Consider the following 144,179-nt stretch of genomic DNA (forward strand, 5'->3'; position numbering starts at 1 on the left):
ACCTGAACAATTGATTAAAAGAAATATGTCCTGGGCAGTTTCCTTAGGATTCATGGCCTTCCATGTAATTTCTGGAATTTGAACGAATAAACAGACGGAGGCTGAGGCCAGCTGTGAGCTTGCTGGTCTTAACCGCCATACTCACATGCAGTCACTGGCCTTCAGCCGACAGAAATAAACACTGGCCTGTCAGTCTCTTTCCTCAAGAATGCCTCAGTGATGAATCTCCCTTCTTGCAGCAGCAGGTCCCAGGTTTCAGACTCTTTACATCTTCCAGTTTCAGTTATTAAACGTCGTCCAGAGGGTGTAACCCTGCATTCCTCAGAGCTAATGTGGAGGTATAGCGGCACTCTTCTCATGCATGCTTCTGCTTGGCTCAGACCTCTCAGGGAAGCCCCTCTCCTATCTTTCCCTTTGATATGAGTTAAACACTGGGCAGTCGGCTGGAAGACAGTTGCTGAAGACAGGAAATGAGAAAGCCTGGAGCAGACAGTGGACGTCTATGGGGACAGGAGGGAAGAGAAAGACTGACTTAAAAGCTCCCAGAGATTAAAATAGAAAGAAAGGGGCCACAAACGAGGGGCTGCATTTCTGCAGCCCTCTGATTCCCGGCCAAAGGAGCCTGCTTGCATCTGTGTGTGCTCGTGCAAGTGTGTGTTTACATGGATGGCGGAATAGGATGTGGGAATGTTTAAATTCTTATATTACATACAGAAACAGCTACATTTAGCGAGTGCTGCTGTGAATGCTTTGTCTCCATTTGTGGCATATTGTGTCTGTGGGTGTGATAAAGCCTGTGTGTTTGAGTGAGAGCAAAGAAACTCTGAAAAGCCTCGAGGGGGATTTCCTCTGAAAGGGAACGCTTTTCTCCTCCCCCTCTGAGATTCTCCCTCCTCCCCTCCTCTCCTCCCTTCCCTCTCTTTCGCTCTCACTCGAACCCAAACACTCAGAGTAGCCGAAAAAGCGAAAGAGAAGTGAAAGAGGGTCAACCATTTGCGTCCCTCTGTTCCGCACACTCAGACTTGTGGAAAGTCTCTGAAGAATGGAATGGACTTTACTTACTTTTCAGTCAAGGCAACTTGCTGTCATGTGGGTGTACTTCAGCCAACTTCTGTTGTTGAAGCACTAAACATGGCAAGTCTCCTAGCACAGAGTCGAGGGAGGCTGTCTGGAGAGGATTATCAGGACCAAAAATGAAGAAACTTTCTGTCTGATAGAGGAGAAACTCCTGTAAACATGGTAAAGTTTTCCTCCCTAGCATCCTTCTTGTTTATTTGTAGTTTGAGAGTTTGAGTACCCCACTGACCCCGTAACCCAGAGCATGAGTTTTTGAGAGCATGAGGTTTGGACAGGTGACTTTGTTTCTATCTGTGTGGCTCTGCCAATCACCTGTGAGTGAGATTTAGGAAGACTGATATGTCATAAGGTTACTGACAGAGCATCATTTTCTATTTTTTCACAGTCTTTGTTCTTTTTTTGAAACCTTATCTTTGTGACATACAAACAGCACAAAGCTAATGTAACCACACTCTCTGAAGCTTTTTGTTATCCTGGGCACAGTTGGTGGCTGTTCCACATCAGCACCTCACAGCATCTCAAGCTTTTTGAGTGTTTGCGCACAGACAAAGAGAGTAACAGAGAGAGGCACATTGTCTTGTGTTTTGCATCTTTAAGTCCTTTGAGTAGGACTTCATTGATGCGGATGAGGCACATACTTCAGTGAGCGGAGAGTGTTTCAGCGTTTAAATTATTCGACTGCTTTTGCAATGCGTACATAATGGAGTTCTCCAGTTCAGTGCTGGGCTCTTTGTAAAGTTCAAACCGCAGGTGTTTTTACGACAGGAGAGGACGAGTCTAATCCCAGTCACAACAGAATCTAACTGATGACGACCAGATGGGAGCATGTCAGACTGACGATGGGTCAGTGGGAGGATGTCGCTTCTTTGAACTTTTATTTACTAATGCCTGCTGCCCTGAAATTTGTCCAATAAATGCCCAAAAAGATCAGAATGATTTATACTTAGGATTATGAATACTTAGTTCGCACTAGGAAAGGCTGAAAGCCAAACGTTATGGTACTGAACTCTAACATAGTCATCAATCTCCAGAGCTTGCATCTTCCTATTTACTGTAAACTTCTTCTTCATATGGAATTCAGTCGGATCCATAACATCTTTTCAAAGCATACCAGATAAGGGATAGTTTTACAAAGAGCAGGAAGGAAGGATGTTTAAAGAAGTCCAAACTTGGCTGCTCATCATGGCCGCCACTGTACTTAACCCCCCTCCGTCACATCCAGTGCAGTGCTTGTTTGACCAGCTTTTACAGCCTTGTTTGCTTTACTTATTGCCTGAGTGATGTTTTCCTCAGCGACCACCCCTAGAGTCATGAGTCTGCAGAGTCTGTATTATTAGATTACTGCACCGTGCATGACCAGGAGTTTCTATCTTGGGTAAACACTCGACAATAATACAAAGATCAGATCCCTGGCTAGGTGCTGTGCTCTGTATTTGCATTTAGTTACTGTGTGACAAGGACAACCAAGAGTCACTCATTCACTAGCAAGGTGAAGCACTTTCTTCTAATGTCCTTACAGAGTGAGTTTTCTTTCTTTTAGTGTACAGTAAACATGATCTAGTGCTGCATAGATAATATTTTCTTAATGTCTGTAGAGGTATTCAGAGTTTATCCAAAGTAAATGCAAATCATCAAATTGTGTTTAAGAGTTGCTCTTGGGTGTTGGACATGCTTACATCTTTCCCTACCAAGCTTGATCAGAGTTCATCTAAAATGGTAAATATTTAACCAAACTTTAGCTGTGGCCATTGCAAAAAAAAAAAAAAAGAAAAAAAAAGTTAGAGGATGTTTTCTTGATAATACACTGTTCAATGTTTTGCTACCCACCAGTTCCAGAGGAAAATATCTGTCTTGGTTTATAGGTACCTCAAACAAATCTACACTGCAGAACCACACAAGTGGCCTATGCTGCTGTGAGAATTTGTATTTGGTTTGTTGGTGCACTGGTGTGTTGTACCTGATGTGATTTCATTGCTGTGGTGTTGAGTTCCTTTGTGGAACTAAGAGGATCATATCTGAGTTCAAGAAATGCTGAAATACAGAAAAGAGAGAGGGTACCAGAATAAATATGTGCACATGCAGTGGTGATCCTGGGGTCTATGGGGTGAAAGCTGAAGTTCATGTTCTATTCCCCCCAGTCCAAACTCACAAAATCTGTCGCAGGGTAGATAGAAGGGTGCTCCTTGGGTTATGGTTTAAGGGGAGGGGGGCTTCATAGCTTTAATGGGTTTATGGTTGTCATTGCATAATACATTTGGAGTCCCCCAAACAATTGCTTGGTGTCCCTGCCATGGTGGTGCACAACCAGTGAACCGATTATTTGTTCCAGCCACTGAGAGACATGGACGTGGAAATGTAGCATGTACATGTCAGGCTGTTGTTTATATAATAATTGTGTGCGTTTGCTGGCCAGGTGTGGTACAGTGGGTTTATCTGAGCTTTTTGGCTAAAAATTAGCTCATATTAATGAGAGCTGTGAGGCTGAATGAATACAGATACGTTTTGGGTTATAAAACCAAAACAATAAGCTGAAAGACACTAAAATGTTGCACAGTGTCCAAACAAGCAGTCCTGTTTCAGACACATGGCAACTGTTAATTTGTGATTTAAAAATACTGGTTAAAGCACATTTAAGTCTGAATATGATCTAATCTGATGATTAGTCTGAATGCAGAGTGTGCATACCTTGATATATTAACTGTCTGAATCACTGTGGATACGCTGCATGAGAGTATCTAGATTTATATGGGATGACAGCATGTATACTTATCTGGCTTTACAGAGCCACAGCAGCTGTGCCATGAGACAGTCATCAGTAGCTCCCTCCCCTGCCTGTTACAAGTCACCACATCTTAGTAACTGACTGCTTCTCCACTTGCTGTGATTTTGCCAACTTGCAGACAGCCAGAGGGGGGAAAAAAAATCTGAATTAGTCATTTGATTTATATAAAAAATATGGGCAATTATAGACATCTGCTTTTTGGAGCTATATGATCCAAGTGAGTTTAATTTTGCTTCAATCAGCAAGTCATGGCTCTGAGAGTTGTCATGGAGCTGCAAACTGTGTTTATTATCTCTGTATCGCAAAAGTGGGTCAGACTGAGCAGACGCTTTGCAATGCATTTTCAAAACAGAGCCGAGGGTTTGAGTGGAAATATCTGCTAGTCCGTTTCCAGCATGCATTGTTCCTTGAAAATCACTGCAACATTATTATTTCCTCCCAGACTGTCTGTCTTGTTAGCTTATTGTCTTTCAGCTCAACTTTTCAGTGCTCTAAGTTAAAAACCTCACTATTATAGATCTTCCAGAGTCATTCTGTCTTTCATTTTGTCTTGTCACTTTGTCACAGCTCTAGCTCTGTTTTGCATTTATTGGGACTTACATGGAACTTTGCAAGAAAGAAGATCAGCAGATGTCACTGCTAAGTACACTCCTTAAAAGCATATGCACATGGCTGACAAACGCAGTGAACAAATCCTTTCTGTTGCAAATTAATGGATTTCAAAAGGCTTCTTCGTATTATTATCATTTTGTTTTCAATTTCCTGGCTATGTAAGCATTAGGAGTTGGCCTGTGGGAGCTATTCTGGTGTGTTGTATTTTATGTTTGAATTTTATTCCTGATGCGTTGCCAGAATGAAAGCTTTGGGAGCTCAGATCCAGGAGGCTTTGTTTAGTCATGTTAAGAGGGAGCGGTTCACAGCTGAATCAGCTGTGGAGACTTTCCAGAGAAAAAGTCTCCACACTGTGAATTATTTTAAAGTTACACGCCAGTTTTGTTTTTACTGTGCATTAGGGAATTTCCTGTTTTCTTTAAGTGTATTCGTGCAAGTGAAAACATTACTTCTATGACAAACATCTTATTAGGCATTAGGCAACTTTTCCAACTATCCACCTGTCTGATCCTGTGGTGGCATGACAGAATAGGATTTTTCACTGAGACTTTCACAGCATCCAAACAGAAAGCAGATGTATCCTCAGATCAGATAAGGATACTGGCGAGATTTCAGGGCGCTGTATTATTTTTCTCCAAAACTCGTTGCCATGAACTTCAGCCATGAGTCAGAGTTTGTGATTTCGAAAGAGACGACAGCAGAGATTTATGCTGGATTCAGACTCACTCAGTTTATTGTCCCATGAGAAACTAGGTAGATGTTTTTGGCATGACTGTCTGCTGCGGTGGTGTTTTGAACCTTCCACGTTATGAGCTACTTGTTCATTGTTCATTATTTAAAGATTCAGGTCATTTGTGAAATTTCAGCTCACCCACATACTGTAGCAACTTGCCAGCTTTAAATTCTTGAATCTCATTCAATATGAAAAAAAAAAGGCCGAACCAGAAGTTTGACACTGTTTATGTGGCCTCTTTACTTTCTAAACATAGATCGAGTTCTTATGAATTGCAAATGAAAGGAACAGAATAAATATCTTTACACATGGCAGAAGTAAAATTATGCAGTAGTTTTTGTCTTGTAAGGACTCAAGAAGGCTTATCTGAATGAGCAAGCGAGTGGATCTCACACAAAGACGGTACTGTCTCGTCTCCAAAGAGGAGAAACTGAATGTGTAAGGAAGACGTAGTAGAGAAAAAGAGGGAGTAAAAGAAAGACCACATGGCCACATGTTTTTGATTGTCATATGACTATGACTGTGCCAGTTACATTCTGATTACTCCAAAACACATCATCCTTCTAATTTTGGGTTCTGTGTGAAACCAGAAAGAGTAGAGCACTGCAAATATGTTTAATGTGTGTTTTTTTTTTTTTTTAACCACAAATGAAGAGAAAGAACAATGATATCTGCTAATAGAGGTGACTCACTTTGGAGCTGTTCTCTCTTTCCTCTGATGAGGTGTCATATCCCATTAGCTCCCTGTGCCCACACTAGCCTTGTCTTTTGTTATGGCTGAACTGGTGGTGTGTCATGCGAGGCTCTGGGATATGTCTGCAAGACCATGCATGCAGAACTCATGCAGTCTTCAGGATTTACAGCAGGTCTCAGCTTAACTGTCACTTCTGCTTACGTGTTGGTTTTAGCCCGAAGGTGGAGTGACAGTTCATTTCTTGTGAGGATTTCAAGAAAATGTGACGACCATTCAGGACAGAGACGTGGACAAATCCTTTCAGCATGTCACAACAAGAGCTGTGTCCTTTTAGTTAAGGTTAATCTGCTTTAAAATGACACTGGCCAGCTTACCTTCTCTCATCTTTTGACCCACTGCGGCTGATGACACTGATACACACAATGCGATATATACTTTGACAGTTTGTTTATACTGTGGCTCAAATCTGGGGCAAGACTTTCTTTAGCCACAGCCTGCAGCAACACGATGAAGCCTGTAATTATCAGCTTTATACAAACACTGCAAAAAAAAAAAAAAAACTCCCAGGAGGCCTAAATGGTAGACAAGACAAAGAGAGAGTGAACCTTTACAACAAGCGCCTCTTGTCCATGCTAACATGCCAGTTCGGGTCAAACAATGATCTTTGTTGGCGACTGAAGCTCTTTCTAGAGTTAAATCCCAGGCTGCACTGGAGAATAGCAGGAACAGAGGGAATCCCCTTGTCTTGAATGTGCAGAGGAGGCAGCGGTGGAATGCGGTCAGCTGGACATCGATCAAAACAAACAGTCCCTGCAGACCAAGATAAAGGTTCAGGATTTAAGCTTGACTGAATGCTCGTCACCGGCTGATTATGGAAGTAAAATACCTTGGGCGGGGGGAAAAAAAAAACGCAGTAACTCTGTCAATATAAGAAAATTACTACACACAGATATACAGTAAAGAAAATTAATTGCTACCTTTATAATCTAGGGAAGTGACAGTTTCTTGATGTTTATATGGGACTGAATACTAAAACTACCAGTATATTGCAGAGGATGTTGAGACAGAACAGCATCAGAAAAAGATGGAAATGTTACTTTTCTCAGGAAAACAGAAAAGCATTTTGTACTTATACTTGTGTATGTTTTAAGACGCGTCTTGTTTTTGGTGTTTGTTATTTATGGATCACATCAGCACTGGCCATGCGTCACGGATTCTGGTGAAGTCGGACCCAAACGCCAGACACAGTGGGAGGCAGGAGTAGAAAGCCAAAACTTAAGGCGTTGTACGCATCCAAAAGAAACTAGTGAAAAAAAAAAAAAAAAACACAAAAAACAAAAAACAAAAAGGGAACACAGGAACACGAGAAACAGAACAGCAAGACAAATAGGATAACTTCACAAACAACTTGACAGCAAATAAAAGGAATGGCGAGGCTATATATACACATGGGCAGAGGGGTGACTGACGAGACACAGGTGAAACAAATTAGGGCGGAGCTCACAAGGAGAAACCAATCCAACAATCAAAGGGGGAAAACACAGGAAGTAACACAAGACACGACACACCAAGGAAGAACTTTACAAAATAAAAACAGGAAACACAGGGAAAACCAAACAGGGTCACAGGAAATACTCAAAACTCAGAACCATGACACCATGTTCTTTGTTGAACGCTGCCCCTTGTTTACCATGTTTGGACAAAGACAGGCCTGAAGTTTAAATGGCCATATGCCCAACTATACGTTGTATTTATTTATTTTTATATAAACTCCTTTGTAACTATTATATACTGTTCAACTCGTAGCATCAGTCAAATTAAGTTGTTTGTTGAACTACAGGAATTTTCGTCATCCTTGTTTCACTCCTCCATGTACCTTGTAAGCAGGTTTAGTTGTGCTTGAAATACAGTCTTTAGACAACAGCAGAGGAACACTGTAGAAAATCATATAAATGTGAACCCTGACAAAAAAACTGTAGGTAACCTATTTACTTGCAACCATAAGCACCCTATTCATAAACACGAACCAAAAATACAAGGCTTTAGGAAGATTTCTGTGTTGAATCAGTACAACGTAAGAAAATAATGGCAAGTATACTGCAGCATTCATTTTTAAATGTTGGTAGGTGGTGATGCTGTTTTGATCAGGTATCTGTTATCTGCAATACATTTTGAGTAGGTTTCTGTAGTACGGTGACTTCGTTGTATCATTCATGTTCGGTGTTACATGCATGCTGTCAGTGCCCAGAGAGTTTATATTCACTTGCCCATTAAGTTCTGGATCTTTATTATCAGATCCTAAATAACTTGAGCCTCATGTTGTAACCACTAGTCATTGGCAAAAAGGACTGCTCCAATCTTCTTGTAATTATAGCCTATTATATGACTATCATGACTATTATTTTCAGTTACCAAACCATCGGGACACATATTTTGCCTTTGTCCCAGAAGAATTCATGCGCAGCTCTGGCCTGTTTGCCATGTTGTGTGGCAGTGACTGATGTAATGAGATACACACTTAGCACTCACGACACCAGCAGCAGTCACCCTCCCTCGGTTCATATGGCCGGTCTGAACGGGGCCCTGCTGAACTATGCTCGGTAAATCTCAAGGGGGGTCTCACTCGTATCAGTATCACTAGCCAAACCACCCACAGAGATGACTTTCAGTCATTGAGAAAAACAAGTTCATATCTCACCTCAACTGAAGTGCACATATTTTTAGGGTACGCTGAAGCTGCAGTGAAGAACTGATTTCAAGGTACAACTCAACACAGAAGACCGGACTTGTCATTGAATTCTATACGTCTCCATCAATAACAGCACACATGCCGAACTGTGCTGATTCAAATAAAACATATACACATGGTAACTTTATTTCTCATCTCTTTTAGTGACTTTACACAGCTTTGTTTTATTGGATATGGATATTGACTGCAGGTCTACTGTTAGCTCTTTGAGACATACTGTACAGTAGAGCTCAAAGTTGAATGGTTTCAGTCAGTGTAAACCAGCTGTGATGCATTACTATTCTACTGCCTGCCTCAAAGGTATTCTGTTCTCTGTTTAATAATATGTTGTGACAGATGTGCACAATTGGAAAAAGGAAGCATTCTTTTCTACTGAGGGCATGCAATGGCTACAAGGGGTACAAAGAACAACTGATCAAATGTTGCTTTTGATTTAAATCCAACATGTCCTACATTGTGTTCTCCCGATCATGTGATATTTCAGACACGCTAACAGTTAATGCAAAAGCTAAACATACAGTGGCTGAAATGGTTGCTCCAAATATTAAGTGAAACAACAGCTGGATATTTTATGACATTTGTTTCCAGTGTTTCATGTCCAAGGTGCTCACAAGCATCTGCCAAACGGTCCCAGTGTAAATCAGTGTGAGGCCTTTGAAGCCGCTGCACTTGTGTTTACACTGAGATGGTCTGGTCTCGGTCAGGCCATCAAGCCAAATGAGGTAGGGGCTAAAAACAGAGTCCTTTGTGGGGTTTGGGAGATTAACACAGCAGGCTACTGAGAACTGATTGTATGAATAGCACGCCTGCTGAGGTTAACGACTAAGACCAGTCCAGATCCAAAGGAAGTGTCAAGTCCTTGTTTTCACCCACAAACTCAACATGAATACTATGCCTTCTTCTTTTCAAGACCAATGTGTAGGGTTCAGGAGGACCTGTTAGCAGTGATGGAATACAATATTTTCAGAAGTGTATAATTACCTGTAACAGCAAATTGTTGGGGTTTTGTTTGCTTTGAATGAGCTCTTCATATTTAAATACTGAACAGGTCCCCTTCCACAACATGTTGTTTCTACAGTAGCCTGTGATGGACAAATTAATTCCTCTTTATAGAATCTTTCACATTTTTTTTTTTTACAATGAAGTGAGGCCCACCATATTAGTTCTATAGTTCTATAGTTATATAGCAGAGGTATTTAGTTGGATGCAGTCTGCGACCTCACTACCAGATGTCACTATATTTTATACTCTTCTCCTTTAATTGAGTGTGATGTACATCAGTCAGCCACAACATAATGACCACTGACAGGAGACGTAAATAACATGGACCAACAATACAATGTTCTGCTGGGAAACTTTTGGACCTGGCATTTATGTGGATGTTACTTAGACATGTACCACCCACCTAGACCAGACCAGGCACCCCCACCCCATAGCAATGACACTCCTTGATGGCAGCAGCCATCCCCAGCAGGATGCAGCCTGACTCAGGCACACACACAAAAACACTAGATTCCAAACTTATCAAGTAACTGTGGGATGATCCACAGAGACCCCTCCCCTCAACCCATAGGACCCAAAGGCCCCCCACTAACAACATTCTGTTGCCAGACACCACAGGACACCCTCAGAAGGCCCATGTCCATTCTCTGATGAGTCACAACTGTTTTGGAGGCACAAAGGAGACCTACACAATATTAGGAAGGTGGTCATAATGTTACGCCTTTTCGGCCAGACTGTAAAGGGTACAGCATATCAAATGCAATTATCTCCAGTGACTGATGTGGTATACTACTGTTTATTTAGATCAGTGTTCTGTGGGTGGATCTATGGTGGTATGTATGGAGCTCAGATTTCCACACTGTGGGATAAATAAAGGATTATCGTATCATATCGTATCGTATCGTATCGTATCTTAAACCTGGTCTTTTATGAGATGATTCATGCATTTTCTTTTTTTCTGCCTCACTGTCAAAGGTGCATGTTTTTTGACCCACTTGCTTGATCCACATGACATTTTACAGTCAGCTCACATGCAAAGGCCCAGATTCATTTGACTTCAACTTCTGCAATCCAGTAGTATTTATTAGCAAAGGTCAACACTGTGTAAAATGTTTAAATGTTTCACCAATCTACACTGACTGCCCTCACATCTCAAAACCTTGCTTCTAGTTGGGCTGGTTGACTGAAAAATGCTTCAAAGATCTCCTCTTTTCATCTGAATTGTTTCCGTGTGTTTTTTTGCTGGACTTGACCCGTGGCACAGCTGGTAATAGTATCTTATCAATGCAGGCATTCAGAAAATTACTCAAAGCCTACTTGCACATACAGTAAACGCAATGGTGCCATGCACAGCTGGTTCTATTAGTTACATTTGTGAGTGCACCACATGCTTCTCTGTCACTATAAATTAGATCAAACACTGACCCTGGTCTTCTGCTCAGACAAAGGCCTGACATGAAAAGAGCTGCACAGACTCATGCAGGACAGGCTTAATCATCTCCACAATAAAGCAAAAAAAAAAAAAAAAGCTTTTGAAGAGGCGAGGTTTTCTTTAATGATACAGGTAGGCTCAGAGAGAATTCACTGAAACCTTGAAGAGATTGAGCTGAAGAGATTCAACCAAATATTGGCATCTGCAGAGCATTTGTTCTTGACGTGTCTGTGTCATGTACAGTCCCTGACAAAAGTCTTGTCACTTATCCATTTTGTAGAAACAACAGTTTATAACCTGACTTTTAATTAATCCATTGGTTTTAGAAATGGCTCATATGAAAGCTAAAACCCTCCCAAATTATGTTTGATATACTAAAATAAATTTGCTTCACTGAAGAAAGATTGATCATTTAATGAACACAGAAAGGTCAGATGTTGGCAAGACAAAAGTTTTGTCGCCTACAGAAAGTAATGTGAAAATTGAACAAATCATTTACTTCAAATACAAAAATATGATGCATAGCATCAGTGAATTAAGTACTGGTGCTGTGAGATCCATATTTAATATCTTGTATGACTTCCATGAGCTTGAAGGACTGCATCCATGCGGTTCGACAATGATTCATACAATTTATTGATGAAGTCATCAGGAATAGCAAAGAAAGCAGTCTTACAAGAATAAGAAAAAGATTTGAAGAGACTGGAGATGTTTTTGACAAGCCCAGGTCCGGCAGACCCCGCAAGACAACTGCTCGGGAGGACTGTTTGTTGGCTCGAAAATCCAAGGCCAGCCCCTTTTCCACTGCAGCAGAGCTCCACCAGGCCTGGTCACCTCAAGTCCCCGTGTCAACCAGAACAGTTTGTAGAATCCTGTCTCGAAATGGCCTCCATGGTAGAATCAGTGCCCAGAAACCAGCACTAAACAAAAGGCAATTAAAAAAACGTGTGGCATTTGCCAAGGCCCACAGCCTGCTGAAAGGATGGACGCTGGAAAAGTGGCAGAAGGTGGATTTCTCAGATGAATCTTCGGTTGAATTACATCACAGCCGCCGCAAATATTGCAGGAGACACACTGGAGCTCGCATGGATCCGAGATTCACCCAGAAAACAGTTAAATTTGGTGGCGGAAAAATCATGGTCTGGGGTTACATCCAGTATGGGGGTGTGCGAGAGATTTGCAGGGTGGAAGGCAATATCAATAGCGTAAAATATCAAGAAGTATTAGCTACCTCTTACATTCCCAACCATAAAAGGGGTCAAATTTTGCAGCAGGATGGTGCTCCATCGCATACTTCCATCTCTACATCAAAGTTCCTCAAGGCGAAGAAGATCAAGGTGCTCCAGGACTGGCCAGCCCAGTCACCAGACATGAACATCATTGAGCATGTCTGGGGAAGAATGAAAGAGGAAGCATGGAAGACGAAACCAAAGCATCTTGATGAACTCTGGGAGGCATGTAAGACTGCTTTCTTTGCTATTCCTGATGACTTCATCAATAAATTGTATGAATCATTGTCGAACCGCATGGATGCAGTCCTTCAAGCTCATGGAAGTCATACAAGATATTAAATATGGATCTCACAGCACCAGTACTTAATTCACTGATGCTATGCATCATATTTTTGTATTTGAAGTAAATGATTTGTTCAATTTTCACATTACTTTCTGTAGGCGACAAAATTTTTGTCTTGCCAAAATCTGACCTTTCTGTGTTCATTAAATGATCAATCTTTCTTCAGTGAAGCAAATTTATTTTAGTATATCAAACATAATTTGGGAGGGTTTTAGCTTTCATATGAGCCATTTCTAAAACCAATGGATTAATTAAAAGTCAGGTTATAAACTGTTGTTTCTACAAAATGGATAAGTGACAAGACTTTTGTCAGGGACTGTAGACCTTTTTTTTAAAAAAAGAATACAGTGTGATGTATTATTGTCCAAATAGGAATTTTCTTTGTAATACATGGTCCCCCCTTTTGTACAGAAATAGTGCAGCTGCACTAAGTGGAATTCAAAGCGGCGCACTCCATGACAAGGCATTGCGCAAGTACAAGCACGCCACAACTTAACAACAGTATTTGTTTTAAGGAGTTACTGAAAATGACATACAAAGCTAACCATCAGCAGATCCCTTTGAGGGCAGTACTGTAACTTTCAAGCCTTTTGTCTACACCACATTGGTTCAGTTTTTCTAATATGCACATACATATTTCTATAGTCAAAGCAAAATGAATGTGGCTGGTAAAGATACTTGCAGATTTCCTACATGTCACATGATGAAAATGCCATTACAGTTACTGTGCATTGCAACATCAGGGTTTTAAATTAGTCTGTGTCTGTTTTAATTTTGCGAGACCAGTCTGTAATGGAAGATTGAATGTGTCTAAATGAAATATTTTATTGTTAATGTGCCTTGTGGTCAATGCAATTCTCATTTGAAAGTAATGTGGCGATCATATCACTTTTTTATTTATGTTTCAACACAACCTTCCAACAATCCAACATTATTGGATTAAAATAAGTTGTATTTTAAGTGATCAGATATAAAATGATTATACATTTTTAACCTCTGTGACTCTAGTTTTAGGGTGATGTTAGTTTCTTTTTTCAAATAGGCAAATTCTATAGTTAAATGAAATTTCTACATCTACATTTGTTCGGTCTTTCCTTGTATTGTTGTTGCTGGTATACTAACCCATTACATGGATATGAGTTGTCTAAGACAGCACCAACTTTTTTCACCATGTTTCTTCTCATTTCCACTATGTCTTCTTGTCCTCCAGAACCCTGAATCTCTTGACCTGTCCATCCAGAGTGCCCTGTCGGCCCTCTTCCCACCTTTCGAGGCCACAGCACCCATCGTCCTCAGCCAGTTGTTTCGCACCATTGACGAACGTTACCATGGTGATGCTCTGCAGTGCCTACTGGACTTCCTAATTCCCACCAAACACCTGCTGGAGAGTGTCCAACAAGCAGCATGCGTGAGTATGAATTCATTTAGACACATACACCTATAAGTACATAGCCTACTTCTTTTTCCCACCTCTTACAGTTGACTACTTTTTAAAACTTTAAGAGAAACCAGTGCAAACAGAAGTTCACTCTGTGGCAGTTAAGTGGAAAGTTAAACAAAATTACACTGAGACAGTCCTCATTGTTCTTTTCCCAGGCTGGATTCTCTGATGTGGTTTTCCGTTGTGAGGGCTGGCCTCTGTGTCTCCATGACAAAACAGTCATCCAGTTAGCGCCTGTGAACCCTTTGCTGTTGCGTCCTGGAGACTTCTATCTGCAGGTGGAACCTTTTGGGGACCAAGCAGCACGAATTGTCCTAAAAAGTCTTCTGGAGGAGGGATGTCGAGAAGTGGAGGAGACCCCCATCCCTGAAACCTCTTACCCCTGCATCTTCACTGAAGACTGGCTGCAGGACATCAATGAGGGACGGCATGGAACGCCTCTGTCACGTTGCTTGCTTTGCACAGACCAAGGAGTAATCAAGTTGCCTTGGGCTAAAATCGCCCTCCCAGAGTTTTTAGACAAGCCTAAAATCATGCCTATCTGCCCAGAAGTTCCTCCTGAACCAAAGCAGACCTCAGTTCCCTTCCATTTTAACTCTGCCACCCTCCCAGTGGAAGCCATGATTCTTCCAGGAAGAGACAGGATGTCAGCATCTTTGAGGCCTGTGGTCTGTTCTTCCAAACTTGTAAAGATGGAACATGAAAGACGAGCACCAAAATCATGCTCCAAACCATCTATGAAACCAGTGGGTTGGGTTTCTCCTAATTCCTGGGAGAGTCATAACTATCAAGGGATTGAGGGTGATTATGTAGACCTGGTTGATATTGCGAAAGGGAAGGAGTTTGTGGATAAACAGAGAGACAGCCATCCTAATCCAAGTAATTCAGTATTGTTCAAACCTGTCAGAGCACCCCCACCTGTGCCACTCGGGAAAAGTCTTTCCTGTGGTCAAACCCTTCAGTATACAGAGAAGCCGTGTTCACCATGCAGCCAGAGAAAGCTGGGTCAGGAGCCCATGGACCAAGACTTGAAGTGTAGGTACAGAGACTCTTACCTAGCAGCACTGAGAAACCCCGTCGCTTTCGAGAGGGGGAGTGTAGACCTCCTGGCTGCCTTAGAAGAGGCAGGCCTGAGTGAGGATGGAGAGTTAATATCTAACGCTACATTTGAAGCTCAAAAAGACCAACTAGGAAACGTTCACAACCACTGCAAAAAGCCAATGTTAAGCAATCAACCCAGCAAATACAAACAATGCTGTGAACAGATGCCAGAGAACCTTGCGTCTAACCTTCCTCCTAGCTATGAATCAGGAAACATCATGAAGGAATCACCCACCAATTTGAGGTCAACCCCAGGCTTGAGCCACAGTCAGAGAGTTCTGACAAAAGTAATTTCCTACCAACTGGGACACACTGCTTGTCTCCATCCAGAATCAAATGAGTCATCTGCAGCCTTTGATGGTGACATGAAACCACACCAGAAGGCAGAAGTTGTGAAACCACCTAGCAAACACAAAGTTAAAGTTAGGTCTCTGTCCACTGTGTCAGAAACTGCAACAGGGAGTCCACTGCTCTATAAACTTAACCCCAGGAGCCACAGTGATATTTGTCCTGAAACTATCACCAGCATAATCCAGTGTAAAAAAGGTGCTCCACTGGACCATGAGACTCCAAAGCTGGAAAGACAGAAGTGCTCTAAAAAGGGTAAGCAGAGTCTTCAAGTTAAGGCTAAATATTCATCTACTTTACTGTTACAGACTTTCTTTCTCTTACTGGTAAGCCCTGGCCACACACAAAAGCTGTGCGCTGTAATTATTGTGCACACACAACCGTCTATGATGATCACTCGCTCCATGCTAAAAGGATCTGTGAGCATTCAAGCAAAACAGACTGAGTGAAACTCGACCGTGACCTCTCATGTTTAAGGGAGTGTGCTCCACTGAGGGTCGTAGTTCATAAAGGCTCTTTAGAAAGAGAGTTCAAAGGTCAAAGATCAAGCTTGAGTATGATCTTCCTCCAGGGATTCTCCCACTGCTGTCTGGCTTCTCCGACAGTACGGCCACCATAATGTGACTCCCATTATCAGGGGAGTGAAAGGAAATAGCATGCTGCACCCCAGTGAAAGAGAGGGCCTGAACCCAACATATAAAAAGAAAAAGCAGAGCATTCCACTAATGTAGAGAGACAGCATAGCATGCAAGAAGGAGGTTTCTCTGTCCTCTGCACCCACTGGCATGCAACCACACGCCCTCAGAGGGGCAAGCTGAGATCTTGACTAGAGACATGCTTGTCAATGACTATTAAAGTGGCAAAGAGAGAGTACAGACGGGGCCTTGTTGGCTCTGAAGAGCGACCAATTAGGACATCTGAAATCAAAGCCCGGCTTAGTAGCCAGGCTATTGCTGTGTTTTGTTACAGAGACTGTGTCCAATGTTTAGAAGCTGTCTGGACACAGGCTGTACATGGCAGGTCCATATTGACAGAGAGCTGTTCAAAGTTATGGCAGAAGAAATGAATAATTGCAGTTGGTGTAAAAGGGCATAGGTCACCAGAAAGATCAGAAAGATGCTGATTTACAGGAAATCCTAGTCCGGTCTTAGACTAAAGTCCAAATTAAAAACAGATTGAAAGTTAAAATCACTTCGTCTAAGCTTGCCTTGCTTCCTGCATAAAATGACATTTAGATGTTTTTCACCTTTTCTTTTGGTGGGAAAACATTTATGTTTTATCAGATTCCCTGTCAAGCAGAAGTGAAACTCTGTTCACTAGTGAGGAACCTGGCTCCAAAATCTACCACTTAAAGACAGAAAAAACATCTTCTCCACAAGTCAACACAACAAGTGGGGCCACTCAGCAACCTCCACAAACAGAAGAATCAACTTTCAGAAGGATCTGCGGTGTGCTTGAACTGGGAATTATATGTTTACCAGGTAATTTACACTGGCAGTGAGTCTGTTGGCAACAAAGAGATTAGAATCATGATTTTGCACTGTAAAAAACTGATTTCCTGTCTCCAAGTCACTTAGGTGTATATCAAAATCTCACATTGAAATAGATGTGAACACTCAAACCTCATGACACACCAATGTGTGTATGAGCAAATGATCTGGAGGTGCAACAAGACACTAGAAATGGTGACTCATTTTTTGTCAGTGTCAAAGATCAAATGTCTGAACCTAGTGACTTGGAAGATGGCAAATCCTCATAAACAGACTTCCACAGTATTTTCACTGTGTCAGTGCCTTTTTAAAAAATGTATATATGTGACTAACTTTTTCTCTGTCCTGCCCACTCCCAGGCAGCAGGGACAGGACTGGCAGGGCAGTGGTGGAGGTCCATGGTGACAGGAAAGAGTGGCTGTCCCCTCTTGTGTCAGCCCAGCCTGTTTGTGAATTACTGCTCTACTTACACTCACTACCCAGGTACAGCAAATGAGGATATGTCTGTGGTAAAAAGAAGAAGAAAAAATCCAATTGCAGTTTGCAGCTGGTTCAGATTATCATGATGTGCATTGGTGTGTTATCAGAGGCCTCACCACAAGAGGGCAGCAGAATACAATTTAAAAACATCTCCTGTCTCCAGGAGAGGCTTTGAATAATGTGATGCCTGGACTTGTCTGTACACTGTTTCCTAATGGGCCATTACTGGAGTTACTGTTTTACAACTTATAAAACTATGATTATTCCTCCTCATCAGTGCTTTCAGATTTACTGACAATAACACTGACCTATGCTGACCGCCTCCCAAAGGATTGGTAATACTTACCCTCAAAGGACGACAACTGAATGTTATTTGTTTACACTGGGTTTAATGGAAACTTTGAAGTTCAAAAAGCTATTCAACCAGATAACTCGACCTTCCGCTGTCCCCAGTCAATAGCCAGACCACAGCAGTTTGCAGTCAGGCTGGCTGCCAGCTGTCTGGTATGCAGTGCCTTGCCAGATTTAGCAGCCATGTCTGATGAAAGCCCATAGAATGAAACTCAAGAAGAGGACATTAGTAGGAGTATGTGAAGGTGTCAGATTAAGTGGGTGTCGGACAGATATAAAAAGAGAAAAAAAATAAGACTTTGAAAGGTGAAACTGTTAAAGACTAGTAGTTCTTTAAGTTGGCATTTATTAACAAAAAGAGCACTGTGAGGAAGTCAGGAAGTCCTAATGTCCCCTAACATGATTCACTGTTTTGGTAGGAAAGATGTCCGAGAACTGGGAATGACTTTGGTCATCAATTCCAGGAAGAAGCCTCCCCCACTTCACCTCTACAAAGCTCTGCTGATGGCCCAGGTTAGAACACAAACCTGCAAATACATGTCAATGAAGTTCTTTGATTCAAGAACAAGTAGATGCCAGTGTTGGATTTGTTTAACCAAAGCAACTAGGGGGGAAATCTTTATTTATTTAGCTAGAAGTTTGTATTCTGAGGAATACTGCATGTGTAATGATGCAGTAGGTTGAGAGAATATACACTATATTGCCAAAAGTATTCACTCATCTGCCTTTACACGCATATGAACTTAAGTTGCATCCCATTCTTAATCCATAAGGTTTAATAATGACGTGGGCCCACCCTTTGCAGCTATAACAGCTTAAACTCTTCTGGGAATAGTTTCCACAAGGTTTAGGAGTGTCTTTATGGGAAGTTTTCATTCTTCCAGAAGTGCATTTGTGTCCCTGACTTGTAGTCTTCGCTCTAATTCATACCAAAGGTGTTTTGTTGGGTTGAGGTCAGGACTCTGTCAGGTTCTTCCACACCAAACTCGTTCATCCATGTCTTTATGGACCTTGCTTTGTGCACTGGTGCGCAGGCATGGAACAGGAAGGGGCCATCCCCAAACTGTCTCCACAAAGTTGGGAGCATGGAATTGGCACAATGCAGTCAAACAAGTACAGTTCTCCTGGCAACCGCCAAACTCAGATTGATCCATCAGATTGTCAGATGGAGAATCATGATTTGTCACTCCAGAGAACACGTCTCCACTGCTCTAGATGCTTTACACCACTGAATCCGACACTTTGCATTGCACTTGGTGATGTATGACTTAGATGCAGCTGCTCGGCCATAGAAACCTATTCCATGAAGCTCTCTATGCACTGTTCTTGAGCTAATCTGAAGGCCACATGAAGTTTGGAGGTGTGTAGCGACTGACTCTGCAGAAAGCTGGCGACCTCTGCGTATTATGTGCCTCAGCATCCGCTGACCCCACTCTGTCATTTTACGTGGCCTGCCACTTTGTGGCTGAGTTGCTGTCGTTCCCAATCGCTTCCACTTTGTTATAATACCACTGACAGTTGACTGTGGGATATTTAATAGTGAGGAAATTTCACGACTGGACTTGTTGCACAGGTGGCATCCTATGACAGTACCATGGTGGAATTCACTGAGCTCCTGAGAGCGACCCATTCTTTAACAAATGTTTGTAGAAGCAGTCTACATGCCTAGGTGATTGATTTTATACACCTGTGGCCATGGAAGTGATTGGAACACATGAATTCAATTATTTGGATGGGTGAGTGAATACTTTTGGCAATATAGTGTATCATATATGTGGATTCTCTGAACAAATTATATTTAAGTTACACTGAAACACATGATGATGTTGTCTAACTGTCTAATTTTTTCACACGACTACAGGAGCAAGCTCTTCACGCCGTCCACAGTATCGTCATGCTGATAGATAAAGACACTAGTCCACGACCTGAAAAACAACCTGGTCTACAGGTCAGAAATTAAAACATGTCCATTTTCAATTTAATTGGGTTTGATACTCGAGATGTAAACTACTTTTCTTTCCTTCCTAACCAAGTCTTTTTTTTCTATTAGATGGACATGGTTACCTCTATGAAAGCCCTAAACAAGACAGTGGAAGCTTCACAGTTGACGTCTGACCTGGGAGGGAGCTTCACTTACAGTCACACCGACTGGCTCCAGTTCCATCAGGTACTGAATGCACACTTTCAGTCTACACTACTGCTCCAGGGATGGTGTTACGGCACATAATGACTTTGGTAAACTGTGCGTGGAAAAATATGCTGAACCACTTACTGGAAACGGCTCGTTAACCATACAAACACAGTAAACAGGCAAGAACTCTGATGTTCTTTATTTTGTTAGTTTTTTAACTAAAGTTACTAAAAACTTTTAAACTGTAATCTGAAAGGAAAATAGGTCTTCCGTTATTTCAGATGACTGAAGCATTAAAACGGAATGCAGACCACACAACCAATGTTTAGCTTTAAATACAGTTCTTGTTGTTTTGTTCATTCAAGCATTGAACTGCAGGTCAGGTTGTTATGTTGGACAGTGGTTCTGGGCCAAATAGGGACGCAAAAAAATGCAGCTCTGGCCTTTTGCTGTAGTCCAGAGAACATAAACTGGCATCCGGCCCGCCAGAGCTTTTGATCCGATCCCCAGAATATTACTGCATTAAAGAACATGTTCCTATATCTTTTTATTTTTAAAATCAAATGACACAAACACCCTCCGAAAAGTAGCTTAATTTTATGTCAACACAACAGAGACAAGCATGGTAAGTGCAAGAGTGGCACATCAGCAAATAGACACTAATGACAAATAAAAGCAGTAAAAAAAGTAAAACCAGGAAAATCACAACACTGAAATAGTCATGTTAGGTTAACGGGAGAACTTACAGTTCCCTTTCAACACTATTGTTTTAACATCGGGCTAGGCAGCTGTCAGGATTGAAAGCAGTCCTCCAAAGACTGGTTTAACAGTCGGTTCCTCTTGTGTGTTTTTATAGAGAAAGAGAATTTTTGAGAAAGCAGCTTTACAGGCGTATGGTGATTCGAACACAGTGAGCACATACATGGCCAATGTCTTCAGTGTGCCATTCTCTTGGGGACAAGCCAAAATATACAATGCTGCATGTGATGAAATATCACAATCGTCCCCTAGTGGCAGTGACAGTTAATACGAGTCTGTTAACACTGACAAAGGCTAAAAAATAACATCAGTTTGGAACAAAATTAACATATCAAATTACAATATATAACTTAGGATACAATATTTATTTTATTCTATTTTACAAGAGCATGTGGCCCTCACAGTGTCTGCCGAGAAAAATTCTGGTCTTTGGACAAATGTAGTTGATGACCCCTGCTGTACACCTTCCCAGTTCAATCAATGACATGCCTTCATTCTGATCTCTTGAATACATATACCATAAAAAGTATATGCCACTCCCTGAAAATACTAATGAGTAAGGGATGATGAAGGAAGATTAAGAAAGATATGATGAAACCTTCAAAAATTGGCAATGCAGAATTACTCGTCCGGAAAAAACCTAAAGCAAGTGATGGCATGTGTGTGATGGAAAGAGAAAGTAGGCGTGCTAAAAGACTGATGAGACGGACTATGATATCCAGACAAAAGAAGCAATGTATAAATTGTCTACCAGCTGGGATAGGCTCCAGCAGACCCCCGCGACCCTTAACAGGAATAAGCGGGTACAGAAGATGAATGAATGAATGAATGAATGAATGAATAAATTGTCTACACACAAAGTCAAAGGATGTCTGTGCATCAGAGCACTGTCCACCCAAATGAAATAAAACAATAAAACAACACATGGTGTTAGCTGACTCACTTTTAATGGTTACAAATGGTGGTTAAGACAACATAGCAGGACTGCCATAAAACATGTGCTTTGCTAAAGAGTTAAAACATTGGTGTTTTCGTTCAGTTTCATCAGGGAGGAATTGATGGGTTCAGTTCCATCAGGTACCGGACGCACACTTTCAACCTACACAGCTGCTCCAGGGATGGTGTTACAGCCCATAATGACTTTGATAAACTGTGGACTTTCCCAAACTGTGTGTGGAAAAAAATGCTGAACCACATACTGGAAACGGCTCGTTAACCACACACCCTCAGTAAACATGCAAGAACTCTGATGTTCTTTAGCTTTGGTCTTTCCAGCGAAGGGGAGATGTGGTCATGATTGAAAGTGCCAAGTCTTATCTGAATGATTATGTAATTTATTATAATGTTAGACGCTCACTAGCTCAGGACCCAGAGAGCGGTGAGTAGTCCAGAAAGGAAAGAGAAAAGGAAAGAGTCATATAGATGATCCAAAACCCCACTTTCTCTCTCTGCTTTACTATAATAAACTGCCTGTTGTAGACAATTATTTTTAATCATTTAAGTTACCAAAACTTTTAAACCAGAAGAGCAGAAAGCAGAAAGCCTGCCAAATTGCATTCAACAGTTGGTCTCTCACCGCTGGTGTTTTCGTTCAGTTTCATCAGGGAGGAATTGATGGGTTCCTGGATTCCAGAGTAGTGCTGCTAACCATCATCATCTCTCATGTGCTGCTGCCTTTGACTGAGGTCTGTTACTGTTTAGGAGAAGAGACCATATGAACACCTTCCTTTTGTAGTATTCCCAGTCTCAAAAGTGGAAATTATGTGACATTTTCAGAAATGGTGGTGACCGTGAAAGTTCATTTTACTGTGGTGGATTTCATTGTCATTTAGCTCTATAGAGATTTTCATCGTCAATTTATGATATGCATAAGGAAAATGTTGCTATTCAAAACAGCCCTTCATGTGCCTTTAATAAGCTCTAAACTGCTGTGTGAAGGCAGCGATGGCGTTTAGCCAGGCAACCAGAACATTGACTGTTTCTGCTGAGCACCGATGTTAATCCATTCTGGCACTCTGACTTTTTTGTGCAGATGTGTTGTTTTGATGTGATGTTGTGTTGTCGTGCATTAAAGATGTGATGGGGACAGCCCAAAAAAAGACAAAAAACTACAGGCCAATCTCTGCCTTTGTTATGGGCCAGCTGACAGAAAAGAAGTTGTGTTGGCAACTGTGAAAATGTCCAGTCTGCCACATGGCCAGTCCACTCTTCCAGCGTGGGGATTATGATATCAATCCCTGATTTAACGGGGCACCACTGACAGCAAAATCTAACAAGTGTAGCTCAATCGTTTTTTTAGATCCACAGTCCAAAAGGCCGATAAGCAGAAGCAGAAAAAGCCCTAATGAATGCTCTGCTGCTCTCTCACATTATTCCTGTGCTTGAATCTAATTCATTTCAGAGACTGGTTTCTTTCATGACTGACCTGAGGGGGGCAGACAGTTTGCTGCAAAAGGCCATCAAGAAAGTTGATAGCGGAAAACAACTCGACACGGCCCAGGTAATGTGTATACGTTCACAATGCGATATTAAGTGATCAGCATACGGCCCATCTTGGAAGACGTCTCACGTGTTGACTTTGCTCGCTCTGCGGCTACAACAGGAAGTGCGGCAAAGCATTGAGGAACAGAAGGTTTCAATGAAAGAGGTGCTGGAAGATACTAGACTGGTCACTCTGCAAAGGGAAGGAGGAGCTTTACTGGCCAGGATGAAGAGAGACGAATTCAGATTTCCACAGTCTGAGGACTACAGGTATCGCACAGAAGTCCTGGTTTATTATGTTGTGCCAATACAAATATAATGCAATGTATATGTGCACATTACATCAGAATTCTATTTCTGTATTGTATTTTGTAACTCTTGCCATGTTATGGAACTTCCTGTTACACTCCCCTACATTTGCAAAAAATAGTGTGCAATTGAGGGTTGAAGTGGTGAGGAGGTTGAATATACATAATGAGAAATAAACATTAGACGTTCATGAATATCTTAAGTAAAGACAAACTCCAATTGGGAGTTGCACCAAGTTGTACATTTTCAGATTAAATGCTGATTAAATTAGCCAAGTGTACGTTATTCGGTTCCAAAGCTCTCTAAATCATATGTACAGTGGCAATAAGAATGACAGTGGATCATTTCTCCTACATAACAGGCACCACATACCAAACAGACAGGTGAAACAAATCAAGCCCAGTTTGTACTCAACCCACAAAATTCTGAGTTGACTGTGAGCTAAGGGAAAACATCTGTATGTGTGAACTACATTTACACAACAGATTTTACTGAACTACCAAAGCTTAACTCAATCAACCACAACTTTTAATACAATTTTAACCTAAACACATACACAGAAGCAAACCACTAATATACTGTATAAAATTATAATGCTGTCATGAGCCATGCTGCAAAATGTGTGCTTTTACTTTAAACCTACTTTCTCAGTTAACTGATTATAGCTTGGGTCCATTGGCACATTTCTAAGAAGGTGTAGAGCTAATATATAGTTTTAGTTTTAACCTGACTTATACTACACTGTTTTTTTAATTACATCACTTTGGTGATCAAAGCAACAAGCAACTGAAAGGTATAAAAAGAGCCTTAATTAATGAATGTATCACTTAAATTGCATACTTTATATACGCTGTAGATACTGCAGCAAAAATGATATTATTTATATACTGCAGATATTGTTAGCAAAAACTGCTAGTTGTATACCCGATTATGCATTAGAAAAATAACACCTCGCAATGGATTTTAATGTGGTTGTCACAGATCTTACTGTTTTTCCTAATCTTCTTCCTTTGCAGAGATGCGCTGGAATCAGCGACGAGTCTGTATAACCAAGTGGAGGAGAAGCTCCACACACTGGTGATGAGATCGAACGAGTCACTGCAGAACCTTGAGTTCCTCTTCAAGCTCAGAGAGGTCGAAGCCAAAATCAGCACGGTAGTTCTAGTTAAATCAGGAAAATATGATGAAACATGGATTCCTTTATATACTGTATATACATGTGTTAATTTCCATATGTGACCAATTTAAGAAAATATTTGGCATGATTACCACATTATGTCTCGCAGGCTGGGGTGTGGTTCAGTACAGAAGGTGAACGGAGATTGAAGGACTCTTACACAACTGATGATAGCGTGTTCACTGAGGCCTTGCAGCACTTTCATCTGTTTCTCACTAACTCTAAGGTATCGTGCAAAAACAACTCATCCTTTATTTGGCTGTCCCTGCAGGGTTTATTTTAATGTACTAACATTTTTCCTGTATTGCCCAAATGCTAAAATATGTTAGTCACTGCAGTTAATAGCATTAAACCACAGAAAGGGGGGAAGACATAAAACAATCAACTTGACACTGTGTAATTTATTACAGGAAAAACAACAGAATGCCTTGCTCCTTGTTACGGAGGCAGAGCGGATTGTCAGTGGTAGTGACCCCAGTCCTGCCACAGATATTTTTCGGACTCTCATCAGCACTTTCAAATCCAATGTAGAAGATTTTATGTTGCGGGCAGAACAGAGATACAAACAACTGGACACACTGGTGCAAGTGTGCAGCTTTTGTGAACAGGTTTGTGTTTTGTCATTGCTGCATAACTGCTCATCTCTCATATTTAATTTAAGTCATTTCCTATCCTTACTATCCCTTTGTAAATATTTCTGACTGAGTTGACCTTTATATCCAAAATGTTAAATTGATTTTTCTTTCACTCCGTCTAGGCGTCTGCCCTGGCCAAAGAATGTAGTCATTTTTTGGAGCAGGTAGAGCAGGGGTGTTACTCGGCTCAGACCCTAAGCACACTCCAAATGTATGAGGAGAGATTAGGTGGTGAATTCTCCACCCCACACTTCCAGGCTCGAAAAGCTAAAGCCTGCGCCGTGGGATCAGGGCCCTCTGGGCTGATGAGAATGTGGAATGCAGCCTGGGTCCAGTGCCAAGAAGTCAGGCAGCGTCTTGAGGAGATGCAGAAAAAGAAAAAAGGCGTAGATAAGAACCAGATCCAGCAGAGCACAGCTGCAAACCCTCAAGGGGAGCACAGAGAAATGGAGTGGGAGAAGAAAAGGAGTAAGGTGGGGGAGGTTGAAAGCTCCCTGACCTCAGAGCTAACCGCTCATGGAGAGGTAGTCAGTATTGCAGAAAGTCCAAGAGAAAGCACCAGTGGAGCATGCCTTAACAAGTTTTCAAAAACTGAGTTCCAAGGAAGCAAAAGCGATGAATCCAATATACTGCAGTTATCTGAAACACCAATTCAAAATGGAAAAGAGACTCCTGCCTGCTCACAAAAGGGTGACGGCCACCCAGAAAGCACATGGAGGCCAAGAGAGCACCACAGCGAAGCAGATCTCAGGAGTGTCAGCTCTACTAAAGGGGGCGAGGAATTTCTATTACACCAACCTTTGGGTCGGTCCCTAAGCGAGGGCTCATACGTGAGCTCACATTTGACCAGCCTCTCTGGCTTTTCACCTCTATATGTAAGTCACAAACACTGTCAGAGTAGGACTCAGTCACTGGAACAAAATCTGCAGCCCATCCAAAATCTGCCTGTTTCCCATAATGAGGGTGTAATGCAAGGAAATCTGAGCAGCCAGTCAAAACGAGACAGTAATGAAGAAGAGGGTGAAGGACCTGAAGATGTAAAGACTCCGGAGACATTACTCACCCCAACAGAAAACAATGGCAGCAATGTTTTGTAAGTCGCCTCTCTAGCTGTATTCTCAGCTGTCAGTTGTACTCAGATAAATGAATATCCAGTTCTTCACCGTCTAAACAGTGATGTCATATGGAAAAATGCTACCCACGGATAAATAATGTATAATGGATGGCAGCTGGGTATAGTTAACAGCTTTAACATAATCACTGATTTTCCATTTTTCATTTCCTACATGTGGAACAGGAAACTGCGAAGGATCATGGATGAGCTTCTGTCCACGGAGAGGGAGTACGTGAAGGCTCTAGGTTATGTCAGAGAGCATTACTTCCCCGAGCTGGAGAGGCCAGACGTCCCACAGGACCTCAGGGGCCAGAGGGGGAGCATCTTTGGCAACTTAGAAAAACTGCACGACTTCCACCGACATCATTTCCTGAATGAGCTGGAAAGCTGCATGAACGAACCCTTCAGAGTGGGGCGCTGCTTTTTGCGTCATGTAGGTGTCACATCTGATTTAAGAACAGTGTTATCAGAAACGCTTTTTATCAAACCTGAGCCTTCCAGATGTGTAGCCACTTGAAATTCCAACACGTATTTGCTTTCAATAGTTATATTACCGATATCATTGCACAAACTTTACCGGAAATAATGATGCGGCCCAAACAGCTGTGTGCTGTTGATCTGCATTTCTGCATAGTCTTCATATTACGGTGTGACGCAGGCATTCTTCTTATCATAATGATAAATAATGGTCTTTCTTTATTACTTCTTTTCTTCTAGAGGGAGAGCTTTGCTTTGTATGCCCTTTACAGCAAGAACAAACCGCAGTCAGATAGTCTCCTCATCAATCATGGACAGGCTTTTTTCAAGGTAAGAAATGCAGACAGCTTCCTTTGCTCTTGAGTCATCATTCGCATTCCTCTTCTCAAAAGTAATTTGTGATTTTCTTTAAAAAAAAAAAAAAGAGGAGAGAAAAATGTCTGTGACTTGAAGATGGCAAAATACAAAAAGTTTGTTGATCACTAATGTTATTAAGTCAAAACATAGGGCCCGCGGGCCAAAACCAGTCCATCAGAGGGTCCAATCTGGCTCTCTGGAGGAGAAGAAGAAAGAACAAGAAGGAAGGAGGAAGAAAAAAGAGGATGAGGAGAAAGCATAGTAGAGAGGAAGGAGGAGAAGGAGGAGGAGGAGGAGGAGAAGGAAGATGAAAAATGAGAAAGAAATAAGAAGATGAAAGAGAAGGAAGATTAGAAAAAGGAGAATGAAAAAAGGAAAAAGGAAGAGAGGACAAGAAAGAAGATGAGAAGAAGGAGGAAGGAGAATAAGAAGTCATTACATGAAGACATTAACTGAAAATTTCAGTCAAATTGGCACCTATTCCTAATTTATAGGAAGCGGACATAACACAAACCTAAGAGACCCAGAACCATGCGCCGAAATCACACTTATTTTTCTCAACAAAAAAAAAAAAAAGGTTTGTTCATAAAATCTTTTATAAATGGATAGTTCAACAAATGTAAACATCTGTTGTCATCATTTAAGGGTTATTATGCTATTGTGTTACTGGTCCCGCCTGCTTGAGATCACCTTTGGCTTTGGCTAAAATAAAATGAGTTTGACACCCCTGTCATCATGAGAGGTGGGAAGGACGTGTGTGTATATATATATACTCGTCCTTCCCACCCTCTTGGGGTGGTATCTGTGTTATTCTCAAGCTCGGGTCCTCTACCAGAGGCCTGGGAGTTTGAGGGTTCTGCGCAGTACCTTAGCTGTTCCTAGGACTGTGCTCTTCTGGACTGAGGCTTCTGATGCTGTTCCTGGGATCTTTTGGAGCCACTCCCCCAGTTTGGGGGTCACTGCCCCGAGTGCTCCTACTACCACTGGGACCACGCTCGCCTTGACCTTCCACATCTGTTCCAGCTGTTCTTTCAAACCTTAGTACTTTTCAACCCTTTCGTGTTCCTTCTTTCTGATGTTGGCATCAGCTGGTATCGCCACATCTATCACCACTGCCTTCTTCTGCTCTTTGTTTACCACCACTATGTCCGGTTGGTTAGCCAGGACCTGTTTGTCAGTCTGGAAGCTGAAGTCCCACAGAACCTTGGCCAGCCACTTGGTTGTGCCTCTCCATGTACGCTGACCCGGCTAGCATCTTACACCCTGTCACTATGTGCTGGTCTAGATAAATATATATATACATTATATATACAGTCTAGTCTCTCGCGAAACACTTTATCTCCAAATTTGAGGACAGTTGTCATTTACTTCTCAAGCAACAAAATAAGTTCACTGAGTAAGTTGAAGATGACGTTTTGCCAGCCACTTCTCATAGTGTGCCCCAAGTGGTTCCTTTTTTGTATATTTACAATTTAGTCGCCTACTCATAGACATTCGGTACTGTTCCATGTATACATTTGCACTTTATGCGCCACCGTTACGCAATATTGTTCTTTCCCTCATTTGTTTTCTACTTAAGAAATTCCACAGAGTTTGTTTCCTGCTCTCATACTCGTAGTCCTCTGTGTCTTATGTGTCATAGCAAATTCCATTGTTGTGGTAGATATAGATATCATAGAAAAAATACTGTTGTAGTAAATGTAGTTATTGTCTGTCAGGACAGAATATATGTAGCACAGCTGGACTAAGAGAAACAGTATTTCACACCTCTGTGTGTTTTGATTAAGATATTGTCAAAGTGACAGTAAATGAATTGACTTGAATATTAAATTGTTTTCTCTAAAAAGAGAAGGTGCCAATTTCTGTGTAAATGCAGCACAAATACAATCAGTCACAGCCTGGTATAATTTCTTTGTGGCCTACATATATACTGTGCATTGTATCAAACATTTCCAACTGTGTAACATTACTGTTCATATCTCTTTTTTTGTGATACCAGCAAAAACAGCTGAAGCTTGGGGATAAAATGGACTTGTGGTCGTACTTGCTGAAGCCGGTGCAGCGCATCAGTAAGTACAGCCTGCTGCTGCAGGACATGATGAGGGAGTGTGGTCCAGGACAAGCCAGAGAGGTCGCTGAGGTCAAGGCAGCCCTGGAGGTCATCCACTTCCAGCTCCGCCATGGCAACAACCTGCTGGCCATGGACGCCATCCACCACTGTGATGTAAGGAGGGCCTCAAAAGTAGTTTGGCGTCATTCTGTAAATCCACAAGTCAGGCAAGATTACCAGAAAGGAGGAGTTCATGTCTTGTGTACAGTACATGCAACAAATACAGTATGTGTTTGTATCACATGTATATATACACATGTACTGTAATAACTCTCTGATTTAGCATTGAGCAACCGCACTGGAATCTTAGGAGCAGAATAGAGAAGCAGGTACCATCAGGATCTTAGAATACATAACATGTTCTTACAAACATTTATCAATCACTGGCTTTGTGCAATAACACACGTAGTCATAATAAATATGGGATGGAATGGGAAAGAATAATAGATGATCATGTTTACTGTGGAATGTAAGAGGAGGTGTGTGGGGGACGATGATCTGGAGCTCTGTTATCTGGAGGGCTGAGACAGACTGAATGAAGACGGATGTATAGGAATTTCCTTGTTTTCTTTGTGATTATCTCTGTTACATTGTCAACAAATAATAATGCTCTGATTTTTGTATTGATGGTCACTGCAGTTGGTTTAATGTTTGATTGTCTTCATAAAAGGCTGACAATGCAAAATGAACTGTCCATTCTGACTTCTTACTGAATGCAGCACTGTAAAAGTCCACCACTTTTAAGCCTCAGACAGTGAATGATTCTTTTGTGCACTGCAGGTTAATCTGAAGGAGCAGGGGCAGCTGATACGCCAGGATGAGTTCTTGGTAACGTTCAGGAAGAAAAAATGTTTTCGGCACATTTTTCTCTTCCAACAACTCATTCTCTTTAGCAAGACCAGGAAGACGGACGTAGGAAATGACACATACATCTACAAACAGTCATTCAAGGTAGAGTATGTACGCACACACACGGTTCTAGTGAAATGCTCCAATGTATCAGTATGGAAACCAACTGCAGAAATGAAAGGCGTCAGGATTAGTACCACTTCCTCTTTATAACAAGTCCCTACAAGATTACTTCATACAGCCTTACTCAACATAAAATAGGGTCAAATATTTTCCATTGTGTATAGCAGATTGTGCTTTTGACCCCATCTGGAACATGACATAAAAATATTTAAAAAGCATAAAACACAAAATTTGAAAAGATAAGTTCTTATAACTTTAAATTAAAATAAAAACAACCGTCTCAGTTCAGAATTATTAATACTACTAATAATAATAATCAATTTTATTTGTATTGCACTTTACATTTAAAGCAATCTCAAAGTGAATAAGCCTTAAACTGCAACTTACAACTTTTATTTTGCCGTCCCTTCCAGCAGTTTAGTGGCCCCTCTCACACACTTTACTGACCCAGTTGCAGAAGTCTTTTAGTCTTGTCTGTGTTTTTACAACTTGCTTGCTGTGTTTGAAACTAAAACCTTACTCTTCGTATCTAGACGTCGGACATAGGCATGACCCAAAACGCCGGTGACAGTGGCTTGTGTTTTGAGATCTGGTTCAGAAAGAGGAAAAGTCAAGACACATACACACTGCAGGCAGTTACCCAGGAGGTGAAGGAGGCCTGGACCAAGGACTTGGAACGGATCCTGTGGGAACAGGCTATACACAACAGAGGTGCCAACATACAAACACACAGTCTGATTCTGATCCACCATGTAAGGCCTCTTTTAAAGAAGCTCATTTGTCTATAGTTCATTCGTCTGTAGGTATGTACGTGTGGCTGAATCTTATAACTGGTGTAATTAATATGAGACAGAAAAACCAAACTGTGTCTGAATTCAGAATAAAAACAACAACATTTCAAAGTAACTGATTGTGCCATTCACATAAATTCAGCTTGTATGTGCTTCATTGTCAATGTCAAACATTCTTAAATGAATGATTTCTCATCTACTTTTAGATGTCCGGATGCAGGAGCGAGTGTTCTTGGGTATTGGAAACAAACCTTTCATGGACATCCAGCCCAGTGAAGCAGCTATCAACGACAGAGCCATCAACTATGTACTGATGGGAAGAGGTAGTTATTATTCAACAAAGACTGTAAGCTTGAGAAACTGCTTGTTGGATTTTACCAGCTCATTACATTACATCTCATAAAATGCTGTTCTCACCTGTTCCGTGCAGAAAACAAGGCGCTGTCCTCTGTGGGATCGTGTGCGTCACATGATGAGTTTCCAGGCGGCCGACCAAAATCTGTTGGTTCAGGCAGCAGTTCTTCTTCCTCTTCCTCAGGAAGGGGTTCCCTGTCCCCTGTGGGATATATGTATGGGCCAGAGCGGAGGGTGGATACGTATGTGTCTCCCCCTGGAGCTCTGGAGGAGGATGACCTGGACCATGAGAGTGGAAGTCCGAACTTATTGTGTGAGTGAAAATTTAGTTGAAGTACAGCTCTGCAGTAAAGTCACATGACCAGGTTGTTGCTAAGGGAACCAAATGGACAAGAGGTGAAATGTAAACCCACACTAACCCAGGAACCTTTTATGCTTTGAAAGTGTTGACACCTGAACAGCTCTGCTGGTGTCTGGGTGTCATGTGAGGTCTAGGTCACGAGCCAAAGGTCAGAAGTCTGGGAAAAGAGCCTTTTTACAGTAAAGCTGATTCCTGACAAGACATTTGGGCCGAAAGCAGTTCTGTTTCTCTTACCACTAAGTTACACTGTTTGTTTGTTTGATAGATTTGGATCATTCCACCATCCATTCATTAATCCAGACATCTAACATGTGCATAAATGCGTGTTCTCTTTGTGCCAGTGGACAGCTCCGAGTCGTCAGGAGAGAGTGTAAGCGGCTTCAGCAGTTGCAGCCACAGCTACCACTCTGCTGCTGGAAGGGAGGCGGAGGACAACTCATCGGCCTGCGTCTCCATAATAGCTGTTAAGGAGAAAGCGGTTGCCAATTTAACTGAATCCACTGCAGTCATCCAAAAACCAAAGCTTCTGGCAGGATCCACAGAGAAACCCCAACCACCAGTTGCACCCAAGCCCAAGATCAAGCCCAAACCACAACACCAGACCAAGAATCTGCCCTGCGGCAAGGTGCAATACAGAGCTGTTTGAGTAATTGTCCATATAGTTTTTAAAAAAAAATAATAATAAAAATAGAAATGCAAACTAAATTACTCCCAGATCCACTCATCACGAATTCCAAGCAAGACTTTTGTTTTTCGCTTGCAGTGTGGATTTTCTCTGTCAGTGACAAATCTCCTTCTCTGTTCTTATGAATCTCTCAGGATCAGAGCGCAACCGTAGGAAAGTCCACTGAGGTTTGACCTGTGATATGCGGTACAAGGTAAATATAGTGCAGTTATACATCACATATCTTTAGTAAAGGATCGTATTCATAATTATGCTTTTATTAGAATCACTGTGTGTTATTAGTGTGCTTACAATAATTCCTTCAAATCTATGTAGGGAGGCAGCCCTCTGCTAGGGATCCTGCATTTCATTTATATAAACTACACTTTGGTGGCTCTAGAGAGGGCTTCGGCATATTTATTTTATTTTATTTTACTATTTTTTTTTCTTGCGTTTTATGGGCCGTCTCAAGTTCTGTCAATTGCAATCTACAACCTTATCCTTTCAATACTGGATGCCACTAAATCTTACACACTTGTCCTTTAAGCTAGTATATTATATAAAACTTGAACAGTTGTTTAGAACTTCAGATGTGTATATGCATAATGAATTACACCGTTGGGAGAAGGGAAGGTTAGTTTCAATCTTTTGTTTCTTTCTACAGATCTGATGGAAACCCCTGTAAAGCATGAAGTCTGTTCGTGTCAGTCCTGAAAGTTGACCGTCCCTTTATTCCAGCTGTTACTGTAACCTATTACCACTCTGCAAATAAAGCTTCTTTTTTAATATCACCACTAAAACAATAGATCAGGTAATTGTTGTGTATTTTGAACATAAACAGTGATAAATGTAGCTTTGAAATACATGCCGTGGCTTTAAATTGTGCACTGTAAATCAGTCTAGTTTTATAGCTTGAGCAGAGGATCATAGATTTGCCACATTCTTTGTGTATGTGCTTGTTTTTCATAACAAGATGCTAAATTATACTGTAGCGTGAAAACATTCAATCAATTGTAAAATTAAAACAATGTCATACATAATGCCATCTTTTATGTCTTGAATTATTTTGTATAAATGTTTGAACTTTAACTGCAGCTTATGTGTCTGAAAACACAAATTAAACACAACTACCCAGTCTTTTCTTTTCATTGACAGTTCTGTATAAACTATGTAACTGGTATGAATATTGATCTATGTAACAGTTGTACGGCTTACTATTTGAAATACAAAGTATTTACAGAGATTATGTGTGTTTGCTTTTATTTACACCTAGCTAACTGCTACATTAATAAAAGAAAAATATGTTGCGGCTCAGAACATCGGTACCGATCAGGCATGACATTATGACCACTGATAGGTGAAGTAAATAGCATTGACCATCTTGTGACAATCCAATATTTTGCTGGGACCTCTTTGGGCCTGGCATTCATGTGGATGTTACTTAGACATGTAGCACCCACCTAGACCAGACCAGGCACCCCCACCCCATAGCACTGACAATCCTTGATGGCAGCAGCCATCCCCAGCAGGATGCAGCCTGACACAGGCACACACACAGAAACGCTTTAGGAACAACTCAACAAACATGAAAAACAGCACAAGGTGGGACCCATAGGACCCAAAGGCCCTCACTAACAAGATTCTGTAACCAGACACCACAGGACACCCTCAGAAGGCCCATGTCCATTCTCTGATGAGTCACAACTGTTTTGGAGGCACAAGGGAGACGTACACAATATTAGGAAGGTGGTCATAATGTTATGCATGATCAGTGTATGTTACAGATGTATTTCATCTTTTAACTCTGTCCATAGATACATGTCCCTTAGCCACAATACTAAATGTCTAAAAAAGAATTTCAGCTTCTGCTTCCCATGTTACTGATCCTTTACAGTACGTCAAAGGACACACTCACATCGCTTCACTAGAACTATCTCTGGAACTAATTGGGCCAGCCTGGCTTGTGATTCAGTGGCTCGTTCAACAAAACACATGTCAGGGTCAACAAATGTTTAACAACTGGAATGTAGAGCCATTAGTTCAACACGCAGCTGTGCCAGAAATCACAGCCGTCCCATACAGTGTGGATTTTTTTTTTTTTTTGTTTATAGTGATGATAGTGATGTGTTCATGATCTTTATTCTTTAAAGCTGACTTAGCATGACATACTCACTTTCCCTTGTCATCCTGGTCCTGCTGATATTGTTTTTCTGAGTTAGCCATGACTGCTGTGGGGATTTGAAGTGTGCTGATTTTGGCTCAATATCTGACTTTGATGACTGAATTTTACTCTCCTGACATAACGCCCAGCTGTGGAGACAAGAGTCAAGCTGGAGAGCTCAAGGCAGAAGATTTATCTCACATGCCAAGGAAGAAACAACAAATCTTTAGCAGTGACCTCAAAAGCAGTTTGTGCAATTATTTTTCACCCACATACTAATACAAATTTTCTTTGCCATGCCAAGATTCTCTAAAAGCTTTGTGTGCAGATTATAAAGGACCACTTGCCAGCTGATTACATCTTCATTCATTCATCTTCTGTAACCACTTGTCCTGTGTAGGGTCATGGGGGGTGTCAGCTGTCATCGGGCCAGTTGATTACATACACTATGAAAATGAATATATTCTAATATAACAGACGTACAGTAAATCACCCTTCATGACTGTTATAATGAAAGATAGATAGAAATTCAACTGTGTGATCATTTTGGAGGATTTAGTTTGTGGTGTTTGACTAAAATGACCTGTCAAAATAATAGAAACATGTGCACCAACACGCTTCTGTTATTTTTACAACCCAATACATTTCAGTGGTACTACAACCACAGCCTCCAAAATGAAAATACAGTTGAGTCAACAGCTCTCTCTGTTATTTTAAACTAATCCTGAATACCATAACCTTCATGAACGTAGGATATAGAGAAGATTCAGGGATTTAGAATTCCTTCGTTTTCATGCGTGTACCTAATGAGCTGGCAAGTGTATGTAATGCAGTGCACCAGCTATGAACAGCTGACATGATTTACAGGTTTCTTGAAAGACAGGTCAAATTTTATTATCTTCTTTTCCTTCCAACAAATGAAAAAAAAAAGTACAAAAACTGTCTGTTTTTCAGTGTGTTCATCACTATGAACTACTTCTTTTTATGATAATTAACAAGCCCTCTCTCAGTGTTTTCCGAACATAGATGACCACTTTTGTGTGAAGCAGATATAAACTAAAGGGAGTAAAATCAGTGTTTTCTGGGGACTATTTTCAGCAGCGGATTAATAAAAGACATTAAAAGCAACTCCACTGGCCATGCACGTAATAATGAAATAACATGTTACCTATTAGACATAAATTATTATGATTCTGACTATTATTATTTGATAACGACAAAGCATTTTTGCGCAGGGCAGCGAGCTATGCATGTGTCTTTTCACTGGGCTGTACATTCTTCTGTTTCGACAGCTCCATATTACTTCACAGAAAATGTGCTTCTAATTCCTTGGAAACACACAACAGCACTTACTGTATCTTACGCTAAGTCTTCCCTTTTTTCTTTTTTTTTTTTTTACGTCGCGCGTCACGCCCACCACCAGACTGTCTAGCACGAGGAGGACTACAAATAAGACCGACACCGCTGCAGAGAGAGACGCAGGAGTCACTCTGAACTGGAGATTCACTGAAAAAAATCAACACACATTTGAGTCAAAGAGAAAACCAGGAGTCATGGCTCAAGGTAAGCTGGACTCCTACTTCTTTCGTGGTTTCAAAATAATTGAATGGCTTGTCTGGTAAAAGTTTTAACTAAATAGTGAAAAAGCATCACAAAAATGTAATACATTCTTAATTGGCTTAGTCTAGTCAGTTCGTGTGTAATTAATGTGTGTATTTTTTTTTTAACACCGTGTCCAATGGGAATGTTTCATTTTTACTTTGCATGTAACTCTCAGTGTGTTTGTTAAGTGGCTGTCTAACTAGTTTTGTTTTAGGGAGGTCAAACTTTCACTTAAGGTCTCTTGTTGTCACTGAGCATGCTCCAGGCACACTGTCTTAAGGTGTCAGGCCGCCAGCTGTGGTGAATGCTGCCTCGAGCAAGACTTTCATTAGAGGTCTGAAGACCTATGCATCCAAAAAATGTTTCACCCTCATGTTTGAGCAGACGATAGCTGCCCTGGGACGTTACCACTTATAATAGCAGCCAAGAGCAGCCGGAGCTTCCACTTTATAGGCATGCACACACACACTGCCCTACAAATGGTTTGCTGTGAAGGCGTTCAAAGCCCCTCAGATGGCGTGTCGGGCGTCCAGGTTTGCTCACCGAAGGTTCAGAATTGTTCACCTGTGTGCGAAGTCAAAAGGTGTAGCATACCAAAAATATCTGAGGGTGGCCGTTGGAGTCTGTTTTGTAAAACAGGCATACAAAAATGTTTTTTTTGTCAGTCTGTATATTCATTCTCCATATTTACTGGAGTTCTTCGAAGCAACTAAAAGCAAATATGAACAAACCCTTGTTGAACATCCTGACACCACCGTCATCAATGACGCCTGTTTTCCAGCATACAAACAGGTACAAAGCATTCACTTTAAATTGAAGGTGCTCATGATGGAGACCTAAAGTCCGCATGGGTGTTACCTCAAAGACTGAAGAGTTCTTTTACTTCAGTGTTTGCATGTTTATTTTTCCAGGATTAAAATAGTATTTACTGTACCAGCCATTACCCAGTTTTCACCAGCTAGATTCTGTTTTAATTTCCTTATAAGGCTCAGACTGGCCTCAGTGCCGCTACTGAGACTGAGCCTCTGAGATGTGGCTCATGGTTGGCAGAGTGGGAGCAGGAGGCAGGATCAGGGCTCAGGAATCTCTCTGCATTTCATATTGGAGAACTATGCTGTTTTTCTGTGTAAAAGTTATGTAACCCTACAGAATAAAGTGCAAACTGGTGACATGCATTCAGTTTAGCTTTAAACATGCATGCCATCTGGCATACCGCAGCTGCTTCCCTTTTAACAACACATTCTGTTGCGCTGTTGAATATTCTTTTATATCCACTGGCCCCCAAATCAAATCAGAAAGGATGATGTCACTTGCACCACTAGCCTGTTTGTTTTGCACGCTTTGGGTCACACAAGACATTCATATGTTCTTAATCTAAGTAATTGTTTTCACATTCTGTAATCTGGGGGTCTGTTTTATTGGATTCTCTTGCCTTTAAAGTTAAACTTTCTTCTCCATATGGTTCCTCAGTAAACAGTTAAACAACAACTGTGTTCCAGTGCAATGCTAAAATTGCTTGATAGTATCCACAGACCAAGAAACAAAACTCTTTGACTACAATCTCTAGCTGCTCAAGAATAGGGCGACCCAACTCTAACTTGTCTTAGATAAGATAAGATAAGATAAGACAGGACTTTATTTATGCCCGTGGGGAAATTAGGGTGCAGGGAACAAAAGTGCAAGATACATAAAGATAAAAAAAAGACGAAGACGGAGCCGCAATAACAGGCTGCCACTTCACACAGCGCCAGAACTAATGTCTTCGGTTAAAACCTAGACCGAGGTCATGATCAGTAAAACAAAGCTGTTAAAAATTGTGAGGAATGATCCCCCATGACTTCATGTAAAACAGCAGGAAGTCTTTACAGCGTAGTCTTTGTTTACTCATGTCTAGCCCAGCCTCAACACCACCCCCACCAACATGACCAACACCACCACCGCCTTTTGCTCTCATCCTGGGCTTTTCTTAATACCAAACATAATAGAGGTTAACCTACTGACGTCTCACAAAGTAACCTAATCTGCAGTTACACAGCAGCAGGAGGACCCTTAGGAGGTTTTCCTAAAAACAGGAAATCAGGGGGTGGGATTCTCTTAGTCACGATCCTCAGGGAGAAACAGTGGGAGTGTGCAGGGAGTGTCTGTCTGACAGTGTTTACCTCCTGTTAAATCAGTACAAAGAGACCAGTCACCAGTCTAAATTATCTAACCATACATAAATAGGGCACATCATACAGTCCACAGTTTTATCAAGGCCTCTTTAAGAGAGAGTAAACCTCAACAAGCATTTAACCCTTCTATTTTTTGAGTCAGCCAGGAAAGTGAAGTCACAATAAAAAAGTTTTATTGTTTAATAAAAATGGCAGTTTTCTAGTTAATAGACCAGAAAAAAATAAATGTTTTAGTAAATATGCATTCTTCTGTACCGAGACGACAAGGGTTACAACATAACACTGTGTTGGGGCCTTTTAAGTGCTCCATCAAAAGATGTATGTATACAAAATAGTTTTCCTATTAAATTATTACGACGTATAAACTTCACAAATTCTATGTTCTGTTTTATTGCTACATTGTAGCATTAAATACAGCAAATGTAAAAAATTAGCATTACATTTTTTTTTATCTAATTCCATACTGTAGCTACTTCTTTTACTGAGATGTATTTCGGTGTTTTATTCCTTCGTTTTAGCTCTGGACATTGAACGATGGAACCTTGAGTGTCTGTTTAACAACACTGACCATCGTACTGATCTCAACGGTGTCGATCGTCTCATCGTGAGGAGAGGCCAGCCGTTCACCATCAGCCTGTACCTTCGCTCTGGATGTTACCAACCTGGCGTCAGCTCTCTTGACTTTGTTGCAGAAACAGGTGCTCCTTCTTTTGCCAAGAGTAATTCTTGTAATGTACTGTATGTTTTGTCTTATGTTAAGATACGTTATGATTTTTCTTCTGGCATTTCTTCGAGTGCAATGCTAAACTTCAAAAATGTGAAAACTGAGTGGGTGAATGCTGAAAGACAAGTCTTGTGGCTATGTCCTTACATTCAGGAAGTTAGGGGCTTGCCGGAACCTCCACCTATTACTGTGTGTTTCTGCTTATTTTCTACCTACTCAAACATGAGAAGGGAAAGGACAATGTTGATGGAAAGGAAAGGGAAGTAGTTTTCCCTTGTTATGTCATGAATGATACCCCTACTGGCTTTCACATTAAGGATACTTACGGTAGCTGCAAGGTTAAGTTGTTTTTTTTCATTGTTGACACTAAGTCCTTCCTCATAATTCTTCCAGTGTAAATTGACTTTACTGTTATGTTAAGAGCTCCAGAAAGTGTATTGTACTGTAACAATGAAATTTATCTGTCTCTTCACCTCTTTTAATATTTGGATTAACATCTTGTGAGGAGTAGGAGGAAACCGCTGCACGCCACCGTGCAACTCTTTACACAGGAAATGTTGCTTGCCAACAGGAAGACATATGTATAATCATAGATAACATTATCAGCCTTTGAAAGTCTACTATATGTCAATGGATCCATGTTGGAGCACCAGAAAGGAAACACTGCGCTCACTTTACTTGACTGCATTGAGTAAAAGATGTCAAAGAGTTCACTTTTTTGGACCGAGATGAGCACAAATGATTTCAAGTTTGTATAACTTACCAAAAATCCATGACATATGGTATAAATAACACAATTATGCAATCCATGCATGAGGATAGGTTCCTAAGATAATTGAAATAAATTTAGCAAAGGCTGAAAAAAAAACGTGAGTTTTGTTCCCCAGACAATAATACTTCAGTTTTCTCTCAGACTCTCAAGCTCCTGACTTTATTTACCCTTACATGCAGGTCCCCAGCCCTCCGAGCAGTATGGCACCAGGGCCTCCTTTGGTCTGTCTGCCAACATTGACACTTCCCGCTGGAGCGCCACTGTCACCAGTCCACCCGGCGACATGGTTGCCCTGTCCCTCTGCTCTGCCCCTGACGCACCTATAGGCCGCTACACACTGAGCCTGGGCCAGTCAGCGAGGATTGACTTCATTCTGCTCTTTAACCCCTGGTGCCCAGGTGTGTAAACAGACCATGCGTCAAGCTGTCATGCAGTGGATCTTGTGTAGATAGAAAATGGTTTAATGATCATGTTTCACATTAGAGTGGGCTAAGGATAAAAGTTACTCAGCAGCAGTGCCAGCAAGATCATGTAGCAGAACAGTTATATTTAGTTCAGTGACTGTAAGCAACAGTTTAATATTTTGGGAAGCAGTTGCTTCAACCAGCAGCCAGTTAGTTCAGGTTAGCATAAAGAATGGAAACAGAGGGAAGTACTGAAATTCACCTACTACCACCTTTTAATGCACATTAAGTTAAGATGCAGAGACACATGGGGCAGGATGGGAAGTAAAAAAACTGAGAAAGCGTTGGATTGAACACAGAATTAGCATACGCCCCCTGGTGCAGGATGAGTCATCAACATTTTTTTATTGTTTTCCAGCAAATGACAAGCTAAAAATATCAAGTATAACATCAAGTATAACTGCAAAACAACTTTTTGTCATTGTTCGGCCATATTCTGGCACATAGGTGATGTATTATGCACGGCATATCACATAAAGACACTCAAACATTGAACTGTTTTTTGTGGAAAAATATTATTTAACATTGCAGACTTATTTTACTAGGATTTATATTGCTGATTGGGTCTAAAGTCTCTCACCACAGTGAGGTTGCCAAACAACATGCAATTGAGCTGTAACATTGTAATTACTTGTAATAAAATGTAAATAAAAAAAAAATAATTTTAAAAATCTTTGTATTAAACTAATATCATTAGCTTTTGGTTTAACATAGGATGGAAGGATATAAGAGTGGCCTCTTACCATTACCTCTTGGTAATTGTTTCTCTTTAAAAGAAAGGAAATAAGCATGCACATTTTCAATTACACAATTACAATACTATACTAAAACATGATTTCTAACAGTGATTTTAGTCTCTAAGACATTAAGAGCGCTACTCATCAGTAATGTTCCAGTTAGGACGTGTATTAAGACATTTCTTTCCAACAGGAGATGCAGTATATATGGACAATGAGCAGAGTTTGGCAGAGTATGTCTTGTCTCAGGATGGAATCATCTTTCGGGGCAGCTACAAATATCCTGTACCAACTCCCTGGAACTTTGGCCAGGTACCAACACCAACACTGACGCTGTCAGCCTCACTTCATTTTAAGCACAGACAAGCCGGCATTGTGCCAGGGTGGGGAAGGAGTTTGGATTATGCTTACACTGATAACAAGAAAATGTCCACTTATCAGGTTCATCATGTGTTGCATAAAGACTATTTTGACATATTTATCTGACAATGTGACAGTGTGGTTCTGAAAAAGAGAACCTTTTCTTTTATACTGGATTATACTCTGATTAAACTTGCACTACTACAGCATTACTACCGCAGCTGTTGGAGCTTTGCAGCATGGCAGATATAAACGTCCAATTAGCTGTGTATTTATGGCTGTTTTTGTTGGAAGGTTTTCAAAAAAGACACACTAATATTTGACTGGATCTCCCTCTCGTTACTTTTCCACTTATATATTTTAATTGCTGACAAACAACTAACCAGCAGTCACATGTTTTTTTGGGGTACAGTTTGAAAGTGGAATCCTGGATGTCTGTCTGAGGATTCTGGACATGAATCCTAAATGTTTAAGGAATCCTGGCAAAGACTACTCAGGGAGAAGAAATCCCATCTATGTGTCCCGAGTGCTGAGCGCCATGGTATGTCCTGTTTCTGATTGTTGAAGTTGTTCTCTGTTCAGGGATATGTCTTTCTGTTTATTTGAATGAATGTTTTTTAATGTATGTTTTGCCAAAAGCACGGCTGAAACCTAAACAGAAAACACTTATTTAATATGTGAAAATATGTTTTACAATCCTCTCTTTTGCCTGGCAGGTGAATTGTAATGATGACAAGGGGGTTTTGCTAGGAAAATGGACAGATAACTATGAAGGAGGTGTGAGCCCCTTGTTCTGGAAAGGCAGTGTGGAGATTCTACGTAACTGGGACACACAAGCCTGTCAGCCTGTTCGCTACGGACAGTGCTGGGTGTTTGCTGCTGTGGCCTGCTCGGGTAAGATAGCACAGAAACGAGCTTGGTAGCCTATCTCTAGAAAACACGCTTGAATAGACACAAGCAGACATAACACAACATTCTATATACTGTATGTATACACACAGTTATGATGGACATTTAGGTGCATTATCCTCTTTTAATTTTCATTATTCCCAGCAAGTTGTTTTTATTGCCCTGTCAGTTTCTAGAGCCTTGGGCATCCCCTGCCGAGTCGTCACCAACTACCTGTCTGCCCATGACACCAACAGCAACCTGGTGATTGAACGCTACGTCGATGAAAATGGAGACCTCATTCAATCCAAGGAGATGATATGGTTAGAACTCTTTTGAGAATAACGACAGTTTGACGTATTTACTAAGGTCATGCTAACTTACTGCACCGTGAGATATGGAGAGCTGAGGAATCACAACACACAGTGTGAACTGCTTTTATTGGCGCACCTAGCACACACTTCTTGCAGCTTTCTAAAACAAAAATTTTAAATGAATGTTTTTGGAGAAAAAATTTACAGAAATTTAAAACAATATTTATCTGAATCAGCAGTTAGCAAGTTACAACAGCCAGTTTAAAATAAATCACTACATGTATGTACAGCAATACCCAAAACATAATGACCACTCACAAGTAAATCAAATAATGCTGAGTATCTTGCAACCAGTGTGCATGCCAGGGATATATTAAATATTTAATGAACAGTTAATTCTTGTATTCAATGCACTGGATGCACTAGACAGGACTATGAGTAAAGACCTGAGTTACCTTGACAGATTTGACTATGGTTAGTGACTAATCTGATCTGCAGCAGCTCCAACCTGCAAAGGATTTTGGTGCAAGATACCACAAAGCACCATGGACCTGTAAAGTCCATACTACTGCTTGTTTTACTGGCACCGCAACAGACCAACAGCACATTAGATGGGGGCCGTAATGCTTTTGTTTATAAGTGGTTGTTATACTGCTGTAGCAGGCAGGATAATGGAGAGCCTGCCATAATATAACACATTCTAAAAAAATGTGTTTAAATTAATTCCAAGAAGACTTGAGAAGAACTAGCTGATTACTGTGAGTTATTTGAAAAGGTTAGTGTAATATTAAAAGAAGGGCAACAGACATTTTCTAATGATTCAATAGAAATTAGAAGCATTTCAGATCATTTGGATTACTCACTGAAATGTAGACAAACTGTAAGGATTTGCTTTGGAGTTAGGTTAGGTATAATAATCAGAGCATAACAGCTGATGCTGCTCATTGTTTCTGCAGGAACTATCACTGCTGGGTTGAGAGCTGGATGACCAGGCCTGACTTTAAACCTGACTTTAACGGCTGGCAGGCCAGTGACCCCACACCTCAGGAGAAGAGTGAAGGTAAAAAAAAAAAAACACTCAGCATTAATGAACCGGTAAAATTATAGTTTTTGTTTTTATCAAGCAAGATGACCTAACAAATTTTTGCTCCTTAATTTTTCCCCTTCCTTTAGGAGTGTATTGCTGTGGCCCGGTTCCTCTCAGGGCCATCAAGGAGGGCGAGCTCACGTTCAAGTACGACGCACCCTTTGTTTTTGCCGAGGTCAATGCTGATGTCATCACGTTCATGAAGAAAAGAGACGGCAACACATCGAAGGTCATCACCACTACAGTAGTGGGCCAAAAGATCAGCACCAAGAGTGTTGGCAGTGATGCCAGAGAGGACATCACTCATCTCTACAAGTACCCTGAAGGTAATGAGTACTGGTGGATATACATGTTTAACAATAATAGAATAGAAACTATTCTGTATAGAACTTGATCTGATTATTTTTTATCATAAATACGTTATTGTACATAAACACACCATAAAATATGTCCCACTATATATAAACCTTTCATATATAGTATAACCAGCAAACAAACCAAGGCCAGTAGTTGTTTAACTATACATTAAATATCAGCATTTGTGCTGCTAATGTTCATAAAAGTAAATTTTTAACTAGCTTAAGAAGGTCACATTTACAGTATTGATAGACCATTTATAATCTCAAAAATACTGTAGAAGATTCAGGCTTAAAGTTTGTAGCTACTGTTACTCACGGCAACACGTTTACTTCCTTATTCTCAGGTTCTGACGAAGAGCGGGAGGCATTCAAGAAGGCCGACCACCAAAACAAGCTGCTCCAGCAGCAGCAGAATCACGGCCTACACCTCACTATCAAAGTGACATCGGACATGAGGAAGGGCTGCGACTTCGACGTGTTTGCTGTGGTCACTAACAACACGCAAAGCGAGAAGAAGTGTCGTCTGGTGTTTGGGTCGTGTGCTATGTCCTACAATGGGATTCTGGGAGAGAACTGTGGCTTTAAAGATCTGCTCAATGTTGAGCTGTCTCCAGGAGCAGGTGAGACAACTCACCTGTAGTAATTACATGAGAATAATATTTTAAATATGTATAGTTTAAAATATGTTCTTCTTCTAGAGAGGCGAATTCCTCTAAGGCTGAACTACTCCAAGTACGGTGGCCTACTCACCGAGGACAACTTAATCCGTCTGGCGGCTTTGCTATTAGACTACGCCACTGGAGAGGCAACACTGGCGACGAGAAACATTGTTCTGGAAAATCCTGACATCAAAGTCAGAGTGAGTACTGTGAAATTCAACAAAATGGGTGGTTCTACTAAGCCCATGCCTCTGGTCCATGTTTTGTCCCTGCTTGGATGTTTGTCAGTATGCACATATAGTCAGCACGGCACATTTGGAGCACCCCGCATGCCTTTCTGTTCCAGCGATGCAGATGTCTTGTCATATCAAAGATCCTGCTGTCTTAACCATCTACTATGCCCCAGGCCTTGTCATGCACCTCTGTTATGAGAAAATCAGTGTTATTTGCTTATTTGCTTTATCTATGAGTGGTCGTAATTTTTTGGGCATATCAATGGGATCAGTCTTTGTTTCTGGTCTTTACTGTGACAGGACAGCAAATGGCTAGTGTGTAAGTAAAAGCATGGCATTGGCTGGTTCTCTTAAAGTCTGTTGACGTTCTTAGAAGCCCAAATGTCAGCCAAAGAATAGCAAACCGTAGAAGTGCTACCATACTGTAATCGTGTATTACCTGAAACTGTATTACCTCATGAAGCGCTGTAAGAGTATTCCTGTGTTTCTGTGAGTTGTGTGGCCCATGCAAAAGTGCACTGTACTTAATGTGAGACTTTGATTAACAACAGATCCTCGGTGAACCAAAGGAGAATAGGAAGCTGGCTGCGGAGATCACCCTCCAGAACCCTCTGCCAGAACCACTGGAGAACTGCTGCTTCAGCATCGAGGGGGCCAATCTGACCGGGGGATGCATCATCTCTGAGAGGTTGTATGAGTGCCTTGTTATCCAAGTAGAAGTCATTAGAGTCACTCAAACACATGTAAAGCATGTGAATAGATAATTTGGCTTTCAGCAATCAGTATCAATGTGTGTAATGGAAACGTTTCTTCCCCATTTGACTTCCACATCCTGAAATCTGTGTTATTTTGTTCAACCATATGTTGCCCTGGTCTTGGTACAGCATCCAGATGTCCGGCTGGATGTGCTGCTGTTTAATCTGGACAGGAGCCCACAGCACAGTTTCTGGATCTTACAGTATATATAGAGAGATGAATTACTAGAGCAGTGTCTTCTTACTGTTCAATAGTAATTCTGCATAAATCTGTTTGTATGCTTCAGTCAGTTAAATAAATGGAATCGTGGGTGTCTGACTGCATGACTGCATGATCCATGGCCACAGCTATTGTGGCCAAACTTTTCTGCCGAGCAGCTCAAACACCTCAGTTGCATTTGAATTGTTTCCATACATAGTCATAAGTATCATGAGTTTGTCATCTGAAGTAACTGATCGTCTAAATATTTATGAAATCAGAGGACTGTGATAAAATCCTCTTGATTGCTCTTCCTGGGTTAATATCTAAATATTTACCCTACAGGCTTGGCTCGTCGGTGGGACCCGGGGAAGACGCTAAGGTAAAAATCTACTTCACTCCCACCCATTCTGGGCTGAGAAAGCTGGTGGTCGACTTTGACAGTAACAAGCTGTGTCACGTCAAGGGATACAGAAACGTCATTATTGGAAAATAAAGCCTTTCAACCTGTTCAGCCAATAAACAGCTGTTTACTGTTAAGCTATATAAACATTAGCAAAAGCACACTGTTTTGCACACATAGTTTAATACATACATTTTTTTTTAAATCTAAAATTCATTAGAATTGAATTGCTTTCTGGCGATTGTATCTCTGTATGTGCATCTACATGTGTAACTTTTTTTCTCTGAAGCAAAAATATTTTGTCAAATATGTTAATGCAAAACTTTATAACAGAAAGTGTACTGTTTCTTCTTACAGTCTGAAGTGATGATTAGCATTTTGAGTACTGTGTACCATTGCGTACAATTACAAGTGTTGTTAAACGCGCCATCATTATGTGATAATGTTACAATGAGTCAGAGACAGTCTTTGTTTTATCATGAAAGAGAGGATGGATTTATTTTCACAGTGTAACAGTGATCTGTACGTTTGAGCACATCGTCACACCTGGTGTGGTGTTTGTCATTTTTTATTTGTGTAAATACGCCAATGGCTGGTCATGAATAATAATGAATATTTTACGTACTGATGGGATCATGCTAGACAGCACTGATAGCTGTAAACCCTGCAAGTGTTGCTCTGCGGAAGGATATGACCTTCATTTCCACCCTCAGTGAAAAATGGCTGTGTCAGTGTTTCACCACATTCCACCATATGGATATAATAGCGACATAATGTTCTTATTTTAAATGCATTACCACCTCAAAATCCACCCTTTCTCTCCTTGCACCTGGAATATGCATCATCATTGTTTCACAAGCCTGTGCTGCCTCTGCAATGAAAGGTGTGTGTTTTGTACAAAAGACCATAAAAAGAACCCTCTCACTTACAAATCCTTCATTCCTCATTATATTCAAAACGAAGAATCTTACATGAGTTACGTAATGTTCCATTCATTTTTCATTTTTTTCTGCCAACTCCATAAACCTTTACCCCGGGTTCAACTTCTTCTTCATCGCCATCTTTTTCTAACTCCTGGTTTTATATGAATAAAATAACAGCTGTTTTCTTGTTTAGTTCGCTTTCTGTTGTCATTTTTTTATATATTAAAGGACAATGAAAATGAACTTGTTTAAGTTGTGTATGCTTTTTAACTTGAAATTCAGCTTTTATTTGTTTATTTTTTTGATGTTAGAGTCTCAAACCAAATTTGAAATACCAAAAATACACGGACAGCTCACTTGGGCTCAAGAATGAACTGATTAGATATTGGTGTTCAAAGGTCAAAGGTTACGGTGGTCTTATTAAACTAATTTTGGCAAATAGTTAAATTCATGAGTGAGAAATATCCACTTGGAATCTAGGATGAAGTGATTCCATTTTGGTCGTTGAAGGTTGCTGTGACCTAACAAAACACATTTTTGGCATCTCATACACTGCTTCTGACAAAAGTCTGATAAATGTTGATGAAAGACTGTTAACAGTTAATGTCCAAAAGGCCAAATTCCAATTTCATTGTGACATCCTAATGTTCTACAAAGAAAACGAAATGTCAAAAACAAAACTTCTGCTCAAGTCTTCACTACACATGGATATGTGGAGTGTGGGCTGACATGGAAGTAAACTTAAGTTTGTCAGCAGCAAACAACTTCCATTTAAGTTTAAATGTGTTGTTTGTAGTTCTTGGCCAAAGCAACAGCAAATTACATTTTACCAGTCAGTGTTTTGCTGAATTATGTAGTCTATTTTGGCGCATGCTAGACCTGGCCTTTGTGCCCTTTTGTCAGCTTTTCTGGGACCCTCATGGCTCCAAATGATCACAGGCATTCACTTTCCTGAGCGCAGAACACATGCAACAAGAAGTCTAAAATCCAAGTGTCACTGTTTCAAGTATAGACTGTATATAAATATGGACAACATGTCATCACTGTTTCTATAGTGTCAAATAACTAAACTAAAACAAAACTTATTAGAAAAATGCATCAGTATTATATTAATTACCTAAAATGACAGAAACCATCCTTGAAAAAAAATGTATTTGACGTGTACTTTAGTGTTTTAGTTTGGCCCAAATCCCATCCAGTACCTCCACATGCTTTCACTTCACTTTCGAGAAGCTGTTCCGGCATCATTATACAGTCTATGGTATCAAGCAACAGCCCAAATAAAAACAAAATGGAGAAGAAAAATCCAAAAACCTATCATAAAGTGCCTCACCTGTGTTGTTGACACTCATCTCCTGTTGTACAGTCACAACTGCTGCTATTGTGATCTAATTTATCCTCATTCTTCAAAATGTGCCATTAAAACTAATCCTCAACTTTCTATATTTCTTCTTTCTGTCAATGCTGACGCACTATGTAGACATGGAAGTATTTGTGCATGTGTGCCACTGTTTTCCAAGGTCAGAGGAGGTGCTGCTCTCTGCTGGTCAGAAAGCTAAACAGATAAGTGTTGAACAAAAATAAACTTCTCACGGTTCTGCAGAGTGCACTATTTCTGTTGCACAGTAGCTGGCAGCAACGCACAACATTTCAACACTGAATATGATTCACAGGATTTGCAGTGGAGAATAACGTACAGAACATGTACAGGTGTATATTTGTGAGATTGCTCTCTTACTAGTAGATACATTTCTGTTTTAAAGCACTACTTATAACTTTTTTTACCTGGAGAGTGTGAATGTGTCATTTTTTTAAGTGATTTGTTTATTTACTGTTTAAATTACACAGCTGGGCCAAAAAGCAGTGGCTACCAAAAGACAAAAAAAAGGTCACACACTCTAATATTTCGTTGGACCGCGTTTAGCTTTGATTACAGCATGTATTCACTGTGGCATTGTTTCGATAAGCTTCTGCAATGTCACAAGATTTCTTTCCATCCAGTGTTGCATTGATTTTTTTACCAAGATCTTGTATCGATGATGGAGAGTCTGACCACTGTGCAAAGCCTTCTCCAGCACATCCCAAAGATTATCAATGGGGATAAGGTCTGGACTCACAATCTGAGCCCCATGAATCCTGGCATTGTCATCTTGGAATATGCCCGTGAACATCAGGGAAGAAAAAATCCATTGATGGAATAACCTGATCATTCAGTATATCCAGGTAGTCAGCTGACCTCATTCTTTGGACACATAATGTTGCTGAACCTAGACCTGAGCATTTGCAGCAACCCCAGATCATAGCACTGCCCCCACAGGCTTGTACAGTAGACACTAGGCATGATGGGTGCATCACTTCATCTGCCTCTCTTCTTACCCTGATGCCCCCCCATCACTCTGGAACAGGGTAAATCTGGACTCATCAGACCACATGACCTTCCTCCATTGCTCCAGAGTCCAATCTTTATGCTCCCTAGAAAATTGAAGCCTTTTTTTTCCAGTTAGCCTCACTGATTAGTGGTTTTCTTAAGGCTACACAGCTGTTCAGTCCCAATCCCTTGAGTTCCCATTTTATCATACGTGTGGAAATGCTCTAACTTTCACTATTAAACATAGCCCTGAGTTCTACTGTTGTTTTTCTTCGATTTGCTTTCACCATTTTAACCCAATTTTAGTAGTTTCTCCAGTCTCCTTAGATGTTTTCTCTGCTTGATGCATGACAATGATTTCACCCTTCTCAAATAGACTAACATTTTTTTTACGACCACGGGATGTGTCTTTCAACATGGTTGCTTAAGAAATGACAAGCTACTCATTGCATCAGCTGGGGTTAAATAACTTGTTCCCAGCTGAAAGATAATCACCCATGCAGTAATTATCCAATAGGAGGCTCGTACCTATTTGCTCAGTTAAATCCAGGTGGTGACTTTTTGTTAGGCCAGGCAGAGTATGTGACAGCAACACTAACTCCTGAGGCATAGGCTTTGTTAGTCCACCGTTTGATCAACAGTCAACTTCTCTGAAACCTTGTTTTAATTAAGCACATCACAGAATGACAGAAAAAAAAGACCAAAGTCATTTCAAATAAATGTATTTAACAGAACAAATACAGAACAGCAGCACCAAGAACAAACACAGTCAAAAAGTGAGAATAAGATGACGTACTTAAGGGTTTTGACAAAAAGTGACACACTGGGCACAAAATAGTAGAATAGTGGAAAAATAATTTAGTTAAGCAGCAATGAGTAAATTTGTTTTAGCGATGACAGTAAAAGTGGACAGTGCAAAAAGAGAATTCACACAAGAGTTTATATATTGCCTTGATGTGATAAATACATTTGCATTGTGACAGATATTTTAGTCCTGGTTTAGATATGAGATGTTATATACAGACTGTTTAGTGTTAAAATTAATAAAAGTTTTGAGATGAATTTAAGTCATTCTTAATTCCTCAGAAAGCATTTATACTGAAATATTGCAGACTTTGCCATATGTTTTGGTAAAAGACAGTGAACAGAGTGGACTGGCACTTTGCAAATGAATGGCTCTGCCCTGTGTCTGCCTTTGATTGGTTTAATATTTGTGATATCTGGGATAAAATATTTTACAGTAAATTACAGTCTTACTGTCACATCAACATAAACCGAATGCAATAATAAAAAAGCACAGAGAACGAACAAGAGAGAAAAAAATAAAGCAAACACCCCCGTCTACTGGCATTCAACGGTATTGACATCCAAATAACAATATTAAAGAGAGACAATCAAACCATGAAACACAAAAAGGTCGAGTTAAGACCGATGTTTATGTGTGCTTATGAACGCCCCCCTTCATAGAGAATGGTCATGAACATGCAGACCGACCGGCACATCGCCCCGCTCTACAGCACACAGCTGTCATTACAGTCAGTGGTGCTGCCTGTTGATCTCTTCTTCAGTTCCCTGCCCTCTGTCTGGTGGGGGGAGTGCGGGTGATTCCTCTGTGATTGGTATCCTCCTTCCTGCCGCTGGTTGTCACCTGACCCCTGACTCCTCTCAGGCTCGACCTGGAGGTAGGCCCGAACACGGTGGTGCTGCGCCACGGTGCCGCTGTAATCAATGACGCGACACTCATACGTGCCCTCATCTGACGGTTTGATGCTGGAGAGACGCAGCTTGTGGGAGATGTTGCTACCTGCCACTTTAACCACCTAATGAAACGAAAAAGACAGTGTATTTTTATTCAACGCCGGTTAGACATAACATACATTAAAACATGCCCCATATCATTCTCAGCTACTCAACCTTTTGCAAAATTTTACCATGACTGAGTTCATCTTGAGTTTCATGAATCACCCTTAAGCATCATTAGTGTGGTACCAAACTCTTCCTGCTTTTAACTACGTACTTTTAGAGGTAACTAAGAGTAATCTGCGTGAAAGAGTAGAATAACGTTAGATTGAGAGAGAAAAGTAACACTATGTCGCAACTTGTTAAAGACTAACACGGTCTGAGCAATTGAGAGTCGAAAGCGGTTGCAACTACTTTGAATAAACACAGACAACAATTTCAGGGCCTCAGTTCTGAGCTTTGTAATTCATTCAATTCATCTGTCCTGTGAATTACAAAGCCCAGATCTGAGGCCCTGAAAGTCCAGCACAACATTTGTAGCTAACGTTGGCCAGTATTGGATTAGTTGCCATTGATGATTGACATTAGCTGAGTATTTGTACTTGCAGTCCCCAAAGCACAGCCAAGGAATTCTACCAACACGCTATTTAGTGGGCTAAAACAGTAGGACAGATTATCTGAGTACGTCCAGACCCTTAGGATGAAACCAATAGTGCATTTATATCCTACTCTTCATGGTGAATAATACAGTATGCAGACTCTGCAGTAATGACAACAGCAATAACAGATAATGACGAACAGCAATTAAAACAGCTCTGCCCTCACATCAATAACACTTCATTTCAAATAGCATGCAGATTCATATACACCGATCAGCCACAACGTTATGACCACTGACAGGAGAAGTAAATAACATTGACCATCTTGTGACAATCCAATGTTCTGCTGGGAAACTTTTGGACCTGGTATTCATGTGGATGTTACTTAGACATGTAGCACCCACCTAGACCAGACCAGGCACCCCCACCCCATAGCAATGACACTCCTTGATGGCAGCAGCCATCCCCAGCAGGATGCAGCCTGACACAGACACACACACAACAACGCTTTAGGAACAACTAAAAAAAACATGAAGAACAGCACAAGGTGTTGACCTGGCCTCCAAATTCACTAGATCCCAAACTGATCAAGTATATGTGGGATGATCCACAGAGGCCCCTCCTCTCAACCCATAGGAGGCCCATGTCCATTCTCTGATGAGCCACAACTGTTTTGGAGGCACAACAGAGACCTACACAATACTAGGAAGGTGGTCATAATGTTATGCCTGATCAGCGTAAGTGGGTGCAGTATATCTATTGTTGAAACTTCTCCTTTATAAAGTTTCATTTTTATCATTACATTGGGAGCAAAGGAAAGACTCAGTTCAAATGTGAATGTACCCAACGCTACCATGAATGGAAACAGGGGGAGCTGTGGTTGAGATGCCCTGAGCAAGCACCTAAAATAATAAAATGTCAGCTTGTTTGAGTGATGACATAATTAATGCTCTGTGGATGTGCAAGTTGAAAACTTAGTCAGACTCACACTAATTTTGGTGGCTTCTTTGGACGTCCCCTCCAGGGACACAACCTGCACAGAAACACAGACACAAGGATGAAGCGTTAGCAGCAGAAAGCTCAGTGAGACAGCCTTAACATCTCATTCTAGCAGCGTCTCACTGGAACAACATGTCGGATGTTTGCAGTAGCTTTTCTCTTTCTTTTTTTTTTCTCCACAAATGTTTCTCTGTTTGGCTTGCTCATCCGTTGTACTTATCACTTCCTCCTTTATTTGAGCTTCATAAGGGTGCGTATGCGAGCTCACATCTGCATGTTTAAATGCGCATGTACAAGGTCTACTGCGCCGAGCATGCAAGCTTCTGAGCAGAAGAGTGTGTGTGTGTGATTGGGTATGCAGAGGCACAGAGGTATTCTTTTGGGCATAGGTATGAATTATGCATGGAGCAGAAAGAGATTTTGAAAATCTATTTCTTTCTCAGTGCCAATTATAGTGTCTAGAGGCACAACAGGGGAGCCAGCATTTTCCCATGATGGGAAAGAGTCAACCTGTTCCCCCAGTGCTGGCAAATGCTAATCAGCAATTATACCTTCATTTCTATGCCACAGGGTTTCTGCCATGGCTAATACCCTTTGACTGATATACAGGCTTTAGGTTCAGTCAAATAAAAAAAAAAAAAACAATATGTAAAAAATGAAAGAGTGGGTTGTTTAAACGGATTTTCTAATTTTACTTCTATTACTTTTCAAAGGTTGTGCACACATTGTCAAGATGACATTAAAAATATCTATGAATTATTGGACAAATCTAATTAAGAACAAGGCACATTTGCCGGTGTATTCTATTTTCTATAATCTAAAAAAGTTACAAGCACTATGATTTAATATATGGAAGAATCAGTCACGTATATAAAGATTCAAGTTGCTTTAGTCAGGTTAGTGTTAATTTAATTGCACTATTTGAATCTAGCTTTGGTTCTTTAACAGTTTATTGATCGTTTTAGCCAACTATTCATGGCAATGGTCCATTTATACTTTACAACTAACTACTTTACCTGTTCAGGTTGAGTTACTAGCTAGAGTAGCTTTCTGCATATCTTGGTGTAGAACAAGTACTCCTGGTTGCGATTCAGTGTTCTCATACAAACAACAAGTAAAACCCTGCAGCTTACATTGTCACTGATATGGGCGGGCTTGTCTTGCCAGTCTCTGTGCTCCTTGATGTACCACCACTGGATCTCCAGGGAGTAGGAGGGAGAGCCAGCCCCACGGAAGGAGCAGGCCATCTCTACATCCTCACCACTGTGCGTCGTGATGTCGTGTGGGACCTCTGTGAAGAGAGCTGCGCGAGAGAGAAAGAAATTAAAAAAAAATATCAGGGCTTAAGACGTCTTCAAAAATGACACAAACAGGCTCGGTGACAATGTTCCACCAGTGGCACTGCTGCCTCACACTTCAGCGACAGAAAAAAACTGTGAGACATGTGCGTACAAAGTGTTAGAAACTGAGCAAATATAGCAAAAAGGAATTCAGGGAAAAGGTACAGACTCAACCAACTAATCAGCGTCTACTGAGTTTCCTTTGTGTCACTCTTTGAGGCTTCCAAATGTCTCTACATTCTATAAAAGGTCTTCTAATCTGAAGAATACAGATATGTGCACAAGTAAAAAGCAAACCATGCTGCAAGCAGACATCTAAAATTAGCTTTTCTTCAAATGTCAGTGTTTTGCTTTTTTGTTTTTTTGCAGTTTTTATGAATAAAACAGTCCAAACATTTGCACACAACAGAAGATGAATAATGTATAGATACAATGTCATGTTCAAACTCCCACATCAGATCAACCACCTACTGTACCTACACAGACAACATCATGTCTGGGGTGTGATAAATAAAACTGCAGCAGTTCTAGAAACTGAGAGTTTATCGGTGAATGAAAAACTACAATGTCAAAGAAATAATCATTTTACTTCTCATGGCTGTTAGAAATGTCTATGATAATATTATCGCAGTAAGAAATAATAGGAAATGAAAATGTATAACACCTATAGTGTGAAATGGAATCTCCTTTTAGCCCGCTGCGCTGGCAATGAACATACAGTACTGACCAGTTTAATTAAGAATAACTGTAGAGCGCACGTACACCACCAGATGTGATGTGCATTAATTGAATGTGAATGCACCATTTAACACAACCTCATCTTGTTCTCAAATTCTCTGAGTGTCACTTTAATTTGAGCTTTTTTAAGAAATATTACTGGAAAAAGAGTGCTGGGCTAAATTATATATAGTATATGTTACGTATTTATTTTAGATTGTGCTGCGGTGCACACTTTCACAAAAAAATCAGGAATACTTTCATATCTTCTTTCACTGCTTTCATTCAACAACTACATTGAATTACACCAAACTAAAACGCTGTGTGTCAAAATAAACTACTACAGAGCAGCAAATGTGAGATGTGATTCAAATACATTAGGACTTTCTCTTGTGGTTTTAAGTCACCTGACAAATGCAAGTCAGTTATTCACTCTACTCTCCATATCTTTAGCTGAGTTTGCCACCGGTGGACACTGCAGGCTCTGGTTGCCCAGGTAACCTTGTATATTGGCCCCCCTTGTGAAACTAGCAGAACATGAAAATGTATGGACAGAGCTAGCTCAGCATGGTGAATTTGGTGGTAGGAAACAAAGTTGTAGAGGGGGTTTCTTTGTGTTTTCACCTTTGGGAATGATTGTGATCACCTGTATCAGATGCAAAGTTGAGATTAGTTCAACTTTGTGCTAAATGTTGTTCTACTATGATTGCTATAACTCCCTGAATTTCTTGATGTTTTCTTGATGCCACATTGCTGCTAGACTCTTCCTGTCTGTCCTGAAGAGCCATTGTCTTACTTGAAGAGAGCCCAGACCAGAATAAGGTCACATTTTTTCTCCTCATATTTCCTCGCCAACAGAATAATCCCCTTTTCAGAAAAACCAGGAAACAGGAAGGAAAAGGCTCTGACCAGAACAACAGGAAAGTGGGCTTTGGCGTGGTTAGACTGACCGAGTCCGCAGGGATCTTGCCCTTTATGCACTGCAGCTTGCCTCATTTGTCAGGTGGAGACATACTGTGCCTTTCAGGGGCCAAGAAGACTAGAGAAAGGGGGATTGGGGGAACAGGAGAGAAGTCAGACAAGGGCAGAGGTGAACTGAGGTGAGTGTGTTGAGAAGAAAGACCAGAGGAAGATGGAAAAGTGAGAAAAGGCAGAGAGAAGAGCCGCAATGGAACACACACAAGCACTGTGATTAGAAGGATTTACAACTTATTTCCTTACATTACACAATGGGAACGGAACACAGAGTCATTTATGTAACTGACACAAACATTTTAACATCTACATACTTTCCTACCTTGCAGACCATTTAGGTGCAGGGTTTTAATACAATAAATATCCAAAATAGCTATATCATCACAAATAATTGTTAACATAGTCACATGTTAAGGCACCGTGCCAATAACAGTAAGAATCTGCATCCATCCATGCAGCTCTGTGAAGCTAAATGCTCATTTGACCATACTAACAGGCTGATGTTTAGCAGCTATAAAGCTTACGTTCAGATTTCTTGAGAAAGACCTGTTTAAACCAAATTATCTTTGGCAAACAAAGAAACTACTGACACTGCCATCCTGTTTGCATTGAGTCAGACTACATTAGAGTGTACACTTGTGTCTCAGAGGCTTGGATGTCTCATATCCACATATTGCAAAGTGACAATCACGTGGTTATGGTGTCTCACACAGACACAGATAATATTGTGTTGCACAGCCCCTGCTGCATTCCTTTATATTGCTTTCTCCTTTAACCACAGCTGTGAATACAATGCCCTCAAAAATCTGGCTCTTCCACAAGGTGTTAATTTCTGCACTCGCTCTGATGAAAACGGCCATTACGAGGACAAATCAAACGCATATATATTAACACATTTATTTCACCTCCTTGACAAGCTTCTGAGACATCTACTGAAAGAGCCCAACAGCATTCAAAAAGCTTGTGTGTACAAAATAGTTCAGATGAAAGACAAGCAAGTTACAGACCAGATTTTAAGCCCTGGAATACTTTCCTGATTGCATAACCGGAGAAACCATCGAGCGTGCCATGGAAACATGAAGGTCCATTATACAGTTAGAAAACAACAATAGAGAATAGCTCATTCTTTCAGTTTTTTCCCGTCTAGATATATATATATATATATATATATATATATATATATATAACTGGTGAGATGCATATTCCAGTCAAAGACAAGTATACCTCCTCTGTATTTTTCCATTTTCATTTTATGCTATGACTCCCTATTAAGATGCTGACAGAGAAGAGAATACTAGTTGAACAAGTTCAACTCCCAGCTGTGAAGCCAAGGGCTTGAAGATACAGTGTGTAACAATTCATAACATGATGCTGAAACAAAAGCTTCATTGCTAACATAAAACTTGAGGTCTTGATTGAGTTTGCACTAAGAGCCATGTCATTCTGTGTAATAAATTGGGAACTGAGACTTTTACAGACATACAGGAACTGCTTGTCATTTTAGATTTTTTGATACACCAGAGAGAGAGAGATATGAAGACAGAAGATATCGAGGCAAACAAACACAAGTTTTTCTGGGTACCTCGTTTGATTGCTGAACCTATACATGGCATTGCTTCCACACTGCTTTCTTCTGATTACGCTTCACAGTGGGATGCATCTTCTGGGACACATTGCTGCAGTGCTAACATTTCCTTTGTTGCCAGCGTAGACTGTAATCACAGCTGGTATAATCATTCACTTTCATTTGAGGATGCATGTCTCTATTAATTGGAGAAAAGGCGTGTAAGAATAACAAAGCAAGGGATTCAGTAACTTGAGGGAAAGTTCTGATGATTATTATACAGTGAAAGGATGCAGATAACTGTGATTTAACCAGACCTGTAACCTTAAACAGTGGCAGCTGTTTTACAAGTACCTGTGTTGTATGTTTTTCTTAAATATGAAACTATGGTTATATCAATACTTGCATAACAGAGAAGACACTGAAATGTTCGAATTCCTTTACTTTAACAGGACAGAGAAACTGAAAAACCTTTTGAATACTGGGGTGAAATATGGCTTTATGGAGCTTGTGCCTCTTCTTTCTATAAGAGCATTAACTTCATGGGCACTCTGTGAGAGTATACATCTCATTATTCTGAAACTGCACTCTTTCTCTCAGCTGCCTGATGAAAAGTGGAGACACTCTGACAAAACTCAAAACGATGTCTTTTTAAAAATGCGTTGCACAACTAAAGAACGTGGATTTTTCCATTACAAATGACCTCAATTTGCACCTCAAAAGCAAATGTACATTTTGTAAATACTGGCCTGCTGTACCAGCGTGTAACCAGATCTTTGGATTTCTCCAAATGTAGAAGTGGCATGCACAGGGTTATTGTAAGAGTGATACACAAGGTCATAAAAAGAATCCTCTTTCTTATTTTAAAAATAGTCAGTTGTGGTCAACCTTCAGCCAGCTAATGAAGCATGCTAACTGCAGCTGATAAAATAGGCTAGCATTACATATCCCTTAAGGTAGTGAAGGTCAACAGCGTGAAATGAGCTGCATGCTTTTGGTACACAGTCTCATGGCAGTTGTAAAATAGTCACCAAATTTCATCAACAGATTGATGTCCACAGACACACATTTTGATTTCTTTCTTTTTTTGTGACACAGACCATGATTTGTAATAGGGTGCAGTACCAGGAGGCAGACAAATAAAAAAAAAAGTCAACACTGGGAGGTTGGATGGCGCAAAAATGTGCTCTGTGTTATTTCCAAATACATGAATTACTTCAATTAAATTCAGGGCTATTTCATGAACTACCTTGCCTGGAAGCCAGCCTGCAACATTACTGTGAAAGTTGTTTGGAGTTGCTCTGCTGGGAAATGATTATGCTTCAGCATAGACCTGCCAGGCCAATCAAATCGTTTGGGCGTACTTTATGCTGTGAGCGGGAGAGTAACAGCAACGTAGTCATACACGTCATCTAAGTGCCATGGAGTTGAATTTGTTATTAATTACTAATTAAATTACACTTTGAATGCAATAAAGAGGGTGCCTGTTGATTTATATAATAAAAGGTATATATTTTTCACTGCTTTCTAGATGATTTTGCTTTTGTATGGTTTAAATATAGGACACAGTCCTTTTCTACAACTTACAGTCCAAGAAGAGAAAACGGGGGAGCTGTTGAAGAATTAAGTCCTCACAGCCATTTGAAATCACAGAGTGTGAAGTCAAAGTCAAGTCAAGGAGAGAGCTGCATGGGGAGTGCTTCCACTCTGAGTCCAGAGCTACATTACAGTTGGACAGGCTTATAGCTGCCAAGGTGATTTCTGAACTTTCCCATTTCCCCAGCCAGCCAATGATTCTACAAACACAAGATTCTTTCTCAATTTTACACCTCTTTCTTTCTCTTGTTTCTCTTACCAGCTCAATAACATCTCCCACAAATCTCCTCTTTTTGTTGAAAACACACTTCGTTTTACTCCCTCTGCTTTCTGTTGCCCTTTCATTCTTACTTTCTACCTATTAGAGGGTCATTCTGTCTCTCTTTTTTTCACTCCAGTCTCCTTCCTCATTTAGTTCCTTTCCTTGCTTTCCCCTCTCTCTGCCTATCTCGCTGAGTGGGCAGTCTGTTCTCTCTCTGGTGTGTGGCATAAAGAGATTCCTCCAACACTCTCAGAGTTGCTCACTACACCTCCTGGAGCCTTGCCCACCGGCTCTGGCAGGTGTTCAGCAGCCTGGGAGAAATACACTATGTCGGTGTCTCACTGCGTGTTGTGCCCTTCAGCACTGTGCACGTGTAGATTTGAAATCTACTCTACGTTGAGACAGCACGAGGGTGCTGTGGTGTGTTTCTGCGGTATGTTTTAAGTGAGCCTTAATGCACAAATGATCCTTTTGTATGAAAATGGTGACTGAGGAGGAGGTTTAAAGTAGCAAGTGGAGGAGCCTCCACAAATAACAATCTGCAACACTCAACACATATACGGTTTACACGCACAGATAAATCCTAAAGGGACTCACAGCAGCTCAAAAGAAATCAAAGCTCAAACTAAGAACCGCTTCACTGGATGGAAAATTAGTGACTCCACGTTATGTGATGGAAGCCAGAAAATATATAAATAAATCTGCAGTTTTGGTAATTGTGCCTTTCTTTCATCACACAGATGAATTGCACTGTAATTGATGTTATGTTCTTTGTATCCATCATTAAATTTTTTTTTGTTGTTGTTGTTGTTGTTCGTTTTTTTCTGTGAAAGGCAAATAATCTCATTACCAGAGTAAAAGGTGGACTATTCGGGGGAAGAAATAGAAGAGCTCCGGAGACGTACAGTATTCATGAGATGTTGTGCAAAAAAAAAACAAAGACTACAGATGCTTGCAAATAATTGTCCATCATCAGTATGTTGGGCTCTAAACAATGATGGTAAAATAAATAAATAAAATAAACTGTTGCTGTGCAGATTTTTCATAAGAATATGTATGTGTACATGTATGTTTCTGTCCATAGTTTCATTGATCCAAACTTGCAGATTTTGCTAGCAAATCTGCAAGTCTGTTTAGATTATTCCAGATGGGTTAAGCATATGCTGTATATTTCCAAGTGAACATGTCTTCTTGAGAGTTTTGAGAGAGTAAGGGGAAGGAATTCAAATATTCGAGTGATTTTGCATACTTGCATGACTGACTTTTACTAACCTTTTGATGCGTGTGGAAAAATGAAAATAGGTACGATAGCGTGTGGTGAATAACAACAGATTCTCTGTGCAGGGTGCACCTGAAATGAATGCAATAAATAGTGTCTGAGCACTACAAAAGAAGGCTCCCTGTACATTAAGTTTTAGAGTCAATATTTTGACCCACCGCATAAATGTCAAGGGTCCACATAAAGGAAAATGAGGGGACAACTAAAATAATCTTGATCTTGTGGTTACCCTTAAAGTCTAGCACTAGTCAGTAAAATCTCTTTGTGGAGTAGTACCTTTACTAGAAATGAGGATGTATGAGCCAGGATATCCAGGAGAAGGTTATTAAGTGGGATAGGGTGCAGAGGGGTAAGGGCTTCTTTGGGGTCATTGTCCCCCAATGCATAAAGTGAAACGTGATAGAAATTACTCAGTGCTAATATATATGGTGCGTCAAACATGACTAGAACATTCAAAGCACATACAATCCCCTATGGTATATAACTGTTAACTGTATGCACTTGTGAATTCTAATTATGCGCGATATATCCGCCTACTAATGGAAACTGTTTCTGTATTTTTCTGTCAAAGAGCTCCATTAACGCTTTTTAATGGAACTTCAACATATTAACAATGAAGCTTTCTGTCAGAATGTCTGCCTCTAATGTGCAGCAGACCTTTTAAAATGTATTCCCTGGATACTGGGAATAAAAATAACATGCTATGCTTCTAAGTAAAACATAATTGTGTTAAATGGATCATACCAGGAGCATTTGCATTTACTGATTTCATTTTTAATTCTACATCACACGTTTTTAAACAAATAATTATTGTATAATTTTAAAATAAATACAACATGAATGTGTTCTTTGTGAAAAATTAACTCAGACATTAATTTTTGTAATTGCAAGTTACAAAACTACAACAGATTTGAAAAGATTAGGGCATATACCACTGCATGACCAAAAGGATGGCATTAATTATTCCAAGGATGGCTCCAAATGGGTGTACACACTATATGAAGAACAGCATGAATGAAGATTTTGGGTGAAATGGCAGATAAAAACTGCTGTCCCAAGTATGCAAACTCTGAAAATCTGCCAGTGAGTATCATTTGTAAAAATAATATGTGAAGTTCTAAAACACAGGCGTCCAATTTGCCACGCGGACGCCATCTTCAACCTGCCTCCGAAACATGATTTGTTGACAAACAGACTTTCCACCGTCAAGCCCTAACAAGCCTGCTCAGCAGACGTCCAGCTGTTTCCTGACTTTAATCACAGTGGCATGAGCAGAAATCAATCCAATAACCTTGGTGGAATTCTAAATCAACACAAAAGCTGACTCCGCTGGTAAATATTCATGGCCAAGAACCGGCTGAGAAGAGAATGAAAACATGTACTTCGGAAGTGAATATTGACTTTCAGGGAAATCTTATCACACTGGGTTGTCTCTTTTATAATGCTACAGAGCTGGAAGAGACTGCGTTTGTTAGGTTGGCCTTGCCTGAGTATAGATTTTTATAAAGGCAGAACTGTCAGAACCGTCTTCATGCAGAGGCAGGAGACTCGTGTTTGAAGATGCAAGAACAGTACACATATTGTTAAAATGGTCCTTCTTGGTATTTTTTTGCTATATTAGTACAAAAGCAATGATATAGGGGAAGCCGAGGACACGGGGCAGCTGCTTTCTATCCACCAAAGACTCATTAAAAATGAAAAGAGGAGAAAATAATGAAAGAAAACTGTGCAGTGGACATAAATATATAAACAAAGACGATCCTCAGGCCCCAAATGAGACCTGGTAAATATTTTCTCACTTGAGCACCAGGGTGAGGTCAATCCATCGATCCTTTCTCGATCCTTTCTCTCTCTCTGCTATGGAGGGAGCCTTAGCTCCTTGAGGATGACTAAATTACTGAGGGCTCATTAGCATGGATGAGAAGCAAGTGTGACACCCGTATCTTTCCGTGTCCATGAGCTTGTGCTTGTGTGAGGAAGACAGAAGGAAGCCTGCAGTGTAAGCTTGTCACCACCCTGAAAGCTTCTGTTTTTCTTTGCCAAGCCATTAAAGGATAAGGTTTATGTTATTTTGTATTCGTCTTACTGTCAGCGTATGACGTGAGAAGAGCTGAACCCACAATGTGTTAGTCCATCTCTCAATGCATTCTTCCAAGTATAACAAATCGTTATGAGAAACAAAGTTTTTCTTCAGACACTGCAAACATATAGTTGATCTTCATAAAAGCTAAGTAATTGCAGTAGTGTAGTTTTTAGCCAGTTTTACTCAAACGGGAAGAGAAAGTGCATCTACTGTGTACATCTTAAGCTACAATAGACACATTAACAGCACCAGAGGAGTGTTTGCAGGAACATACATGCACATGCATTATATATTATTTGAGCATAAAATCCAAAAGACAAAAGTGTGAGAATTTTCTTAAACAGAGACCCAGTAAGATGCAAGCTTTATAATAATAAACATAGCAATACCACTGGAGCACAACTTCTATGCATAAGCACCTCAAGAGGAAACTTCTATGGGCTTTCCGACCGCAAATGGACGAGGCGGCAACATCAGTCGTTGGAATACTACAGTTAGTTTTGTTGGATTGTTGGATTGTTGCTTGGTGCGCTGTGTCTGGGGGTTGCCGGTACATCTTTATCTGTTGTGTTTCCGACCAGAACCTCAACAAAGACTCCCCAGAGCAGATGTTAATGGCTAGTAATGCTACTTTCCATTTCCTTTCCATTTGTTTCAGGCAGTTTGTTTGTGCACATGCAGACCTATGAGACTAAATGATGGAGATTTCCATTAACGTTACGCTCCAAGTGGGTTTAACCATTTTCACATAAGTAAAAACATTTGCAATTATAGTCGCCACTGGAGTTATTTCATAGTCAACACTGGCTATGATACATTAATGGCAGAAGTACTAATATGAACAAATCTTGTCGTTTGTGATGAATAGTATCATTAGCTAAATGTTAAATGAGAAAATGTTGAAATTAAAGTTAGATAGACCATGTAAAACCGGAGATATATTTATCCATGCATAATAGTCTGTGCGTAAAAGTGCGATGGGACGTGCAGTTTCATTCCCTTCGATATATTTGTCATTTTTTGTCATTTTACAGGCGCCAAAGTCATTTAAAGTGAAAGAAAATAATTACTAGCTCTTATTGGTGAATTTGAGCTGAATTAAAGTGTTCATATGCATTATATGAATCAAAATGAAGAAACAGATTATTTTCTAACTGCACTGAATAGATGACAAATTAGTTTCATAACATCTGGTTTCTTTGAATGGGTGAATCCAGGATGAGAATTCATAGAGATATTTGGATGTACAGCAGGCTATTGTACTGAGGCAGCTCACCCAAGGTTGTGTGGTTATGTGAGTCCAACTCCAGCGCTTCTTTTATGTCTGTTCCCGCAAAGGGACACTTGAAAAGAAGCCCTGGTAGCTAAAAGAATTGCAGAAATCCTTCTCTAAGTTAAGTGCAAAGATTTTTCACCTGAAAGGGTGCTGTCTTACAGGGACAGCTTGTAAAATCGGGCTCATTAACTCAATGCCTCCATTTGAGTCACATCCGGACGCTGCTGAAAGGAAGAAATGATTCACTGAGAAGAAGAAAAGAAACTGTAAATACCAAGACATAAAGATCCAGCTTAACACCAGAGCTTCTGCCAAGGTGAATGTAAATAGCTTGAGAAGAGAATCCCTCTGGGAGCAGGTATTTCACTAATTTGATGAATGGGTTTAATAATCAGGGAGGTCCCCAGGGAATGGTTGCAATAAAAAAAAGATTTGCTACAGATATTTATCTTGATCTTGCACGCTTTAAAATAATACTGTTGGATAAGCCACTGTGAAGAAAAACCTTCATGTGTTACAGCACCTGGGTTCAGAAACACTACTGGTTTCATCTAATATGTATAAAATGTATTACTTAGCTGTCAGATTAAGTCCATTTGTTTAAATGTTATTATATTCCCATTATTACCAGGATGCTTACAGTGTTGCTACACCTATTCTTGTGATAGATAAGTCAAATAGAAATATCACCTTGACTTACTGTGTCAAGAGATTTCTGCACAGAACAGTTGCTGTACAAGACACTGCTTGTAAGCAAATGTGAAAAAAAAAAAAATACTGTGAGAATTTGTTAGAAAGTCAATAATACTGTATGTGTTTCAGAATCAGCCCTGGGGTAAACAGACAGGAGTCTCCTAGGGGAAATAATAGTTTGCTGTGAGACCTTCAGTCTGAATTCAAGGTGGAAGGTAAAAATAATGAAATAAGAATGGAGCCTGTAATCAAGCAAGCAGCTGTCTGCCTGTTGTCTACCGATGGTTCAGGCGTGCAGAGTGTATTTTCAAAGCCCTTGGGACGCGAGGCTCAGAGGCTATTTCTGTGTTTCCTCCCAGTATGTGACAACATGAAGTAGCACGGGTAGTTAACAACACACACACCGGAGCTCAGAGGCATTTCGGAGATTGTACACTGTCCTCTATCTGGACTCCCCAGTGATCAAAGACAACATTATGCTCTGTTCAACAGTGTTTCCTTGAGATCCTTTAAGGGATGGTGTCTATATTTTCCTGGAATCTAGACAGTTGAGTGCTGAAGCCTTCTGCTCGGTCCACATGCATCCAGTCGGCAGAGTTTTAAAGAACTAAAGAAGTTGATACAATTTTACTTTAAATGGATGGGCTGTAGACGTTGAAGTGTAATATTATTGTGATGAATTGCCAAACCGTTCCGCACAAACAATGGCCTATAATGTCTCTTTGTATTCCTGAAACAAAAGTTCAACTCAAATGTTTTTTCATTGCATCACTTGTTAATTACCTATAATGGGCCTATGTCAGTTTTGTCAAGGATGTACAAATTGTTAACTCTCACTACATGTTGAGAATTTTTGTTAATGGCCCTGGTATCCAGAATCTGTGGCTTCTCTACTCACGCTGTACAGGTCAATGACCAGTCACCATGTGGAGCCTAGGAGGGAAGAGATACCAAAGCAGCATTTACTTGTGTTCAGTGACATTTCTTTTCGATATGTATTTGTCATTATTTCCTACCTAGAATAACTAGACTAAACAGAATAGTCTTCTCTTGTTGACGGTATGCAGCCTTTGATTGCATTAACTCAATTATGGCCTTATATGCCTTTGCAGATGAATTTTCACATAGCAAAAACACACTCTTCTTCTCCGTTTTGCTTCCGAACATGAAAAGCTTCAGTAAGGCAGTGGCAACAATTTTAATATTTACCTTTTTTAGCAAAAACAAACAAACAAAAAAAAAAACTGTACATGTGTACGATTCTAAAATGTGACGGTTGATGGTTTTCTAGTTGGTTAGATAAATCGAGGAAGTTGTCATCATGGACAACTTGATTTGCATTTTTGTCCTGTTTTGCAGCATTGTACTGACTCAAAGATAATCAGAAATTGAGAACATAATCAGCAGAATAAAGAAAACTATCCCTCCTTGTTGCTATGCTGCTTTTTTCTAAAAAAAAAAAAAAAGAAAGGGTTGTTTTATTTTCACAACTGGTCCAAAAGTTTTACAGTAATTTACTAAAACTCCCAAAGCATGAACATGAGAATGATTTAAAAGGTTTGTTTTTATCACAGTGGATTTAAGAGAAATATTTGAGGAACAACTGTCGTCCCACGTTAAATTTACTCATGTCCCCAGTGTCTTCTCCAGGTGTGCTTCGTTTCAGCCAGTCTTCCCCTGCCTTGCTGCTTCCTCCCAAGCCGCGGCCAGCACCCTCTGCTGTGACAGCATGACGGCACAATCTGTTGCACCCTCCCCCTCTGCATTGTCAGAGCTCCATTAAATTGAAAGCCAATGCAAACTGCCTGGTGGGCTGGCCTTCCTCATTAAGAGGACACCAAGCAGAGGACTGGCAGAGGATCCCAGACACTTTGGGAGCCTAATGAATTGGTACGCCACCCCCCACACTGTAAAAGTGGTACGCTCACACTGGATAACAGGACACTGCTGAAGACCACTAGCACTGGAAACTTAAGGTTCTCAACAGCTGATGAAACTTTGCGGCATCATCATCATCACTCCGTGTAATATGTATCAACTTCAAAGACAAAAATGCACATGAGACCATGCGTGTCTGTCCTCGCTGCTGAGACATGACCTCCAAGCCTTTGAGGCAGGTAAGAGTCATCCTCTGACACATGTGGCAAACAGTGAAGCAAAGCTAGTGATCCATCTAACAGGGTCGTTCATTTTCACACAGAACGTGTGATTTGGCGACACAGGTGATTCAATCTACACGTCGGCTCAAGTGGAAGCTGGGGTGCAGGGGCCAGATGCGCTTATCTCGAGCAAATGAGTCAGGGCTGACTCTAACAAGCACTCTCCAGAACAGTGCATACAACCTTTCTGCTCTGCATGAAGGCTCAGCTCCCCTCTGCTAGGGCAATTTGTCAAAGGAGCCTGATTAAAAAAAAGAAAGAAAGAAAAAAGAAAAAGAAAAAACAAGCCCTGAGAGTTACTTAGCCAAGAAGATTTCTGTTTTCTGGTGCTACAGCTGCTGCTGTTGTTCCAAGGTGAAAACTGAATGCTTTTATTTTGTTTTCTGAATCTACTTTTTCATTCCTGTTATAAGGCCTGAGGCATCTCTTCTTAACGGCCGGGCTGAGGCGCAAAGAGAGAACACAACGATTACAGACAATTTTTAATTAACTCCCCGCGGGAGAAGTGCTACTAATTGATTTTCTAACCTGTCCGGGACAGTCAGTCTATTTGGAACCGCTGCACGCTGCAGTCATTTATAGTCGAGCTAAAGCTAACATGCTAAACAGACAAGACTCAAGGGACAGTTGGTGACACACTATAGATAGTTGTGACACAACTGAATTAGAATACAGTGAATCTATGAAGAAAGGAGAGACTTCTAGTAGTAAAAATACCAATTATTAAAATGTAAATCCAAGAGAAATCAAGTCTGAACTTATAAACACATTTAAGGGTGCCATCAGACAAATGTAACTGTGGTCTCATATTATCCCATGTCGCCATCATGGGATACGGACTGACAATGTATAGCTGTAGTCTGCAGCCTAGAGAACATCATAATACATTTAAGGTTGAAGTAGGCTTTACTGTTGTGTAACTGGATCTGAATCCTCCTGATGTGAATTAAAAGCTATCGCTGCCTTGTTATGCCGTAGATGTTGGGGTCCATCAGTCAACAGGAAACACATCATCATATGGATTATTGTTCTTCAACGGAGGTCCGTCAGTGGTGGACGATACTGATCATCCAGTATACTGTGTCATAAGGCAATTTAACATCATCGACAGCAATAAATCTGTATAAGAGCGATACCGCTAAGTAGCAGCTCAAGGTGAGTAATAAACTGCTGTGAACACACACTACTTATTTCTCAAGAGGCACCCTGCAGTAAATATGAAATATAACAGTGCATATGAAACCTTCTACCCTCCTGTATTAAAAGCACAGACCACCACCACAGCCTTTGCATGAACTGTAAAACTCTAAAGAACATAGAACACGCATACCTTTTTTTATTCTTGTGGTTCACTTGGGCTTGCAGTATCAGACCAGGTTCCATTTGTGGTACCTCAGTCTAATCTCCACTTAACGTAGGATGAAGATGTATCTTTCTTACAGCAAATTATTCCGGTGACTTGTTATTGTGAACACTTGACACATTGCAACGCTGAACAGAACTGACCTGAGCTAGTTTTTGTGTTAAACCCAAAAAACACATACTTTTACTTAGATACCTACAAAATTCTTGGAGAAAAGATTTTTGCTTTCTTTCATTTTCTGCAAAGTCTCTTAAAATAAGATATATTTTGCAGGTTTCTGATTTCGTGCAAGTACTGTGCCATTTACCACAGCCAAACTACTCTCTGTTGGATTTTGAATGGGCATTTGTCGTTATCCCTCCTGCTCTGTCCTTAGGTTTGTCTGTCAATCTGTGCTATTATTATATATTATTATTATATATAAATAAACATACTAAAGTATTCTGAATAAATTATATTTTTAGGATTCTGGAAGCATTATCTGAGCACCACAGAGGTTGGTGGTTTAAATCCCTATATGTCTTGATATTACGTATAAATATTACATATAAACAAAGACTGCAATACATAAATGCAATTATTCAGTGACTCTGAGAATTACTTTTAGCTATGCAAATATTTGCTTTCAGTTATGTACAAGTTAGATCAAAGATGTATATAAATGTCTTTAATGAGTGCATTGCCATGCCATGTATATAAACCTTATATTCTCTGTGATATCCTATATTTCTAAGGGAACCTGTTTATTATGCACTGACATTTAGGACAGAGCTATGTTTTCCATTTGTTCGAGTTACACCAGATATTTTTTTTCCCCCCAGAATTCTATTTTATTTTATTTTGGTTTATTAAACAATCTTTAAGATATTTTGGTCAGCAGGTGCAGTTTGACGGTATGATGAAATATCTTGGTCTGAAGCCCTCTATTCTGCACCTGGTCTCTTCAACCTAAATAGGTTACACTGAATTTGAATGTAGGGTATGAAAGTGGGTTGTGTAGCCTCTTAATGAGTTGGTAAAAGTGATCTGTCATATTCAGGAATGCTTCACCAAGTTGCTGTTTCATGTAGTAAATTAACATAACAAAAGTGTGATATCCAAGTTTTATCTTAAACCAATGTGTATTTGCAAAACAGTCCAAAAGTCCACCTTGTCAATAAAAAGAATAAACAAAAGAAATAAGAAATTCACCTCTAAATCAGCAACAGTTCACTGAACCCCACCCAGACACTCCACCTCAAGACTGGATGCAATATTATGAAGGTCTCCCTCCATCTCCAGCAAACACAGGCATATTTTACAACTCACCATTTCCATTTATGTGATTATCCACCTCTGCGTGTCCGTCGTGGAGAGCCGCGTTAAGTTGAATGTAAAGTCCCACGTACTGTAAAATCCCTATTATCACTCCAAACGCTCCCATTGCTTCGGTCGGTATTTTTAGGCAGTTGTGTGAAATTGTCACGTTATGTGGAGTGCATCGATGACGGTATGTCCCCACCGGCGCTGAGCAGCCCTCGCAGACATATACAGCCGGAGCCGGAGGAGAGAGACGCTCCGCTCTGCTTCGCGGGAGGAGGAGGTGATGCGGCCAGCGCAGGCGGAGGGAGAAGCAGCGTGGAAGCAGGTGCAGCGGCTCACACCGGGTATCAATTAGGCGGAGGGATCTGACAGAGACGTGAGTGTCGGCTGAAGTTTGATTTCTTTGATCCTTCTGAAACCTGTTGACTGACTTTAGGAATATCTCAGCTATTCGGAATATGTCTTGCAGCAAATACAATTTTATATGAAATTGGAAATGGTTTCATGAGTGCAAGATTAGTTTTTCATGCATTTTAGGGTGATTCACAAACGCTGCATTTTTATGTCTAACAATTTGGGACCAATACATTTAAAGGATCCAGTGTGTAGGATTGAGGATGGTGATGGTAGTAGGCTTATTCGTCATTTTTTACCTCCCCCCCAAATTAATAAGTTTGGCAAGCTCTAAGTCGACGAATAGTGACTTGTTTTCTGACATTTTCAGAAATGGCGGAGGTGGATAGTTAATTTTTTTATATAGTAGGCTACTTTAGTCATATAGTTTTTTTCATAATATGTTTCACAACTGATGTTACCACTTGAACACCAGGCATTTTGTGTACATGACTTTCCATGCCTTAATGACAAGCTCACGAGTTCTACTTGAAGGCACCATAGTGGTGCCCCCGCTTCCTATATAATGCTACCTGGTCGGTAGCTTGCTAAACTGTTCATCTTGGTAGCTAGACACCAACAGTTGCCTGGCAGCAGTGCTGTCACCTCCTAGAGATGATGTTACCATGATGCAGTGTCGAATGCATGAGTTAAATTTTAAGGCCGCATATGAATCATTGTCATTTACCACAAACCACGAGCTCATATGATATATATTATATGTTAGTCAGGATATCTACATGATCCTGCTATGTAGTGTTGACATGTTTCTACACTAGACTAGAGCAGCTCAGTTTTGTTCAAGGATTTTTCCTGTTAAAACAGAGCTTTCCTTTCCACCGTCGCTTAGTGATTGCTCTGGGGGTTCATGGCGCTGGGTTATGTAAAACGTCTTGAAACGATTTTTTATTTCTGTGCAAATAAAATGACAATTGGATACACCAAACACAGACATTACCCACCTTTTTTCTATACATTTGGAAAATATTCAGTATTGAGTTGTTTGCAATCTGCAACATCACCACTAGGTGTCTCTAAATTCTATAAATACTAGTTCTTTAAAGAAATAGGCCTGACTATGAGAAATGCTTAATATTTTTTTGGCCTAGTGATTATATTAGAAGAAGGTTTATTCTCACACATCTGTAATCTAAATAGAAAAGTATAACGCGTGCAACATAAATTGGCTTGTCTTTTTTGCATTTCTAGATTTGGAGCACATTTGTGTTAATGTTTGTGCTTTTACTCTAGTTTTCTACGATCACACTGGTGTGCATATTCTGTTGCTGACTGTTAACATACTATCACTTTTCGCACAAGACTCTGCATGAAAAGCAAATAAGCAGTATCCAAAAGTATCAAAATAAATATGGCATTCACAGTAGTGTCTAAACTAGGACTACAAAACAAGTTTAAACCGTCTACATTGAGACAAAAGTGATCATTTTACGTTTGAAAGGTTACTGTTGTTACATGAGTTTAACACAGCTTTGACCTGGAAGTGATGCCGAAGATATCAAGTCATCCAAATTTTTGATTGTAGCAATATTTCTGAACATGTTTGCATTTTTATATTCACTTACACACGATACAGACGAGGCATTAGAGTCTATCAGTACTAATACAGTATGGGCTCAGTGAAAAGATGTGAAATGGCCTTTAGCCAGTGTTCTTCCTTTGTCAGTCTGACTGCCAGATGATACACAGTTTAGCTGAAGGACAATAGTCTTTCACTGCAGACCTGGAGAATATATTTTCTGCCGTTTCCTTGTCTTCCTTGGGATCACATAGCTTTGGTGTACTTAAATGTGATTGTTTATGTGTGTGTCAGTTGTAAAGTAGGACCCAGGTTTTTCACATTAACACTGACACAGATTTTCCCTCTCCTCTAAAAAGACATTTCTGCTGTTCTATTTTTGGCTGCAGACTATATATGACAATTATCATGTGATTCTGAAAGGCCCCTGTATATTTCTGGGTATACAGGGAGTATAATCCGTTCGTATTTAATATGGCACGTTCATATGCATTTGTTTTTGCTTGAGTGTGTAATTAATTATTATCAAAGGCGAGGGATTTTTCCTGCTAACTTTGATCCATCTGTGCAATATGGCTGACATGTGAAGCTCACAGCATGCAATTTAGACTTTCTGTGGCAAAGAAAAATGAAAATTTGAGCACATTTAAACTGTTATTTTGATCATGCAGGTTTATGTAGCTGTAATAGAGCCATGTGGGGACATAAAACTCAATTTGTTTGCTGCGACTTGAATGAGATATTTAATACCAAGCCATATTTGGTCTTCCATTGGTGTCAGCTGTACTGGAAAATAATTTGTTTGAGGTTTAGACATTTGGGATTTTCACAGCTAAAAGCTTTCTCTCTCCACATATGAGCATGAACAGGCAGCACCATTTGAAGAGCTTAGGAATCACTTCACTGCTGCAAAAGAAAACCAGTTAACTTTAGAGGCTGAGAAAGCCTACAATTTTCATTGTGCACCTGGTCCAAAGGAGGCTCATACAGCTGTTTACTTTTCCTCTAGGCTGGTCTGCTGCTGTCTGCTCTCGCCCTGTGGGTGTCAACTAGGCTCCTAAGCCCAGAGAACTGAGGGTGAAATTGAAGCTGATGTATGCAGACGTGAGCTCCTAAGATGGACACAACACCTGCCTGGTAGCTCTGAGCTCAGCACCTCCCCAGCACTAACTGCCTCAGAGAGACCCAGCAGAGTATGTAAGTGTCTGTGTATGTGTGTGTGAGATGATGCTCATACAGCTCAGAGCCCGTTAAATGTAAAATGAAGGGAGCGAACTGGGAATGTGACTCAGCCTGGGAGTGGATTTCAAAGCCGACAGCTTCCACAGAAGCTTCATGACATCCATTATTTATTGAGCTCTCTTTGACACATTCAGCTGCTTCTTTTACCTGCTGCTTTCAGATGGCAGAGGAGTGCAATCCCCTTTACAAGCAAATTGATGCAATCAGCAGAGGATGCAGTGCCCAATATCTGCTCAACTTACATGGCATTGTACCATTTGAATTATTTTAAATACAGTACTGCAAATGAAAACACATTTTCAGACAGATATTACTGTTATACTGTGGACCTATATAAAGAGAAACTGCAGCACCTTCCACATTAACCAACTGCTCAGTAGTCTCTGTGGACATCCTTGAGTTGGCATCATACAAAGGAATTAGGTTTTCTCAAATTGTCTACTGGCCATATCTAGCTAGTAAATCCATGGTAAAATGTGCAGCTTGTACGGCAGTAGGTATGTTGTAGCTGGCTAGCTCACTTAAGATATACCTAACAACTCCACAGAGCTTGGGACTGAGCTAATTTGAAAGATTTTATATTTTATTTTAAATAATTTTAAAATGTAGCCCTAGGCGATCTCAATCACTGCTTATATGTGAGATTCTTTCAGGCATTGTGCTTATGGATGGCATGGTTCAATTCAGTTCAAGGCTGCCTGTCTGCTTTGTGGATTCCTTTGTTTCTCCTGCTGTGGTGGTACAAACCAGGTAGACCAGTCTCATGGCAGTGCATAGCCTGACCTAACTAGACTCAATTCATATCATGAGTCTGGTAACACGCCATTGGGGTTTCATTCAGATAATGCAGAAAAAAATAATACCCCTGCATGCAACTGCAAAACACCTTCAACCAATCAGAACCATGTTGACGTGAACAAATTCAACTCAGCTAAGCTCAGATTACTTTTTCGCTGTCACTCTTCTATCAATCACTGCATAAAGCCCACCCTAACAAGTTGATTGGTCCAGTAAATATGCTGAGTTCCCAGTGGATAGACTCAAGACAAACATACTGCCACAAAGATTTTGTGTGACTTACTTCCAGGCCAGGTGGTTAGTGAAATGGTCATGAAATCTCATCAACTTTTCGTACACAATTCATGTACATGGTCTGTTTGTTTGTTTGTTTTTTTTTTTTACACTTGTCATTCCACTCCTCTTGTCTTTATTGTCTACTGCTGGAAGAAGACAGTTTCTTCATTTTACATGTAGGAATCATGGCACATGTTTCTTATCACCTCTGGGGGTTGTCTCCGGCCAGTGAAACCACTCTCAGTCAGTGTGAGCTTTGATATATTCTAACATGCACTGCCGTTTTAAAAAGGTTCAGGAAATGACATTGTGTGCGTGACAAATGGCGTCTCCGCTCTTTCTTTAGTGTTGTGTTTACCAGACCTAATAACGTTGTATCTTTTGGCTGTTGAGTGTGCAGAAATCTGGGGATGTTTAACAGTTCATGAATATTAAACCAAGCTCCAGCTTTAGAAGCTGTTTACAGCAGCTGTAATACACAAGGTGAGGGTTTAAAATGTTGGTGCAAGTGCTAACATGCCCAATACGATTTGTTTATTCAGGCAGTTTTGGATCATTTATACAATCTTTAGGGATGTCATCTACATCAATGTCCTCAGTCTCTCGCTCTCTCTCACTCTCTCTGCAAATGCCAGTCTTTTTTAGCATGTACACATGGCGGGTATTGTCTTCAAAAGCGAGGCTGTTTAGTTAGTCAAATGTTGCCATTACCTGATGAAGACGTGCAGTGCTTACATTTAGGGAAAACTCTCCCTCTTGGAGGTCAAGTGGAGCAGAAATCTGACTTGAGCAAAATAGACCCAACCTCTAGAGCACAGGTGTCAAACTGATCCGTGAAAGGGCCGCTGTGGCTGCAGGTTTTCATTCCAACCATGCAGCAGCACACCTGACTTGGCTCAATCAATCAACTGAACTGCCTTCACGCAGTCATTTCAGGTGTCCTCCTGCTTGATTGGAACAAAAACTTGCCAGCCACACCCACTGCATGGGTGCTGCATGGTTGGAATGAAAACCTGCAGCCACAGCGGCCCTTTCACGGATCAGTTTGACACCCCTGCTCTAGAGCCTCAAAGTTGAGACAGTTCTGATGATATTTCTATAAAGCATTCTTATCCTAATCCCTCTCCTGCGTCATATTTTATACACTACAATGGCTTTAATATTTCAGGATGTTCTGCAGTGAAAAAACACTTATAGAAGGATTTTAAAATGAAATGAAACACGGAACTTGTTAAAATCATCCCTCATCACAGCTGCCAAACCACCAGACTGAAAACTGTCGAGCCCATCTTTTGTTGCACCAACATACTCATGCGGTGTCATTTTCATAGACAGACCCTTCACAAACATTATACGATGACAATAGTTCACAACGGAAGGAAAAGTGTTTTCACACTCTGCAGAATTCATCCCCAGTCAGCAGGCAGAATGTTGGCCAGCCTCTCTCCTCCTCTGTCTCTACCTGTCATCTCACTGACCCGCCAGGAAAAATTATATGATGGCAAAAACCTCGCCACCATTTCCTGGTTCACTGGATATGACTCTGCGCTCCAGTAAATCTTTGCTGTTCATTTCTGGTACAATTTTAACTGTCTGCTACTGAGAAGCGACAGTGTCAACTAGCATGCTGGCAGCAGGTGCAGCACATTAACCACCTTTCCGTTTTCCGCCTTCCTCCTGAGGCTAATGTAGCTTGACAGAAACATGCAACACATAAAGATTTATCAGGGTTTGGTGGCGATGAATGTTCTGTCTAACAAATGAAATTGTGCTGAATAATCTCAGAACATAAACTTTTTTAGTTTGTTGTGTTACAGAGAGCGTTGAGCAATGGAAAGAGTTGTGAACCAGTAACACCATTGTGTGATTACATAAAAAGAATAACCATAATCTAAAGTTTGCTTTTACAGAATAACTGCTCATTATAGTAAATGACACAGCACACAGTAGTATTGTGATCACTTACTATAAATGCCACTTCTGTGGGCTCACCATGCCTATGGGGTCTATGGGGAGCCAGACAAGCAAGATCTATTCTGCCTATTAAACCGTGCCAGTGTTAATAAACCCTCATTAGAGCAAGCTTTCCTGCACAGGAGGTGATGCAATCGTCTATGCTCTCACTCTCAGCAGCCCTTGGCATTTCAACACAGTGGGCACAGATGCATTCAAGTGCTTTTTAATCTTCTACCAATTTTCATCAGTACTACATCAGGTCTGGTTTTCTAGAGTCCATTTCAGCTTGTTACCCGCCAGCGAAGTGACCTGCGTTTTGATCAGCCATGCAAAAGCAACATAAACAAGACTTGTGGGCCATATGTGATGTCCCCCAGTAGTATCTGAGGCATTTGGTCAGGCCTTTTGGCCATTTGGTCACAAGTCATCCTTACAGTATACAGCTGGGCTTGAAAAGAATCTATCTATCTATCTATCTATCTATCTATCTATCTATCTATCTATCTATCTATCTCAAGCTACAAAAAGCAACTAATCAGAGTATAAAAGAAAATGTGTATTTAGTTCAGATTAAACAAACAATATGCAATATTAACTTATAAACTGGGCGGCACAGTGTAGTGGTGGTTAGCACTGATGCCTCACAGCAAGAAGGTTCCGGGTTCAAATCCATGGGCCGACTGGGCCCTTCTGTGTAGTGTTTGCATGTTCTCCCTGTGTCTGCAACCCTTCACAGAACAAGTGGTTACAGAAGATAAACGAATGAACTTATAAACCAGTTAGCCATTGCCCTCCCTTTCTTGTCAAAACAACAAATATGTGTAGAGTGAGTACTGGTATGTCCCTATATGCACTTACTGAAGACATTATGTTGGATTAGCACAAGCAAAGAAAATAATTATTTGCCGCTGCAATGTCCTTATAAGGCAGTTTGCATGTTCTCCCTGTGTCTGTGTGGGTTCTCTCCCGGTACTCCAGCTTCCTCCCACTGTCTAAAGACATGCTGGTTAGGTTCATTGGTGATTCTAAATTGGCTGTCGGTGTGAGTGTGAATGGTTGTCTGTCTCTCTGTGTTAGCCCTGTGATAGACTGGAAACCTGGGTCTGGAGACCAGGGTGTACCCCACCTCTCACCCAATGACAGCTGGGATAGGCTCCAGGCCCCCACCCCGACCCTTCACAGGACAAGCTGTTACAGAAGATTAATGAATGAATGAATGAATGTCCTTATAAGTCTGCCTTAATACACTGGAAGACAGACATTTCTTCAATTTCTTCAACAAAGAGTTTATTTGAGTTTATATTTTATTTTAGCCACAGTGTGCTGCGTGTTACAAAATTGTCTGTACATTTGTGATAGAGCTTGTGCCTATTTGAAACAGTACTGGGAGCTCTGTTGTCGCTTGTACTTATTACAGGCGTTCGTGTTTCAAGAAAAATGAAGCAATAGACTTCTAAAAACTAAGCTTGTACATGAAAATTTCCCCAGGGGATGATGGTTCTTGTTCCACTTGACTTGCAACTATAAGGCACAACCACACTGCAGCACTGAAGAAAACCTCTTAGCACGTTGACGTGTTGAACTGCCTATCTCCGTGCGTTTGTTGTGTATGGAGTGCATTACAACATGTTACATATCTCACAATCATTCTGTTTGAATCATTTGAAAGTATGTTCCTGTAGATCAACCAGTCTCCTTTGCAGTCATTCCCAACAGACCTGTCATAATGCTCCCAGCCCAGGCACTGTACAACCATCTTTTGGTGAGATCACACTTTATCAATATGGTAATAAATACTCACATTTCAAGACACCCAACAGCTGAAATAAATAAATACAGTGGTGTGTGTGATGTGGAGCACACAAAGATAGCCAGACTTCCACTTGCCCTTGGCCTGCTACAAATGCATCTTTAATTTGTCAGGCGAGATTTCAAGAGATTGAAGGATCCTGTAAAATGTTGTTCTCTGATGAAACTCTCATCAGCATTCCCAAAGACAGAGCACACGATCAGGCTGAACTGTCCTCCATGCTGGACGATGAGTCCGGCCCCCCTCCATGGTGACCTGAAGGGACTGAGGAGCAGCTTCAGTGGCAGACTGCTTCACCCTCGATGTGTGAAGGAAAGATACAGAAGGTCTTTCCTTCCTGCTGCTGTTAGGCTCCATGGCGAGCACTCCTAATATGTGCAATATGTCTATTATCTGTTCTATCTCTGTCATTTCTGTATGCTGTTGCAAACTGCGATTTCCCCATTGTGGGACTATTAAAGGTTTTCTTATTCTTATTCTTCTTATTCTTATTATTATGCAGAGTCAATCAATTGTGCATTTGCTTGTGCCGCTACTCTGTTGCCATGACAACATTGTTACACAATGCCATCACCTTCAAGGGAAAAAATGAGAGGTCCGTCGTTGAGCATTGACTATCGCTGAAATGTATTAGATATGTAACTTGAGAGTGCATGGGGACAATGTGGACTGTGACAGGATGTACAGTGGGTTACACTTTTGTCTTACATGATATCTTCATGAAAATATTCTCTTTTATAAGCATATTTATAATGCATACAAAATGTAATGAGCAGCTCAAACAGCATACATCTTGTTTAATTAAGACATCATCTGAAAATTTAACATGATTAGTCTCAAGCGTACACACGTGTGCACAATACTTAAGACACAAACACTGTCCAGAAGACAAGCTTCAGCTCCAGCGGACCGGCTAACCGCCAGTCTTCCAACAGATGGGTTTTTATTACAGTTTCATGTGCCAATGTGCCAAGCTCACCCAATAAACTGGCATGTGCTCCGAACCTCCCCTCTGGCGAATTCTTACGAACAACAAGGGTTCTGGTGTGGTGTGCCAAGCTGTAAAATAATCACCTTCACAGCAGCACAGAGAAGCGATCAGTGACTTTATGGTGATAATACAATGCAGAGGAGGAAGGGGTTGTTTTGTTCCAAGCCTGAAAGGTGATGGATTTGTGTTTTCTATTGGAAACTTTAGTTGCTGACATGCACTGCTACTTGTACAGTATTTCCCATGGTATGACCAGAAAGAGGTGTGCCGTAAAGCTATGTCCTGCCTGGAATATTACATTATACTGATGGCAAAGCAAAAACATTGTTCCATATTTTGTTAGAGTACTTGAAACAGTTTGGGAGTATGTGTGTCTGCCTTCTGAATGTAAATGCGGATCAAAGGCACTCGCTGTGGTCTTGGACAGAGAGAAAGGAAAGGTTAGCTCGTAAAGCTTGTAGTGCTGGTGATTACATTCACCTTTATCTACTCCATAACCAGAAACCCAGGCAACAAGCCAGTACTGCATTACCAGTGACTGTCAAACGCTTTGACAATTTACATGTATACGATAATGGACATAGTGACAGTAGTGACATGCCATGAAAATCTTATCTTTATGAGGTTTCCCAATATAAATTTGAAGCACATGTAATTCTGCTACTCTGTAAACTTTCTTTACATTATTGCATACAAATAAAATTGCTGTAATACCGAGAAAAGAAACACTTGCATGCAAAGAGCATTTGAGTGCTTTTTCCCTATATTAATTAATTAGAACCAAAAAGAAGGAAATACACAGCCTAGGCATAAACATACCAAATAATTTTGAACATAGTGGTTTCAGCATCTCTACACTAGATTGTCTTAATTTTCTTGGATGATGGTTGTAAGAACATGGCTATTCCGAGACCTTGCTAATTAACATCTGTTGTGGAGGGTTTTAAATTCGATAGAACCAATTTGGTTAGTGGAATCTGCTCTCAGAGAGGTCTAGTGATAGGTCAGTCCTTACTTAGATAACACTGGGGATATTGTGTTTATGTTGTGAAAGTTTGTGTGGCATTTCTGTGGTCCTCTAACTCCTCCTTTTCTGTGGGATCTGGTTCTGTTCTCCAGGATCAAAGCAGCAGACTGCTGAGAGCATTTACAGAAAAGCTTAAGCTCCATTCACACTGTGCATGAAATCAAACACATGCGGTATTACATATACGCCTTGGGGAGATATGAATTATTGAAAGATGAGAGGATCATAAAAGACCAAATGTATGAAGTTTGACTAATAAACTGGTAGAAGAACAATTCAAGGACAAGGACGATCTTGTTCATTGTTTACCTCTGCTGCGAGCGGTGGCAAAGCTAATAAATCTGCCTGTAATTAAATATTTGACACAACCTTCAAAGTTGTTGCTTACTAGATCGTATCAAATGTGTTGTAAATCTTAAAATAAAAACTTCAAAAACTTTTATAGGGCAATAAATAAATGGTGAATGAAATAAAATTACCAAAGTTTTGTGGGCCTTAGAGGGCAAAACAAAGAGAGAAGAGTGATGATGAGATGCTGGTTTTAGGCGGTAGTCACAGTGTCCGAGAATAATGAAAATAAATGGTGCAATATGTTCTCGGTGGAACCACTGGGACTAGACAGAGGGAGAGCGGTGAGCAAGAATCTAGGCACTAAAACTTCATTTCCACACATGCACTGAAAATGTTTGGTGGAGATTTCAGTGGGACTGTTATAACCGAATAAAAATTGTAACCATGGCAACCTGTAACTAATATATCAGGACTTGAATATATTAAAGTTACTTTATCTAGAAAGTGAACTTTTCAAAGGAGAACTTTTGAGGCGTATAGAGAGCATTTCTAACTCTGTTTTTTTGACAGGCAACAAAACCTTTGGCAACATGATGCAGACGCAGTGGTCATCCCAGGCTCTGGGGCTCCACATCCAGCCAGCAGAAGCCAAATGTGTGGCCCGTGCATTGTCATAATATGTGAAATAAATAAATAAATAAATAATTTGCACATGGACAGCTGGGATAGACTCCAGCCCCCCCACGACCCTTCACAGGACAAGCGGTTACAGAAGATGAATGAATGAATGAATGAAATTGCATATGTATAATAAAATTCAGCCTACTGGCGTTATAATACATGGCCTACTGCAGCTGTATATGCTTCTAAATTAGCTTAGCCATCTGTCAACTCATCAGAATCCCTAAGTCGCCACCATGGCCTGCACGAAAAAAACGCAGAGTCGATCAGGAAAGCCGCCAGTTCAACTCTGATTTCTGAGTCTTGTTTTATTTTGCCGGACCAATGCTAAGCCGACTTGCTTGATATGCATGCAGAACATACCAGTGTGTTGAAAGCAGCACTTCAACACTATGCATGCTATCAGTTTTAATGCCAGCTACTTCAGAAGGATTTCCTCTGCCCATCACTGTCATTCTCTCACTGTTGAGTGAAAGTCCATTCATTTTGTCTTATTGTGGTATAATTACATCAAAAACTGCCGATAGCTGTCTCTGAGGAATAGCTATCTCTTAGGACATGTTGCTGATGGGTACACTGTTTTAACAATCGGCAGTTATTGTTATTGATGTTATTGGTGGTACACAGAGGTATGTCAGGCCTTTGTAGAAACGTTGGGCATAGTTATCTTTGCCTCAGGGTACTTCTTTCCTGCTGTGTGCCACTTGATGAAGGCCTGTTGTTTGTCACTTTTCTAGAACATGGTCCACACATTGATATTTACATCATGAAAACAGTGGTTTTGAACTTACTTTGTTTCAAGAGTGCATTTATTCCTGGTCCGATGCTCAAAGCAGGCTTTGTGAACCCCACATCTTTAATACTACTGTTACTGTATACTAAAAATCAACATTCTCACGTAAAACAACTGTTATTGGTGCAAAGGGAACAAAAAGGGATGTTTAGGCCTTGGCTGTGCATGTAAATCTTTAACACTGAAGATTTACAACTGTCTAAAATACAAGTGACAGACTTAGAATGTAGAATTTAGAATTTGCGTGCATGATGTAAGTTCATATGGTAAAAAATGTTCTCATATTAATATCAAAACGTTGGTTGAGTTACTTGAGTTGCTTGAGATGTATCCATGCACACGTGGACCGTACACAGCTCTACAGGGTGCCAAGAAGCATTAAATTCTGCACATTATAATCCCATCAAAATGCTACATAGCTCAGCAATATACGTACCTCTCAGGTTCTTTCTCGAGCAAAATCTCTCTTGCTTGAAGGATTTGCGCTTGCTTTTCCCATCCTCCTCTGCTTAAATTATACCATCTTTATGCAAGAACCTTACCAGTTGTGAGTTATGGACACTTTCTCGCAGTGTTTACATTGGGAATGTGTTATAAGTATCCATAAAAATGCCAGCACTGTGACAACACCATTAGTACAGATGAGGAGGGTTGAAAGGTAAAACAGAGGCGATCATTTCTGAATGCTTGCTGCTCTGCCGACACTCTGATTAGCCTTTGCCTTCAGGTATGTAATGACCTGCCACCGCTACTGATCCATTGCACGGCAGAAGCAGGGCACACCCCCCTCTCCTCCTCATCCTCCATTACCCTGAGAACGCTTGTTTAGATTAAACATGGCCCTTTCAGGTTCTACAGAAATGATACGGGCACTGGCAAGTCACAGATATGTGCGTTCACCTGCATACATTTATATGAAGACGTGAGCACAGCATACATATTGAGAACTGAATCTGATGTGTTTATGTCAACACTGGTTTGACATGCTGTAACCATTGCAAATATACAACGCATTCAGCTGCTGCAGACGGCAATATATACAGTATTCTGATTGAATGCAGGTATCTTTGATGGAATTGAGTAAGATTTTATTCTTAAGGGCTTAGCTATTTTTTTTTTGGAAAAAGCTGTGCAGTTAAAAAAAGAAACCATCATACCATCATGATTTGTTGGTCATGCACAAACTTGTTTTTCATTTGTTCTGCCACATTTGTGATTGTTTTTCTGTTGTTTGTTTTCTTGCTTGTCATGTTTCAAGTATTGTTAAATTGTTCTGCGCCTTTAAAGGTATTTAAACTAGGAGTGCAAAATATGAAAGGCTTACTGAAAGATGTTCAGGTCGTGCTACTGTAAGAACTTATCCCAGTCTAATGGTGTCTCCATATAACTTCTAGGTTAGGGCAACATTGCGTCGCTACATAATTGTCATACATAATTATAAAATACATGATTCTATGAAATGGAATTTACTGAGCACTTAATTACAAATGCATGGTCATACCTCTCCAAGCTCCCAAAAATGATTTTAATTGATCAGTGGAGTGGCTTCCGTCTCACAGACACATACAACTTACTTTGGCCACAAGCACACAGAATGCAAACCATCAATGAGATGTTTAGTGAGTATCAGTAAGGTTATCTGTCCATCAGTCTGTGGCAGTCACCCTGTGATGTTAGAAATGCCAAAAAAAAAAAAAAAGAAAAAGAAAATCCACAAGACAGCCGTATCACTGTGCACCGTTGATTCTATAAGTGAAACGCAAACAAACAGACAAAGTAATATACTTTATGGATATGTGTTACAATATATTGCATATGTTGTTTTATCAAGTTTAAAGAGACATTGTATATACATGTATGCTAACATGCAGCAACATGTACACCTAAAGCAACATGTACACCTACAGCAACATGTACACCTACAGCAAAGGTAGTCAGGAAAGAGAGTGCAAAGGAAGGAAAGTTGGTCTGCTACAAGTTGTAATAAAGCATCACTTTAAGTGGTTTCCTCCAGAGAACACCAGAGAACTGCAGAAAGTGAGGAGAGGGGTCAGAGGAGGAGACGGAGAGCACAGTAGCTGATTTAGAGATAATACTGCAGAATGGAGATTGATGAGGCGCTGAAGAGAGAGAGAGAGAGAGAGCGAGAGAAGAGAAAGTTGAGAAAAAAGTAGATGTAAAGACAATGGTAACAAATGGTACAGGAGCGAAAACACTGACAAACACAAAAAATAGAGGGGAAATTGATCAAATAGTGGGGTGCACTGAGGGATGCATCGCAGCAGAGGGAAGCTTTCGTTTGAACTGTGTATGAGGTGTAGAGCAACTGTTACACACTGAGATGTAAAAAATAGGTCAGTGAGTGTATTTACATTCATTCATACATGACATATCCTGACAGGAGAAGTAATTAACATTGACCATCTTGTGACAATTCAATGTTCTGCTGGGAAACTTTTGGACCTGGCATTCATTGGTGTGGATGTTACTTAGACATGTACCACCCACCTAGACCAGACCAGGCACCCCCACCCCATAGCAATGACACTCCTTGATGGCAGCAGCCATCCCCATCAGGATGCAGCCTGACACAGACACACACACAAAAACACTTTAGGAACAACTCAAAAAAAATGTGTTGACCTGGCCTCTAGATTCACTAGATCCCAAACTGATCAAGTATCTGTGGGATGATCCACAGAGGCCCCTCCCCTCAACCCATAGGACCCATAGGCCCCCACTAACATTCCAGTTCTTCATTACAAAAGAAAAGGCAAATATTGACCATTTTTAATTCATCACATTCATCTGTTTTCAAAGGCTAATTGTAAAATCTCTCATCAGATAGCCTGACATTGAAGTTTAATTACACCTCACTTGCCTCTCCTCCTCACTTTTAATCATTATTTTTAAGTAATACTTGACAGAATCTTTATTTGTTCATTTTTCAGGGATTTTTTTTTTTTTCCTGAATACTTTTTCATCTTTTGCTTTTACTTGACTCAGTAATATCTGAAACTTTATATACTTAACATGATTCCCTTGGATAACCTTAAAAGAACCTTCTGTATTCGCTCTTTTGTGAAAGTGTGAGCACAAGCAAATACAGCACCATAGAATGCGGTCTCTGAGACAAAGCCCAGATCCGTCCTGGGAATATGAACAGCGTATAACGTTTCATAAATCCCAGGGGGGGCGAGTCAGCGGTGAGTTCAGGCAGGGTTGAGCTTCACCAGCCCGAGGCCACCGGGACACATCACAGGTTTAAAAGCATAAAGTGGAACAAGTCTCCTTGGATTATGCATACAGTAAAATTAATGGTTACAGCATGAACATTTCTGCCACGAGAAGAGAAATTTTATTGAGGTCTCATAACTTCTAGAGAAGATTCTAGAGGAGACAGCTTTCTGGTGTATTTTTTTTATGTCTCATCTGATGAATTAGCCCTCGCTGTATGGAGCCGCCTGTACTTCATTTACTTTTATGTCTAGAAATGACAATAGCTCCTTCATTGAGTCCTTTATAGTGTTTTGTAGTTGGGTTGATCCCATTTTGTCAACCCCAGGAGCTCAGATCTAACAGACTAGACAGAACAGTAAGGAGAGACACGAGGATTAGAGGGAAAGACACATCATCCCCTTGGAGGACACAGAGCATCTGTTTGTGATCCCATTACAAAACCGATTTACATTTTTTCCCTTTCAGACTTCAAAGAAACAACATCTTAGAGAAAATAAGCACCGTATAAAATGGAGTGTTCATGTGGGAAAAAATGGTGAAACAACAACTGCTGCCCTACAGTGTGCTTCATATGATAATCTGAATAAGCATGCACTATTTTTTCTCATTTTCCAGATGTCCCCTCCTTCTACTATGTTAAGGAATCCTCTTACGTTATAAATTCTTAAAACCTGTTCTTGACTAACATACAGGATGCAAAAAAAGTGTGATTGGATTAGTTAGCAGTTATAGGAATTTGTTGTTGAACACCTGCCGGACACAAAGATTTGTTATGTTACATCCAGCTTCCAGAGAGTAGTCAGAGCGTGATTAAAGTGGAGAGCCTGTCCATCCGTGACACAGAATATGATTCTGAGATGTATCAAAAACCCTAATCACCCAGTTGCTATGAGAAGCACATTCCTGCACAATCGTGACCATGAACAACACAGATTAGGGGCTGAGGATCACAGTGTGATGCCTCAATTGGAATACAGTGTGTCTGTCTGCATACCAAGCAGCTAATTCTGTGGGCTGCACTCCAGTGAATTCTCCCACATAAAGGCTTCAATCACAGGTTCAGCTATTGTCACTGTAGCAGCTGCTTGTGTCAGAGAGTGATTGTCAACAAGAGAAATCAACTGGAAGTGACGATTCCTTTCAGGGACTAATCTGTGAGCAGCATTACACTCCAGTCACATCAACGCTGGGCCATGAGAGAGAAAAATATGTCATAATAAGGAGTACTATTATATTGTGTATTAATATGTCACTAAAAAACATTGCCATCAGTGGTTCCTGACTTTTAAGCAGTGCTGTCTGGCCTCTAATCAGGTTCACCCAGCAGGATCTTCAATTTTGTCTCATCTTTATTTTATGCTGCAGTCTGTCACTTTATGATTACAGCTGTTCATAGGGCAGAAAGTCATGAAATCCCCCGAGGGCGTCACTTTGTGTTAAAAAGTGGTTTAAACGTGAGGGCACAAATGAAAAATATTGTTTAAACATATGCAATTTCAGGCAATGAAGAATTGATGTGAAGTCACATTAGGTAATTATTGGTTATACTGTCATGAATGTAAAAAAAAAGAAAAAAAAGGCCATACATATTCAGGTCCACTTCATGCACTTAAAAGATTTGCTGAGAATATATTTATTGCTCAGACTTGAATATAATTTAATCACACGGACTAAGCACGTATAAAGGCAAGTCATATTTATATGCACATCCACAACATGAGTCACCCAGCGTGCACCCAGCACAGCTGAAAATCTCTCACACACCGTCAGCAATCCATTGGCAGTCCTCTGATCTGCTCATTTGAGATAAAAGAAGTCAGGCCAGCACTCCAGGGCATTGAGGAGCTAACACCCTCCACCTCTCAATTCCCCAGCATGTGATTCCTGTTGGTGCACGAGGAAATACAGCGGCAAAGAGCCAGATGTATTAATGCAGACCCAAATGAACAGAAGTGCGTGTGGCTCTTTTTGAGTACTGCAAAGCTTGAACGTGAACTTAGCACATTATATGTTTATAAAGAAAGACCATCAAAAGAAACTGTAATCAGAGACTCTTTTATTTAGATAAGATAAGATAAGATAAGATAAGATAAGATAAGATAATCCTTTTATTTATCCCACAGTGAGATAAGTTCAAGTAATTGAATTAAAATAAATAACCTATATTAAGAGGAAATAGTAATAAATGGCATAATATTATTACTATATAAATCATGTGTATGATTTAGGTTAAAAAACCTTCTGAATGCCTGGGAAACCTGGTCCACTAATTTAAGTATCAGTTCCTAATGGCATGTCTTCGGTTTTAATTTGTAAGGCAGAGAAATCCAAAACACTATTTCTTCTTCTGCACTTATATATTTCATCAGTCTGTGTGTGACGCCTTTGCTGTGGATGTGTATCCAATCCTAACAGAAACTGCAATCACAACCCCAATCACACAAGTTGTTGTACAAAATAATTAGTTAAAGAAGAACAAAACGAATGTTTTGGAATGGCCAAGTCAAAGTCTTAATTTGGTGGAAGGACCTTAAGCAAACGGTTCATGTGAGGAAACCAACCAGCATCTCAGCAGTGAAGCGTTTCTGTACTGAGGAATGGGCTAAAATTTCTCCAAGATGCTGCAGATGACTGATCAGCAGTTACCAGAATTGTTTAGTTGTTGTTGTTGCACAAGATGGTCACACTAGATACTGAAAGTAAGGTTCACAAAATACTACTTTGCATTTTCAGATTAACTTTTTCCTGCCTCCAGCTGAAGGGGCAACAAATTAGAGATGCACCGTTCAAATTACAACCAATTGGCAACCCAGTCGGCTCCTCAGTCAATATTCAATAGCAGGTCTTATTCAGCTGCATTCTTGTACACCTGGATTTCAACCATCAAATGGAACAGCCTCAGTAAGATGTGATAAACCTCATACATTTTAACAAGTCCACTCAGACACCTGCTCTCCTCAGCCAGCCTGTTCACAGATCCATCGCCTTGTGCAGCCCCATCAAGCGGTGAACAGCAAAATACAGCAGGGTTAATCAGTGTCACTAATGGAGGCTGAGCCGCCTGCAGAAATAGCCATTACAAGTGGAAGAAGGGATCATGGGATCATAGGATTGTACAGTCTGGAGGAATTTAAATCAGATATCTTTCATGGGTGAAGAAAATGTGAAAGAAATGGGATAACGCATTACAAAAACTAAAAACCTTCAATGGAGAGATTGATCTTAGACAAACATTGACATATTCATTTGATGTGGATTTGAAAATAATTTGACTAGCTGTATATTTAAGTACTGTAACAGTAATTTTGTATTAAAAACAAATTGATATTTGTTCATAACTGAAACAGCAATCAGCAAGTTGTGTCCAATTTCTTAAAAGTTGTGGCTTTATAGGTAAGCCCTCTAAAGCTTAAACTAAGATAACTTTGGCTTTAGCTCAGACAGAGGAGATTCAAATTTCTTTTCATTGGCTTTGATATAAAAGCTTCAAAATCACAGCGGCAAGCCTATGATGATGCATGACATCAAGTTTAGGCCTGTCAGCAAGGATTGATGACTTTTTAAGCTAAAATTTGGAAATAAACATCCTTTAACTCCAAGCTCTGTTTTAGTTAGCCCTGTCTACTAATAAGCCTAAAAGATGTACGCCCAGGGACAGTGCTATTTTTTGAATACGGAAGAAGCTTTCTGACTGTCCCCAAGTAAGTGGCAGGGGGTGGAAATGGATGGTCCACTGCATGCAGCTGGTGTGCAGGGAGAGCAGCATTAATCTAAATCAGTCAGGGCCAAATTAACTTTACCTCTGCTTGCTGGGATAATTGGGTTAGACAGCATACAGTGATTTGGAACAAAAACTTTACCTTTATTGGGTTTTTGACCTTTCATTGAACACAACTTGGGCAAATATAAACCTTAATATTACCCCCACCTAGAGAGTAATATCATTAGTGTTTGGCATCGGGTACAGTATATTTCGTATTCCCGCCAACCTGATCTGAGCCTCTTGTTTTTGACCTGATTGAGCGTAGCGCTCAATTAGGATTCTTCCAACCTGACAGATGCACCTCCACTCGCCTATAATATTGGCAGGAGGGCTAATTAAAATGAATTGACCCATGAAAAAGGCAGTAGCTAGAAAGAGCTTACAGTTAGCGAGATGCGGATATTGATCTAATGCCGAGGCGGATCAAATCATTTGTCAATACATGTCAGCAAGGTGTTGTCGCTGATAAGTGCGTGTCAACAAATCAAGGAGGAAAACAGTCCACTTAACCGCCAGTTGTTCAAGTACGCTTGTTCAACTGCTCATGAATGTAAATATCTAATCAGTCAATCACATGGCAGCAACTCACTCAGTTAAGGCACATATACATTGTCTCGTATACATGCCAGGCGGGCTAGTCAGAGTGTTGCAGAAACTGCTGATCTTCTGGGATTTTTCACACACAACCATCTCAAGGGTTTACAGAGAATGGTCCGAAAAAGAGAAACTATCCAGTGAGCTTCAGTCCTCTGGGGGGAAGCCTTATTGATGCCAGAGGTCAGAGGAGAATGGCCAAACTGGTTTGAGTTGATTAAAAGGCAACAGTAACTCAAGCAACCACTTCTTACATCTGAGGTAGCAGAAAAGCATCTCCGAACACACAATGAGTCGACTGTTGAAGAAGACTACAGCAGCTACAGCAGCCCATCTTCTGATGGTTACATCCAGCAGGAAAATGCACCATGTCACAAAGTCTTCTCAAACTGAACATGACAGTCACTTAAATGCCCTCCATATTAATCCAAGAGAGCACCATCAGGATGTGCCAAGTAGAAATTAGGGAGTTCTGGAGACAAAAGGGGTCAGTAACATAGTGCTAGCTTCTTTTTACAATAGCAGGATTTGCAGATTCATTTTTGATCTCTGGAGAGACGGTCTGTGTTGGGTCTGGTCATTGTTGAGCATCCATGTTGTATGTGGAAAAGTTACATAGATCTGTGCTCATATGTCACCTAAATCCTTTTAAAGTTTTTTCTATGACATTTAAAAATACTTTCAAAAACAAGCAGTTTTTAAATCAACTTCCTCATCTGTAACCGCATATTCCTGTTAAGGGTCACGGGGATCTGCTGGAGCCTATCCCAGCTGTCATCGGGCGAGAGGCGGGGTACACCCTGGACAGGTCACCAGTCCATCGCAGGGCTAACACAGAGAGACAGACAACCATTCACAATCACATGCACACCTACGGCCAATTTAGAATCACCAATTAACCTAATGAGCATGTCTTTGGACAGTGGGAGGAAGCTGGAGTACCTGGAGAGAACCCACGCAGATACAGGGAGAACATGCAAACTCCACACAGAAAGGACCCAGTCAGCCTCAACTTATTGAATTGGTGAATACTGATTCGCCAATTCAACTTCAGAAAGATAAAAGGATATCGTTTTTTTTTTCTTCCAGAGTTTAGTATATTAAACTTCTTCTACAGTTTCTCACTGTACTGCATTGATTAGGCTACCATTCACCCAGCTGCTACATATCAGGGTGGTTTAATTTTGTTGCTGTTCATGTAATTCTATTTTTTGATTTTGCAACAGAGCTCATAACAAAAGTCAAGTGTAATGATACTCATACACACACACACACACACACACACGGAACAAGTGCGGAGAGAGGGCAATTATTTTCACATCTTTCATGGAGGTCTTGGCTTCATGAAAGTTGGCCAGAGGCTGGTGAACTCCTGGTGGACTGGGACTGTCTGTATGACTGATGTTCTGTGGTTGGAGGAGAACAAATGGATTTTCTATATTTGTAGCTGATCACAAAGCAGCAGGTCAGTGCAGCTCAGAGGATCTGATCAGATTGTGCAGAACGGTGTGTTGACAGATTGGCTGTTCCAGCAATCAGGGCTTCAGACAAATGGAGTTACCTTTCACTTGCCCGTCTAAAAATGACATAAATACATACAAACCGGCACTTGAAAGCATTTCACTGTGTCGGCATAGAAATGATTCAGTTTATGAATTTTATATAAGGGGCTGTGCAGTATGTAATAAACATTTTAAATGATGTGATGTAATTTTATTTACATTTGAGTTAGTACTTCCCTGTTAATGATCTCTTAATATGATGTTAAACCATGAAGGCCATTGTGAATTCTGTTTCAGTATGAGCTCTGTAGGTTAATAATTGACACTGACAACCGTCCAGATTTGTGTGACATCACTTGACAAGCTATATCACATTTCTTTTTTCGCATACACAGTAGTAGTTGCCAGAAGCTGTGAATAAACTTTCATAGGTAGAGCTAACCTTTGAAACAAGGCCTGAGAAGAAAAATGATGTGCTGTTGGGGGAGGTTTATCTGGAATTCTAAAGACTTACTATAAAAAATTGGTGCATACTGCATGTATAGTGTTTTTATGAAAATGGTATATAATCTCCATAATTGGTTGTACCACACCTGTCCACAAGGTGTCCTCAGTGAATTTCCCCACTCCGTAGATCACTGGACTGACCTCGTGATGTTGTCTTATGGTACACACATTAATTCACCCTCCAGGTGAAGTTCTAACATCCTGGAGATTTTGTTCATGCCTCTTACTGACATTAATCTTCTCTCTAAAGATTTCTACTAACCAAAGTAATCATTTCTCCCCGATGGGTGCCAACACGCTGGCCTGTCACTGCCTCTTTGCGGTCCTCTCCGCCGCTGGCACCTTCCTGCCTGTGACACACTATCATTTTCCCCTCCAGCGGTTTTCAATTTAGATTGTTAAAACCAGCATGTTCTTTATAGACAGCTGGGAAGTAAATCTTGAAAGCTGCAGTGAAAGCATAGCGACAGTGTTTTCTGTAAAGCTTTTCAGTTTGACCCAGGGTCATGAGCCAGGCGGATCTGATAGAGGCTGACATCCCATTAGTCTTGCATAGCCTCACTAACGCCACACAGTGTGATCTGGTTTTCTTGTTTTTTCTGGCTAGATTTATTTCAGCTATAAAAGAAAGTTTTTCAGAGATGAGAGAGACCAAAGTTGGTGACAAAGAGCAATGTTTACACCGATCTGCTGGGAAACGTTTGGACCATGTGGATGTTACTTGGACATGTATCACCCACCTAGACCAGACCAGACACCCCCACCCCATAGCAATGACACTCCTTGATGGCAGCAGCCATCCCCAGCAGGATGCAGCCTGACACAGACACACACACAAAAAAACGGTTTAGGAACAACTCAAAAAACATGAAGAACTGAACAAGGTGTTGACCTGGCCTCCAAATCCCAAACTGATCAAGTATCTGTGGGATGATCCACAGAGGCCCCTCCCCTCAACCCATAGGTCACCGCAGGACACCCTCAGAAGGCCCATGTCCATTCTCTGATGAGTCAAAACTTTTTTGGAGGCACAAGAGAGATCTTAGGCAGGTTGTTTTAATGTTATGGCTGATCGATGTATGTCTCACACTGGATGCCAGCCAATCATTGCAAGGATGATGATCAGGTTCTCACTGATTGAAAATTCTTTCAAAACAACGCCTCACTTCAAGCACATTCATGGACTCTGTGGTGAACTCACTCAACCTGACAGCAGCAGCGTAGTCAGTAACACGTGTACTATAATACTTTCAGTTCAAAGTCAAGTATTACATTAGAGTATGAATATGTGTTCTGAAAAAAAAAAAAACAGAATTCAGGAAACACTGGTAGAGATAGACTGTTTCATTTAGGATAAGAGCTGGGACATCTGGCTTTGGGTACTTCTTCTAGATTGGATGACCTTTACCAAGCGATAGCAAAAGCTTGATAGCATTTACAGTGAAAGTACCGTGCAGCACATAGCAATTGCTGTGGTGCAGTGGTTAGCACAGCCTCACAGCTGCTTTTGAATCTACAACATGTGTGTGCCTATGCAGGTTTTGTCTATGTAGTTATGTGTTGCTTGACCATAAGTAATGTGCGTTTGTTGTCTCTGTTAGCCTTGTGATGGACTGGAAACCTATCCCGGGTGTACCCACCTGGCATAGGCTCTAGCCACCCATGACCGCATCCATCTATCCCACAGGATAAGAGGTTATAGACATTGGATGGATAACCTCTTATCCTGTGGAATAGATGGATGCAGCCCTCACTGAGTGGTATGGATAATCAAAACAAATGTTCAGCATACTCCTTGTAGAGAAAAAAATACTCATGCAATCTATAAGACACGAATCTGTCTATTTCACATGAAAGAGAAGCTGTATGTTTAACATGAAGTATGAAGTGATGTTCATGGGAGTTTTTTTTACCCCTGCCTCCATAAAAGAAAGGGTCTGTGGGAAGGAGGGGGAAATGAAAACCGGGAACAATTACCCAACTTCCACCATGGGATATCCATTACCTGATACAGTCAGCGACCATTTGTCTCTCTTAAACACCCCGTCAGCCGCTGGCGGCCAGGCGAGCTGGGAGGTTGTGCTGTGATGATCAGACACAGAGAAGAACTGGACAGAGCGTGACCACTGGGGTGCCTTTAATGAACAGTGGGACTGTTTTTATCCGCACTCACCCGGAGAAATCCTCCATCACCACGACAGACTGGACTCACTTGGGGCCCCAGTATGAAACAGTTTCTTCCAATTTAGGTAGCAAGCGCACCGAGCAGATCCTGTTTTGTTCCTCAGTGTTGTTCTCGGTTCAATATACTGAGAAGGTGAATTCATTATTTGAATTTAGGTCAACACAGATCTTATCTGACAGATCTGTGTGTCACATAAAGAAAACTGTTGAGGCAAAACAAACACAGAGCGTGTCTAAATTACGTTTGTGAGTGTCCCAAAATTAACCCAATTAGATAAATCAAAAACAGGAAATATGTATTTGGCTTATTTGCAGATTGTAGATTTTAGAATCTCTTAAGGTTTATTTTCACATTGTCTTTGTCTGCAGTTGAGTTTTTCTCAAATAAGTCCCAAAAAAGTGCGATACTATTGAAAGCTAACTATGTTGAGTTTCCTTTACTAACGTCTTTACCTAAGCCAGATTCATATGCACAGCCTGTTACCACTTTTGCTCTAGGTCTTGATAGAGATTTCATGCAATAGATTGCAAAGCCAAAGACACCAATCAATAAGCACGCCCGTTAATTTTTCTGATAATGAGTCCATACACTTTCCACAGGGCCCTTAAGGCCTATCGCAGGGACATCCTTGATGGAAGTCAGATCCAACTTAAAGGCTTAAACCTTATCATCTTTTAAACAGAAGTGCTGCCAGTGCTGCTGTAGATAACATTTAAAGTGATTCAGGATGTGCATGCTCATAAAATATAATATGATACATGTTAAAAAAGTATTTACGTTGTTATATATATTACATCATTAATGGTACCACATTGGATTTCTGGGTGACATTCTGTGTGACAATGGACCCTGTTATGTTTAAATAAACATACTGAATGTACAGCTGTATGACCTGATCAATATCACAAGCTAAAAGATTCAAGCTGAGGAATCTTTTAATATTATAATATTTAAACAACTATTTAATATTTAAACAACTAGGCAGTGTTGACCTAGAGGTGAACTCGCCACACTCGCTGTCTTCAAGTCTTCTTATGTGAAAAGTGTACTTCCATGCATTACTTTCTTTTTTAGACTATAATTCTTCCTCTGACCTCTGTGTTTCTTTTTCATCTGGAGTATCAGAAATGTTTCTATTTCATTCTTCCTGACCACTAGAGATGGAGAATTCATAGAACCGCCATAGGCTCTAACATACTACTACTTCCTGTATGTCACATCCAGCTCTGCAGCACCTGTTCAAGGTTGACTGTATCTCTGTTTTTTGGACATTTCCTGTTTTATTTTGAAAGCTGCTTAACTCTTTGTCATTTCCGATCTCTTCACTTCCTCCTTGTGGTTGTTAGCCCCGCCCTGATATATCTCACCTGTGCCTCATTGTTCCCCCTGTATTTAGCCTCTGTGTTCCTTTCCCGCTTTGCCAGTTTGTCTTTGCACTTGATTTTGGACTTTTTTTCATGTAAAGACTGTCAGTCTACCACCAGTGTCTTGGGTTGTGTGTTTGAGTAATCCCCACTCAGTTCCTTGTTACACTGTATCTTACTAAGCCTTCATTGTTATGGTTTCTCCCCCTCCCCTCATTGTGCCAGATGTAAAACTCTGACAAATACCGAGGGTTTTATTGTACCTGATCAGCTTCATCAACACTGTGAGATGTAATTTTACAGGATTGAATTTTTGGGCTTGATAATTAATATGTAAATGTCAAGCACTCCATCATTAGGAGAGAAAAAGACTAAGAGGCATCAAAAGAAGAGATGAAAATATGTTTTAATTCTAAGTTAACAGTAAGTTGATCCAATTAAATAAATGTTTCTTATTGAGGATAGATGACTAGTGGAAAGGCAGTAAACTGAAGGGTCTTAGTGACCCTGCACCAAAATCTAGTTTCAAGACCTTTTTATTTGATGTGGAGTACATAAAGTCGTGTTTATTCAAACTGAAAGAAACCAGCACATATTATGTATTTTTTCAGCAGATGATGTTTGGTTGCAGGGTATACTTTATATTTAATAAGAGGAAAAAGATTGAGTCTCTTTATTTAGGCAGTGTTTATTAATTCCTTCTGATGAAAGCCACGAGATACTTTCACTGCACCTTACCAATGATAGAAAATGAAAAATAACAAACTATCCGTAGTGTAACTGTTGACATGCTCCAGCCTGGATGGGGGCACACACCAACGCATAAGACCTACTTCTGGTAAACAGTGCTTAAATGAGGGTGTTCAACTTATTCATCTCTTCATGCTGATGATGCCACACGACACAAGAGAGACGTATTAAAGTTGTTTCTCAGAGGACCTTTCCTCATTAAACTGACCAAAAATGCCTGAATTTCAAGCTAAAACTGAGAACTTTTTCTCTTGGATTTTCTTTTCAGTGTCCTAAGAGGAAAAGAGAAAGTATCTTAACTGATATTTGACTTCAGCCTAAGTAAGTGAGAAAAAGGGATCAGGCTCAGTCTGCTCACAAACACACACTCTCAACAAACTTCAGCAAACTTTTTCTGTCCCATTCTGTCTTGGAACCTGTTTTTTTTTTGTTTTTTTTATTTGTCTAACGAACGCCTGTGAGGCCAAAAGGGTTGAACATTGAATACGTTTATTAAAAATGACCTATCAGGGAATACACCTCTTGTATCACAGAACCTTGATATGCTTAGCTGATAGTTGGCTATTTGCTGGTGTTGGACATCAATGAGCATCTGTGACCCTAGTTTTTGCACCGTGTCCTGCACCTTTTCAGCCGATGCAGCATGTTGAATCTTTGAGGTGATGCCACAGGTGATTCATCAGGTGGGAGTCACTTGATATTTGACTCATTTACTTGTTGAACATGTTGAGGTTGTAGAGCTTTAGGATGACTCCCTACTGCTTCCTGCAGCTCTTGAATCATTACTTTTCTGATGCCTTGTCCTTCCTCAGCTTTAACCCTGGATCAGAAAAGAATCCATTATCCAGTGGTACTGCAAGTTACAGGAGGGACCGCACCCTTGTGCCACTGCCCTTAGCCTCCACCCCTTGCCTGAAAAAAACGGCTGTATTTGCTTCCAACCTGCTTGCCTCAAGGGTTTACATAGGGACTCATTTATAACTGCTGTGTACATACAAAATTAGGCCTGAGAGAGGCACACACCACTTTCCATCTGAAGAACAAACTTGACAGGAGAATGTGTGCACGTCTCTGACCGGTCAGTACACACAGTTTAGAGACAGGAAAACTTGTCAAAAAAGATAGGGAGGTGTTGAATTGAAACACCTGCCGATGTGATGTGGAGATGCATCACATGGGGTTAAAGGATTGCAGAGCATCTGTATTTTTCATTAATAACCAGATATGCTCGGCTGTGGCTATCCAACTACCTCCTAGTGTTTCGTAATTACAAATTAACATCATTCCGATTTAGATATGGGTCATGTAAAAAACAGATTGCGGCCTAATACTTCAAAGACCTCTTTGTAATGTAGCATTTTGCCCTTTGTCTGTTTACCATCAGCACTTTTGAGTTGTAGACCGGGTTAAAGATACATACTCAAAAGAAAAGCTTACACACCTACAGACCAACAGACTTGGTATCAAGAGGTCTTTGGAAGTGTGCAAATATAGTGATGCAAACCTTTTCCAAAAGGTGGTTGAATTAATGAAACAGGGAAGCTGTTTACACAGAGGAAACAAGCCCACTTCACGTAAAAAACGTTACAAAAATAAACAGGAATATTAGTGGAGCGTGGTAGCCTGGAAGCCAGCCCGAACTTCCCCCCGCCCACAAGAGTTTTTCTTGAGTCACTTTGCCGGATCATGGCCTGGCAAAGATCTGCCTGACCAATCAAATCTTTAGGGTAGGTTTCATGTGGTGATGGGCAGAAGAGTAACAGTGACATAGTCATACTGGGTAACGTGGAGCTGAATTTGATTACAGAAAAAAATACTCTGATTGGTTGTTTATCTACTGACTATGCACTTACAGGCAGAGGTATTTTTTTTTCTCCTTATCGACTGAAACACACCCGTTAATGAAATCCAAGGGGTGGGTTATCAGACTCATGTTCTGATAAGAATTAGTTGGAATATTTCAGTTTTTCCAAATATTCTGGACTATTTTGTGCATGTTAACACAGTGTGACACTTCAGCTCTTCACTCCAATTAATAATTATTAACTCCTCGTCTTTGTTAAGCATTTCTCAGCGTGTGACAGCTGAAAGGGCATCGAAGGTGTGGACACACAGGTGAGTGCAGGTCTTATCTAGACACTCCAGCTGTGCTCCAGTTACCCATCACTGCCTCTGGTAACGGGAATTTAGTTCACAGAGTTTAAAATTAGTCCGGACATCTATCATTTCCCACCGGCTGAATAGGCTGGGGCAGGCACCCTGGCACAGGCAATCTGTCTCCACACATCAGTTTGTCCCGTCTCATGGCACCATCACTCACACACAGCGCCTTGTCATGGAGGACAAAGGCAGTGCTCATGGATAGGAGAAATATTGCAGTAGGACACTTGAGCAAACACGCGGGGAGTTACATTCATGCATGCCATAGTGGGTGTCTATACTGGGAAGAGGAAGTGTCACTCAGCATGCAACAAAAAAGATTTGAAAGCAAGGAGAAAGGAGTGTGAATCACTTAAGTCTACAGTAAAGAACTACAAAAATCATCCGTTAATACTACACATTTTTGGTTTAAAATGCAAAAAGTTAATTCCATTGAAAATCTACCTGTGAGGAAGAAAAGAAATCCTTTTTTTTGCTTGAGGCCAAAGCTGCAAGAGCACAGCTGACATGACTATAAATCTACCCCTATTTAAGAGCTGGAGTGTCTGAACACTGGACAAGAGCTACAACACATCAGCTGGAGGGCACGGAGGTGCAGCACTGATACAAAGCAGCCCATCTCTTAGCTGTCTTGGACTGTGTAGGTTAATATACTGTGACATTACACACATGGCCTCGCTCGTTTTGTTGAACCATTAGACAATGGAATAACACACCTGAGGTCCAATATTTGTAAATGCAATTTACAAAGCAATTTCTTTTGAAATCACGTCTTTGTTAAAGTGGCTTTTGTTATGTTAGAGCTTGACTTAATTTACATATTTGAAACTATCCTGTTCCTTTGGTGGCACTGAATTTCTTTTAGTTCATTTGATGAACTCAGGGTTTGTTTATTTTCTTTATGATGCAGACTATTAAAGGAAAAGCTTCCTTTATTGACTGGAGTCTGTGAGGGAGCTGCACTCACTCCCTCACCTGTCAGGTCAGCCCTTTCTTTCTTTATTTGAATATTTACTTTTATTTAGTATTTTTTTATTTAGTTAATATCTGTTAAGTAAATATGGAGCGGTTTAGTTTAATACATTGACTTGGGTTAATGTATTTTCTCCAGGGTTTGTTTCATTGGTGTTTTGATTTTAACCATTTTCTCTTTTGGAGGTGTTCCGTTCGAGGTGGTGTTCAAGAAGCACGCACTTGAACGCCATTAGGCTTTTTGTTAAGCCTAATATTAATTTAAGATTAAAATATTTGTTTTGACGTTAATGTATTTTAAAAGGGTTTCATTTAAAAACTTGTTTCCATTTGTAGTTTCTAGGTTTGGTTGTTTTCATTTCTACCTTTGTTCCTTTAAAGATGGTTTAGTCCAAATGCACTTAAGACCATGTGTTAAGTCATTCTGGGTCTCTTTTTTGTTTGTGTGGACTTGGAACCAGATGGCATCTGCTGCCAGGTTGCATTTTCTGTTGTTATTAAAGTGATCAGAGCTCTGAGTTCTGCTGTTTGGTCATCATTTTTGGAAAACTTCATGCTTCTTCAGAAGGCTGCCCTCATTCTGGGTGGGGGTGAAAACATCAATCCCTAACAGAGTCATACAAATCCTTTCTATTCTTTTAGTTTGTTTGACCTTTTGCAGTCTTAGTGGAACGTAATGCACTGTACGTACTGTACATAATATAGTAGTGCATGTTTATGGTGAATGGTTAATACTCTTGTGTTTATATAGGGCATATCTACCTATTGGAACTCAAGTGCTTTAGAATCACAATAACACATCTACCTACTTCGTACAAACACAGAGTCACACACCAGTCCCAAGCACTACTATTACGGTACCTACTGAGCCTTCTGTCATTCTGACAAACCGGCAAGTTCTGATTTATATCCAGCGTGTCGGTGTTCAATGTTTCAGTGTGCAGTCAGTGTTTTCACAGTGATGTCACTATGTATGTTCATGAGTGCAGTTCACATTTAACTGGAGAATACTGTACAGTATACACATATGAGTTTCTCCCTTTGGTTGTTAAGAAAAGAAATCAGTAAACCATTCTAAATACACAGGTGCTCTCACTCACTGTGGCTGATTAGATCTGCACAGGTTAAAATTGGGTAATAAAATATTACTCTGGAATTAATTTATTTAAATAAACTGCAGAACTCTCACGGATGAGAGAGAACACCAGTCTCCAAGTTAGTGGATGTTATCATACTAGTTGTACCGCAGCACCGCCTATTTTGTTTCAGGCCATTTTCTTCTGACTGAGCAGCACAGTGGGAGCAGTCTCAATGAACAGGTGCAACGACAGGATAGAGAGAGAGATGATAATCAAGCTGTGGGCTGCGCAGAGACGAGGTCCAGTCACATGCAGCGAGTAGAAACACCTGTGTGGATGTTGCAGGTGTGTGGATGAACTTATGCAAATAAGCGTCATCACAGGGCGGCTGTAGATAGAAAAATTACGAGAAATGTCTTGTGGTGAATATATGTTAAAAAACCATTTGCATTTAACAACATGGTACCTACATTTGCAGGTTTTTTATTTTTTTATTTTATTTAATATCAGCAATCAAATTAAAATAAACTGATTTTTTTTAAATTGGAAACTATCCTTATCCTACAATCATTTTCTATCTTTGGATTGTTTTTACTGTCTGTACATTCTTAGTAGATGCTGACAGGTAGCCCAATAATTCAAAGGGGTTTCCTATCATGGCCGATGCTATATGTCTATTATAATGGCTGAGGAGGCAATTAAACCATGACCAGTAGAAAGCACAATAGCAAACCAATTCTTTTGATTCATATGGAAAAAGTACAGGTCATGAGCTGAACTACTTCAACCTGACTTCATCCTTACTATTAACCAAGTCATCATAAGAAAATTGAATGCTTTACAATATCCTCACAATGTGACCGTGCATGTCCTCGCAACATTACTAATACAAGTATGCACACAAACAGACCCTCCTCCATTATCACCTGACAAAGATGGTAAGTGGTTTGACCCTTGCTCCACATGCAGCACACTGCTCATCAGTGTTTCCAACTGCGGCTCCTGATATTCACCTATATTGATCGTAGTTTGTAGAAGGTGTAATGTTTATTGATTGTGGTGACGGGCTGGGGTTAAGGGTAAGGTCAGTCTTTCAAATCACTCCTGAGAATTTCTTCCAGTGCTGGAAGAACCCCCACCCCCCATCAGTTGTTCATTAATGTGCTTCTTCGCGTAGCCGTAATGGCTAGAGTTGGGATTTACGGCTCTCTGAAGGGAGCTGGATCTTGTAGATCTGTTCCTTTCATTTTATCCAGGAAATAATCACTGGGAGGAATGATAGTGTAATATTTGGAACAGAATAATTCAAACTTAGACATCCTACCAATATATATTCTACCTGAGTTTGAATTATTCTAAAATACTAATTCTAGATAGATTGGGAATTGAACCCCGCTACAATATTCTGACAAATACTATACTTGCTTTACCGTACATCCGCATGCTGTTGCAATTTCTTTGGCTCATTTTGTCTTTTTGAGTCGCCAGCCACTCTCTTCAAATGAAGCATGTTCTCCTCCTTCTAGAGAACGCTGCATACTGAGGCACTCACATGAAGTCATGCGATATTTGCATGACTGCAAAAAAAGGAACGGCTCGCTACTGCACCTCGGTTTCCATCGTTCATTTCAAAGAGCTGGTCAATAGATTCAGTTTGTTCGCTAACGTCACGTCTCTAGTAATGGCAAAGAAAACAAAGGTCATTGTCCGTTAAAGGATCATCCTCTTGGCGAACTTTGCTCCACTGTGACAGAGATCATATGCTCATAGGGGTGTGGTCTGACTGTAAGGATATAAAAGCTGAGACGTATCCTGTGATATGTCTGAATAATTAGCCTTCCTACTCAATTAGCATGAAAATGTTAAAACTTGTCAGAACAGCTGAAAAACATTAATCATACACACAGAAAGATTGGTTTACGTGATATGACACCTTTAAACAGAACAAAAAGTGTTGATGGAATTACTCTAGCCTGCAACCAATATTGGAAGTTTTAACTAGTTGGATTTTTAACAAGTGGTTTTCAAAGTATTATCTATCATAGTAGTTATTTTGACGTGATTATGAGTTCCAGCTCTTTTGTATGAGTTTTGCGTGGGTTTTTTTAGGTGAACAGAGTTGTCTTCTGCCTTCAGGCAAAATTGCACTCACCATGAACCTGTAAATAGTTTATACATAATTAGATATAATTGGCATGTGTAATAATATGCCCAAGGGCATCAGGTCATTTGAGTCATTGATCTATTTTAAAGCTCTCCTTAAAGCATAGTTTTATTGGAGAGCCTTTGTATGACTTGAACTGAGATGTGTCATTTAGTGTTTCATTGTCTGTAGTATCTCAGTTTTATGTGCCTTCTTTTAATTCGCTTTATGGCTCTCTGTTTTTAGGGCTACAACAACAGCAATTTAACCAGTTGAATCACATTTTTACATTATAAAAATATGATCATTGATGTCAAGTTATCAATCAGCTGCAGCCTGCAGTCGTTCAGACTCAGAAGACAGTACCCACTCTGCATAGTGACCCCAAATTAAATAAATCAGTGACCACATTATTGCATTTAAAAATGGCTAATGGACCAAATGTGTGCAAAGGATATCACAGACAAAAACAGACAAAAATGTTAAGCCAAATGGCGTTATGGTTTGAATTTACATTTACATAATTCCCTAATGGCATTTGATCATGAACTGTTTCTGTTTCTGTTCTGTCATTGATTAATCTGTAATGTGAGACAATACGTGTTTTATCTGCAGCAAAGGTATTGTTGGTTTCTTCTTCACAAAAAATGATCCAGGCCCATTATTCTGAGATTGCAGAATGATGCCAAATGTGTCATATTGTTATTGTTGCCTGTATTCTTCGTCTATTTTCTTCTTCCCTGCTTTTGTGTAATAAATTAAATCCGGTTAATTAGCCCTTTAACTGTAAGCCTTAGTCATTCATCCAATCTTTAAGTTTGTAGTTCTGCTATAAATGGGGTACACCACCTGTTTTCTGTCTGCTGACTCAGAGAAATCATTAAGTGTAGAACCATAAGACCAGTGATCCTCTTCAATGACAGGCTGCTTACAGACTGTACCATCGTGCGGGTGGTTGTAATGACCAGAGCTTTTCCATTCTTGGTGCTGTCAGTCTCAGCATTACAGATCGTACTCCTTCGCAGATATCTTAAATGCCTCCACGGAGAGTGCACAAGTGAGCAAATTATGACCAGTATGAATGATAAGAACTCCGAGTTTAAGCCCACACTGCTTGCTTGTCTGGAGCATAAAAGAAATATTTATAACCGTGGGATGTGTCTACTGGAGGATGTCTTCCGTCTTCCTCAAGGCCTTCCTCAAATTGTTCTAGTAATGAGCTAACTGGTTTGGTGAAAACATCAGTGGCTACATCTTCAGGGTTTGGCATGCATCTAGTATCATTATGAGTCGTCTGAACTTTAATTCCTCTGGGATCAAATTCAGCGATAAAATGCAAGATGACTGCCAGCAGTCTGAGTCCCAGGGGAAGTTTTCCTTGATAATCTGCCAATACTGACACACTCCGGTCAATGACTCAGAAACAGCATTCTCCTAAATTCCTCAGAGGTTGCCGTGCCCTCACAAAACAGGCTTTGTCCTTAACCAACATGTTGCATGCTAATTGAGAAAGTGATATCAAGAGGTTCTTCAAAAACATTTTTTTTTTTTTTTTAATTCTTTCAGAGTTTTCACTTCATTGATTTTATGAGACTGGACAGATGGACATAAACTTCTAAAACTGCGAGGTGGTAATTCTAGTTTATCACTGTTTTGCATATCTTTTCGCATGCCTCTGTTCCTTCCTCTTCCTGCTTTCTCTATGGCCCTGTTCAGGCCATGCATTCACATCTGTCCTGGGCAATCCAATTACAAGTGACCAGTTTTAAGTACAGGTTTGAACACACCCAGGATGCATTAGGGACGGATTAAAGTCATCGTGTCAGAATTTCCTGTGTGTTCCGTTTTCCCCCTCCTTTTCTTTGTTGGGTGTATCCGTCTCTCCGTGTGTGTGTTTTCTGACAGGAGGCTGGTCTGGAGCTGGGTGGAGCTGAAGCCACTTACCTGCACACCTGCAATCTATGAAGCCTCATCAGCCATTTACTCCCCTTGTCCATAAATCCTGGTTCAGTCCTCCACTCTTTGCCAGATCGTCTGCTTTCCTTTAGTGGTATAGTGCCGTGGCTCTCGTCTCTAGTCCTGAGTTTTCTCTTGCGATTCCTGACTGTTGTTTTCCCTGTCTTCAGCTCCTGGATCCATCTACTCACCTGCTCTGCAGTGTTCTCCCTGGAATCCTCACCCAGCTCCGCCTGTCCACCAGCCTCCCTCCCAGCATATCCACCCCTGCTTTCCCTGGATTCCGCACAAGCCTTGGTTCTGGTCCATCTCCGTCGTCCTGCAAATCTGCTCCCACCTGCTTCCTCTGTCTTGCCAATAAACCGGTTTAATCACCAACCTCTGGGTTCTTGGTCTGTGACTGAATCTGTGTCCGATTCCTACCGACAGTCGTGACACATCTGATCTCAGACCACATTTGGAGGTGGTCTGGGATGCATTGGACCATATTCCTTTGATAGTGTGAACATACGTTGCATCCTGGGTCACATTAATGACCGCCTACTCAATATAGGTGCTCTTGTGAGCAGAGTTTTGCCTCATTCAGAAAAAAAAAACACACAGCCACTATTATGAATGATGACTTGAAAAGGAAAAAGTTCAAGTAAGTGATGTCTTTTCATTAATAATGGGAGCCTTTTAAAATATTAGCTGTTAATAATGGATAAACCTCAACAAGAATTGACAAATTGAATTTTATATCAGTACACTGTGTGTGATTCTGTTATGAAATTAAAGATTCACTCATTTCACACTAGGTGGTCTCTTCTGAAGAATTCGCTACTGACTGTTTCCTCTACCTGAGTCTTACAAAAAGCTGTAGGGTTACCAAGGCCTCTCTTGCCACTTCTCTGGAGCACTGGGTGGAATTTAAAAAAAACTTTAAGCTGCACTATAGACACAGATGCCGCTGTGACAAAGGGCGCAACATCGATTGAGATAAGCGTTGCAATAAAACTCTTGTGATGCCCTTTCACCTGTAACCGAGTCCTCACCAGTTATATTGCAGGGGATGGAAAGTGATTGCTTAGGGTAATAATCAATGATTCTTCCCTTTGTTTCCTTTTATGTGTGACATAACCGTGATGTTTGCTGGAAACGTGCGCTGCTCCTTATGTGAAAGCTCAGCAGAGAAGTTTCGACCTTTCTAATCTTGAAGTAGTCAAGTGTTCTCCTTTACCACAACAATAATGAGAGTGAGAGGTGAGTTGTTTTTTTTTCAGATTTATTTGATGTAATTTGCTGCAACATTCATGAAGGTTTTTCTCAAAATAAATCTGGTCTCAACACAGCGTTAGCTTGAAGGCAGGGAGGAAAAAACTAAGCAAGAAAACTTTGGACAGAACGGTAAACAGAAAAGCTAGCCAGTGACCAATCGGTTCAAAGTTTAACTGTAAACAAAACTGTAAAGTCACACAAATATTTCTCCCTTGATCCGATATGGTCACTTGCTCTTCTTGGTTATATCTGCTCTCAAATGTGAAGAAAAAAAAAATCATTTTCCCTGTGTGTGGCTTTCAGAGCACACTACAGTGCAAAAAGTTGTCAAGATAGTGCAGATTTTCAAATGTTTTCCTTGCTTAGTTTTAAACCATTGTTTTTCTTACTTATTGGATGTCAGTGCCGAAAGAAAATTTGCCTTGCTAACTGGCCTTTGTTTAAGGCCTGGCTTTCCTTCAGAAACTCCTAAATGTTGCTAAACTGAACAGAGGACAAAGTTGACAGTTTCAGTATTCACTAATTTCTGAGATATTCAGCTTTTGTTATGCTTAACCGTATTGTGTAGCACCATGAAAGGGTACAGATTTAGACAAAATTCAAAAGTTTCTGAAGGGAAAGTGGGACGGCTCTCCTTTTTAAAAGACTTTAATAGTATCTCCTGGAACTGGTAGATGACACAGAGGACTTGGTGATTGTGCCACCATAACCACCAGAGGTACCATAACCACCAGAGGTACCATAGCCACTGGAACTTCCAAATCCACCAGAGCTGGACAGTCCTGGAGAAAGCAGAAAACAAACAGGTGTTATCAGTTATCCTCTCTGTCTCTTCTTTTGGTTCATGTTCAATGTTTGATGTAGAAAATCAGAAACGTACCACCTCCAGAGGTCTGCTGCACGTGGATGGTGGCGTTGGAGCCACCGCTGGACAGTCTAATGGAGGAATAGTGGATGGTTAGTGCTTTGATATTAAGCTGGCAGCTGCACCCTTAAATCTGTACAAAAGTACATTTATCCCACCTTGTCTCCTCTCCTTCCAACAGTTTCCTGTAGGTGGCGATCTCAATGTCCAGGGCCAGCTTCACGTTCATGAGCTCCTGGTATTCGCGCACCTGGCGGGCCATGTCCTGCTTGGCTCTCTGCAGAGCATCCTCCAGGTCCTTGATGCGGAGCCTGGCATCCTTCACTGCCAGCTCACCGCGCTCCTCAGCCTCTGCAATCTGAGCCTCAAGGTTGGCCCTCTGTGGAAGGTCGCACATTATTTAAAAACTGCACATCTTTCCAATCAATGAGGCAGTGATGAGACGTTCGCGAAATATACCTGTCCCTTAATGGCCTCAATCTCGTTCTGAAGACGGGAAATCATGCGGTTCAGCTCAGCAATCTCAGCCTTGGTTGTGCGCAGGTCGTCTCCGTACTGCCCAGCAGAGCTCTGCATCTCCTCATACTTTTAAGAAAAATACAAGGTATTAAGAACACGATGATGTTTGGGAAAGATTTTTATAGATAATAATTGGCTTTGTTTTGTTCTTCTCACCTTCTGCTTGTACCAGCCTTCTGCCTCAGCCTTGCTACGGTTGGCAATGTCCTCATACTGAGCACGCACTTCAGCCACAATTGAGTCCATGTCGAGGTTACGGCTGTTGTCCATCTCCACGATGACAGAGGTGTCCTTGATCTGGCTCTGCAGCTCACGAAGCTCCTACACAACCAATTGTAGATGTAAAACAGTGACCTCGTTGCAGAGATTTTTCACAATGATTATGAAGTAATTTGGTTGAACTGAACACTGGAAACTGTACATACAGCCTCATAGATGGCCCTGAGGAAGTTGATCTCATCCTGAAGAGCATCAACCCTGGCTTCCAGCTCAACCTTGTTCATGTAGGCGGCATCGACGTCCTGGAAATTATGTACAAATAAGATGGGGTTATAACTGGCCAAAAAGTAAATCACACAATACATAAAAATAGTAAAGGGCCATCTGGATATTTTCTCACCTTCTTCAGGAGCACAAACTCGTTCTCAGCAGCTGCACGCTTGTTGATTTCATCCTCATACCTGTTGGAACGCCATGGCAACAGAGTTTAAACATCTTACAATAGTACAACATTATTGCCAGTATATGTCATAACTATGCCATATAAACACTGACTTCAGCTTGTAGTCCTCAACAAGGCCCTGCATGTTCTTCAGCTCTCCCTCCAGCTTGAGCTTCTCATTGCCCAGCCCGTCGAGCTGTCTGCGCAGGTTGGAAATGTAGGCCTCAAACATGCCATCGATGTTGGAGCGGGTGGTGGTCTGGTCCTGCAGGAGGCTCCACTTGGTCTCCAGCATCTTGTTCTGCTGCTCCAGGAAACGAACCTGTGGAGACACAAAACAGAGGGAAATGCTCAGTTGTTATTGTAAAAGCTTTTATCTTGTGTTCTGTAAATAAGGGTTAAATGGTTATTGTGGTTTGGCTGGTAGTTTGTCATTGTCTCTCATCTGATTTGTTTTTATGCTCCTTAGTATAATTTAAAAAAATTCCTTTAATTTTTAAAGAAGCAAAGGGTCGGTGCAAAAAAGGATTTGAAGGGTGTGTCCCTTCTGCTATCAGGTTTAAAGATGCCTCACCTTAGGTGACTGAGTATACACTATAGCTGCATATCTATCTGAACTGCCACACCCTAGTGACAACAATTGCAACACATGAAGGCATATCTTTGAGACCATAGTTTTCAAGCAGTTGTAACAGTAAAAGCATTTTAGTTATAGATAATCTTCAGATATTTTTTAACTTGATATAAAGCAGGATGTTCTGTCCAGATATTTCACACTCATGTGTATGGGCCTTAAGTATTTCACCTTTTGTATCTCTTGTTTGGCTATGACTCAGTCTGCTTGCTATGAAAGCCACAGTCTCTCAGTCATAAAAAAAAAAAACTAGGTGTGGCAGATAAACCAAGGAAGACAAAGCATTGCAGTATCACAAGCTGAAGTCATTGTTCTGTATTTCATCCTGTAACATTCAGAGAGTCTTACTGAAAACCATTAAATAGCTGCCATCAGTGCATGTTGTAGCATCTGAAACGAGTGAAGCTGACTCACAGCTGTCTACTTGACATTCACGTTCCCCATAACAACCAGGTGATAGGTGCAATGTGCAAATGGCAGACTTTGGACTCTGTGGGCATGGTGCAGATAGATTCCTATTCTCCCTACCAGTCTACCAAGTGAGGAAAGGGCGAGTCAGCGCAATGTAATCGCCACCCATGTTTAGACAGTGGGCAGTGAGGCCCCAATAGGCTCAGGCATGGCTGCAGGCCAACTGTTATTTGGGGTAGATTTTGGATGGAGTTGCCATAGTAAGGCAAGATCTGTCACAATAATTGACAGACTTACTGGCTAATCTTACCAGCTATAACCGACTGGTGAATACACCACAGAGATAAGACTCACAACCAATAAAAAGAACACATGTGTCCAGTGAGCAGTGCTCAACAGTTTCTTTAAATATCTAAAAGCACACTACTAACACTATGCTGGAAACTTACTACTTATTTTCATTCAACGTTTAGAAATGAAAAATGGGACAGTTCACCTGTCACAGGTGCTGTAAGCAAATGTAGCTGTGGTTGTATAAGATAATGAGGTCTGCAGTAAACCGCACATAAGACAGGAAGTCAGACAGAGCTCACAGGAACCAACCTTGTCAATGAAGGAGGCGAAGCGGTTGTTCAGGGTCTTGATCTGCTCCTTCTCCTGGTTGCGGACAGCCTGAATGTTGGGGTCGATTTCCAGGTTCAGAGGAGCCAGCAGGCTCTGGTTGACTTGGACAGCTGTGATTGGCATTGGGGCAGAGGACATGGAAGCAGAAGAAAAGCCAAGAGATCTTCCAGCTCCACCGTAACCGTAACCGTAACCAGCACCAGCACCAGCACCAGAACCAGAGCTGTAGCTTTGTCTTGTGCTGTAGGTGGTTGAGACCGGTGTGGCGTAGGACCTCCTGGTGGTGCCCGATGAGCTGGTGACTGACTGTGCCTTCCTCATCATCATGTTTGCAGCGATAGAGATTGTCAACTGGGTGAGCAGAAGAGAAGTGAAGATGTCTTCAAAAGGAGAGCCAAGTCCCTCTGAGTGTCTGACTGACGAATCTGTCTCCCTTTATAGCTCAACCAGGGGGGAGGATCTTCATCAGCCACTTCCAACCTGTCCTCTCACTATTGCAGTGAAGCCTCCCCTCCACCTCAGCCTACACGCCTCTGGCTCTGAATGACAGGAGTGGCCAGTCCTGTATAACAGGTAGGGAGGGATTGTCAGGAGATAAGCTGTGACACACCCTGCAAGAGAACAAGCTCAAGGGAAAGGAAAAACAAGGAAACCAGTGGAGCAGAAATGATAATCTATTTTAAAAGAAGCTGCCTATTTTAGTATTGCGTAAACTTTGGCAATAACAACATTTGAGAAGTATAAATATATAAACTAAAACTTACCGTCTAAGACTAGATGGAAAGTAGATTTCTGCACCAAATACACACATCACTAAAGTGTAAGCAGGACTCCCTCCCCCTCTACATGCAGCACTGCTGCATGTAGAGGGAAGGGGAAGTGGTGCTCTGCTTGCTGACACAACAAATGCCATCAGTGCATATAGTGTTGAATCTATTTAATAATATAGAGGCTAGATAAAGTAGTTTTCACCTTTTGGTTGGACGACTTGACATAATAATACCCAGGAATCTCAGATATTGAGACACTCCCACTCCTGCTTGCTTTAGGCATCGAAGATATGAGGATAGTGTAGAAATAAAAAATTCTCCAAATCGCTGCAGTCATCTGCGGCCAAGATACTAACATGTTTGGTGTCGCTTCGAACATTGTGATCTCAAAATCTGGGTAAATAAGTTACAAGGTAGGGAATGTGTTCTTGATAAACATTTAGACAGCTTGCTTTATTAACTTGCGTGGCGGCTAACTTCTACACGAATAGACAGGAATGTGGCGCTGAGATGTGTTCTATTTAACGCCGTGGAAGGAGCATAACAATCAGTCAATACTCTCGGCATATGAGACCTCTCATTAAGTTTTCATGGATGTCAAACAAGCGAGACACTTCGTGAACCTGTTCTTCTGTCGTTATCAGCTACTCATGACTATTGCTTCACTTTCTGGATGCCACTTCACTTATTGCTTTTGAACTAGTTAGTTTCAAAAGGCAGGTGCCGTCTGGGAGAACACACTCTCACTTTTAAAAATGAAATCCACAAGCAACAAAACACACTTTCAGCAAGGTACTTATCCGTAGTCAGTGTATTACCTGGAGTAGATGGCAGTTAGCTGCAATCGGCCACCTAAAACAAGGCCCACCTAAACAAAAGAAACCTATATCAGTTTCAGTGTACGCAGTATTTAAAATACTGTCATCGCTTTGCCTTGGTATCGGACAGCCTTTTTCCTATTTGGAACTTTTCTGTTTGTCCTAGATAAAAGTCACAATACTTGATCAAATACAACCACAGAAGTTGCAGCATGGTTATGCCAATCAGTTGCCAACATCACCAACAAAAACCGGAAAGAGCTAAACTGCTAACCCCAAATTAACTTACACTCACTTCAGACTTTTTTGTTACTGAACTACGTCTGCACAGTCTTTCATATTAACTGTCTGAGTCTAGGCATTTTTTGTCTTCTGCATGTACAGCCAATGTAAGAGAGCCAAGCATAGATTAAAACCAACAAAGAGCTAAACCAGTAGTATAAAGTATTATTAAATACTATCCAGCCAAATGCCTTAGGCAGCGTTATTTCATTAAATTCTTGTTAAAGAGAGAGAGAGAAAAAGAAGTCTTTAATGCTGCCAGAAAGTTACCACACAGGTATACAACCTTGTTCTGTTGTAAATAATATTGCACATGAATCAGTGCTGTTCGACTAGAGAGGTGGTTTAGTGGTTGCTTTCTTACTCGGAACACTTCACCACACCCACTTCTTTCGCGCTGAAGCCCACTGGTTTCATCCCTCTGCACCTTTGGTGTAGGTGAGGCCTGCATTCTTTTTCATTCTTCCCCAACTTTTCACATGCACATGCCTTTAATTTCTACCATGGTGTGGAACTTTGCCCTAAAGCTCAAAACTCTGCTGTCCAACAACTATTTGGAGAAAATTTATGTTCCTTAGTTTGAACAGTTTCCACTGAAGTCAACCCGTAGCCCTTTTTATTTATCCATAACCAGACATGCACGCAGATATCTCTTGCTCTTTTTCTCACGCTGCAATATTTTTCCAGCAATAGTCAATGGGCATACTTGAGTCATAAATCAGACCACACAATAGCAATGGCCAAGCAGGGTGAGGCACTGGCACCCGCAGCGAACAGTTGCATTATTGAGAAGTTCGATAAGCATGGATTAAGAGTGCTGCGATTTCAGTGGAGCGGCAAAGACAAGACAAAATCTTGTTGCTGATGAAACTGAGAGAAAGGATCAACACAGACCACTAATGTTATGAGCTTTGTCTGTGCTTGTTTGAAATGTCATCTGTGTCACGGCAGTCATAGTTTAAAGAACTTAAGCCTGGTCAAGTCTGTGTAATCTGGAGCCACTTTACATGGAAACCTCATGCCTCATAGATTGCTGTTAGAAGACCTACAGATGTTCATAAATCCTGACCAATAATTTAAAATGCGCCACTGCGTGTCAGTAGGTGGGGCAGGGTGGAGGTCAATAGTTCACACAGTGTGTAACAATGCTGCATCCATATGTTAATGTATTTGCACTAGTTCTTATGGGAATGTGAAATTGTCTAAAGTCGTGCAGCATTTTAGGCAAAAGCATGTAAGCAAAGAAAGATAGAATAGAATAAAAAAAATGTATCAAATAGGGGAGAAAACTACACTTTGTTACTCATAGCATAGTCACAGAGTTATACAGCATGGCCTCCTCTTTCTTTTTAAATACTGAAAGGTTTTTAGCTGGCTGAAACCCTAACCCTAACCCTGTTTTTATTGACATTTGTATTGATTCTTACAGTTTTTCTATTAACATACAGCGTAAGATCACTTGTTTTAGACCTGAATGATAACAAACTCTACTAAAGAAAACAAACTTACAGGAAGTCAATCAATGTATCAGCACCTCTGCTTGTAACTGACTTTCTCCACCTCTCCCTCTGCCTCTCAGCCCACCCTGCTTCCTCATACCTGCCTTGCATAATCCAAGTAACAAATCATACCACAACATGCTGTACCTTCAGTAGTTATTTTTTATGTGGACTCATGAACCATGTCATTACAGACTGGACAGCATGATCAAGTAGCAGAGTTCAGGTTATGGTCAAAACTACAGTAGGTGCCAAAGCGAAAATGCACCACAGTTGAAAAAATAAACAACATTTCAGAAAATACTATAAGATTCCTCAATTTCAAATGTCCAGTTAAACAAAACGTTCCAGGTAAAAAAGTCACTCTGTAGACTTTTCTTTTGTCCTCTGCATGTGTAAACTGGGTGTGGGCATTTTACAATGTCTGAGGTGTGGTTTGGAAAGCTATTGCTCTATACACTGAACACTTGAATGAGTAGCCGTGTAGAAAACTGGAAATATGAACACGGATTCATTAATGCAGAGAGGCACCATTTCAAATAAATGGCTGAGGAATGTCTGGCTTATTATTTGCCCTTATTTAGTGATTTAAAGTCGCTCATGTAATACTGTCTGTGTTACACCAGAGAACCAACCTGCTGGGTGGAGTTCAGATTGAGGAAGTCAAGTCAAAACACAGAGCTGCTAAAGCACTAAAGTGTCTGCTCATGTGACACTGACTGATACACATGTAGCTAATGTCACAGTTGAGTATAAGGCTGCACACATCTTTTATGATAGGCAAATAATGCAGCTGAGGGTTATATTTTAATATGTGGAGGCTTTAACAAACCCACAGACACACACACCTGTCACCATGCAGCTCTGGGTATCCTTCCACACCTGCTTCAAACACACTGTGTGACATCCACCTCTACTGACTGCAAATTACTGGAAAAAATAACCCAAGCTATAGGTTATTGTTGTGTTTACAGAATGCAGTGTGCCTGTTTGCCTGCACCAAAGTGAATCTGACCAAACAGAACAAAGCTGCGGTCGTGTTTCTCCGTATTTTTCTTGAAAAGTGAGGCACATGCTACTCCCTGCTATTTGAAAGGATGTGCATGTGGCAGTAAAACTTAAGAATGAGTTAAATTTCAAAGGCGATGTTACTTGAAACAATGAATTCCAATTGCAAAGTGCAAGTCTCTGTTTTTTTGTCACCTCTTGATGATTTACAGCCTGGCCTATGGCTGCAGAAACCTGTCGGATAACTCCAGGCCCCCCGTGCCTTGGGGCAGTTTACTTTTACTTCTTGTCTGTTTAAATGTATTTGTTTAGTTAAGATAATTAAAGAACAAAAAAGTGAAATGTCCAAATCCTTACTGTCCTGACTTCCTCTCGCAGTATGAAAATGGCCTCAGTGTGAATTCTATAGTAATGAATAATCAGAAACTTCCTATCATTATAAGAAAACTGTAATTCTTAGTTAGACTGGCGACTGTAGTGCTTGAGTGAAGAGAACATTTTACTGGACCAATGTCATAAAGTAATCTTATATCCTTACATACTCACATGTGCGTTATATTCTTTATTCTTCTTGTAAGAGAATTTTCTAAGGACGGCTGTTTCTCTGTTTCACACACACTTTATATCAGACTCACATCTGAAAGTGGATCAAGTTTCATCATGGGTGCCAGCTCCTTTGTTTAGTCCTACAGCCTGCTTTTCTATGGCATGGAGTCGCACACATTGTCTGTCGTGAGCTATGCTTTGAAGCACAGAAAGCTACTCTGTTCAGTGGAGCTTCATTTCAGCGATGTGCCGAAATGCCAGGAGGTAAATAAAAAGTCGAGATCACTACTAGAGTAAAATCACACTCCAAAAGAGAAAACCAAAATCTTTAGATGCATAGACACACCCCTTCGTGCTTGTTTTGGCCTTCTCATATGGCTGTGGGTGTGTCCATTACCAAGGAATAATGTCACCTTGAGTTTTAATCTGGTTCTCAAAAATTTCACCACCTGAAAAAAGGAACACACCCTTACAACACAGCAAGCCATGCATGGAAATGTCTTGGGGAGGCCAAGTGAAGAGAATGTGGTAGCCCTGCAATGAATGACGCTAGCTTACCCAACAATTAGTATGTGATGAAAACTAGAGACTGACAAACTCAGTTACATTGCAGAGTCGCCACTAGAAGCTCTTTTCACAAGCTGGAACAGTTTGTTGGCATGTTAACACATTTTCAAACACATCTACAGTGTTTGGTAAACCATCAGTGGGAGATATTACTTTATAGTTCTGGACTTTAACATTGTCCTTGTGATCCACGCACACACACAAAGACGCACACACGCACACACAATAGTAGTCAGGCATGGGAACGTTGGCGTAAATTGCAGTCTGACTTAGTGACTCACTCTTTGTCAGACAGGGAAGATCATGAAAGTTGTCTAGACAAAAAACAACCTAGCAACCAAGTTGTCGGCTTGTTTGGGTGGGCCTTTGAAAGCACCTGTTTTTGCATGATGTCATATACAGTATTTGTGTTGTTCACTGATTTCCTGGTTTTGTGTTGTGCGTTTCAATCGTTGAACCACATTGATCATCACTGATTTTGTCTGTGGGAATGAAGTTTGAACAAATATACTAGTGTGGAGACTGCGTGTGTTGGGGGAGTGACAGATGTGCACGTTTCTGAATGGACTGGTAACAGCCAGGTCGAAGCTTATGTTTGCCAACTATTTCTTCTATATATTACCTAAGCATCAGAATGTTAGCATTGTCACGTTGACTGTTACTCGCAAACCTGCTAACATGGCTGCAAGCTCTTTATGTTGTGTATAGATCGACTATGAAAGTACCAACCAGACCAGTAATGGACGTTGTATAAAAATGCACATACCATCCGTGACGATTCTGGAAGAAAGACGCTTTGAAGCTTGGTGTGGTGGATCTCGTCATTGCGATCTTGGCATTGGCTGACTCCACTTAATTATCTCCTAATACGAAAATTGGCAAAGAGGTGGGGCGTGAATGAAACAGAGGCAGGCGGGTGATGCAGAGGCAGACACCTAGCGACCAGTCATGGCACCCACCCATCACTCAAAGTACCCACGCATTTAATTATGTGTAATTTTAAGCTTTTATGCTATTTAAAAGTGAAAGTTTCATATAACCCCTGTACAGTCTTCATGAATGGGGGTATTAGCTATGGAGACCAAAACTGTATTTGTACCAGGCTCTATCATGTTTATTTAACGTCTTTGATGGCTCACATGTTTTTTCAGCCAGCCTCTAGTGGCCATTTTAGGAACTGCAGTTTCTGACACTCCTGCGCTGGCTTCATTTTTTAGCTCCATAGCTTGCTGTCAGGTCTAGCTACACAATGTCAGAGGATGAGTTCTGTGGAAAACACATCGTTGTTTACCAAAAAATAGGACCGCTCACAACACCAAACAGGAAAAAAAGTAGTGTGTTGGTCGATCACATCACTGTACAGTATGCTCCACACTTTGCATCGAGAATTTACTATTCCCACAGTTTACATCTGGTGCAGCTTTGAGTAAGATATTGCACTTTAATACTGGACTTAATGGACCATAGTTCTTTCTTTCTTCTTTTTTTTTGACAGTACCTTAACCAACGGCTGTTTTAAAATTTAATTTACGCAAATGTAGCCAATATTGTATATATATTGTAGCTCACATCTTTACATTCTTCCTCACATTGGACAGTGCATGGGCTGCAGTGCTGGGCAGTGAACTTGTCTTAACAGGTTTATCTGTTCTGCCCGCAGTGAACACATTCCTTGGACACCAACCACCGAATCAGTCAGAGGTTTAGCACTATCCTGGCCTGACAGTGACTCAGTACAGCAAGCTATATGGGTCATGTGCTGATCTCAGCCTACTCACTTATACGATCGCGTATTTCATTACATCAGCTGATTTTTTTATTGGCCCCTTACATCCACTGAAACGTCCTGAATCTGTCAGATCTACTCATGCAGGGCGTAGCTGCTTGGTAGCTGCTCAGTCAACACAGTCCTTGGTTAAGAAACTCCTAAAGGGAGTGAAACCCGTTTGATGTTGCAACTGGGTTTCCCATTCATAAGGTCTCAGAGTGTTGATGGGATGATTTGTGGTTGCTTATATTAGAATCACAATGGTGCGAATTTGTACTCATCCACACCACAGGGTGTGAGTGGTGAATGTACATTGAGTATGCTTTGTTTTTTTTTTCATTCTCAAGCAGCATTTTGAGGGTTAAGAAGGGGAATCTGATGAGCAGACGGATTGTCCTACATCAAGAGTGTATCATTAAATAACTAACTCATCAGTGTGTTTATCTTATCGGCATTCTTTTCCCACAGTTCACTCTGACTGATGTGTAGCCATCTCCTGTTGTTGTTGCTGCAGTGCCTAGCAACCGCTGTCTTGTCATTGCATACCTCCATGAGCCCATTTTTGTGGTTTGTATAGTGTGTGTGTGTGTGTGTGTGTGGGTGTGTGTGTGTGTGTGTGTGTGTGTGTGTGTGTGTGTGTGTATACAGTGGAAAAAGTGAAAACATGTGAGAAGAGGTAACGGCGGTTCATCTGGCCCGAACGATACAGTAAAAGCAATGGGCAGCTGCAACATATGAAAGCTGAATGCCTGCCAGAACCTGCATAGATACATGTTTGAACAGGTGAAAGAAAAGTGAGAATGTGTCATCAAAACCGCCCCACCTTTTAAGGCTCAAACGCAGGGAACGCCACTTTTCATAGTAGGAAATTATTAACTTGTGCTCATAAACCACACTATGCCAACAGGATGCCAGAGGTTCGCTGCTTATCAGTGCTCTAGTCACCATAGCAATAGATAGACTGCCTACACTAACATAATGTTGAGACTATGCTAAGAGCCACGTTACATAAAACTGGTACGAAGCAATGACACAGTTATTTGAGGTTAAGTTAGAGTACACTGATAGACAGAGAATATATTTTAATGCTCTTTTAAAAACATGTTGCCTGCCTACCTTAAAGCTCTTCCCCAAATAACAATGAACTGTCATAACATGAACACTGACTGACATTTGAGTCGAACGTGGATTTGTTAAAGTCAGTGAGGACAGACCTTAAGCTCCATGGAAAAAAGTTAAAACAAACAGATAAAACAAACCCCGCACTCCTTCCCTTTAAGAGGAATTCACTTCTCAGGAAAGAAATCGGTCTGCAAAATATCAAATATGTACCATTTTTAAGTGTTTTATCCTCAGTGGACGGAACAGAAGTGTCAAAAATAAATTCTGAAGAAGTCATCATAACACTGAAAATCTCTTACGGAAAAACCCGGTTCGAGTGTTTTCTTAACATTCAAACATTTTACAACAGCAGGAGAATTTATTTTGACACACCCATGCATTCTTTCTGAGTGAAAGTTATGTATGAGAGACAGAGATAAGTTCGAGTGAGCGTGCACACCCATAAACGTTTCTATCTGAGCTGGATATCAGCGATTAAGGTCGCAGGACAGAAACGGATCACAAACAGAAACAAACCTCTGCCCACGTGTTCTGTTGGTAATGATCAGTGACCATGAGTTTTGATGGTGACTGATCCGCATTAGGCCGGGTTATTAAAGCCACAGTTTTGCTTTTCTAAGCACAGATTTTCATTGAAAGGTGTTTTTTTGTTCAAATGAAACTTAACTGCACGGTGCATAGGACGCATTGACTGAGGAGAAGCATTTAAAGAGCAACACAACAAAAGCAAAACAACATTTTGAGATAAAGTGTATAGTGTATGTGAGAAACAATTGATCTTTTGCCGTGGAACAAAAGCTCTACTGTTTCTTATTAGCTGCTTCTTAAAGTTGTGCTGTTATTGCCTGCATATCGAATGTCTTACTCTGGAAACGTCTACTGGAGGCATCTACCATCAAATCTACACACCCTGTCCTACTCAGACATACCCCTCTGGGCAGGGCAACTCTGTTCTGTCAGATCATAACTTAGATACGTGCAGAGGCTGGACCTTATGCCCTGCAGTGACTGAACGACTTGTCAATCAGTGTTAGTGGAAAATTATGGATGTTGTTAAGCCAGCTAGTTTCTCTTGACAGGTCAGAGAGTAAACACGAAATGCTTTGAATGGTTAGGGTGGGTGCAACACTGGAGTTGTGAAAAAAAAAAAAAAAAAACGCTGTTACGTTTATACCTTTTGGGCCTTCAATTGTTAAAGCCACTTTTGCTTAACCATCAAGTTCATCAATGAATTTTCATGGTCCTATACTTCCTCTCAACCTATAACGATAAAATGCAAAGTATTTTGTTATCAATATAATCATTTATGAGGCTTAGAAGGTTTTATGACTTTGTATTTATTGCTGAGATTGTTGTGAGTAGTGGTGTTTTACTGGCTTGCAATATATTTCAACAGGTTTCCAATATTTTCTTGGGTGTAAATGGGGTTGGCAAAGGCTCATTCTTGATTTGCTGGCTCAACCGCACAACATTTAAAATACAATAGGAAAGTGCCTTTATGAATGGATAACAGCTGCTGTTGTATGCTTTGGTTCCAACAAAAGAAAAGGGGCGCACCTCTGGTAGGCATCCAGAAATTTAAATACCTTCCTTTTTGCTAATTTTTGATCCTCCATCTCTCCCTTGCCTCCACCCCAGGCTTGCAGAGGAATTCAGACCTGCTGTTCAAGTTGTGTAACAGGCTTGCTTCTTTTCTTTCAGAACATAAAAACACTTGTAAATCTTACACCTATTTAAGTCAGGTCTTGTACAGACACATTCTGAATGAGACAAATTAGGTGTATTGCCTCTGGTGTAGTTTTAATGTACTATTAAATCTGACAGTTTACATGATTAAGCTATAAAAAAAACTTGGAGAGTCATCGTGTTATAACTTGATCACCACTGGAGGATATATTTAATACTTGTTGTGTTGCTGTCGTGCGCATTAAGCTGGCTAAGTAAATCAACCGATGCCAAAGTTTGTGTTGGACATTTGAATCTAATTCTAATTCTGTTCTCTTTAAAGCCCTCTTAGTGTCGGGATACGGTCTGAAGATAACGGAGTGCACTTTTATGACACTTTCTCTCATTCAGGTGTAACCGTGTTAAATCTCCTAACTTACAGTGGTACACAAAGGCACACTGCATAGATTACATAACCTAAAGTTAAAACTGGTGACAGCACAACATACTATTAACCCCCGGGTTACTGTGAAGAATGGGACTATACGCTGCACATCAATCAATTACAGAAATGACGTTTTTTCATTTTTCAGTTATGTGCTTGTGTCTCTGCCAGGTTTTCTCCACAGATGCGTATCTGGAAATGGAACTGCATTCAAACGTGTCAGCCTCACTTTAACAAAGTGGCCTGTAACCCTGCCAGTCCTTCATGTTCCGACAAGAACTGAGTGCAGTAATAAATCAGTACTGCGGCGTTTTGTAGGCTACATGATCATAATTCAGTGTGCCATTTACAGACTAATAGTAATGCCCCTGGGGCAGATCACACAGTCTTTTGTGAATGAATGAGTGATGCAGTATTTCAATGAAAATACAAGTAACTGAATTTTATCAATGACCTGAGTTTCTGGATCCAGCAGATCCAGATCAGTACTTAGGGTGAGCAGCAGACTTACTTGTAGAACCAACCAGCTGCTGCTGCAGGATATTCTAGATATGCTTGTTTTCGACCAGTCTGTGTTGCAGTGGGTGTCAGTGCAGATTCCTGTGCAGAGCAAATAACTGATTATCTCCTACAGGGTAAAAACAGGTGCTCTGAAAGTAACATTTATACACCCCAACAAGGCACTCTGACTTGTTTTGATGATAATAATGTCATAAGATGCTGGGGACACTTACATGCATTACATACAAGCATGTCTTTGTATCTGTTAAATATAAGGTTAACTAGCCTAGCTTAGCACTCTGAGAAGTTGCCAGGCAACCAGATGACGCTCTTGGAAGTTAAGACGCGTATGAGTGGTATCTATCTTCCTATGCATCTCTCTGCCAGAGAGCAAATAGATATGTTTCCCAACTAAATTTGTGTAATTTTACCATAGCTAAAAATTCCATGCAAATTCTTGTAATGCAGTCTTTTTGACCTCCAATCTGAATTTACTTAGTAAATTCACATGAGTCTAATGCAAATACTTTGACTACTTCCTCCAGTAAAACAGAGTCAGTCAGAGACCGTGTGTAGTCTGTGGATACTCTAAAAACCCGACAAGTCTGGGTTTTCAGCTATTTCTATAAAGTCACATCGCTATTACTGAACATATTTGTGTCTATAGACTGTATGTGCTTCTTATGCAACCAATCAGTCTTTCAAACCTGGACGTCTGTCCCAGCGTATCCAAGCAGTACATTGCAAACAATGATCAAAGTGTGAGATTGTGGTAATTGTGAAGTATTCTCGTCTTCGGCTTCACAAGACGTTGTGTGGCCTTGGGTGGGGCCCCAGCACTCATAATTCGTGTTCAAACCTGTTTGTCAGTGGTCTCAAAAGACCTCCTAAGTTAATGTTGGCTGTAGGAGAAAAACATTAAATTTCTCTGATAAATTACATGTTACTCCAGTGCACTCAGATTCTTAAGGACGTCATCTTTTGCATGAATTATCAGGCTGAATTTCTATCTCCTTTTGAATGAGGCAGTGTTTTGGATTGGTTTTATTTTCTGTGTTCTTTTCATGAACTTTAAACACACACCTTTTAACTGAAAAGGACTAATGAAGTAGGACTATGACATTTGGCATTTTACTGGAATGCATGACCTTCAGTTCTTTTTGAGAAAGAGAAACACCTGAATCTGTTTACATGGAGCGAGGCAGGCTGGGTCTTGTCAGGTGTTCCAGAGAAAAGGTTGATTGTGTGGCTCAAGCAGCCGTTACCTCTGGTTAAAAACTAAACTTGATAGTGTGTTTTAGTGATCGTCTCGGCTGACAGACCTCAAAATCAGGCTGGATATTCACAGTCATTATATCTTCAAATGTTATCATCATCATCAAAATACAACAAAGCACCATGTACATTTCTGTTTAAAGAAAATTTATTGCTGTCCAAACAGGACTCCAGGTGTTGCCGAAAGTGTAATTTCTAAGTACAAGTCATGAAGGCATCAGGTTGTGAATGCGTTTCATTACACAGTTACTGCTTAAGAACAGCAAGTTTATCATGATGGGTTCAGAATGGCAATAGTTTGTTCCTGCCTAATGACTCAGGTCAATATCACAGTGTTTGTCAAATCGAGAGAAGGCGCAGCAAGAGAAATCACATACATCAGTGCCATCTGCTGGCTAGAAGAGTGTGGTGCATGCAGAGACTCATGCTGCTGTTTATAGTTACTTTTCAGACACTCATCCACTTGTACCCCTCCGTTAAATAGATTTAAAGGCAACTGGTTTTATTTGGCGACCAAATCATTAAAGAAGTGGATAATGCGCTTATTTTTTTAATCTCTACAATCAACATCATTTAACCATCACTCTTCAGCCACGGCTATAGCCTCCACCTGCTCCTGCTCCTTCTCCTCCACAGCAGCTGGCTCCTCACTTGCTACCTGCTGCTCTTCCTCCGTGGTCTTGATCACCACAGTTTCGGTCTTGGTGACCGTTGTGCTCTTCACTGCTGCACCCTCGACAGGGCCGCTCTTTTCCCCGTATCCATCAAAAGTGCAGGCGATTAAGGTTGGCGTCGGAGATCTCTCCAGCCTGTAGAGGTTGAAGTTCGTTGCTGCACATTCGGAGGAAGCAGGAAATAATTAACATGGACATACAGTAGTAAGTCAAAAAGCTGTATTCCAACAGGATCAGTTAGTAAAAGTGAGTCATAGCAGTGACAACATTAAAGGAATACTCCGGAATTTTGGACATAGGGCCTCATTTACAACTGAGCCGGTGTGATATAGGTCGGTGGAGACCGTTTTCAGCACATTTGATCCATTCCTTATATTTGCACAAATCACTGTTGCTAAACTGGTGTTGAGCTAGCGTGCGTCAACGGTAACATCCAGCCTGTCACTAAAAACAGCTATAACTGCTCCGCAGAACACCCGAGACAAATGTATTATAACGTCGGGCTATCGATGTACATGTCAGTGTTGGTAGAATCATTTTAGAAATTAAACCAACCTTGCATGGCATTGGAATAGCTTACACTTTGTTCCCTGTTGTTGCTTAGGCTACGGCAGCGGCGGACTGATATTATCTCCGGGCTAGTGAGGCTACAGAGGAAGACAGTTCCGGTTTCGCTGACAATCACGCGAGATTATTTAGCTGCTGTCAGTCCTCCTAGGCTAGTGGGAAGGAATCGGGATAACAGGAGACTATGGCCACTGCTAGCTATGCTGAGATTTCGGAGTTTGAGGACGATGAAGATGAGGTTGTTTTATCAAATCAGCCGTACCAGTTTGAGCCAGAGTTGGTTTTCGTTTTGACGCACTACTACTAACACGCAAAGTAAAATTCCGCTGCTGCTGGGAAACTAGTCCCTCAAAATGTTTTATCATTGAAAATGCAAGGTTGGTTTAATTTCTAAAATGATTCTACCAACACTGACATGTACATCGATAGTCCGACGTTATAATACATTTGTCTCGGGTGTTCTGCGGAGCAGTTATAGCTGTTTTTAGTGACAGGCTGGATGTTACCGTTGACGCACGCTAGCTCAACACCAGTTTAGCAACAGTGATTTGTGCAAATATAAGGAATGGATCAAATGTGCTGAAAACGGTCTCCACCGACCTATATCACACCGGCTCAGTTGTAAATGAGGCCCTATGTCCAAAATTCCGGAGTATTCCTTTAAATAGTAAGTTTGTGGTAGAAAATCCAGCTTTATTATCACCAGTAAGTGACTTCATTTGTTGAAAAGATTGTTTGAAGCAGTGTTTGTTCTATTTTTAATTTTCCTTTTTTACATATGCAATTTTAATAATGGGAGCGCAAAGAGTGGTCATCAAATTTCAGAACCAGACTTTTGTTTCTAACAGCTGAGAAAAGATAATGCTTTCATTATCTGTGAATGCTAATGTCAGCTGGTAACTAATAGAGTAATCTTTCACTGTAGTTAGCCTCACTGTATGTCAAATGCGTGATGGTGCACAGGTTTTCACTATAATTTGGCAAAAACAATGAGACCCTTTACAAACTTACATGTCTGTTGAGTCACATTGGTTTTGATTCCAGTCTCTAACCTGTAAATACACAAAAAGACAAGATCAAGCAAAAGATTAGGAGATGATTGAAATGATATCGGATGCAGTTGCCATTGCTGTCACAGATAGGCGCACACGTGCCTTGAAATAAATAACTTACCGGAGCTCCTCTCCTTCTAGCAGTTTCCTGTAAGTAGCAATCTCAATATCCAGAGCCAGCTTCACATTCATCAGTTCCTGGTACTGGCGCACTTGCAGTGCCATGTCCTGCTTTGCTCTCTGAAGAGCTTCCTCCAGGTCTCTGATGCGGAGTTTAGCATCCTTCACCGCCAGCTCGCCACGCTCCTCAGCCTCAGTGATTTGAGATTCCAGACTGTTTCTCTAATAGTGGAGGAAGGCAAGCAGAGTAAGGTGTTGTACAGAATGTCTTTAGAAGGTGTATGCAATTTGTATGCAAAGTGTTAAGAAGTAACAACAAAACACATCCTGTAATAACTAAAGATTTAAAGTCCTCACCTGTGCCTTAACCATGTCAATTTCAGACTGCAGCCTCATTATCCTGCGGTTCATGTCAGCAATTTCAGCCTTGGTTGACTTCAGGTCATCACCGTATCTACCGGCTGACTGCTGCATATCTGCATACTGACACAAACAGAGGCATGCCATACTTATAATTCAGAAAACACAAAGTCCAGATAGGTTTAATTTGACATCTGCATCACAAAAGCACATAAATTGCAACATACAGCAAGTGTCCAATCACCAGATTTACTGTGCTTTGTGTAATGAAATAGTAATGAATGGAAGGTAAGGTACGGTGAAGGGAGTTGAGACAGGAGGAGACAAAAGTGATCAACATAGAAAAGAATCCATATGGATTTTTATTTCAAACAGTATAAAATATGGTCCCACCTTGGTCTGGTACCATGACTCAGCCTCTGCTCTGCTCTTGTTGGCAATGTCCTCATACTGGGCACGCACTTCAGCGACAATGGCATCCATGTCAAGGTTGCGGCTGTTGTCCATCTCCACAACAACAGATGTGTCCTTGATCTGGCTCTGCAGCTCTTGGATTTCCTACACAGGATAAAAAAAAATTATCAGAGGAAAAAATGGACAAGGAGAAACATTTATTTTAGACTCTCTGCATGAACATTGTCCATTATCGCGGTAAGTAAACCAGATTATTACTGCATCATAGAGCTGCCTCAGGAACTCGATCTCATCAGAGAGCCCGTCCACTCTGGCCTCCAGCTCCACTTTGTTCATGTAGGCTGCATCTGTGTCCTTGGTTGGAAAAGATAACATTGAGAGCATTCATTGTTGACGGTGGACTTGACCCTAAGGTAAATACAGGCCTTTGTGTGGGCTCATTGTGCACGGATGTTAATTATAGTTTCAAGATTAAGCATTTGCAAGAAAGGCTGCACAGACCTTCTTCATGAGGACAAAGGTGTTCTCACACTCATTGCGTTTGTTGATCTCGTCCTCATACCTGGAAAGAAAAAGAAGAGAGTTTGAAGTTTGCATAATGACGATGAAATTCACCTTCTGAACCCTCCATCACTCTCCATCTTTGAATGTAACACTAAATAGTATATAAAGGTGTAGAGTATGAGACGTCACGGGAAACGCTATGGATAATGCATGATAAGACGTACATTATCAAAAACTAATGGATGACGGGAAGGCTGGACGGGGTGGTGAAGACACTTAGATGTGCTTAACGTGTGGTTTGTGTGGTTACCCACTTTAAATAAAGGCTGAGTCAGCACATTAACTGACAGACAGTTTCACTGGAACTACTTAGTATCAGGAATTAATGGACACCTTGCATCCAATCAGGATCAAGAATTTAAAGAGACCTAGTGTACATTTCCCTGACGATTAAAGACACGCCCACTTAAGTGAGGAAAAAATGCTGTTTCAAAATGAATAGCTTCATAAGGTGTTGCAGTAATCTGTTTCAATATTGATTTCCACCTGTCTGTCTGTAAAATTAGAATGCTAATTCAAATCTTTACAACAGCTTCACAATCGCCCAATCAGCCATAACATTATGACCACCTTCTTAATATTGTGTACGTCTCCTTTGTGCCTCCAAAACAGTTGTGACTCATCAGAGAATGAACATGGGTCTTCTGAGGGTGTCCTGTGGTGTCTGGCAACAGAATGTTGTTAGTGGGGGCCTTTGAGGGGAGGGGCCTTTGTGGATCATCCCACAGATACTTGATCAGTTTGGGATCTTGTGAATTTGGAGGCCAGGTCAACACCATCAAGGAGTGTCATTGCTATGGGGTGGAGGTGCCTGGTCTGGTCTAGGTGGGTGCTACATGTCTAAGTAACATCCACATGAATGCCAGGTCCAAAAGCTTCCCAGCAGAACACTGGATTGTCACAAGATGGTCAATGTTATTTACTTCTCCTCAGTGGTCATAATGTTGTGGCTGATCAGTGTATACTTAAAGTTCTGTAACTGCTTATTCCAACACTTCCCTGGATGTATGAAGTGCTTACAGCCACTCAAATATTTAAACTCAACTTGTTCTTATAACACATGTAAATGAAACTTTGGGTTACAGGCTAAAGGTTAAAAAAAAAAAAAAAAAAGTTCCATGTGTTTAGAGTAACCTGTTGTGAAAATACTGACAGGTGCGTTAGAATTTGAGAAACGTGCTCCACTCACTTGGCTTTAAAGTCCTCAACCAGGCCAGTCATGTGCTGCAGGTCCGATTCCATTTTGACTTTTTCATGGCCCAAGTTGTCCAGCTGCTTGCGCAGATTAGCAATGTAGGCTTCAAACATGGCGTCAGTGTTGGAGCGAGTTGTTGTCTGTTCCTGCAGAAGTTTCCACTTGGTCTCAAGCATTTTGTTTTGCTGTTCGAGGAAGCGTACCTGGAGACCGAGAAGATGAAGAGAAGCAGAGGGAAATGAACTGCCTTTGCTTTATGTGGAAAAGATTGATAACCAACTTCTTGATTTCCAGTTGTAAACACATTTCTGTAATGTATGGAGAGGAGGACATTGAGATATGTGGTGGGTAGAGGAATAATGCATGTAAAAAGCACGTGGTAGTGACTCAAAACGGATGAATGGGCTTTATTCGGTTGTGGACTACAAAAAACATGAACATCAGCTGAAAGCAAAATGACTAATTGAACGTTCCTCACCTCCTGCGAACTCTAAATGTCACATCAATTACTCATCTCTCAAGTATAAGCCACCGTGCCCCATTTCAACACAATGTGGCACTGTTTCCCAATTGTGACACACCTCGCTCCTTTACAACGTTTCCATTCTTTGTTCCAACCGTGCTGACCCTGGGTGGAGTCCCGTCAACACTCAGCAAACAGGACAAGAAAACACACGGCTTTGTGTATGTGTGTCTCATGTCATGATGGTATGTAGGAGAGGGTTTTTGGATCTGAAGAATGTGTCTCTGATTGATTTTCAAGTTAAATATCTTACGTTACTCCTTTGCGCCTCCCTAAACTGTGGAACCTATTAATAAGTTACTGTGACAGATCAATAAAGATCAGTCAGGTCAAACCTGCTGGCTGAAAAGATGTCTCACTAATATTTCCATTGATTGAATTGTTTAACTATAATTTATACAACGAGCTCAGATGACTGGTATTTTCTACCACTAATCCACTCATTATTTATAAAACATGTCAAATGCAATTCTTTTTTCCCAGACCACTCCCACTTTTTTTCCGTTTGTGTTTGCATTCTGGCAACTTTGAAAATAACCTTACACTGCTAAATTTTGCAAGATTGTGCTCACATGGTGGATGCACCCCTTTGAGCAAAATTGTTCTTTCCCTATATCCCAATGTTATATGATCTCTGTATCCACGCTGTTCCTCTTACCTGAGCTCTCTGTTCTCACCAGGGAGTAAAAACATTTGCAGAAGCTGGATGATATGTTGTTGTTTACATGGTTTTCATCGTGAAGTCCGACCTTGCAGCACACTGATTTCCTTTGTAGCCCCAGGGCTCTTTTTCTACTCTGTGAGGAATTTAGTTTTATCCCAACAGGTATGTCAGCAGAGCTCAAACACAGTTGGTCCAGGTTTGTGTGCTAAGCTGCAGCATAATTTCCTTGCTGGGACAGCTAAACTCATTTTTATCATGTATCATTTTCAAAGTGAGTGGACTGACCTTGTCAATGAAGGAAGCAAAGCGGTTGTTGAGGGTCTTGATCTGCTCTTTCTCCTGGATGCGGACCGCCTGGATGGTGGGGTCAATCTCCAGGTTCAAGGGAGCCAGTAGGCTCTTGTTCACAGTCACTGCTGTGATGGGGGCCACAATTTCACATCCTACACCTCCACCATAGCCTACATAGCCAAAATCTGCTCCACCTCCTCTTTGTCCAGATCCCCCCGCAACAAACCCACCGACCACCTTAAACCCCCCAGCACCAACAGCAGCACCACTGCTGCCCACTCCTCCGTAGGAGCTGCGGACGGCGTAGCTCTGCCTGCCACTCCCCGCACCATAGCCTCCATAGCCAGAGAACGAGCGGCTGCTGAAGCCCTGGGATGGACCCCTGGAGGATGACGAAGTGGAGTAGGTGCTGGTCTTCACGGCTCTGACAGACATGGTCACAGGAGGAGTCTGTAGCACTGAGGTGGTGTGAGAGGAGAGACTCTGCTGAGAGAAGGAGAGTCAGGCAGATGGACCCTCCCTGGTGCTCAGTGCTATTTATCCGAGCAGGGGAGGGACCCTGCAGGGGTGTGATTGGCTGGTGTCCTCAGTAGGGGAGTAAAGGATGAAGGGGGGGAGAGAGCAACAGGGGGAGAGATGAGGGAATGTCAGGGAAGAAAAATGCGTCATGTTACACATTAAAAGCACAAGAATTACATAATAACTGTGTGCTAGTTAGAAACACTGGAAAAAAATCACCCGCCTCCAGGCAATTGTAAACTTACTTTTTCCTTACCTCATAGTTACAAATACTCTCTACCACTTTTGTGCCTCGTGTACTTAGAAAGTGCTTTAAATGCATGGCTCTCACACAGTCCACATCCTTATTGCATTCTCTGTTAACATATACACACACACACAGCATCGCAGCATGAACCCAGACTTTAATGACTAAGCATACAGTTTTATGACCTTCTCTTCTACTTTACAACACTTCTCAAGAACGTGATATATTGCAAAGTAAATTGTGGTTAGCCAGTGTAATGTTGTTGGTGGACAGAGACTTTTGAGTGTCATAGCTGAGGGAGTAACAGTTTTATCCACTGAATATGTTCCACCACCTCAATATCTTGCTTGAGGTTTTGAGGATGTGTGTTGCCAAGAAAGTTTGCACGATAAAATGACAGACGAAAAAGACAAGAAGAAACATGCAAGTTGAAAGCATGTGTTCAAAAGTGAGTGGATTGCACAATTGTATGGTGCAGAGTGCCGGATGTTCCTACTATCAGCTTTGATTGATGGACTGAACCATGCTATGCACACAATGCACTTACAATGGCGATTGATAAAAATTCCTTCCATATCAGCCAAGAGAAGAGCAAACAGAGGTTGTCTTTTTCTTTGACTCCAGACCCCACCTTAGTCTTACACAGCTTTGCCCACCCACCATAACATCGGCAGGTAGATAGAACGACAGATATTTGTGTTTCCATGGTTTCACGGAGGTTTCACAAATGTAGACTCAGAACACATTATTTCGGTAAGGCCTCATCTTTATTTAAAACATGAATCTCATATTTCATCTTGCACTGAGGAAATCCTGATTCACTTGTCACTTGGCAGATTTATGACTCACGATCTTTTCTGAGCATTTCAATGACTGTTGCCTAATTTAGCCAAGATAACCCCTCCCCCACTTGCTCCCTCTACCAAAACATTTTCACCGCACCTCTGTCCTCTGTTTTCCCTTTTTTTTGTGCATATGTAACTGAAATAATCTTCGCCTATTTACCAGATAATAAAAAGAGCTAAATCCCATGGTACTCTGCTAAATGTGGCACATTGGGCGCTTGTGGAAAGAACAACGTCCAAGAGGGTTTCAGGCCAATCAAAAAATGCATGTTTTGCTTGGCTGCTCTCAAACAGTGACGTGATTCTTCACAATAGAGCTCTTGTGCTAATCTTGGAGGCAACCATATATGTACAGGTCTACCAGTTTTTGCTGCTGCACGAGCTCAGCCTCTCTCAACAAACCTTGACTGATGAACACAGCTGGAGCTATTCCATGTTTGATGTCTTAAACATGAATGCAGTTGCTTTTCTCATTTCTCCACATAATTTCTCATTCTTTCTGCGTGATGAATCGTACGAGGGTAATTTAATAAGCTAACCCCCTGACCTTAAGTCTCCTGAGAGGCCAGTGATGCTTTGGTTTGTGCGAAGCTGCTATATGACACATCGGCACAGGAATGTGTTGAGAGAGACACTTACATGCTACAAGTCAGAGAGGAGGACTGGCGAGCAGATGAGCTGGTGGGGTATATGAGAAGACAATTAGCAAAGATAAGAAACAAACCTATTTCACAACCACTGACAGACTCTCTGGGCTGTTCAGTCAGGACAGGGTGGAAGGCAAGATAGTGTGCGGTAATTTAAAGAAGACTGAAAGCTATACGACCAGCTCTGACGATTACAGCATACATGTCACACAGAAATAACATAAATTTGATCACGTCGTACCTAATGAATAATCTGCACATTAAAATATACAAGCATAATTTGAAAACAAGTAAAGTAAAATGCATTTAACTGTATATAATTACATAATGCAATAAATGTATGTCTCTTTGGAGGGTGATGGTGGGGGTGTCATGTTTGGTCTTAAAGATGGACTTTGTGTTCAGGAGGGTCCTGCCAAGCCCTCAAAACTATCAGAAGTACCTGTCATAAAAGTCACTTCCTGCCTCACCTTTCTGTTCAAACAAAAAGAACAGGCATAAACGAAGTCTTCCCTGGCAGATGGAGCATAGAGATGGGGAAACGGAACGCACATAAGTTGCAAATAACTCTGCAGCAATAGAAAGCATTTTGAACGTCACCTCTTCTCTCATTGCAGTTGGTTCGGTTGCTTGCAAACTCCTGCCCCCTAGTGACTGGATGATGGAGGTGGATTAAGTGCAGCAAACTACACAGGAGTGTAGTCATGTACTTATTTTCCATTGACCATGAGGTCATCTGTAAATCATGCGACTTGGTCCACATTAAAAACAGTAGATCAGGATCAGAATCAAAACACTTTATTATACTTTATCAATCCTTCAAGGAAACTCTGTCATTTGTTATGATACGCCTCTAATGAAAAATCAACTAGCCACATTAGAGGCATATCTTAAATAACAGAGTTGGTCTGTCAGTGTACCATTTTGGGCTAGACTGAAATATCTTTTGGATGGAGTGCTATTTGGTTCAAACGTTCCTGGTGCCCAGAGGGTGACATCCACTTACTTTGGTGACTTTGGCTCTGGTGCCCCGATGACATTGATAGTTTGGGGTTTTGAGTGAAATCCTGTTGAAAACTGCTGCATGAATTAGCTTTTCATTAATTAACCCTTTGACTTTGCATCTCACAACATCACCAGGCCAAAAAATTCAGTTGTTATGACCAAATCTGTGCAAAGATACTACGTCAGCTTTACTTAATCTTAAATTTCTAGCATGTTAGCATGTGGACATTAGCGTTTAGCTAAAAGCCTCTTTTTTTTGCATCTTACAAAAGATGGAATTATTAATTTGACTTTTCTTGCATGCATCTCTGCATGTTTACTGCTTGTTTTACTGCATATAGATGATAAACATTTATTTATGTATTTATTTGTTTGTTTATCTATGTGGTAAATTTCCTCTTTTAATAAACCTTTTAGCCTATATCAACTATATCTATGTGAGAAACATAGGGCCCTACAGGTAAGTCTCCAGGGTACCAGTTCTAAAAGCTAAGAGCTCTTGCTCTTTTTATGTCTTCCTGTGAAATGTTTTTGTGCTAGAAATGGACATGACGTCCCACAGAGAAAATATCTCTTAGTCGACACATTTCACTAAGCTCCGATGTGTGACCCTTGGGCTTCTCTCTGCCAATAGTCTGAGCCATAAAACTAAAATATAGATTCTTACAATATAAACACATTGTCCACTTTGGTGCTTATGAGAATTGTGGGTGAGTCAGTGAGGGAGTGGTAAAGAGAGGGAAGGAGGAATGTCTATCACACTCACATGCATGTTAGCATTCCTCCATACATGTGTCACGGAGCGCACCATGTGTATAAATATGCATTTATGCCAATACATATTTCTGACTTTGTATATAAGTGTGTGAGAGCTCTCATTCTGCAGTGAAGCTGTGTGAAAGGAAACCAGCGGGGAAGGGGGAGGCAAGTGAAGTTCATTCGAGGCCAGGATGAGAGCAGTATTTTTCTGACAGTTGTCCAAGATTTGTGAAGCTCATAAACTCGCCTGGTAGTTTCCAGATTACTGCTACGAGTTACTGTGACTCACAGACTGCAGCTCGTCCAGTTTTCCTGCCTTATCCTTGGGAAAAGGAGTGCAAATCAGATCCACATCATTACATGTGGGGGGAAAAAAAAAAAAAATTCTTTCATTCATTTAAAGGCGGAGGTAGTTGCCATGTAAACGTAGTTGTATAAAACTGTTTTTTTGTCATTATTTGTCATTTCCTGGTTTGGACATCTGCTGGCGAGGCAGAATGTTGCCAACACACATTCAAACAAGCAAGTGGTGACTCTGTCATGAGGTATGAGTCATGCAGATTTAATTCATCGTTCCTCTAATCTGTCTGTACTCATAACTGGGGGTTACCATAATGCTTTTTTGTTTTCTGCTAGTCTCTACAGAATGAGCTTGTTTTCTTGTTGTATTAGTAAAAGCAGTACTAAGAAAAATACATTAACTCAAGCACTATCCTCTACATTTATTCTAAAGCTTTAGTTAATAGTTATTTTGCTTATTTAAACTATTAATTTAAAATCTAATTCAACTAATAAATTATGCTATTAATATGACTGCTTAGTAGTAAACTAATTAAGATTACCTCCAGCTGCAATACTAAAGTGACGTACACACTAATGAATCTTTAATTATAAGCTATTTATATAATACATTCTTAAATAGGACATTCTGTATAATGAATCTTTTTACTTGAGGTCCTTTAAAATGTCACTCTGGACCATATACATTTTGTTATCTTTGACAGCACCTGAGGTGATATACATTAGTTGCAGGTGTGTTTTTCTTACTCCCCACAGTTCCAAACCTGTGTGAAATCAGGAGCCCTGATTTACCTGCCCCACGCCCTTATAACAGTAACACAATACTAATGTCAGCTGCCATTTCTTTGTTTGTTCGTCCATACTTATGTCTACTTATGCAACAACTCGTAAAGTCATAAAGCTTTGAACAACAGGAGCACTCCAGCCAGGTTCATCACTTTGTGGGTTCCCTGGAAACATTTCCACTGTGATTTGTACTACTTGTATCGCATTTATGCATTTGTTGTTGCTGTAAGTATTTACAGGCGTCATGAGTATTTCCTGTTGTCTGAAGTATTTGCTGATGTGGCGTTTGTATTGCTTTCTGAATTTGGTTGTTGTGAGTATTTGCAGTGCATGTGTTGTCAAGACGTTGTGACGGGATGTATGTATTTATATGTGTTTTCTTATGTTGTAGTGCATTGAGCTCCCTATGCCACAGTAGAAATGTCTCCACAGACACCCAGTCATTACAGTTTTTTCCCGTTGCTTAAACCAAAGTAACATAACTTGAAGTTGTTGTTACTACACCTTAAACAAAAGCACTGCTTTGCACTTTAGTTGAAATTGTGTAACACACTTGCCCCTTTCTGCAACACACATGCTCCTGCTCCTGCACACTACACACTATTTCATACATAAGACACTTGGTTCAAAAATGAAATCTCAGGGTCACAAAACACATCTATTCAAAATACAACACACATTGGTTAATTGAAAGCACTTAGAAAATACTTAGAAAACTGAACACCAATCAGTCAGCTACAAAAAGACCTCGGTTAAGCCATTTTGAGAACTTTGCAACCATGGAGGCAGGGAGAGCTAGAGGCAGAGGAAGAGGATACAGATACAGATTTTGCCTGTTGCTTGAACACATTTTGCAAAACCTGGCTCATTGTGTCAAAACTCTTCACACAAGCAAATAAGACGCAACACTGGGAAATAAACCATTCACATCTACGTCAAACTGAAACTCTGCTATCAAAACCTAACCATCCTTTGTCAAAATGTCACTCTGATGACAAAATGATACCCACTTGCATCATATGGATGGATGGATGGATGGACGGATGGATATCTTTATTGTCACTATAACAAGTACAGCGAAATTACACCAGTCAACCCGTACATATACAACAATACATACGATAAGAAAGACATAACAGGATGACTGTTAGATAATAGTGGGGGGAGGAGAGGGGGGAGAAACAAGAGGAGAGGGGAGGAGAAAAAAAGCAGCTCCCAGACTACACTCATATGTATATGAATACACTGTCAGATCAGCAGCAACACACTAGTCTGCTTTATATAAAACACTGCAGTCTTTTGTTTTCACTGTTTTTATTCAGTTCCACAGACGGAAAGTTTTCACAACAACCAAAAAGTGAAATACTCAATTCAACATCATTACATTACAGTAGTGTATTTTACAGTACAGTAAATTCAGTTAAAGCAAAAATATGATGCAAGTGGGTATCATTTTGTCATCAGAGTGACATTTTGACAAAGGATTGTTGGGTTTTAATAGCAGAGTTTCAGTTTGACGTAGATGTGAATGGTTTATTTCCCAGTGTTGCGTCTTATTTGCTTGTGTGAAGAGTTTTGACACAATGAGCCAGGTTTTACAAAACATGTTCAAGCAACGGGCAAAAACTGTAATACTATAAATCTGAGAACTTATATTATTTCATCTGTGTGTCATAGTCTTAACCACCACTGTGTCATCTCTATTTATTAAAATTAAAATCCTTGTGTTTGGCTCTTTAAGTATATTGTGATGGTAACACTTTTGGTTATTTTTACAGTGCACTCCTACTTTTATTTAAGAATCTAAATACTTACTATTTAACACTACTTGGGTCCAATACTTTCTTACCATTACTGACTGTGGCGGCTGCATCAGCTGCTGCACGCTAGTGTTAGTATTTCTTTTACACTTTTACACTTTTTACACTCAGACATTTCATCAAATAATGACATTACACATAGTCTTTTGTGTTCATACCACACACTTTATTCATTTTGACAGTTTGTTGTCTAATTTGGGTGCACACAATTTAGTTAACATTCTGTCACATGGGTTTTAAGTTGCAATTACAGTTTTTTTCAATCGCTAACAAGCGCTTACCCATACTAAAGATATTTTTTCTAAACTCTTCACACAAATTCACGCCTACAAAACACAATTGGCCAAATGGATAATTTTCTTGTCAAAAACACATTTTGTTAAATATATACTAACTCTTCATTTCAAAATAGAACACATCTTTCTCTGCACACACCAACTTTATACCAAAACACTGGAAATATGACTCAAAATGAAATTATTCTGTCAAAGAATAACACTTGTTTTCACTTCACAAGGTACATGCAGTGAATCAAAGTACACCAGGTTTCAAAATACTGGCTATTGTTGACATTACAAAAACTGCATAGACTTTTATGCTTCAGTTTTACAGGTATTTGAATGCAAAACATGCAATCCACTGTTTTTTACACAAAATTTCTTGGTTGGGAACTGTATGTCCACATGTATTGTTCACATTCAAAAGCATTCCAGTAAAAATCAAATCATTTTTTTTTTCCTTTACTGTTTACTACAGGAGGCACAGTAGAAATACTGTTTACAGTATGATAGAACAGAAAAAGTTTTACAGTATTGCTTACAGTACAGCAACAAAATATCCATGAAACACACAAGAGCATTCTGAACAAAAAATAAAACAGGAAAAAGCCCAGATAAAAAAAAAGGGGGGGGGGGGGACTAAAAAAAGCACAAAATTACTGTATCTAATCTCTGCGATCTTCAGGGTTAGGCCACATGTTTTCATCAACATCGCATCTGATATTATCCAAGGTGATGCACCTGGGATAAAACCGCTTGGTATGTCGGATCCACCCTTGGCAATCATCAGCTGTGATGTCCCTGCAGCCAGCATCCATGGCTTCAAGGAGGGACATCTGGTCATGTGGCTGACGGTCATAAACCTTCCACCTCCATGCAGAAAACAACTCCTCTATGGGGTTGAGGAACGGTGAATAGGGTGGAAGGAAGAGACGTACCAGTCTTGGGTGGTGAAGAAGTAAACTTTGAAGGGACATGGAAATTGACACGTCTGGGGCAATTCCAGCCATATGTTGATCTCTCCTGCCTCTGCTCCCCTGCTGATCAGAGTTTCCTGATCATACTACCTGAGTGTCACTCCTTTGTCCTTTTGTCCTTTTGTTCTGACCACGTCTGGGAGCCACCTCTGCCCCTCCGCTGAGTTTACCCTCCTGTGTAAAGTTGCCCTCGACTGACCAATATGCAACCACACCTGGGGACAGGGTATATCTGTGCTCTGGCCCTACATTCAGGGTCAGTCTCCGGTCTCAGACCCACTCTGTGTCGGTACGCTCACCATGACCTGGAACTCCAATAAACTTGCACCACTTCAGCAAACTTGGAACTAGACTTGGATGTTTTTTTTCTTCAACAGTGGACTTCAAACCATGTTGTTAGCGATTGAAAAAAAACTGTATTATCAGCTGAGATATGTTGTTTTTGAACTGATATCATTGCAGAAGAAGAGGTTTTTATACTGTATCTAAGGTTTGGAATATTGTTTTTGCTATAGTTGTATGTTGTGTGTTAACATTCGTAAATAATACAAAAACAATCCATAATTTTGTTGGGAGGTACAGCTGGTCTGTTAAGAAAATGTAAGCATTGTGAAAATGTGTTCATTGACTGCATATTGTGTGAAAACAACATGAAATGTGTGAATGGTATGGCCACAAAAGTCCGATGCTGTGCTAATTGTGTTTAGAGTTTTGAAAATGTGACCACTGATTGGACAAACGCTTGTTAGCGACTGAAAAAAACTGTAATACTTACTTTTTTGTTTCTCCGAGCTCCACGGGCAAAAGGCTGGAGACCTGGGCAAGAGGGCCTTTTAAGGACAGCCCACAGGAAGTGGAAGGAGCCAGGAGGGAGAGTGGAACAGGGGGGACTTGATTTGAAATTCTAAGAGAAATCTTTGTTTGGTTTTTTTGATTTCCTGTAAAGATAATTATTTTTCTGTATATAGTTGCTTTTGATGGTTGGTTATATTTAGGTATCTTTAAGTTTGTTGAATGTTTATTGTTGTTGTTGTCAGTTAAGCTCCCCATGTTTCTGTCTAGGTTTAGTCTTTGTCTATATAATCCCCTTGTGCCTCATTTGAGGATAGGTCTGGTTTAGTTATGTTGTGTTAGGTTGAAGCCTTAGTTCTTTATTGCTTAGTTGACCTCATTTTGATTTCGGGGCCAAATTTTTGATAGCTTATTTTTTCCTAGTTGTTTAAGTTATTTGAATGACTTTATTCTGTTATCTTGTTCAAGACATTAAAAATAATTCTTCTTTTTACACCGTTGTCCTTTTGCCTTTTTGCTTGGTCCCTGACGATTGGTGGCAGTGGTGGGATCATTCAGTTAAGGACATTGGTGTATTTTCCCTTTTTTTTTTTTTTTTCTCTTATTTCCCCCTTCTTCCATTTTTGGTATGAGCCATGCCGGGAGGGAAAGGAGGCAAATTGAACCAACCAGGAGCCCAGAGAAATAAAGAGGGCCAAACAGATAATGATAATGAAGAGTGTGGTGCTGCTGGGGGGCCAGTTGGCATTGAGGGTGAAGAGGACAGGGAGCCTACAATCTCAGACCTGGCAAACATTCTTCAGGCCCACATAGGGCAGCAGAAAGCTCGAGAGGCTCACTGGGATAAAGAGGTTGCGCGACAAGACCAACGTTTTAAGGTCCTTCAGCATCAGTTTAGCCTCCTTCAGCTGGAGGTACAGCAAGTACAGGCCCCTATCTCTCCCAGGTTGTCGCCTGCACCACTGCAGAGGCCTCAGGGGGACACAGGCTCGGGTGGGCCTTCATCCGAAACAACAGTCCCATCAGGATCCTCCCATTCAGGTGACTCTTCTCATGTTCGCTCTCACTACTTTAAAGAACCAAAATTGCAAAAACTGAGTGATGAAGATGATATTGAACATTTCCTTATCACTTTTGAACGCATAGCAGTTGCCTGCCGATGGCCAAAATCAGATTGGGCTTTCCACTTGATTCCACTGTTAACAGGTAAAGCGAGGAGTGCTTATGTGCATATGGATGTTGATGAATCAATGAATTATGATCATGTTAAGTCTGCTGTTCTCCAAAAGTATGACATCAACAAGGAAACTCACCGTCAGAGGTTTCGCTCTCTCCATGTTGAACCAGATGAGACCCCCAAAGAGTTGTATGTGAGGTTGAAGGAGCTTTATGGGAAATGGGTTTAACCACAGGGTAAAACTGTTGAAGAAATCAATGAAATTATTATACTTGAACAGTATTTACGAATGTTGTCTCCAGAACTCCAGGTCTGGATTAAGGAGCGTAACCCAAAGACTGCAGCTGAGGCTGCCTCCTTGGCAGATGTATTTGTGGCAGCAAGACGTAAAAACCAGTCATGGGCCTGCAAAGGCTGGAAAAAGGACAGCCAGGATCCTGTCTCGGCCCAGCCGGGCCCAAGACCAGTCAGTATGGGTAAGCCTCCCACAAGGGAGAGATCCTTCAACCAGAATGCTCCAAAAGCTTCTGGTAGACCCCCTATTTGTTATTTGTGTGGACAAGAGGGCCACACCAAGCCAATGTGTCCCCAGAACCCAGTTAAACTCTCTCAGACATGCTTTGTGCCCAGGAAGAGGTTTGAGCCAGCTGGAGTTGTGCAGCCTTTAAGGGAGACATCTGTGGAGGTGAATGGCCAGACTCTCAAAGCACTCATTGACACAGGGAGTACACAGACCCTTGTGCAACGCAGGTATGTTTCACCTCATTCCATCTGCCCCACTGAAACCATACCTATCTGCTGTGTCCACGGAGACGAGAAGCCATATCCTACTGCAGATGTCTACATAAAGGTGCGAGGGCATACGTACCTGTTAAATGTTGGTGTTGCAGACTACTTATCTCATCCTGTTGTCTTAGGTGATGACCTGCCAGTGCTACTTGATCTGTTACAACCTCAGCATTGCAATGTTGTTCTAACTCGAGCCCAGGCAAAGCAGTCAGATGAGAAGGAACCCACTCTGAGTGCTTTACCATTTTATAATGCTGAGATTGATGCCCTGCCAGCCAAAGAGCGTAAGTCCCGCAGACAACGGAAGAGAGAGAAGTTTCAGCAAACCACTGTGACTTCGTCTTTACCATCAGAGCCTGATGTACCGCTGGGTTTCAAGATTCCTGGTAACATTGTTGAGCTGCAGCACCAGGATAAGAGCCTGGCGGAGTGCCTTCAGAAGGCTAGAGAGAACAAAGGAGGGGGGAATGAAGATGGGTACTGTTTGCATAATGGGATTCTTTACAGGCAGCATGGGTCAGTGAAACAGCTGGTGGTTCCCAGAGTAGCAAGAGAAACTGTCCTGGGCTTGGGCCACTCTATTCCCTGGGCTGGCCACCTGGGGAAGCATAAAACTGTGGCACGTATTAATCGTTGTTTTCACTTGCCTGGTTTACGTAAAGATGTTGCTCATTTTTGTAGGAGTTGCCCTCAATGCCAGAAAACATCAGCCCGGTTCCCTACCAGAGTTCCCCTCCAGCCTCTTCCAGTTATTGGCACCCCCTTTGAACGCCTGGGCATGGACATTGTGGGCCATGTGGAAAGGAGCAAGTCAGGTAACAGATTCATGCTGGTTATAACAGATTATGCCACAAAGTACCCAGAAGTGTTCCCCTTGAAGTCAATCAAATCCAAAGCTGTTGCATTCTGCCTTGTTCAGTTTTTTTCGAGGGTGGGGTTTCCTCAGGAAATATTGACGGATCAAGGAACGAACTTCATGTCAAAACTGCTAAAAGATGTGTATCAACTGCTGGGCATCAGGGGGCTGAGGACAACACCGTACCATCCACAGACTGACGGACTCACAGAAAGGTTTAATCAGACTCTGAAGCAAATGCTTCGTAAATTTGTTAATGAAACAGGCTCAGATTGGGATCAGTGGCTCCCCTATCTCCTTTTTGCTTATAGGGAAGTTCCACAGGCTTTTCACCGTTTGAGTTGCTTTTTGGTCATGAGGTAAGGGGACCTCTAACTCTCTTGAGGGAAACCTGAGAGGGTAACAAAGGGAGCAATGAGCCTGTTAATGTTGTCTCTTATGTCCTCCAGATGAGGGAGAAGTTGGACAAAATGACCAGGTTGGCCCAGGAGCACATGGTGGCCTCTCAACAGCAACAGAAAACCTGGTACGATCAAGCTACTTGTGAGAGGGAGTTTCATCCCGGTCAGAGAGTCCTGGTGATGCTGCCCACAGATGAGAGCAAGCTTCTTGCTAAATGGCAAGGACCATATGAGGTAACACAGAAATTGGGGCCTACCACTTACAAAATTTCTACTCCAGGCCAGGGGCGTGCCACTCGGGTTCTCCACATCAACCTGCTGAAAGAGTGGGTCCCAAGAGTGGAGAAGAAATCTGTGTTGCTCATCAGGAGTGTTGCAGATGAAGAGGTAGAAGAGCAATATTTGCCTCTGCCAGTGACCTCTGACCTCAGCCTGGACCATCTGTGTGAACAGCAGCAGTCGCAGGTGAGAGCCCTCTGTACCTCTGATGTGTTCAAGGAAAATCCTGGCTGCACCAATCTGATCATGCATGACATTGTTTTGAAAGAGAATGCTGTACCCAAGCATATGAGCTATAGGATTCCAGAGCGCCTCCTTGTGCCCCTTAAAAAGGAAATTGACCTAATGCTTTCCCTGGGTATCATTGAAGCCTCCCAGAGTGAGTGGTGTAACCCCATTGTCCTGGTTCTGAAGAAGGATGGCACAATCAGGTTTTGCATAGACTTCCGTTATTTGAATTCTATTTCAAGATTTGATTCCTACCCTACGCCGCGCATTGATGATCTGATTGATCGCCTAGGCAAGGCAAAATACCTTACCACTATCGGCCTTTCCAAAGGCTATTGGCAGGTTCCTCTTACCACCAGATCTCGTGAGCTGACTGCATTCAGGACACCTTGGGGACTCTACCAGTTCACAGTCATGCCTTTTGGGTTACATGGAGCTCCAGCTACATTCCAGAGACTCATGGACAAGGTATTGAGAGGTTTGTCACATTTTGCATCAGCTTATCTAGATGACATTGTAGTGTACAGTAACAGCTGGGAAGAACACCTGGAACATCTTAAAGTGGTTTTTGAGTGTCTCCGCACTGCAGGTCTCACAGTTAACCCGGCCAAGTGCACCCTTGCCAAAAGCGAGACAGAGTACCTTGGCTATGTCATCGGCAATGGTGTTATCAAGCCTCAGGTCCAGAAAGTCCAGGCTATTCAATCCTGCCCTCTGCCCCAGACTAGAACACAACTCAAATCCTTCCTGGGCATGTCAGGTTGGTATCACAGGTTTATCCCAAACTTCTCTACTAGAGCTGCTGTGCTTACAGATATGACCAGTTTAAAGGGGCCTAACCAGCTTCTGTGGTCAGAGGAAGCAAAGAATGTCTTCAAAGACATCCAGCAGGCTTTGAGTGGACATCCGGTGTTGCATTGCCCTGACTTTCAGCAGCCCTTTATTTTGCAAACTGACGCCTCAGATCGTGGGCTGGGTGCAGTCCTCCTCCAAGGCCCTTTGGAGGACCGCCATCCCGTTGCATTCATAAGTCGGAAGCTCTACCCCAGGGAGACCCGCTATTCTACAGTGGAGAAGGAATGCCTGGCTGTCAAATGGGCCTTGGATTCTTTAAAATACTATCTCTTGGGAAGACAGTTCATTCTGGAAACGGACCACAAGGCCTTGAAGTGGCTGGACAGGATGAAGGACACGAACAGCAGAATAACCCGCTGGTACCTTGCTATGCAGCCCTTCAAGTTTGAGGTTCATCACATTCCAGGCAAACAGAACTCCACTGCTGACTACCTTTCCCGCTGTCCCAGCGAGTGTCCAGAGGAGGGGGAGTGTGCGGCGGCTGCATCAGCTGCTGCACGCTAGTGTTAGTATTTCTTTTACACTTTTACACTTTTTACACTCAGACATTTCATCAAATAACATTACACATAGTCTTTTATGTTCATACCACACACTTTATTCATTTTGACAGTTTGTTGTCTAATTTGGGTGCACACAATTTAGTTAACATTCTGTCACATGGGTTTTAAGTTGCAATTAATACTTACTTTTTTGTTTCTCCGAGCTACACGGGCAAAAGGCTGGAGACCTGGGCAAGAGGGCCTTTTAAGGACAGCCCACAGGAAGTGGAAGGAGCCAGGAGGGAGAGTGGAACAGGGGGGACTTGATTTGAAATTCTAAGAGAAATCTTTGTTTGTTTTTTTTTGATTTTGTTTCCTGTAAAGATAATTATTTTTCTGTATATAGTTGCTTTTGATGGTTGGTTATATTTAGGTATCTTTAAGTTTGTTGAATGTTTGTTGTTGTTGTTGTTGTCAGTTAAGCTCCCCATGTTTCTGTCTAGGTTTAGTCTTTGTCTATATAATCCCCTTGTGTGTCATTTGAGGATAGGTCTGGTTTAGTTATGTTGTGTTAGGTTGAAGCCTTAGTTCTTTATTGCTTAGTTGACCTCATTTTGATTTCAGGCCCAAATTTTTGATAGCTTATTTTTTCCTAGTTGTTTAAGTTATTTGAATGACTTTATTCTGTTATCTTGTTCAAGACATTAAAAATAATTCTTCTTTTTACACCGTTGTCCTTTTGCCTTTTTGCTTGGTCCCTGACACTGACATAAGGGGCCTCATAAGGTTGCTTGAGTCTTTGGAATTTCTCCCTGTAGGTGGTTTTGTTTGGTTTCATTATCCAGTTCTCTGGGGCTCAGTGTAAAAACCCTCTCTAGCCACAACTTGAGGCTCACTTAAACCTTTCCAAGGTCGTGCAGTTTCTTTCTTCTGTGTGGAAAATATGCGGCAGTGCCTTACCCTCACATACCAAATAATGTGGTCACATAGTGCATTAAAACACATGTCTGGGACAATTACAAGTAACACTACAGTGCAATACTGTCAAAATGAGATTATGTTTTTCACATGGTTTATAAACGATCAGTGAAAAGAGTATTTTTCATAACGAGAAATCAAAGATAGTTCTCAAGACAGCAAGCACAGATAAGATAATTGTTCAAAATCTTCAAAAGAACGGATTTGTGCAGATAACTGCCTATAGTGTGACCGGTGAGAAAGGGCAGCTTTTATTTCCTTTTGATTGTATCCTGAGCGAGGTATCAGTTAACCTTTGTTTTTCATGCGTCCCATCTCTTTCAAAGTCTTTGAATATATGTGAAGCTTAGGTGTATTTAGGTTCCCTTTTAAACACGTCAGGTTTCATTGTTACTACTGTTCAACCCAGTTACAGAGTTGAAATATGATCATGATCGTGTTTATATGGAAAACAGTTTGTTCTAACCTCTACTTTCTGATTCCAGTTACTGAGTGATTCATTTCCTAACCCTCCATTTTAGCAGTAACTGTTATATCTTGTGCTCAGTTTAGTCTAGATAGGGAGGTTGGCAAAATCAGTTTATTTTGGGGCCAGGCTGACCACAAACTCAGAAACTATGCAGCATGGCAGACATTGTGCCTTTTATAAGCAAACCAAAAGAATGTTGCTGCATGTTTACAAAGCCGAACTCAATTTGCACAGAATATTCTACCCCTTAACTTTTAATTCTATTTCGCCTATCTTTTGAAGTACATACTTTGGGCACAGACATGGATAGCATGTGGCCCTGTATAACTGCTTTCTTTACTTAGCTGTAAGCTATGTGTCGTCTGTAATTCAATTCTTATCTAAAGGAATTTATGAGTTTACACAACAACATATGTTTCACACGTTTCCTTGGAGATGGGACAACATTGTAGGTTAAAAAAGGGAACACACAAGTCAGGCTGAGTTGGAGAGATCTGTGAGAGGGAACAGGAAACAAAGACTGGGGAGATTTTGAAGTGGGCAGGGTCTGTGAGACCAGCTGCCTATGAGGGAGCGAGGCAGGAGTATAAGTTTCCCACTTCCCACTGCCAGCGTCACTTTCTAAGCCGGCCAGCAGTGAGTCTCCACATCTCATTTTTCACTTCATTCTCTGTCGTGCCTCAGCTTCTCCAAAATGAGCTACAGAACCTCCAACATGCAGCAGATCCCATCTTCCCGGATGTCCTTCACCCGCTCCACACCACAGTCCCGTTCTGCCAGCATTTACGGTGGTGCTGGTGGACAGGGCGTCCGCATCTCCTCCGCCACCTCATCCACCCTGCGTTCTGGTGCTCCAATCGCATCTTCTTCAACTTCCTTCAAGCTGAGCAGTGGAATGGGTGGTGGCATGGGCGCAGGTTTTGGTGGTGCGGCAACTAGGGGTGGCACAGGTGCTGGGATCCTGGGCAATGAGAAGGGAGCCATGCAGAACCTGAACGACCGCCTGGCCAACTACCTGGAGACAGTGAGGAACCTGGAGCAGGCCAACGGGGACCTGGAGGCAAAGATCAGGGAGGCCCTGGAGAAGGGGGGGCCCGACTTGAAAGACTACAGCAAGTATGAAGCCATCATAGAGGACCTGCGCAGACAGGTAAGATTTAAAATAAATACAAGTAAAATTAAAAAGTGGAAATGCTATTTTAAACTGGGAAGCTGTTCTTCTCGTTGAAACAGCTTGACGAGGCGGTGAAAAAGCTGAGTGATTTGAATGTTTTAACGCTTTGGAGATAATGGGCCTCTGATACGAGTAATAGTGAGTGCAGGTGATGGCATTC

At 40.9% G+C, this 144,179-nt stretch overlaps 6 protein-coding genes across 7 annotated transcripts in view; 3 read left to right on the forward strand and 3 right to left on the reverse strand.

Moving 5' to 3' along the window:
• Positions 1-788: 788 nt before the first annotated feature.
• quob (quattro b) lies at positions 789-33,901 on the forward strand. Its single transcript, XM_084542138.1, has 24 exons — positions 789-1,239; positions 13,867-14,064; positions 14,253-15,801; positions 16,830-17,027; positions 17,396-17,519; positions 18,287-18,380; positions 19,729-19,815; positions 19,918-20,034; positions 23,159-23,257; positions 23,360-23,508; positions 24,564-24,702; positions 24,834-24,950; positions 25,135-25,332; positions 25,482-26,452; positions 26,657-26,906; positions 27,191-27,280; positions 29,307-29,531; positions 30,198-30,368; positions 30,923-31,100; positions 31,387-31,503; positions 31,611-31,847; positions 32,237-32,520; positions 32,715-32,773; positions 33,224-33,901. The coding sequence occupies exons 1-23, from the start codon at positions 1,237-1,239 to the stop codon at positions 32,751-32,753; spliced, it is 5,634 nt and encodes a 1,877-aa protein (XP_084398264.1). The 5' UTR covers positions 789-1,236; the 3' UTR covers positions 32,754-32,773; positions 33,224-33,901.
• A 2,185-nt stretch (positions 33,902-36,086) lies between these two features.
• Positions 36,087-48,019, forward strand: tgm2b (transglutaminase 2b). The gene is made up of 13 exons (XM_084543384.1): positions 36,087-36,283; positions 39,012-39,191; positions 40,169-40,387; positions 41,384-41,502; positions 41,963-42,091; positions 42,267-42,444; positions 42,629-42,761; positions 43,709-43,812; positions 43,926-44,165; positions 44,543-44,818; positions 44,897-45,057; positions 45,642-45,778; positions 46,390-48,019. Exons 1-13 carry the CDS (start codon positions 36,274-36,276, stop codon positions 46,538-46,540), a joined length of 2,037 nt encoding a protein of 678 aa, XP_084399510.1. The 5' UTR covers positions 36,087-36,273; the 3' UTR covers positions 46,541-48,019.
• A 2,911-nt stretch (positions 48,020-50,930) lies between these two features.
• vstm2lb (V-set and transmembrane domain containing 2 like b) lies at positions 50,931-70,226 on the reverse strand. The gene is made up of 4 exons (XM_084543775.1): positions 69,692-70,226; positions 54,210-54,379; positions 53,066-53,110; positions 50,931-51,558 (listed from the first exon to the last, which is right to left on the reverse strand). Exons 1-4 carry the CDS (start codon positions 69,804-69,806, stop codon positions 51,250-51,252), a joined length of 639 nt encoding a protein of 212 aa, XP_084399901.1. The 5' UTR covers positions 69,807-70,226; the 3' UTR covers positions 50,931-51,249.
• A 34,704-nt stretch (positions 70,227-104,930) lies between these two features.
• Positions 104,931-109,088, reverse strand: LOC311487285 (keratin, type II cytoskeletal 8-like). The gene is made up of 9 exons (XM_084543503.1): positions 108,646-109,088; positions 107,111-107,319; positions 106,956-107,016; positions 106,762-106,857; positions 106,493-106,657; positions 106,277-106,402; positions 105,976-106,196; positions 105,833-105,888; positions 104,931-105,734 (listed from the first exon to the last, which is right to left on the reverse strand). Exons 1-9 carry the CDS (start codon positions 108,991-108,993, stop codon positions 105,601-105,603), a joined length of 1,416 nt encoding a protein of 471 aa, XP_084399629.1. The 5' UTR covers positions 108,994-109,088; the 3' UTR covers positions 104,931-105,600.
• An 11,974-nt stretch (positions 109,089-121,062) lies between these two features.
• LOC311487283 (keratin, type II cytoskeletal 8-like) lies at positions 121,063-127,896 on the reverse strand. Its single transcript, XM_084543500.1, has 9 exons — positions 127,351-127,896; positions 125,873-126,081; positions 124,621-124,681; positions 124,378-124,473; positions 124,099-124,263; positions 123,703-123,828; positions 123,347-123,567; positions 123,185-123,225; positions 121,063-121,763 (listed from the first exon to the last, which is right to left on the reverse strand). The coding sequence occupies exons 1-9, from the start codon at positions 127,789-127,791 to the stop codon at positions 121,513-121,515; spliced, it is 1,611 nt and encodes a 536-aa protein (XP_084399626.1). The 5' UTR covers positions 127,792-127,896; the 3' UTR covers positions 121,063-121,512.
• A 15,556-nt stretch (positions 127,897-143,452) lies between these two features.
• The window catches only part of LOC311487288 (keratin, type I cytoskeletal 18-like), a 3,646-nt gene continuing 2,919 nt past the window's right edge, over positions 143,453-144,179 (forward strand). For both annotated transcript variants that reach the window (XR_014699032.1, XM_084543506.1), the window contains exon 1: positions 143,453-143,995. Coding sequence is in view for 1 of the 2 variants with exons in the window: in XM_084543506.1 (XP_084399632.1) it covers positions 143,540-143,995 (456 nt within the window). In the remaining variant the exon portion in view is untranslated. The remainder of the gene's footprint in view (positions 143,996-144,179) is intronic.

The sequence above is a fragment of the Chelon labrosus genome (genome assembly GCF_963514085.1).
Source record: "Chelon labrosus genome assembly, chromosome: 4".
In the NCBI taxonomy this organism is placed as follows: Eukaryota; Metazoa; Chordata; class Actinopteri; order Mugiliformes; family Mugilidae; genus Chelon; species Chelon labrosus.

Bases quoted from the DNA above. Each gene is read 5' to 3' on its own strand.
- tgm2b (XM_084543384.1), top strand. The intron at 41,503-41,962 runs GTACCAACACCA...TTTGGGGTACAG, and splicing joins CTCCCTGGAACTTTGGCCAG to TTTGAAAGTGGAATCCTGGA. The intron at 45,058-45,641 runs GTGAGTACTGTG...GATTAACAACAG, and splicing joins ATCCTGACATCAAAGTCAGA to ATCCTCGGTGAACCAAAGGA.
- LOC311487283 (XM_084543500.1), bottom strand. From the start codon at position 127,791: ATGTCTGTCAGAGCCGTGAAGACCAGCACCTACTCCACTTCGTCATCC. The intron at 123,829-124,098 runs GTGGGACCATAT...TGTTTGTGTCAG, and splicing joins AGTCATGGTACCAGACCAAG to TATGCAGATATGCAGCAGTC. The intron at 123,226-123,346 runs GTAAGTTATTTA...GTGTATTTACAG, and splicing joins CTAGAAGGAGAGGAGCTCCG to GTTAGAGACTGGAATCAAAA.
- LOC311487285 (XM_084543503.1), bottom strand. From the start codon at position 108,993: ATGATGATGAGGAAGGCACAGTCAGTCACCAGCTCATCGGGCACCACC. The intron at 106,858-106,955 runs GTGAGAAAATAT...CATAATTTCCAG, and splicing joins AGTTTGTGCTCCTGAAGAAG to GACGTCGATGCCGCCTACAT. The intron at 106,403-106,492 runs GTGAGAAGAACA...TTTTCTTAAAAG, and splicing joins AAGGCTGGTACAAGCAGAAG to TATGAGGAGATGCAGAGCTC.
- vstm2lb (XM_084543775.1), bottom strand. From the start codon at position 69,806: ATGGGAGCGTTTGGAGTGATAATAGGGATTTTACAGTACGTGGGACTT. The intron at 54,380-69,691 runs GTGAGTTGTAAA...TCTCTCGCGCAG, and splicing joins TAATCACATAAATGGAAATG to CTCTCTTCACAGAGGTCCCA. The intron at 51,559-53,065 runs GTGAGTCTGACT...TCGTTTCATTAG, and splicing joins AAGAAGCCACCAAAATTAGT to GTGGTTAAAGTGGCAGGTAG.
- quob (XM_084542138.1), top strand. The intron at 26,453-26,656 runs GTAAGTCGCCTC...CATGTGGAACAG, and splicing joins AACAATGGCAGCAATGTTTT to GAAACTGCGAAGGATCATGG. The intron at 27,281-29,306 runs GTAAGAAATGCA...TTGTGATACCAG, and splicing joins ATGGACAGGCTTTTTTCAAG to CAAAAACAGCTGAAGCTTGG.